General features: G+C 40.4%; 5 protein-coding genes across 8 annotated transcripts; 2 read left to right on the forward strand and 3 right to left on the reverse strand.

Moving 5' to 3' along the window:
- Positions 1 to 373: 373 nt before the first annotated feature.
- ampd3a (adenosine monophosphate deaminase 3a) lies at positions 374 to 12,828 on the forward strand. The gene is made up of 15 exons (XM_030722746.1): positions 374 to 398; positions 4,641 to 4,863; positions 5,180 to 5,348; positions 6,130 to 6,295; positions 6,390 to 6,609; positions 6,703 to 6,832; positions 8,445 to 8,639; positions 8,799 to 8,930; positions 9,012 to 9,175; positions 9,255 to 9,381; positions 10,347 to 10,510; positions 11,641 to 11,761; positions 11,981 to 12,154; positions 12,290 to 12,400; positions 12,531 to 12,828. Exons 1-15 carry the CDS (start codon positions 374 to 376, stop codon positions 12,705 to 12,707), a joined length of 2,298 nt encoding a protein of 765 aa, XP_030578606.1. The 3' UTR covers positions 12,708 to 12,828.
- Positions 12,829 to 13,611: 783 nt separating this feature from the next.
- On the reverse strand, positions 13,612 to 15,349 carry lyve1a (lymphatic vessel endothelial hyaluronic receptor 1a). Its single transcript, XM_030726082.1, has 6 exons — positions 15,195 to 15,349; positions 14,858 to 15,041; positions 14,639 to 14,778; positions 14,272 to 14,454; positions 14,088 to 14,160; positions 13,612 to 13,882 (listed from the first exon to the last, which is right to left on the reverse strand). The coding sequence occupies exons 1-6, from the start codon at positions 15,280 to 15,282 to the stop codon at positions 13,735 to 13,737; spliced, it is 816 nt and encodes a 271-aa protein (XP_030581942.1). The 5' UTR covers positions 15,283 to 15,349; the 3' UTR covers positions 13,612 to 13,734.
- Positions 15,350 to 16,761: 1,412 nt separating this feature from the next.
- Positions 16,762 to 54,022, reverse strand: mrvi1 (murine retrovirus integration site 1 homolog). 4 transcript variants are annotated; one of them, XM_030723917.1, is made up of 39 exons: positions 53,914 to 54,022; positions 53,475 to 53,559; positions 53,257 to 53,376; positions 52,979 to 53,159; positions 52,435 to 52,499; positions 52,292 to 52,352; positions 52,043 to 52,201; positions 50,175 to 50,292; positions 50,021 to 50,071; positions 49,853 to 49,930; positions 49,721 to 49,777; positions 49,574 to 49,633; positions 49,395 to 49,450; positions 48,695 to 48,788; positions 48,479 to 48,610; positions 48,322 to 48,407; positions 47,340 to 48,051; positions 46,637 to 46,784; positions 41,231 to 41,259; positions 33,096 to 33,314; positions 30,622 to 30,728; positions 30,471 to 30,532; positions 29,198 to 29,371; positions 28,967 to 29,044; positions 28,791 to 28,813; positions 28,577 to 28,630; positions 27,987 to 28,424; positions 27,709 to 27,787; positions 26,967 to 27,084; positions 26,813 to 26,843; positions 24,388 to 24,528; positions 24,038 to 24,169; positions 23,043 to 23,196; positions 22,769 to 22,818; positions 21,963 to 22,097; positions 20,391 to 20,452; positions 19,655 to 19,765; positions 19,389 to 19,517; positions 16,762 to 17,893 (listed from the first exon to the last, which is right to left on the reverse strand). In XM_030723917.1, the coding sequence occupies exons 2-39, from the start codon at positions 53,491 to 53,493 to the stop codon at positions 17,731 to 17,733; spliced, it is 4,686 nt and encodes a 1,561-aa protein (XP_030579777.1). In that variant the 5' UTR covers positions 53,494 to 53,559; positions 53,914 to 54,022; the 3' UTR covers positions 16,762 to 17,730. The 4 variants fall into 4 exon arrangements, with proteins under 4 accessions (XP_030579777.1, XP_030579762.1, XP_030579770.1 ...); XM_030723902.1 differs by having other exon boundaries at positions 28,791 to 28,816; XM_030723910.1 differs by having other exon boundaries at positions 28,967 to 29,047.
- A 482-nt stretch (positions 54,023 to 54,504) lies between these two features.
- On the forward strand, positions 54,505 to 63,252 carry ctr9 (CTR9 homolog, Paf1/RNA polymerase II complex component). The gene is made up of 23 exons (XM_030726323.1): positions 54,505 to 54,672; positions 56,316 to 56,414; positions 56,725 to 56,964; positions 57,048 to 57,165; positions 57,244 to 57,333; positions 57,935 to 58,191; positions 58,294 to 58,401; positions 58,482 to 58,718; positions 58,827 to 59,045; positions 59,243 to 59,426; positions 59,510 to 59,598; positions 59,681 to 59,866; positions 60,087 to 60,174; positions 60,262 to 60,410; positions 60,508 to 60,624; positions 60,710 to 60,855; positions 60,977 to 61,048; positions 61,397 to 61,532; positions 61,676 to 61,831; positions 61,925 to 62,067; positions 62,156 to 62,249; positions 62,363 to 62,475; positions 62,572 to 63,252. Exons 1-23 carry the CDS (start codon positions 54,628 to 54,630, stop codon positions 62,969 to 62,971), a joined length of 3,486 nt encoding a protein of 1,161 aa, XP_030582183.1. The 5' UTR covers positions 54,505 to 54,627; the 3' UTR covers positions 62,972 to 63,252.
- Positions 63,253 to 64,829: 1,577 nt separating this feature from the next.
- eif4g2a (eukaryotic translation initiation factor 4, gamma 2a) lies at positions 64,830 to 72,403 on the reverse strand. The gene is made up of 20 exons (XM_030720777.1): positions 72,301 to 72,403; positions 72,148 to 72,204; positions 70,332 to 70,457; positions 70,063 to 70,165; positions 69,846 to 69,977; positions 69,699 to 69,765; positions 69,443 to 69,594; positions 69,221 to 69,331; positions 68,955 to 69,137; positions 68,684 to 68,825; positions 68,380 to 68,597; positions 68,174 to 68,281; positions 67,960 to 68,052; positions 67,770 to 67,865; positions 67,429 to 67,644; positions 67,074 to 67,332; positions 66,643 to 66,847; positions 66,315 to 66,523; positions 66,091 to 66,212; positions 64,830 to 65,948 (listed from the first exon to the last, which is right to left on the reverse strand). The coding sequence occupies exons 7-20, from the start codon at positions 69,524 to 69,526 to the stop codon at positions 65,883 to 65,885; spliced, it is 2,112 nt and encodes a 703-aa protein (XP_030576637.1). The 5' UTR covers positions 69,527 to 69,594; positions 69,699 to 69,765; positions 69,846 to 69,977; positions 70,063 to 70,165; positions 70,332 to 70,457; positions 72,148 to 72,204; positions 72,301 to 72,403; the 3' UTR covers positions 64,830 to 65,882.
- Positions 72,404 to 120,724: the final 48,321 nt, after the last annotated feature.

The following is a 120,724-nucleotide window of genomic DNA, read 5'->3' on the forward strand; positions in this document are numbered from 1 at the left end:
AAAACGGAGCAATGCTGTTGGTAAAATGCGGCTCCGGAGACTTAATCTATAAAACACATTTATCCAGTAGATAATATGTCGCAGTTAGACCATACTGAGCCGATTTTAATGGTGAACTAGACCCTTACGATGGTTGATTGTGGTTTTTATGCAGTAACCATGGTTTTACCAAAACCATGGTTACTGCATAAAAACCACAATCAACCATAGTGGATTTTCGTAAGGGTCGAGCCATCTTTACTCCGACTTTAAGCTCGATTTACCTCGTTCATAAACCTCAGTGCACAACATCCGAGGTAATTAAAAGGCCACGGACTTTCCCTAAAAGCCACCTCGCAGACCCGCCCCCTAGTTTGTCAGTCAGACGGTGCAGATGGCGTGGAAAGGTGAACGGCCAGGTAAGGAGCGTAACAAATAGTTTTGTAGCCTATCAGAATGCAATCTCCTGCTTAAGCGACGCACATGTAGATGCTCTTAAATGCTAGTAAAAAACATGTAGGCCAGCTTGAGGTGGGCCTGAAGTCAGGATCAAATTAAACTCTGGAGCAAACGTTGCTGTGGCTTGAACCGCAGCACCATGGCTGTTTCAGCATCTTCTGCCTATAAAAATCATTAATGCTTATATATGTGCATATATTTTTTAGTTGTAGGATAAACACTGCCATTCCTATATGTACTGTAATTCAGAGACACTGTAGAGGGCAGTTAAAGAAACTTGTCATTTGGGCGTTTTACAGGCTGCCAACATTACAGTAAAAAAAAAACAAAAAAAAAAAAAACACAACAATAGAGAGGTCATGCTGTAACTTAGGTAAAGCCTGTCAAATAATATCTGTCCTAAGTCTGTTCTTTAACATTTATGAGTCTCCTTTGGTTCAAATATATTCCTTTCTACGCAGAAATATTTTGTCTGTAGTTTCTGCGCACACGCAGCCCTGAAACCACAGATCACTCAGATATTAGCAACCCCAGTTTAACCCTTGTTGCGAAGCCCCAAACTACTTTTTTCTCAGTATTGACAGTAACTCTTCTAACCTTTTCCATTTATTTACAGATGGAAAGTGAAGTGTGCACACGTGAAAAACTGGGGGGGGGGCATTAGTTTCATCTAAACTATTTAGGTGTGTATGTGCACAGTGTGAGAGGAATTTTAGTGATTTATGAACCCAGCAACTTTGAATCTTTTTTTCATAGTGTTGCTGTAATACCATAAAGCTCCACAATGATGGTGATACAGGCAGGATACTGTTGTGTGTCCACAATGATGAGCTTCCTGCAACAGAAACTGTCTGACATTGCCTTTCTCTGTTGTTTCAGCACTCCAATCACCAAATCATCAAGACTCTTGTCAGTTAGGTCAGGTTGTCTGTTTTATATGCTATAAACAGATGGTGTGTGTATACTGTAGTCAAAATAGTTGTTTTTGTTTGTTTTTTGCAGCTGTAGTGTTGATAAGAGCTAAAACAAAATCACTGCCATTCAAAAGGGGAGACAGAGTTTAATGTAACATATCTAGAAGACTCGCACTCCTTTAAAGATGTCATATCTGGTGAATTTTGAGAGACTAATTGAACTAATGGAAGTTATTATAAAATGTAATTTTACTAGTGTGCAATTCAAAATTGTTTCAACGTATGTGTGGTGTATTTAATATTCTGCAGGTCTAGTTATTATTTCTATCAAAGTATCCTATTACAGCCATTTGCTCATAACAGTGTACTTTATTTTTATGGCATTTTAAAATAAGTGAGTAAAGTAATAATTTATTTATATAGCACCTCTCAAGACAAGTATCACAAAGTGCTTCACATCATAACAGGCAAGTATAACATGAAGAAAAAAAATTAACCAAGCACAAGTCTAAAAAGGTGAGTTTTTAGCTGTTTTTAAAATGGCACTGATGTAGGCTGGTGCTCTAAAAGTCATAAACAGAATCTTAAACTGGACTCTGAATTTATTTAATGGGGGAGCCAGTGCAGCTGGATCAGCAACAGTATGACATGAGAGCATTAAGAAGACTGTGTTAGAAGCCTTGCAGCAGTATTCTGTGAACAACCTGGAGATGCTCCAAAGAATTTTTGCATAGACAAGTAAACAATGAGTTACAGTAATCCAAATGTGATTAAATGCATGAATGACAATCTCAAGTTCAGAGCACAACACAAAGGATCTTAGCAATATTCCTTAAATGGTAAACGCAAGAGTGAACCAGAGATTTGACATGAACATCCAGTATAAAAGCAGAGTCAACGGTTACCCCAAGGTTCTCAGTAGAAAATTTGGCAAATTTGGCAAAGGGACCAAGAGTTTCCAATATCCTGGGCACAAATCTGTCAGGGGCACAAACAAGGACTTTGGTTTTTTTTTTCTTCATTAAGTTGGAGAAAGTTATCTGCCATCCGACTTTTGATACCCCCAAGCACCCAATTGGCATCTGTAGCTTAGAAACATGTTCAGTGCTCTAATTATAACTGAGAAAATAATTTGGTTAAATATATGCATATTCAATTTGTAGATCCACTTTGTAGCGATGTACATTCCCCCTCGAGGAGTGTGAAAATCCAGTTTAAAATATGCTAAGAGGCATTAAAAAGGCAACAATGTAACATTTTCATATGTATTAGAATTCTTGCAGGATTTGTTCTGGCAGTCAGCGTGCAAATTGCCTGATCCCTGTGTCACTCTAACAGTTGTGGCATTAGGGTTGGGGGCTTGTATTGAATTACCAATGTGGACAGAAATTTGGCCTCGCAAAACTACTCATATGAAATGAACTACTAATCCCTTTTTCATGACTTTTGATTGCTTTATTTGTCTGTATGGCAAATTTGATATCACTACTTGTTGTGTTTTTAATGAAACTACAGTTGAAACCAGAAGTTTACATACACTATATAAAAAGACACATGCATGTTTTTCTCACTGTCTGACATGAAATCATGAAACCTTTCCTGTTTTAGGTCAATTAGGATTACCAAAATTATTCATATTTGCCAAATGCTAGAATAATGAGAGAATTTTTTTAAGGCATTTTTATTACTTTCTGCAAAGTCAAAAGTTTACATACACTAAGATTACTCCGCTTTTAAACAATTTGGGACAGCCCATATGAGGATGTCATGTCCTTGGAAGCTTCTGATAGGTTTATTGGCAACATCTGAGTTAATTACAGACACACCTTTGGATGTATTTTAAGGCACACCTGAAACACACTGCTTCTTTGTGTAACATCATGAGAAAGTCTAAAGAAATCAGCCAAGATATCAGGAAGAGAATTGTGGACTTGCACAAGTCTGGTTCATCCTTGGGTGCAATTTCCAGATGCCTGAAGGTGCCTCGTTCATCTGTACAATTATACGAAAGTACAAACAAGATGGGAATGTCCAGCCATCATACCGCTCAGGAAGGAGACGGATTCTGTGTCCCAGAGATGAATGTGCTTTGGTCCGAAATGTGCATATCAACCCAAGAACAAAAGCAAAAGACCTTGTGAAGATGCTGGCTGAAGCTGGTAAGAGTGTGTCTTTATCCACAGTGAAATGAGTACTGTATCAACATGGGCTGAAAGGCCATGACAACCTCTGCCAGGAAGAAGCCATTACTCTAAAAGAAACATTTAAAAAAAAAAAAAAAAAGCCAGATTAATGTTTGCAAATGCACACAGGAACAAAAACCTTAATTTTTGGAGACATGTCCCGTGGTCTGATGAAACTGAAGTTGAACTGTTTGCCCATAATGACCATCGTTACGTTTGGAGGAAAAAGGGAGAAGCTTCCAAACCTGAGAACATCATCTCAACTGTGAAACACAGGCGTGGCAGCATCACGTTGTGGGGTTGTTTTGCTGCAGGAGGGACTGATGCACTTCACAAAATAGATGGCATCATGAGGAAAGAACATTATGTGGCAATACTGAAGCAACATCTCAAGATATCAGCCAGAAAGTTAAAGCTTGGGCACAAATGGGTCTTCCAAATGGAGAAAGACCAAATTTCAGCCTTTTTATCTTTAAAAGCTTTTGAAATATCCTTGTTTAAACATTCAGAGCTTTTTATATATATATAAATATAAATATTATATAATATTATATTTATTATATAATAAATATAATATATATATATATATATATATATATATATATATATATATATATATATATATATATATATATATATATATATATATATATATATATATATAAATAAATAAATTGTCAGGTAACTCAGAGATGGTTGAGAAGAAAATGTTCAAAAAATTTGATGTAAGATGGATAATGTATTTTAAGGAGGAAATTGAAATAAACTACATAAGCCAAAATGTTAAATATGACTGTGTTACACAGAGAACCTAGAAAACTCCTGTATGGGTTTATTTGGTTCCATTTCCTTTATATAAGAGGTGGTGTGTTAAAAATAAATAAAAAAATAAAATAAATCCTGCAGGATATAAACACTACTACTGCATAGTAGTTAAAGAACTGTCCTGTCCCCTAAACCATACACAGGTAGAGTTCCCTGTTTACAAAACACCACAGACTGTTCAGAGCATACAATGTCCTGACAAGGATGGCACACCTTTTTTGTTCTCTACAGTTACAGATTCGTCACCTGCCTTTTTACTGTAGCTTCTGGCCTCTTGCAGACATGTCTCGTCAATTCCTAAAGGTGAATCTGAGTGAGGTGGAGGAGGAGACGCAGCTGCTAGCAGAGAAAGTATATGCATCAGCACTAAAAGAAGAAGAAAACAAAAATGCTTTGTCAATGTTCACGATGCCCGAAGACTGCCCAATTGGCCTCCAGCAAGCCAAAGACCATGAACTGCTTAAGGAGCTGGCAGAGCAGCAGTCGGAGGAGACTGTTAAGAGGTAAGCCCTGCTCTGACTCTGAACCACAGATCAGGTCTGTTCATGTGACGAAAGTTATCCTCAAGTTAAAAAAAACAAAACAACCTTAACAGGAGATGTTTTTGCTTTTCTTTGATATTTATGCGCTGTTAGATAAGTCTAAGATAAATGAAGTGTGAATAATGCAAAGATGTTTGGTAGAGTCAAATAAAAATTTGAAGTTGGGAATTAGCATAATAGGCCTCTTTAATGAGTCATCCTGTGATGACTTTGGGTAAAGCCTCAGATATTTATGTGAACTCTGCACCAAATGCTAAACATGCTGCTGACTTTTCAGGAAGAACAGCCTGAAGATGATTCGCTCCAAGTCCCTGCAGATCCCAGCCAATTCAGACTGGGCACGCATAGTGACACCATTCATTTCCCCCAGCTCCACCTGCTCGTCTGTGCAAGAGAACTGCCCTGATTATCAGAGGGTTACTATTAGTGGGGATTACTGTGCTGGTGTAAGTACTCTGACTGGAAGTGCGAACTGGTGTGCATCATAGTTATAGAAATGTACACTCCTACAGCCTGGATTATTTGATATGTACTGAATTTAGTCATATTCACAAGATGGTGAAACATGGAACATGAAATGTTTGCAAAACAAGCGAGGGTTGTGCTAGATTGGATCTGTGGGTAGGATGCTCTTCCTGCTGTGACTGGTTGTTTTGCTGTACTGATGGCAGCTCAAACCCCCAAAACCCCCAACAGCTAATTCCCATGTAGAAAAAACAAAAAACCACAAGTGTGAAATTTTGGCATTTTTATAACAGTTTTGTCTCTACTTCTGCAAACAATTTAATCTGTACAGTAGCAAAATATTATATGGTCTCATAACCTCTTCATACATTCATTATAACAATTTGAATTTTAAGATTAACTAGTAACAAAAAACTGTCAGACAAATGTAAAACATACAATATTTTCAAATTAAGTGAGATTTAAGTATAAAATATGAAAACATTTGAAAGCATTTATGTGCCATACATGCTGGCACGCTCTGAAAGGATTCCTTCAAAATTTTAAGACTTACTTTAGATAAGCCATCTATATTTTGAAGTATAAAATGTGAATTTAGTTGGGGAGCTCTACATTGTAATAACTAATCAAAGTTCTGTTGCTTCACAGGCTAGCAGCCATTCACAGCAGAGCATCCCTCTGCTTGATCCGGTTTAGCCTTGCCTATTACCATATTGTTTGGATAAGACTTGAATTTGTGCTTGATGCCCACTTTCCTCTCAGATCACGCTGGACGACTACGATCAGGCGGCGAAAAATCTGTGTAAAGCACTGCTTCTGCGAGAGAAATACTCAAAGCTAGCCTATCACAGATTCTGTAGAACGACAAGCAAGTTCCTATGCAGTGCTCAGAACAAGAGCTGGTGTGAAGAAGGTGAAATCCTGCCAGGTATGATGTGCTCCATATGCTGCATGTATAATATTTAAAAACATGCTTTATTCTAATTTATATGGCTGTAACTGAAAAATATTGTGGCCACCAGACGTGTGCCCATGTCTAGAAGCTGGGGAGGATCCCTACTGCATGGACAACATCCCCGAGAACCTGAACTATGCACTGAAGATGAAGGATGGGATAGTGTATGTGTATGATAATGAAGAGGCTCTCAAACACAACCAGCCCCATGATCTTCCTTACCCAGACTTGGAGACATTTGCTATAGAGCTGAGTCATGTGCTTGCCATGACTGCAGATGGGCCTACGTAAGTTTCCAGAACAAAGACTATGTAAATCTACTGGTTATCATCTGCGCTGCAGTTCTCGGAGAATAAACCCAACGCCACTCTAATTTTCAGGAAAACCTACTGCCATAGAAGACTAAATTTCTTGAGTTCAAAGTTCAACCTCCATGAGATGCTCAATGAGATGGCTGAGCTCAAGGAACTAAAATGTGTCCCTCACAGAGATTTCTACAATGTTAGGAAGGTTAGTATCTTTATCTTTAGGTGCTGTCAGTGGGATTTGGGAAGTGGGGGAACTCCAAATTCTGGTGTTGCTGAACTGATTTTTATTGTGAGCTCTAATAGATAATTGATTGATTGATTGATTGATTGGATCAGCTGACCTGTGCTGGCTCTGAAGTTTACAGCATTTTTTTTTTTTTTGTGAACTTGGCAAATTTCATCCTGCAGTATATTAACATTGTTACATTGTCTCTCATACTCTCACGGCTGCTTTCCAACTCACACCTTAATGCAAAAAGAGTTGAGCAAATGATGCTAAAGCACTTAAATTTAAAATTGATGGCTATTACTTTTGACCTAACCTTAAAGTGAATGTAGATATCAAAGCAAAGATGAAACTTTACAACAAAATTGCAAACTACCCAGATTAGCCTGAACTTGTTTAAAGTGTCCAGCATTTTCACACAGACTTTGAATAACATAAAAATTGCTGTCATTCAACTACTTGTCAAAGAGCATGTTGAGGAACTTCTGAATGTGACCAAACTGCCATAGAAGCCTAAAGCCTCAGGAGAACCTTCACCAGTTACACTGGCAGAGGTGGTTGGGGTAGTTGAGAATCTCCCTGGTGGCAAGGCATGAGGATAGTATGCGTTTCACCTTGATATGTTCAAGGCTCTGGACACTGTGGGAAGGGCTTGGTTGATGTGCCTCATTCATGTCATGTGGAAGTCTGGGAGAGTGCCTGTGGAGTGGCAGAGCAGGGTGGTGGTTACCATTTTCAGAAAAGGGGACCAGAGGGTGTGCTCCAGTTAGCAGGGTATCACACAGCTCAGTCTCCCTGGGAATGTTTATTCCACGGTGCTGGAAAGGAAGCTCTGGCCAGTTAAACATTGGATTCAGGAGGAGATTCCGTCCTTGCTGTGGAATCATGGAAATCATGGGAGCTTGACCAGCCAGTCTTTTATGGACTTGGAGCAGGCTTACCACTGGGGGCCTCTTTGAGGGACTGGAAGTATGGTGCTCCAAGGGCATCCAGTGCTTGTATAACCAAAGTGAGAGCTGTCCCTGAATCCGTGGCAGAAAGTGGATTGCAGCTGAGTGTAAAATGGGGGAAATTGGGATGAGAGTTGGTACCTCCAGGTCTGAGGCAATGGTTCTCTGCCTGAAAACAGTGGAATGCTCCCTCTCAGTTGTGGGGGAAAGTGGCCGTCGTAGGTGTGAGAGTTTATGTATCTTGGAATCTTATTCATGAGAGATGGACCATCGGAGTGGTGCGGCATAAGCACTAGTATGGTCGTTATACCGGACTATCTTGGTGAAAAGCGAGAGCTGAGCCGAAAGGTGAAGTGATTTACCAGATTTACCTAATTACTGAAAGAGTAAGGCTGTGAATACAAGCACTTGAAATAAGTTCCTTCGTAGGGTGGCAGCGCAGAAATCCAGAGGCATCTCAGACTAGAGCTGCTGCTCCAAGTCGAAAGGAGCCAGTTGACGTGGTTCAGGCATTTGCTTGGGATGCCTCTTGGGCATGTCGCTTTGGAGGGTTTCCGGGCATGCCCAGCTGGTTGGAGAGGGCCTTAAACACAGGATATCAGTACGTGCAGACTGAACATACTGTTTCTTTCTTCCAGGTGGACACACACATTCATGCAGCTGCATGCATGTCTCAGAAACACCTGCTCACTTTCATCCAGAAAACATATCAGACTGATGCAGACCGTGTAGTTTTAGAAAAGGATGGACAAAAAATGACTCTCAAACAGGTTTTCCAGCACATCAACAAAGACCCCTATGACCTTACCGTGGACTCTCTGGATGTGCATGCTGTAAGAAATTATTTCCTGTTCCCCTGAATGTAAATATTACTATCAAAGCAATATAGATACAAATTTCATGTTTTATCTTTTTGCTACTTATATCTCCTTTACTCTCTGCCTCTAATATGACTTATCAAAATGATATTTTGTGATTCATTACATTTACAGGGGAGACAAACCTTCCACCGCTTTGATAAGTTCAATGCGAAGTATAACCCAGTGGGAGCCAGTGAGCTTCGCGAAATCTTCCTGAAAACAGACAATGTTGTTAATGGAGAGTATTTTGCTTGCATCATAAAGGTACTATATCATGTAGCCATCCATTTAAAGTCAGGGCGACGTAAAGAAAATTTAGTGCACTCTATCGCTCACCATTTTTAGGAGGTGGCCCATGACCTGGAGGAGAGCAAGTATCAGCATGCAGAGCCACGCCTGTCCATCTATGGAAGCTCTCCTGGCGAGTGGTACAGTCTGTCCAAGTGGTTTATTGATCACAAACTGTACTCTCCAAACATGAGGTGGATGATTCAAGTACCCAGAATATAGTAAGTGCCACATCCTAAAATTGCACATTTTTAATTTAAACACACTTTGTGAAATCTAAAATATGTTTTTATGCCACAGTGATATTTTCAGGTCGAGGAAGCTGATACCCAATTTTTCCAAGATGCTGGAGAACGTATTCCTTCCTCTATTTGAGGCTACAGTTAACCCGCAGAAGCACAAAGAAGTTCATGTTTTCCTCAAATATGTAAGATTTGTTTTTATCAAAACAGATCTAAATATTAGGGGGGAATGTGTTTGATCAATTTTGCACAAAAAGATATAATTCATGTCTTTTAAGTTCTTAACACATTTACTCCTATTTAACATTTATGCAGTATAAACAGGCTATAGTGTACATTAGCTGTAAGCAGTTCTGTCTAGATAAGCAATGAAAATATAGTAAAGCACAACTTCAATAATGTATACATATGTCTTTAATAACATAAATTGGCTTCATAAAAGTTAAAATTGGTGACAAATACACTGTATAGGCAAAAATATTGAGCCACTCCTCTTAATACTGGAACTCAGGTGTTTTCAGTCCCATTGCTGCAGGTGTATAAAATCAAGCATCCAGTTATGCAGACTGCCTCTGGAAACATTTGTGAATAAATGGGTCATTATAAAGAGCTCACTGAATTTGAGCATGGTGCTGTAACAGGATGCCACTATTGTAACAAGTGTGTTTGTAAAATTTCTTCCCTCCTAGAGGGTATTCCACAATCAGCTGTAAGTGGTCGCAAAGTGGAAGTGTTTAGGAACCACAGCAACTCGGTGACTTGGCAGATAATCTAAGGTTACAGAGTGGGGTCGCTCAGTGCTGAAGCACATAGTGCATTAAAGTGACCAGTGCTGTGCCAACTCAATAACTGCAGAGCCCCAAACCTTCTCTGGCATTAACATCAGTGCAAAAACTGCACTGGGAGCTTCATAGCATGGGTTTCTATGGCCAAGCAGCACCTGTAGGTGTAATCTGTAGGTGGTTCAGTACTATTGTCCATATATTGTATTTTGATTGAAATGTCCCTATTATAATGTTTGTTGTAAATTAAGCAGTTGATTGGTAACATTTGTGGAAACAAATTACTAATAACCTTATAATAATACATGTGGGACTTCATGAAACAATCTCTGCAGAAAGTGACTAAGTCTTTGTTTATGTGGATGCAGGTGTCCGGCTTTGACAGTGTGGACGATGAGTCCAAACACGGTGATCACATGTTCTCCTTCAGGAGCCCCAAACCAGAACAGTGGACTTCAAATGAAAATCCCCCATACAGCTACTACGTCTTCCACATGTATGCAAACATCATAGTCCTCAACAACCTCAGAAAGTAAGTATCCTGTTCCAGATTGGTTGGAACATGAGGAGCAGGCAGATTGAATTTACTTGAGGTCTACTAAGTAGCTGACTTACAAGGTGGGGCATTCCAGACAAAGGGAGTGAGAAATTTGGACTCAAAATTTGAGAAACGGGCTACAAATTTTGGAAAGCTTTGTACAAAAAGTAAGCAGAGACTTGAGTGATGGATTGGTGGTACATAAGTAGGATGGGTTGATGAGCTGACTAAGAACGGGGCTCTTTCTGTTACCTGGCTTCACTTACCTTCACACTGGTTATCAGGCTAAGCGATCACCAGAAGTTGGTTATCATTTACATTTAAGCCCAGAGTTGATCAATCTGTCTACAAATGTATTCACATGAAAGGGGCGGTGTTGGCAGCATCTGACCAATCACAAACATGGACAGATTTATTGGCAGCAGAGTGATAAAGGACAGTAAAACTATAATATACTGCTCAGAAAAATTAAAGGAACATTTTAATCAGAGTACAGCATCAAGTCAGTTAACCTTATGTGATATTGATCTGCTCAGTTAAGTAGCAGAGGGGGTTGTTAATCAGTTTCAGCTACTTTGGGGTTCATGAAATTAACTAGAGGGGCAATGATGAAACAACCTCCAAAATAGGAATGGCTTCACAGGTGGAGGCCACTGACATTTTTCCCCTCATCTTTTGACTGTTTTTTTTTTTCTTCACTAATTTTGCATTTGTCCATGGTCAGTGTCACTACTGGTAACATGAGGTGATGCCTGCAACCTACAGAGGTTACACAGGTAGTCCAACTGCTCCAGGATGGCACAGCAATATATGCCTTTGCCAGAAGGTTTGCTGTGTCTCCCAGCAGATTCTCAAGAACATGGAGGAAATTCCAGGAGACAGGCAGTTACTTTAGGAGAGCTGGACAGGGCTGTAGAAGGTCCTTAACCCATCAGCAGGACCAGTATCTGCTCCTATGTGCAAGGAGGATGAGTACTGCCAGAGCTCTACAAAATGACCTCTAGCGGGCCACTGGTGTGAATGTGTCTGAATTCTGAATCCTGACTGAAATTCTTCAAATAAACCATTCCTCTGGAGATGATCAGTTAGCTGTTTTACAACTACTACTTTTGTGTCCTGTATAGAGAGCGTGGACTGAACACCTTCCAGTTCCGTCCCCATTGTGGAGAAACTGGATCGCTCACTCATCTGGTCTCTGCATTTCTCACTGCTGACAACATCTCACATGGACTCAACCTGAGGAAGGTACTTATAACTGTAGCCATTTGTGGTCTTTACAGTAAAGGATAAGTATTTCATGTTATGACTTTCACAAACTTTACTTATGAGCTGGAGAATAATACAAAGGTCACCACTTTAGTACTGACACGACTCACTCAGCATGAACATAAAATATATGATCACATTATGAGTGTCTGTTTTCCACAACCTTGAGCTGTATCTATTTTCTCAAACTTCCCACAGAGCCCAGTCCTGCAGTACCTGTACTACCTGGCCCAGGTGCCAATTGCAATGTCTCCACTCAGCAACAATGGTCTGTTCCTGGAATACTCCAAAAGCCCTCTGAAAGACTTCCTGCACAAAGGTCTGTGTGTGTCCCTGTCCACTGACGATCCCATGCTGTTCCACTACACCAAGGTAAAAATATACAGGAAACTGTGTTTTCAGGCTATCATTCAGAACCATTGTTTCACACATTCCTGCAGTGTGGGTTACTGGGATGAAGTTCTGCCGTGTGAATAAAGCTTAGCCGCTATTTTATGTGTCTCCTAGGAACCACTGATGGAGGAATATGCTATAGCAGCCCAGCTGTGGAAGTTCAGCACCTGTGATGTGTGTGAAATAGCTAGGAACAGTGTGCTGCAGAGTGGATTTTCTCACCAGGTATAGTCATGTACTCAATTTAAATTTAAAAAAAACAAAAAAAAAATTCTGTCATAGCATGCATTCATCTTTTTACATAAAAATCTAATCATCCTTTCTTCCACCTCTCATTATGGCTTAATTTTACAAGGACAAGAAGCGCTTCCTTGGAGAGAACTATCTGAAAGATGGACCTGAAGGAAACGATATCCATAAGACCAACGTTGCCCAGGTCCGCATGGCCTACAGATACGAAACACTGTGCAATGAGCTCAGCTTCATTGTTGATGCAGTGAAGTCTGAATCCATGAATTTCCACACTGAGTAAAGGGGAATTCATATTTGACACTATCCGAGCATGATGTGCTCTAAGACATCTATTTAACTTTGTTTTGTAAAAAGTACCCCCGGGTGACTGTGAGAGAATAAAATTCAATAAAACTGAAACTGAAAGCACAATACTTAACTGCTTGCAAATTAATAATGGCTGGATTTCCTAAAATGAAGATGTATGCCTTAGATAAGGGACGGCACTCAAGTGTCCAAAGGTAAAACTGTGGAGGTGCACAGGATCTGACACCATTTTATAACTTCACACTGCATATTAGATGTTAGAAAAGTTGCAAGTGAGAGAGCAAACTCAAATTGCTTGCTTAAAATCAGTTTCGGTGATTTTTGAAAAGAAATTGAAAGATACCGAAGAGTAAAGATTGGAACAATGTAGATTTAAGAAATGGGTAAACTTGTAGAAAAGATGGTTTTATTGAGTGAAACACCAAACGCGGTGGCGCAGTGGTTAGCACTGCTGCCTCACAGTTAGAATACCATCTGGAAGGCCTGGGTTCGATTCCACCTTGGCCCAGGCCTCTCCCTCTCTCTGTGTGGAGTTTGCATGTTCTCCCCGTGCTTGCGTGGGTTTCCTCCGGGTACTCCGGTTTCCTCCCACATTCCAAAGACATGCACTTACTGGGGTTAGGTTAATTAATCTAAATTGCCCATAGGTGTGAATGAGAGCATGAATATGAGTGTGAAAGGTTGTCTGTCTCTCTGTGTTGGCCCTGCAACAGGCTGGCGACCTGTACAGGGTGTACCCTGCCTCTCGCCCTATGACAGCTGGGATAGGCTCCAGCCCCCCCGCGACCCTGAACAGGATAAGCGGAAGTGAATGGATGGATGGATGGAAACACCAAACGCTGATAAGAATTTCAAATTATTTTATTACAAACATTGCCCTCTAGTGGCTAAACTGCACCATTTACTAGCATAGATGAATGAAAATAATGAACACATACAAAAAGAAATCATGTTACAGCCATTCTGTTACTTAATTTAACATTAATCAAGGATCAAAACATTTATTGCGCGTCACCCACTTCTATCCTCTCATCTTCCTGAACTTCCTGAACAGCTTGCTCGTTTTCTGTAATGGTCTTCACACATGTCCACTCTTCTGTCTGGATGTGTTCTTGCTGCTGTTTCACATCTGACTTCTGTGAGCGACGCCTTTTGTTTTTACAGATGGACAGAAAAAAAAAATAAAAATCATAATATGCACCAAAAAGAAGAAAAAATATCATTCTTACTACAGCTCAAAATCCGCTTCATTAAGGAAAACCACGTCTGTACCACTCACTCCTCATTTATACACTTGTAACAAATCTTTTTTAACTTCATTATTATATTGTGTATTATAATGAAAAGCACTCACAATTTTAGGTATGCCAGGATGATCATTACAAGTAGGATAAGGGCACAGGCGCAGATGATGAGCACAGCCTTCACTAAAATATGAAACAAACATATCCACTATTAATACTAAGGTCTTTACTTGTATGAATTACTCCTTGTGCTGTATCAATTGAATATGACAGTTCAGATTATGAGTCCCATACCTCCAGTAAAGCCTTGCGAACTGCTGACAAAGCGGGCTGTTTCTGCATCATTGTCGAAGGTTTCAGGAATTGAGGAGAAAGCTGTAGATTGCATTGCTGTGGTGTGGTGTGTGTGACCCAAGTCATGCGTGCTCATCAAAGGACTGTCAGTTACTTCATATAACCTCTGTTGTATTGCTGCATCTGTGCAAAGATTAGGTGATTATTTGTACTTTCTCCTGTTTGAAACTATAATCATGTCTTGGAATAGTAATATATTCTTAATTATATCAACGTTACAGCACATTTTTGTTTCTTGCAATGGTGATATTAAATTAAAATACCTTTTGTCTCTTAATGAGTAAAGTGCAGATGCAAAGTTTCTCACCTGATTCATTGAAGCAAAACACATCAAACTTTTGTCTTACATCAACTCGCCACATCACCAAACCACTCTTATTTTGGCCGCAATTGGTAAGTGGCTGGATGCGGGGAATGACTACGAAATGTTCATCAACCCATCCAAACCTGAACAAAAAGTGATATTAGGTGCTTTTTTTTGTATTCCTCTGAGGTGATACTTTTTTTTTTTTTCCTCTAGTCTCACCTGCATGTTTCCATGCCTCTAGAAAGAGCCGTGTTTACTTGTGCTCTTGAAGCAATGTTCAGTCCAAGGGATGAGCAGAGCTTACGAGCTTCACTGGCATTGAAGGCGTACTGAGGCTGGTTGAGTTTATTTAAAGAGGTAACCAGGACTAATCCTGCAATGCTTTGATTGACTGCTGGGAAAACTGGAAAAAGCAAATAAAACAATGTTAGATTTGTTTACTGTATATGATAATATAATTCTAAATCCAGTAATATATTTCTACACAGTAGAAAAAAAAAAAAATATATATATATATATATTTTTCTACTGTGTAGAAATATCCGGAATAACTTACCTCTGATGCGGCTTGTGTCAATCATTTGAACAGAGAAGGCTGGAGTAACAAACAGTGCTGCTGGGATGCAAAGCCAGATGATATTCATGACTGGTCAGAGCAAAGACATATGAATGCTGGGAATGACCGCTGTTGCAAGTTTTATGTGTTTTTGAGCCAAAAGGCACGGTTAAATAGAGGTGATTCTGCTCACTGGGGTGTATGTACTCTGTCACTGCCAGTGAGTAACGGAAAAGGAAGAAGGAAGTACTGCGCACGGGTCAGATCAAGAGCCATCCTATGTTCAGGGAGTAGGGCTCAGGAGACAATGAGATAAGTAACAATCAAAAAGACAAATTTGCAGAAATTCAGTGGAAGGGGAAAAAGAAGTGGACACATTTTTCCCATTCAGCATTTTAATGTGAAATGTTTAACTTGGATAAGTTATGTGAGCAATCCATTTATAAGATGCAAATGAAAATACAGAAGGTGACATTTGGAGCAGAGTTGTTAAAGGTTTCTGAAGGAAAGAAAGATGAAATACACGTGAAGAGATTTTCAGTGTTCCTGACCTCTTACAGGGCACTCTGTTCTGATGATTTCCTCCCTTGGGGAGTTCATCATGTACGCACTTAATGTCTTTGGTCTCCTCAGATGAGCCTTTGGCACACGACGTGATTTCCACAAAAACATTTCTCCGCAGGTCCTGATGGCAGGAAATGACGCAGAACCTGCTGACGAAGATGCAGCAGTGTTTTTGACAGATGTGAGGTAGCAGTGAGGTGACAATCTGGAGCTCTGAATAGCAAATTATACTCATCTTACACATATATTTTACCTCTGTAAGGGTGGGGCTTGTATGTCATTGTAAAATTAAACTAAATTCCATGACATGAGACGTTCTAATGAGAACACAAAGGTATTTCCCAAATGGTCTCAGTGAAAGAATTTAGATCTTTTTCCCAGCAAGATGTTTGACTAAAGATAAGCCTCGTGCCATAAAACATGATATTTGCTCTGCTCAGTTACAGTCCCCCAATAATCCGAAAGCAAGTGCTTTGAAACTAAAACGCATAAGTGGAATTCAGCCAGCCTCAACTTTATTATCAGGCCCTTTAGTTTCACATGAGAACCTCGTGACATAAAGGAATAAAGCAACACTATGAAAATCAAGTTAGCAAGTGTGACCATCTCTATAAAAGCAGATGTTTTGGCAGGTCAGAAGTGTTAGGAATGTATGCCACAATCTTGCTGGGAGAAGACGTCGCAGCAAATGCACCTCGAAGTCAGACTCTGCAATGCTTAGAGAAGCAGCAAAAATACCAAGAGCTACATGTCAGACTCCACAGTACAATTAGAAAAATAACATGGCAGTTGAATCTGAACAAACCACAAGACTTTTGAAGCAATGTCCTTCAGACAGATAAGACCAAAATGGACATATTAATGGACACCATGTCAGCACAGTGGAGGAGGGCTGATGATTTGGGCTTGTTTTGCAGCCTCAGGACCTGCGTACCTTACAGTCATTGAGTCGACCATGAACTCCTCTGTATATCAAAGTATTCTAGAGCCAAATGTGAGCCTCTCTGTCTGACAGCTAAAGCTTGGCCAAAATGATCTCATGTAAGGGGACAAAGAGCCTGAGCACATCAACAACTCTTCAACAGAATGGCTGGGAAAAAAAGAAAGAAAGAATCAAGGAGTTACAATGGTCCAGACCTCAACCTGACTGAAATGGGACCTTAAGAGAGTTGAGCTTAAATGACTAGAGAATATTTTCAGGCACTTTTTATTTAAAGGAGAAGTGGCAGACCATAAAATGGACAAAGAACAGACAGCACAGGCAGGCACACATGTGGAAAGAAGACAAAGAAAAGACCTGTGCCATCTAAACAGTGCTCGCATACAAGAAGAAGATATTTCAGTGCTCTGAAGTAACAATCAAATATGGCACAAATGAGAACCAGGTATTGCACTTAAAGGACTGCTGTGGAATGTGCTTACAGTTGAAATATTTTTTATATAAAAATGACAAAAACAGGCTTTAAATATGCATTAAAATTCTCTCAGGGGCTTCATTATCTATCAGACCTGAGAGATTATACTTTAATATTAGAGAGTAGATAAATATACAGTATTTCTACTGTGGCATTTAAAGAAAAGTGCCATATTTAGCATTCAAAGTACCAAAACCAGAATGAATCATTACTATATGCATCTAATTTAATTAAATATCTATTTCAGCACATAATATAATTGGTCCCTAAACAGAATTATCTCATTTATTGCTGCAGCAAACACCCTTTCAACTTTCCATTTCAAGCAAAATTATAACTTAATGCTGCTGACCATGAAAAAAGGCATCCTGAGCCTCCCAAAATGTCCCTGACCCTCAAGTTTCAAGGTCATTTGATTCAAGTGAGTGATGATATGGTAAACTGACAGAGACACGATGAATGTGGCCTCTGTCATTCTGTTTAGCGGGTTCTTTGGTTGTGTTCTTACACCCAGTCCAAAGATCTCCGTCAGCATCTCACACAAAGTCCTTCTTCCCTTACGTGTCCTCGTGTCGGCTGTAGTAGTCACTGAAGAATGAACAAATACTGAATATCACGCACACGGCCACAAACAGCGTCAGAGTGATCCAAAGAAGCCGCCGACTCACAGAGCTCTTGGGACAGAACTGGCTTACAAGAGCCAGGACCTCCTCCATCCTCCTGTGAAGATAGTAGGTTCGTATAGTCAATGTCAAAATATTCTGGCAATCAATTGGTGTTTCGACAGCATGTAATAGTGTTAAAAATCTAACTTTCTGCTCTTTTACTGTGCAAAAGTCTTCAGCTTCCAATGAGCCAGCCTTTCTTGTAATTTTTAAAGTGGTTTTGAGCAATAGTTCTCCAGGCTTTCTGAAGGTCTTTCAAAGTTTTTCTTTGGATATTGGCTGCTTTTTCACTTTTTTTTTTTTTTTTGTTTGTAAAGCCACTTAACACTGACCTATGACTCAATCAAGAATAAAGAAGGCACCTAACTCAAGAGATCAGTCTCTGTTTTGTCTATACATATTAGCAAAGACAGGACACAAGACCTAAGAGATGCATCTGGCTCTTCAGTTGATCCATCTCTTGTTTGCCGGAGCCTCAGCAGAAACGGTCTCAGTGAAAGGTTGTTTATCAAGAAGTCATTCTTAAAGAAGGGAAATGGGCAGAAAAGTCTGAGCTATGCCAAATTACACAAGAACTGGACTAAAACTCAGTGTCGACAGGTCTGATGGAGTGATGAATCCAAATTTCTAATTTTGTCATCAGTGTGTACGGAGGAGGTCCGGAGAGAGGTACAACAGCAAGTGTCTACACAGTGGAGGCTCTGTCATGGTTTGGGGCTGCATTTCAGTCAGTGGTGTTGGAGACCTTGTCAAAACTGATGTAATTATAAATTCAGTAAAAACATACCTGGATAGAAAAGCACACAATGGAAAATCATCAGTCATGGATTGGCCTCCCCAGAGCCCGGGCCTCAACATTATTGAAGCAGTGTGGGATCATCTTGACAGAGAACAGAACAAAAGGCAACAAACACCCAAAGAGCAGCTTTGAAGATCCTTCAAGAAGCCTGGAGAACTATTTCTGAAGACTGCTTAAAGAAATTACAAGGAAATTTGCCAAAGAGAGTTCAGACTGTGCTGAAGAATAAAAGTGGTCCCACCAAATATTGACTTTCAAGCTCATTTGAATTAAACGTTTTTTTTTTTCCTGTTAAGCACCTTGAGGCGACTGTTGTCATGAATTGGTCTTATATTAATAAAATTGAATTTAACTATTTTGACTTTTATACTGTATCGTTTGCACCTGTGTCACAGTTCCCTAACAAAATATAAAGAAATGAGGCCTCCCTAAAGACTTTTAGACAGTACTGTATCTTTATGATTTTTTTTAAAAATGTGTTTGTGTTTCATAATTTAAGATTTATATTTTTCAGTATAATAGAGGCATTATCTTTAACTAAATATATAATTTTTTTTTACAAAAGGGCACAAACATGTTTCAGTCAAACATAAGGCAACAAAAAGAGAAAAAAATTGGATTATTCATAAATACTATTTGGAGCGTAAAGTATGGCATTAATTGTAACCTGAAAATTGTTGTGCTTATGTCAATCACAGACAAACATACATACACACTTTATATTTCCTTTTCTGAGACAGATTCAGTGTACCTGCTGTTCTTGAGCCTCTTTCCACTCTCTTCATCCTTATTTTTTGCTTCCAGCAATTTCTCTGCAGCACTCTCCTCTTCACATTTCTCTTCCTGAAGTGCTTTGCTTTGCCTCAGTCCATCTTGGTAGCTGCATTTGAAATGTTCACAAATGTTCACATTTATCAGCAAAATCTGAACACACGAGTGAGGGAATATCTAATAAACAGCTACGTCATCACACAGTGTCTGTTTGTGTACATTAATAAGCAGGAGAGAAGGCCTCACCCTTTTTGGTAGGCCTCCTCTTCGATCTTTGCCTTGATCTCGGCTCTGAGCTCTTCCAGGTTTACTGAAGGCTTGGCTGGCTCATTTTCCTGCTCCGACGCACTCTTTCCACTGCATTGTTTCAGATAGGAAAGTACAGTCAGCCTTGGACACAGTGACGATCACAGCAGACGTTAGAAAACAGTGTAGAGTCAGGTTCCACCACCACACTGTGGGCCGGTCGTATAACGGATGAGCTGCAGTGCTGGCTGAGTGGGGTGTGCATTACCGACACCACCATCACAGGCACGGTGAGTGCAAACAGAGAACTGTGATGGCACTTTGCACATTTGTTTTTGCTATTGTCCTCAGAGAACATCTAGCCCAGACACTTGAGAGCTCTACTCAGGCTGACTTTATAACCACAATATGATTGGAGCCTCGGGCCTGGACTTTGTCAAACTCTTTCATAAATGTTTAGATTACTGGATAGCAAATCCTGTAATAGCATATCCCTCAACTGCAGTCGAGTTTGATTTTTTTTTTTTTATGCTTTCAGGGTTATTTTTACCTCACTGGGATCTTTTCTACACTGTAAAAAACACCCTGAAGGTCACATAAACAAATTTAAGTCCCATCTACAGTGCAGAATGATTTTTTGATAAGCATGATTAATAGCGGCATGTGACTTACATGTAGTTGTGTGTCTGTGTGCAGAGGCATGTGCATGTAGACAATATTAACATAGGAAACCTACCATTCTGCTGCTGGCTGTGCAGCCTCTGTGGAGGCGTTGCCTTTCACGTCATTTGCTTCACACTGAAGAGAAAAGTGTTAAAAAATCTTAATGCTGCCTAACAACAAAACAGTTAACAGATATTTGCTGAAATATGGTTTCTTTTTAAGGCTGAATGTATGCTTTTACATATGGGGGCTCTATAGGGTGGTCCTGAAATGCCAAATTAAACTTTTACGATGTGCTTTGAGTTTTCTGCTCAGCGTCATGATGAGACGACAGTCTCAAAATTTCAACTTACTGTCTCAAACTTCTGAGTAAGTTGAAATTTTCAGACTCCTATCCCAAAAATTTAAGATAATAACCTGAAATTTTGACTTATGGATGGCAAAAAATGTTGTTTTTTTTTTTCACTGGTGGAAACAAGTTTCCATACAGTGAAGATCAGAGTTAACCAAGGATAACAAAACAAACTCAAACTTGGACACCCAGAAGCTACACACTAAGAAATAGAGGGACAGGAATGGACCTAAAAAGGTACAAAGGCTTTGTTGTTCCAACTGTACCTTATCAGGTACATAATTTGTACCTTTTTAATGGGTACAGTTTTGTACTTGTAAATAAAGGTACATATTTGTCACTACAGGTACAGAAATGTTCTTTTAAAGGTACAGACAATAAGGTAGAAAATCATTCTGAGGTTCAGAGGTACAATGTTGTACCCCACTAGGGTACAGCTGGAGCGACAAAGCCTTTGTACCCTTTTAGGTCCATTCTTGTCCCTCTATTTCTTAGTGTTTAGAGTGTGCTCAGTTTTGGGACAACTGCCTCAAACTTCTTGCACTCGAAGTCATTCTTTTTGGTGACTCTCCTCCAAGAGGATTCAAGAGGATGCCTTGAGAAATTTATGAAATCAAGATAAATTTTTTCAGAAACCATTTTTTAATTCACTGGCCTAAAATACCCAAATAAGGCCAGGATAGGCTTCAGAACCCCCCCTGTGACCTTCAAGTACCTGTCAAGATCCCATGTAGACAGAGGGGAAACATGCAAACTCCATACAGAAAAGCCACAGCTGGCTGTGACAGATTCAAACCCAGGACCCTCTTGTTGATGAGTGATCATTGCCTAAATTGGAGACAGCCTGATTCTTTATGGACTCTTCTTTATCTGTCAGTTTTGCTCTGCCCTGAGTCTTTGTTTCAAACACAAATGATTCCCATTTCCAGTTCTCATCGTGCTCCATCGTACACATAGAGAAACCACATTTTTATTTTAGTGTACTACTGCGGACCATCCTGAGGCTCAAACAGAAAAACATGCTGTCACTGAGGCCAAGGGACACTACTTTTTTATACATCATTTTATGTACTTGTGATATAATCAAAGAATCACAGCATATACTAGAATCGTCTTTCCTTTTAGAAACTGTTCCTGCTTAGTAAACATGCCAGTAAAACACTTCAGTGTAAGTATTTTGTCTTAAAATTGCTGACTATGTTGCCAACCCAGTGAGGAAGCTTATCTGGGAGTGTGGGTGTCTTTGTATTAAATGTTTGATACATTATTTCCCATCAGGACAGGAAGACCTACCAGGACAGGAAGAGCAGCGCTAACTGTGGGTCCTGCACTGGAGCCTGGGCCAGCTGTGGCCAGAGTCTGACCCGGGATGTTAAGGAGATTAAACTTCGGCACCACCGCTACGCTCACCCTGCGTCGGGGCATGGCCTACAGATGATTGGGTGAAAAGGAGACAAAACACACAACATTGTCTTTATTAAAACTACAGAGACGCTGTAACACAATTAAAAAAATAAATAAAAAGAAACACAAACCAGAAAAGAACAGTAGAAACAGAGGGGAGGAGACATTTTTAGCTGTGCTTGCAGCATGGCAGTATGGCCATGTTTGTTAGCTGCTCGGTCTCTCACTTTGGTCTGGGCTGATTTATCTCTGACGCTGCTGGATGGGTCAGTGCAGGAATTCTGCAATTTTCTACAATCATGGTCCCTAGAGGCAGTGTTGGAGCCAGACAGAATTTATCGGGGTGGCCAGGCTAAGACCATTCCTCTAGTCTGGTCTAGTTATTTTGTTTTATTTTATTTATTTATTTTTAGTAGATAAAAATCCCTGCAGGCCAAACAGAACTTCTTTTCTTTTTTTTTCTTTTTTTTTGATCCCATGTAACACCAATTCTGTCCCTTTTCCCCTCTGGCTTCCAATAAAGTTTAGGGTTCAATTTAAGGTTCTGCTGATCAGCTTTAGAGCTCTTCGTGATCAGATGCCTCCCTATTTTAGTGGTTGAATCTAAAATACTTGTTTTGTCTGACTAACAGTTGCACATCCAAACACTTTGCAACAATGTGGAAGCGAGAAAGCAGAAAAACATCATTGCTTACTTTTCCAAGGGTGAGGGACATTGATCTAGATGCACGTGGAACTCCATCGTCTTTATAAAGAGAGACAAAAAAAGCAGCATCAATGAAGCTCATTTTAGCATTTTAAATGCTAATGTTTCTCCCAAATCTACAGTAAAGCTGCTCAGTAACACAGCATTAATAGACTCTAGTCACTGTGGAAAATTTTAATCACTGTGGAAAGTTCCCAGCTCAAAATATGTGTGAAGATCAAGCCAGCAGTGGTGCTGAAAAAGTGTGATGAATTTAGTCTTACCTCCAGTGTCTGCAGACGCTCCATAACAACGATTTGAATTCTGGTTGGCCAGCTTCTTAAACTCCGTGAGCTCTGCATGGTCCTTCTCATACGTCCTCTTAAGATTTTCCACGTACTGCATCATGACCTCTGTGGCTTTGTTCATACGTTTCTCCTGTTAGAGAATAAAAATCCAGTCAAAGCAGCCCCACAGATCCTTACACTAAGTTATTTATCTAACATTACGGCAAAAAATATAATCCACAAATGACAAGTAGTTCTCTAAAAATATTCACACACATCACGAATGAATATGATAAATACAAACACCTCTACAGATTTTACAACGTGTTATGCGATCCTTTAGTTTTGTTGCTGTTATAATTTGATTGCTATTAATAGATTGGTGACTGTAAACAGGACTGTCAGAAAGAGGCAGTGATTTGTCTGATTGATTTGGGTTTTTAAATAGCTGAAGACCTTTGCTCTTTTCTTGATGTTTGCTTTGGCTGGCCTGAGGTCAGCCATGACATCAGATAAAAATCCTTCGGTGCAATTTTAAAAATGCTGCCAAACAGGCATTTTTGAAGCATCAGTTGTTTAAACAATAAGCTGTTCCGTGTATTTTCACAGCATCTGTCACTTCACAGCAAAATTCTCATCTCTATATGTGTGTGTGTGTGTGTGCGTATGTTTATAATACCTTGTGGGGACAATTTTCCTGACATATACTACGTTGTGGGGACCAATTGCTCCTTGTGGGGACTGGAACCTTGTCCCCACAAGGGGAAACCCTGTTTTTGGGTCAGGGGTCAGAGTTAGGGCTAAGGTATGAATTGAGTTTAGGTTAGGGTTAGGGTTAGGTATGTGATGGTTAGGGTTAGGAAAAGGGTAAAGGTAAGGTTTAGGCTGTAGAAATGAATGGAAGTCAATGGAAATTCCCCACAAAGATAGCAAAACACACTTGTGTGTGTGTGTGTGTGTGTGTGTGTCTGTGTGTGTGTATGTAACTGCACCTGCCGAACTGCGCCAACTATCTCCGCTCTGCTAGAGAGCCGTGTGGCAAGTCTATGCAGCACTGCTACCGTCTCTATTAGGCTCTGATAGGCTTCACGCTGCTCCAGGTTCTGCCACGTTGGTGCAGTCATCTGCAAGAAACACAACACTTGCTGCGAATCTCAGAAAAGGAAAGTGTGCATCCCTTTTGCACCTGAGTTTGGACTCTTTCTCAGGCAGGATAAATATTTACTGTGGTACATATCCAGGAAACATTAAATAGATGAATGAGCACTAAAGAGCCAGGGGGATTTCTTGTTTTCTTGACTTAACATCTATCTAACATCAGCCCCTGCTTTCGAGGACCAACCTTTAGCGCCCCTTTGAAATCTTCTATTTCTTTCTCTGTGTCTTCCTCAGTGAGGTTCCTCTCCCTCTCTGCTTGCTTGAGCCGCGTCTCCAGAGTGTAGTTGTCATTACGAAATGCCAGTGACAGTTGGACAAATGCATTCTGTAGACAGAAAGTTAATGCAGTCTGACACTCATTGATTGCAACATGTGACTTCATTGGAAATAATCCTCTCCACAGTACAGAAAACACACATGGGAGTCAGTGCAGTTACCGATACTCAGTTTACACATTAATGTGTGAGAATCAAGCAGCCCTGAGATGAGCATGGGGAACAAACTGTGAGCGTGACATTCGACCTCTTGATGTTTTGCTATGTTGATCAAAGCTAATCTGCAGAGTTTTCCAACATACAGGCCTGAGAGGAAATATATGACCTCTGACTGTCCTGATCCAGACACATCCCAGAGGGAGCGACGCAAGAGGCTATAGTCCAAACCTCACAGCGTCACAGATGCTCGAATTTTCTCCACAGGAAATCACACAGTCTCTTTGGACTGATCAGGAACAGAAAACACTTTCCTGTTGACAGAGCTCCACCAAACTCAGGCAGGCAACCTTTGACGGCTATGTAATTCTTTCGTATTCATGTATAATTTTACAGCTTCCAGAAGCAACTTTTATCCGAGAAATTCCCTGCAGGGAATAATAAAGTTTTTATGGTTCTAATCATCTGCTCTGGGAACATAACAGGTTGTTACAAACACTGAGCTGCACGTGGCTCTGACTTAAGTGGAACAGTCCATCTGCTTCCAGCGTTTGAACACAATTCACAGTTCAAAGCAAACAAACTCCTGCTGGCAGTCACTTTTATGACTTGTTGTATTCTGACGTATGTACAGTTAATCACTGTGGATCATTTAAAAGGCAGTCAGAGAAGAAGTAAATGGCATTTTTAAATAGGTTGAGTCTCACTACCTTTCAGGCTTTCATACAGCACTGTCTTTAGTGCAATCGGTAAATGAGTATAAAAAAATGTGCTACTTTATTTGTGTAAATTGACTTTGTGCACAGAAAAGGGGGATTTTGTTACCTTCATTTAGCCGTTTCCAGTCTTTATGCAAATATAAGCTATCAAGCTTACTTGTGGTTCCTAGGATACTTAAGAGTAGAATGGGAGGCAGAGCCTTCAGCTTTCAGGCGCCTCTTCTGTGGAACCAGCTTCCAGCTTGGATTTGGGAGACAGACACCCTCTCTATTTTTAAGATTAGGCTTAAAACTTTCCTTTATGATAAAGCTTATAGTTAGGGCTGGATCAGGTGACCCTGAACCATCCCTTAGTTATGCTGCTATAGGCCTAGTCTGCTGGGGGGTTCACATAATGCACTGTTTCTCATTCACCTAATTTACTTTGTTTATACTCCACTCTGCATTTAATCATTAATTGATATTAATCTCTGGCTCTCTTCCACAGCATGTCTTTCTCTCCCCTCAGCCCAACCGGTCGCGGCAGATGACTGCCCCTCCCTGACCCTGGTTCTGCTGGAGGTTTCTTCCTGTTAAAAGGGAGTTTTTCCTTTCCACTGTCGCCAAGTGCTGCTCATAGGGGGTCGTTTTGACTGTTGGGTTTTCTCTGTATTATTGTAGGGTCTTTACCCACAATACAAAGCGCCTTGAGGCGACAGTTTGTTGTGATTTGGCGCTATATAAATAAAATTGAATTGAATTATCAAGCTGACTGCTATAACAAAAGAAAAATGTATTGGAGCTGAAGAGGCAGTGGTGTAGAGTTTGTAAAACACATCGCTGGAAAGTTACTTAACAATGACCTGCTTTTCCCTCAGACCTGACCTTAATTCTTTGTGGCACACATTCGACAAGGTGCTGGAAACATTCCTCACAGATTTTGGTCCATATTAACATGATAGCATCACACATTTGCTGCAGAATAGTTGGCTGTGCATCCAAGAAGTGAATCTCCCATTCCACCACATCCCAAAGATTTGAGCTTTGTGATATTGTGTGTTATCCTGCTGGAAGCAGCAATTACAAGACGGGTACACTGTTCTCATAGGGATGACATGGGTTATCAACAATACTTAGATAGGCTGTGATGTTTAAATGGTGCCCAGTACTAAGGGTACTAAGGGACCCAAAGTGTAACAGTGTAACAGACACCACTCCATACCATCAGCTTGAACCACTGATATAAGGCAGGACAGATCCATGCTTTCATTTTGCAGCACTCAGCAGCCTATAAACCATATGGGCAAATATACCAATGCTGAAATGGTATACTGCCCAAAAACTGGCAGTGAGTGCTATTTAACAAACAGACTTAACACTGATTTCCATCCTATCCTACTCTTGGTTAGAAAGTAAATAAACAAAATAAAATCATTTTTATCTTGATTTTTAGTTAAAACATCAGAGATCAAATACCAACCTCTACTTCTTTTTCACTGAGAGGGGGAGTGCTGGAATGAAATCAGAGAATTGCAGTGTTACTAAAAGAAGTAATGTACATTTCATAAACAGTAACAGTGAGATGGTGATGGTTAAATCATAAAAGTTGACTATAGCAGCAGTTTGTGACAAACCAGCCAGGCAGGCTTCGATGAAGTTTGAGTTTTCTCAGCATCACATCTGAAATGTTGGGCATGGCGTCAGATCTTTCCTTTGTCTCACTGCTAGGTGTGTTTGTTGGTGACAGTGGATCTGCAAATGCAGTGGTACATCAATTAGGCCTCAGGAGTATTTCTGGAGATTTTAAGTCTCAAGTAATTTGATTTTTTTTTTTTTGTCCAATATAAAACAAAGTCTTTCTTTAAACAATGCAATGATAAATACTGAAGAACAACAGTGAATAAAGAGTCTAGTAGCCTCTACTGCTACAACTACCAGCCCCATATAAACACATCAATACATACAGTATATACTGATGAATTACAGCAGTCAAGTGCAAACAAAATCTTAGTGGTAGGAATATCATAAACTTCAAGCTACAGCTCAGTCTCTATTCAAAACCCAAGCATATACAGAATAATTCCCTCAGTTCATCAGCTGCTGTGTGGTGTACATGCTTTAACAATCATGCCATCTGCTGATAAAAACGGAGCACTATTTTCATCTCTGTTGTGACATTGTCAGTAAATGGGTAGAACAGAGGTTAAAAAAAAGAAAAGAAATGAAAAGAAAAGAAAAGAAAGAAAAACAAATAATTTTTGAACTAAAACTGATTTTCCTTTTCAGGAAGCGAACACCCTTGGTGTCACTGCTGAATGTGCTTCTGAAAGGACTTTCTGTCTTAAACAGGACAAGAGGGCAAACAAGGAGCGTCACCTTTTTCCTGTTCAGCAGCTTCACTCAACTCTGGTAGCTTCGTACCCACTATGCTTTGGTTTCGCATTAGCTTGTGCTCCTGTTTACACACACACACACACACACACACACACACACACACACACACACACACACACACACACACACACACACACACACACACACACACACACACACACACACACACACACACACATAACATTAAGGCAGTTTTAATGGACAGTTGACTATAAAGAGAGGAAATGATAACAGTAAAACTTGCTGAATCGGTGCTTTACCTCTCTGAGTTTAGACAGTTTTTGTGCACTCCCCGACTGGGTGGAGAAATCCTTGTACCCTGAGGACTTGAATGTAACATCCCTGGGCTTGTCTGAGAATGTGTCCTCAGGTGTAGGAGGGAAACTTGGGGCTCCATTTCTAGAGTTATGGCTGCCTACAGCATCCCAGGAAACAGCTCTCATTAGTGGAGGAAAGGCCCCGATTGTCTTAATCTCTGCTGTACAGGGTGCTTGTTGAGTAGCGGGTCTGGGGACAGGCTTGGCAACCCCTGTGGCTGGAGCCTGGTTTGGGCTTCGACCTGAAACTTCATCTGACTTATTGAAAACTGGAGGACTCTTGGGTTCACTGTTCTCCTTCTGAACAGGAAAACGGGGCGTGAGAGTCCCAGAGGACACTTTCCTTTTTTCAGCCTGCTTCCAGTCCACCGGCAGCTTTCCCTAAAGTTAGCAAGAGAAACACGTACATTTCATCAGGCATTAAAGCAGCTGGATAAAACTCCACTTGGACATAAGTGTGCTTCACGGGAGAAGCTAATAGTAGCACTACAGCATGCTCGCAAGGGCAAACTGATGCGTGTCACCTCCCGTACCTCCTGATCCAGGCTGGTTGCATCAGGCTCCCTCCCTGAAAACACCTCCTGATACTAAAAGAGACCATAACAATGTTCTCATGTGAATATTTACCTGGTTACTGAACTGATTAAAAACTGTAAAAACACAATAAAAAAAAAAAGCACATTGTCAGTGCCGAATGTCACACCATTGTGGATGAAAGCTGTTTAACAGTGGCAGCAATTTCTTTACCTGGTTTACTTCTGAGGGTCCTGCTGCTGAAAGAGAAGAAAACAACTTACAAATCACTCTCGCCAACTCAAAGACTGAAAAAATGATACCAAATTAGGAAAAAGGTGAAAAAGTAAGGAGTGTAGTTTGTTGTTAATAAATCCAAAGAATCCAGACACTAGAAAAAAACTACACACCAGTCTGAGGGGCCACAGTTAGTGAGCTGCTTCTTGATGAACCTGGTGAAGATGATGGTGTTGGAGTTGGTGAAAGACCTACTGGAAAAAAAGTTGTGAATTAAATATCTAAGTTATAAACATCTTTAAAATTAAACGAAACACTCAGACAAAATGCAGCTTCATACTAATAAAGCAATAACCATGTGCAATGTTTTAGTGTCTGTGTGTGTACTCTTGTGCGTGCACTACCTGTGGGTGAGTCAGTCAGGCTGCTGGAGGATCGCCGGCCTCGGCGTGTCAGGAAGCGGTCGCTGACCTTTTTGGCCTGTTCAAGGAGTTCCAGGTTCTTCTGTCGATCCTCCTCAGAGAGCTGCATCTCCGGCAGCTGGTCTTTCACCAGGTCAATCACATTACCTGTGCTGTCTGAGAAAGACAATACAATGTATGTGGCATACAAACGCACACACAGACCCAGGAGTACACGATTTCTGCTTGTTACCGGTAATATGAAATATCAAAATATAAGCAGATTGTGACGTTTTAGATAAACAGTCAGCTGCCCGTGAATAGGAAAAGTAACGAGAAATTAGGCCAGCCTGTCCCCCAAAAACTGACATAATTTTGAAGCCAATTCTCACTCAAGATCTCAAATTTTAACAAAATTTATAAAAACTAACCAAACTTAATTTTTAAAGGTGCACTGAGAAATCTGCTTTTCAGTCAGTGCATTTTTATTGAATTTTCTTGAAAATCCACACTGCACACTCCTGTTTGACTGTGTTCGAGCATATTTCAACACACAAAATGCCTTTTTAATTCTAGTGAACGCTGTTCTTCAAACTGAAAAAAAAAAAAAAAAAAAAAAAACATAAAAAATTTCCACACATTTTTTTTTTAAACATTTGAGATCACTTGAGTGAGAACTGGCTATGTCATTAGACTATGAAATGACAAATTTTTAGGGACACCCTGTATATCAGATTTATCACACTTTTAAAACACAAGTAAGTCTATGTTATTTTGAATTAGAGAAGCTGTGTCTTAAGGTATTTAGGTGGGATTCACTGGTCTAAACTCTCAAGGCACAGAATAATTCCAGGATGGATGCAAGCCAATAAATCAAGTGAGTGCTCGCCAGTTCAAAGATGTTTTTATCGTCTCCTCTCCTCAGAAAAGGGCAACAAGCTAAACATCAAAAGTAATCAAAGCGGCAAAAGCATTTCAGGCATGTGTGAGTCTCAGGATGCGGATGACCAAACTTAGTCTTAATGTTGTTAAAGCTTCTTGTGTAACTACACACCACGAGAGCATTAATTTACTTTTATTCATCTCTGGAAAGGTCTGGAAACAGAGTGAAAAATGTTTTACATAAAGAAACACACTGTGAGGAGTAGTAACAGTTCAGTTATGGAAACAACACTCCAGAATAATGTGGCTGATTTTTATCTGGTCCTGTACTAAAGCAAATAATAATCATGATACCATACCACAGTAATAATTACAGCTTGTGTGATTTACCTACCGACTGTGGTGATAGAGCCTCCAGAGGACCGTCTGGCCATGCGAGCTCTGGGACTGTGTGGCCTGAGAGAGTAAACAGTGATGATATAAACACACCATCTCTGTTTCAAACTAAAGATGAGAAAACTACTTCTGAGACACTGGACAATTACCTGGCCTGCTCCAGAGGACGTCCATCCTGATGGACAACAGTAGCCTGCTTTGGGTAGACGATGGTGGGTGCAGTCATGACAACAGCTCGACTTTCACCTGGTCCTGACTGTGCAACACAAAAAAAACTTGAATTAGTGTCTGAATGAATACAGGGTTTCTGTAAAACAGGGTTGGATTAACCTGCTCTGGCCCTGCATTGTGCTGTTTGCATCGCTCAGTACAGTAGCTGACTTTATGATAATTTCAATAAATGCAAATTTATTAAGGAATAGATCCATGCAGGGGGTGGGGTGGGGTGGGGCCTAGAGGAGAAGAGCATGGTTTGTGATGCTGTGTGTGTGAGGATGCTGATTCAAATCCCCGGACTGGCATGCACTGGAAAAATGGGATTTCCACCCTTGATTGATATACATATACATATACATATAGAGAGACAGAGAGAGAACAATTTGTCCTCAAAGCTGATGTGTTAGAAACAGGAAAAATGGGCAAGCGTTGGGATTTGTGTGAATTTAACAAGGGCTAAATTGTGATGGTTAGACGACTGGGTCAGAGTATCTCCAAAACCGCAGTTCCTGTGAGGTGTTTCTGGTCTGCAGTGGTCAGTATCTGTCAAAAATGGTCTAAGGAAGGAACAGTATCTGTTTCTGTGGCATGGTGCATGTGTGTCCTTTAGGTGAACACCTGGCACCAGGATGCACTATGGGAAGACAGCAAGCTGGTGGAGACAGTGTGACGCTTTGGGCAATGTTCTGCTGGGAAACCTTGGGTCCTGCCATCCATGTGGATGTTATCTTAACATGCACCACCTGCTTAAGTATTGTTGCAGACCATGTACACCCTTTCACGGAAACAGTATTCCCTGATGGGTGTGGCCTCTTTTAGCAGGCTAATGCGTCATACCACAAAGCAAAAATGGTTCAGGAATAGCTTGAGGAACACAATGAGTTTGAAGTGTTGACTTGGCCTCCAAAGTCCTCAGATCTCAGTCCAATCAAGCACCTGTGACAAACAAGTCAGATCCACGGAGGCCCCACCATGCAACTTACAGGACTTCAAGGTTCAAGATGCTAACATCTTGGTGCCAGATACCACAACACACCTTCAGGGGTCTAATGGAGTCCATGCCTCAATGGGTCAGGGCTGTTTTGGCAGCAAACGGGGGACCAACACAATATTAGACAGGGGGTCATACGCAGCTGAACATAATCAGGGCAATCACAAGGGGGGGGGAATAAAACTGAAAGCAAGCTGCAAGGGACCTTTAACTATGACAAAACAGGAAACAACAGCAGAACACAACTAAAATGCAACAATATACCAAAACTGAAATACACTAAAAGAATAATGAAACCAAGGCAGGAACCCAAAATAAAATTAACAAAGAATCAAACTCAGAATCCAGAAAAACCTAAACAAAAACCCAAACTAAGAATACAAAACCAAAAACATAACCAATCCCAGGGATGTCCAGGTGGTGGGGGTAAGGGAGTTGATCTCCATTTCAATTGGGTGTCACACATGACATTAAACAGGACATGGTAATAAAACAGGAACTTGAAGCATGGATCCAAAACTGAGGGCCCAGGTGGACCCCTGTGGATCTAAATTAAGTATGCACTACTGACTGAAGAAGCTCTTAAGCACAGATTTTTCTGTACTGTTAAATGTAGATTTAAATGTATTTTCAGCTATAAAAAATGTCTGTATAGTACAGACAGCTTTCATATAAAACTGAAATCTGCTGCATTGACACTATAATGATATAAATGCAGTCTCAAATGATAAGAGGCAACCCCACCCCCCACCCACTGCATTCATTCCTATTAGACCAATGAACACAACCTTTGTTATAGATTTTCTTTAAAAAGTCAGGTAATTTTGATTTTTTTTTTATGTTACCCAAATACAAAGGAGATAACACAGTTATTTGTAGAGCCGAGGTCTTCACCAAACAGTATCATGGTCTACTTTTAAAAACTTTAAAGCCATGTTAACTCTTTTCAAAGGCCTCACCTTACCTTAGCTCAGGGAGAATTATTATGACTGCCAAGCAAAGCAACTGTCAATGATTCATAAAGCATTCTGTAGTCAGCAGAATGAAATTCATTTGTAAACATTTAGTGGGAAATAACTAAAACATGAGAACAAAAAAGTAAAGTATGTACCAAATCGAATGCCAAAATTTCAAGTTTGCTCATTTCTGTCATTCTCTCCAAAGCAGTGCTTCAGTTTGATAACAGCAGGGAGCATTTGTGACAGAAGAAGGCTTAGTTGAAGAAAATAACTTTTTGCTGTTACTTGAAAGGGATGAATCAAAGGCTTCTTGCTGTGAACTGAAAGAGGAACTTATTTCTGAGAGAAAACTTCAGTAGAAGCATTGATAGAATTTCCCTTTGGGGCCAAATGAATTATGGAGTCAGATGTTTTAACTAAAAACAGAATACTGAAAAATGACAGCGGATGCACTTACTGTACTGGGAGAACTTGAGGAACTGTCCATCTCCTCTGGAGAATCCTCCTCTTCCTCAGGCAGTGTGGGCATGGCTGGGGGCAGCGAGGGGCGAGAGCGGGTGTGGGGGAAAACAAAAGGGGTCTCAGCAGCAGGCGGGGCGTCACAGGACTCCTTGAAGTTATGGTCACTTTGTTCAAGAGGAGATGTCTGCTGCAAGTGTTTCTCCTCTTCCTGGAGCTATAAATACATAAAGACACAAATATATGCATTTTAGGCATGATTAGGGGCTTGCTGAGGGGAATGCTTCCCTATCTGCAGAAGCTTTTAAACTGGTACTTCAGCTGCCTTTCAGAAGAATGCTCCTTCTGCCTAACCACAGCTAAAAAAAGATAAACCAGAACTAAGAAAACCATCGCACCATGAACAGCTCCTAAAATAGCTCCATTCTGCATATTAGCACAATTTCCCAGCATACTGCACATATGCATCAGAAATAAAACATCATGACTTAAATCAGTATGGTTTTTGAACTTTCATGTGTGCATAATCACTTCCAGTCACAAGGAAATATCAAATAAAATAACATGAAGCATGCCAGGAGGTCATGTTGGGAGTTCCAACCGGAGTCAGCTGTAAGATTAGAAATGCAAGTGCCAGCAGCTACAAAGAGTGTTGCCTTTTTTACAAGGGGTCACCACAGTGGGTAGCCATGCATTTTTGATTTGGTAGATTTTTAAACCAGATGCCCTTCCTGATGCAACCCTGAAGAGACTAGCGTCGGCTCCCAGGATTGAATGGGGGATATTTTGCTTTTTGAGTGAATGTGTAAACCACTTCACCATGGAGCCACTTTCAAAGAGTATTCATCATGCAATAAAAATGAATATGAATGGAAGATAAAATTATGCATTAAAAGTACACTGAATAAATTCTTTAAGACAAGAGAAGTAACAAGCTGCAGCTATACACAGCATCCCTGCTTTACAGGACAAGTGACTGAAATCACAAACAAGCTCCTCTCACGAGTGAGCGTGCAGCGTTTCACGTGTTTTTCTTCCCACATGGTGACATTCAGCAGGCGGTTACTGATTTGACCACAAACAGTGACTAGGATATGCTTTGTTGTTAAAAGAAACTCTGCTACAGTCAGTTTAGCTTGCTCTCACAGGCTGAATGAGGCAATGAGTTCCTGAGGGACAGAGTAAAACAAACAGAAGGACTTGTAGATAAATTACGGGAAAAAAGTATAAGTGGATGCTGCATGGAAGATTACTCAGAATAAGAGTCATGTCTCATTCATGTGAAGGCAAACAGAAGTCAATTTATTAAAGCTGCACCTACTAAAATTATACAGTGCTGTGCAAAAGTATTTGCCCCCTTCTTCTTCTTCTTCTTTTTTTTTGGTGGGGGATAACCTGAGTAAATACAACATGCAGTTTTTAATGATGATTTCATTTATTAAGGGAAAAAGAGCACCGCCTAGTGGTGCAAAATATGCCTGTTGCACTGTATTTACCCTGTTTGTTGTCACATGAAAAACAAAGATTTAATAATTATGTGACCTTGACTTTTGACCTTGACCTCCAGGAGTTGATCTCTGCATAATGTCTTGATATAGAGAATAATCGTGCAAGGTTTCATCAAAACCTGATTTAAACATATGACCTTGACCTTTGACCTTGACCCCAGTGACTCCATCCCAGTCGTGCTTTGGTCATAAGCTATCTACCCATGAAATTTGGTAAGTGTAGGCCGAATGGTTACTGAGCAGACACTTCAATGACGCCTGTCCACCTGCCATGGGTGATCACATAAAAAGCTAAGCTGAGTTCAGTTTCATGAGCCACACCCAGGCCTGATTACAGATCTGATGAATTCAGAAATCACTTAAATTGAACCTTTCTGACAAAGTGCAGTAGGCTAAAGGATCTCAAAAAGCAACACATCATGCCACAAATAAAGAAACAGCTGAGAAACAAAGTCACTGACATCCATCAGTCTGGAAAGAGTTACAAAGCCATTTCTAAGGCTTTCGGACTCCGGTGAACCACAGTGAGAGCCATTATCCAAAAATGGAGAAAACTTGGAACAGCGATGAACCTTCTCAGGAGAAACTGGCCTACCAAAATTACTCCAAGAGCGCATCAACGACGCACCCAGGAGGTCACAAAAGAACTCAGAACAACATCTAAAGAACTGCAGGCCTCAATTGTCTCAGTTAAGGTCGGTGTTCATGATTCAACAATAAGAAAGAGACTGGGGGAAAAATGGCATCCATGGGAGAGCTCTAAGGAGGAAACCACTGCTGACCAAAAAGAACACAAAGGCTCGTCTCACAAGGGGGGCCATTACTTTTTCACCCAGGGCCAGGCAGGTTTGGATAGCATCATCATTTAACAACTGCACGTTGTATTCACTTGGATTATCTTTGTCTAGTATTAAAATTTGTTTGATGATTGGAAACATTTCAGAGTGGCAAATATGCAAATAACTAAGACAACGGGAAAGGAGCAAATACTTTTTCATGGTACTGTTGTCAAAACATCAACAAGAGAATAAAATAAAGAGAAGCGGCAAAGATATAACAGAATCTATTCAGTGTTAAGGGAAAAAAGCCAACAGCAGACAAAATGAAACAGGATTTAGTTACAAGAATAAAGAAAATGGGGAAAATGCTGCAAATGAGCCAGTTATACAAAAATCTAAATCACCTTGGCCCCAAGATAAGACCCAAAGAGCTGGGAATGATTAGCTAATATGAAGCAAAGTCAGGACAGAGATGACTGAAATCAGCATTGCTGAAGCTTTAGTTCATGGAAACAGCTTTACAATCAGAGCTTGTGGTGTGGGATCATGCAAATATAATATGTAGAATATCCTGTTAGCCAAAGACAGCGAACAGGGGCTGTTTGATTCTGTGTATATCATAGTGGTGCAGGTAAAAATCATTGTAACTATTAATTAATGCTCAATTTTAAAAAAATTTAAAGCCCCGCAAGGCTGGCGACCTGTCCAGGGTACACCCTGGACAGGTCGCCAGCCTGTCCAGGGTGTACCCTGCCTCTCGCCCTGGGATAGGTTCTAGCCCCCCCTCCCTTTAGCACTGCAGCAGATACCCGGCTCACTAAACTACAAGCCAACCTGACTTAATGTGTGCAGCTTTTTTATTTGAACAGGCAGCGCTTCCCTTTTTAGTAACAAATTTATGCAAATCAAATGTACAGTACTTTTAAGCCGCCCTTTGGAGGAGCAAGATATTGGATCGACACAACTCCTGTCCTGCTTCAGTTCAGTGCATGATAATACACACTCACATTTGTTTGATTTCACAAGAAATGGAAAGATTTACATATGTATAACCAACACAAATGAATAATACATTGAATAATACGTGCAGGCGAGTGAAAGGTATGATGAATAAATGATTATTTCAGAGGTATGGCATGCACTGCACCATGGACGAATCTCCTGGGAATTCAAGGCCAAAATATGCCGAGTGCTGCTCAGTGTCATCACAAACATGACAAGTTCTTGGGAACACATGGTGAAAGAAAGGCTGTGAGTCACTGGGGAGGAAATAGGTTGTTTAACTCTGTCCCTGTGAGATGCAGGGACATTTCCTGAGCACAGAACCACTGTCACAGGGGAAGCATTTAAAACAGATGTTTTTATACCTTAAAAAGTTATTTCACTTCAGCACAAACGAGTCAAAGAGATGTGACTGTTTTGCTGTCGAGGAGAGCCAGAACATTCATCTTCTGTCATTTTGTCAGACTCTATCAACTGACTCAGTCTTCAGGCACTATTTATAAATTTAGAGAAAAAAAAAAAAGAAAAAACAAAACAAGATTGAGGTCTTACTGCATGTTTAAATACACAAACGAGTTACTGAGCATTTCTAACTAACTGGTGTTGAAGTTCAGCGAAGCGTTGTTGGTAACAAGCACCTGCCATTTTCATGACTTACTAAACTCATGAAATTTTCAATTCTTTCTTCAGCCACAACCTGCCTTTTTTCTAATCATGGATTCCATTCCATTCAATTTTATTTATATAGCAGCAAATCACAACAAACAGTTGCCTCAAGGCTCTTTATAGTGTAATGTAAAGACCCTACAATAATTGCAGAGAAAACCCAATCAAAATGTCCCCCAAATGAGCAAGCACTTGGCAACAGTGGGAAGGAAAATCTCCCTTTTAACAGGAAGAAACCTGAGGCAGAACCAGGCTCAGGGAGGGGCAGTCATCTGCTGCAACTGTTTGGGGTGAGGGGAGAGAGACAGGACAAAAGACATGCTGTGGAAGAGAGCCAGAGATTAATAATAACAAATGATTAAGAGCAGAGTGGGGTATAAACAGATTGAAAAGAGGTAAATGAAAAGAAAAGAAACACTCATCATGGGAACCTCCCAGCAGCCTAAGCCTATAGCAGCATAACTAAGGGATGGTTCAGGGTCACCTGATTCAGCTCTAACCATAAGCCTTATCAAAAAGGAAAGTTTTAAGCCTAATCTTAATAGCAGAGGGGGTCTCTGTCTCCTGAATCCAAACTGGGAGCTGGTTCCACAGAAGAGGGGCCTGAAAGCTGAAGGCTCTGCCTCCCATTCTACTCTTAAGTGTCCTAGGAACTACAAGTAAGCCAGCAGTCTGAGGGTGAAGTGCTCTATTGGGGTGATATGGTACTATAAGGTCTTTAAGGTAAGATGAAGCCTCTTATATGTAAGAGAAGGATTTTAAATTCAATTCTGGATTTAACATGGAGCCAATGAAGAGAAGCCAATGGATAGGAATATTTAGACAAAGAATAAGAACTATAAAAAATAAATAAATAATGGATTATACATCATCTGAGATTGTGTTGTCTAGTTTTTCACTGTCTGCTTTAGTGCAGTTCTACCTGCAAAACAATCCTGCCAATACAACTCAACAAGCTTAAACAAGCTGCGGTGAAAGAATTCCAAGAAGAAGCTCTTTCTGTCTGAAAATGATGGAGCCCAAACAAAGTTAATCTGCACTGCAGGAGGTTAAATGATATGGTGCTTCCCCAGCAGACCAATAAATATTGCAGCATAATTGAATCAGTCTGATTGTTTCCTGTGGGGAGTGGGTGGGGTGGGGGTGGGGGGCAGAACATGCAGGCCTGAGTGGAGATAACCCCTAGGATAAACCCTTCTTTCCTTTTCTTACACAAAGAGGTATAATGAAAATGTATTTGTTAATTTGACCAGAAACATTAAAATCACATCTAACTTCGTACTGCAGCTCAGTTTAGTGGTTTCTTTTTCTGTAGCAGGAGACATGGGGACCGGCATCTTGCTCCCCTCCTCCTGTTACATAAGCCCATTCCCTCTTGCCAGATTTGTTTAAAATTTGGTTGTGTGAAGCACAGAGCACAGGGCCAGCAGAGGAAGTGGTTACCACACAGTCGCAATCTGAGATAAGAAGGCAGAGGAAGTGTAAGAAAGAAAAAGAAATGACGATTGACGGTAGTATACTCAGTCAAATGAGTATATTTTTTTTTAACCCCTTGATCATGCATTTTTGCAGGAAAGATGAGCCAGAGTTTCACTTGCAGACAAACAGCAGTTACTCGTCTAGAATGTCATTTGCCCACAAACATTCATGCATGTCCGACACAGCTGCAGAGATCCTAACAGAACTGAAACTGCATGTTTCCACTCTGACCATCATCCACAGTGACCCCACAGCTCCATGCAGCCGATCATCCAAACCTGTCTACAGAGAGCATGCACGTTACCTGAGCCCGCCGCTGTAGAGCTGTGGAGAGGCACACTGAATCTGAACACTGCAGCTGATCTCTCCAAGTCAGACAGGCTTCCCACAGTCAAACTGCCACTCTCAGCCTTTCCTTCAGAAAACTCCTCTATTCTCAGGGCTTCTCCTTCCTTCTCCAGTCCCCTCTCTTCCCTGTCTTTTTTCAGCAGCAGCCTCTCTTTCACTCCTGGGAGCTTTGACCATTTAAGGAAAAGGGCTCTGTGTGCCTCTTTGGGCTGCTGTGCAGTGTGTGTCTCTATCCGTGTGTTTGTGTATGCGTCAGTCTGCTGATCCTCTGATCATCCCTCAACTAAAACCTGAAGAAAGTTACAAAAGTATGTTATTGTTGATTCAGGGTTTGCGTGATTGCATGATTTGCGTGATTGTTTGTTTGTAGGATGTATAGGACTTTTTTTTGTTGTACATTTGCATGTTTGTGAGAAACTGATGAATAGATTGCCTGTCTGAGCTGTGTTTACTCTGCTGGCTAGGAGGAATCCGTGCATCCACTTCCGAGCTCTTGAGGTCCATTATTGTTTGGTAAACTGCCCGGTCAAAGCTTCTGTTATTTGTGCTACTTTGCATTAAAAGCACTGAAATCATTTTGAGTTTTGATGGGGGGAAAAAAAAGGAGCACAGCAGTTGTTTGTATGACTACAGCTGACTTTTATGGCAAATTACAGCATCAAAATTTTAATTAACACGGGCTGAAAACCTTAAGTAATCGTATGTGAAGGAAACTGTTGCTGAAAGGAGGAACTTGTGACAAAAAGTCAGCTGTTTTTCTTATTTCATTCAACCTGGGGGATGACTATCTTAATACAGTTTTGGCAGTAACATTGTGTTGCTTTATTTAGGGGGCAATGATGATGGTGATGGTGATGATGATGTCTTATTTTCATATACTGCATTTTGCTGCTATCTCTGCCACAGGTTAATAATACACAACCATCCTTTCAAAGTGATATTAAAAAAAGTTATTCTTTCATTGCTCCATGGCCTAGTCGAAGCATCCAGCAGTGGACAAGGTCAGTGTTTTTCACTCTGATCAGTTGCAGCAGGCTGTGATAAACTGTTTATTTTAACACTGTTCTAGTTGGAATGAGGTGTTTGTGCCGATATGCTGTGTTTGGTTATATCCAAACATGGCATTGTGCATTATGGCCAGCCCTCTGCACTTTGGTCTCATCTCTCCAAAGGACATTGTTCCAGAAGTCTTTTGGTTTGTTCAGGTGCAATTTTGCAAACCTAAGCGGTGCTACGATGTTCTTAGAAGTCATACGTTTTCAGTCTATTTCTAATTGTGCTGACATGAACGTTAACATTTAACAAGCTAACTGAAGCTTGTAGAGTCTGACATGTAGCTCTCGGATGTTTTTTCTGATCTGAGCATTGTACAGTCTGACCTTGGGGTGAATTTCCTGGGAAGATTGTGTTAACACACACCTGAATGCTCCAGACCAGCAAACTGCCAAAGCCTCCACTTTTATAGAGATGTTCACACTTACTGATGATCAGTTAAGCAAGTGCATTTGATTATCAGCACCTGGTTGTGAGTTACCCTCTTAATTCCTATGGGAGCAGCACTGATGTACTGAAACACTCGCTCATTTTTCCTATCATCTTCATGAACTGCCTGTTCTCGTGCTGTCTAATATATCTGAAGCCGTGTGATGAAACAGTCAATATTATTCACTTCATCTTTACCTGGTTTTAATGTGTTTTATTTAAAGATTTTTATTCACTAGTTCTTTACAGTATAACCAGTATTCAAAAAGTTTATGATACACCACTATAAGTTTATAATGCACTATTAAAAAGTAATTGTAAATAGATACATAGAAAATAAAGGCAGTCATAAAAATATAAAATGGCTTCATAAGAGAATATGTATTTGCTGAAACATATTAGACACAGTGTAAAAGTGTGTCTGCATTTAATGCATTACAGTATCTTACAAGCTCTTAATTAAATGTCTGTGTACTGCTTATACATGCAGTATAAGGAGCTAAATGTAAGTTGTCACTTACTTTTAGGGTAACTACAGTGTAGTTAGCTAAATGTAAAGTATTAAAAATTACAATCTTTCCCCTCTTACAGCAGGGTACTAGAAGTATGAAGTAATATACAATGAAATACAAGCAGCTTACATTTGTGCTAAAATACTGACACAAATCAACGTAGTTACTTTTAATCACAGCCTAAAGTCAAACAAAGATGTTGCTCTTTATTTTACCTTTGCAATATAATATCCCCTAAGCATACAAGCCATTTCAAAAATCACAAAAGACATAACAATCATATTAAACATATTAAACTGCCTTTCAAATATAGAGCAATAGCACATTTCACAGTAAGAGAGCAGAGGGAAGGCTTACCGTGCTGTAGCTGCTTCTTCCTGTGCCACCTGTGAGTAGCAGAGCACAGACAGGCAGTGAAAACAGATTGATTTGCATTTAACAGGAAAGCATGTGCAATGCAAATGTCAGGGGAGTGTTAAAAAAAGAACAGATTAAGCGAAACTTGCACACAGAGAGAGACAGACAGAAACAAAAAGAGAAAACAAATGGGGAAGAAATAAATTGAGTTTTCGGTTCTGCTCCTGCCAGCAGTATGACATTCATCAGATTGACAGAACTACTGTAACTCCTGTTTCAGGAGGAATATTCCCCACAAACCACCTGTATAACTAAGGGCAACAATAACCTGGCAACCATCTCGAGTGTGTGAGTTTTTTTGATCCGCTGGTTGAAAGCTCTTATCATCTGCTTTAGGGGTGTGTGATACCAAACAAAGGGTTTAATATCAGTAACTTTCAGGCTAAGCACCCTCAGAGCTCAAACTCAAAATGCCACTTTGAAGGTGATTAAAGAACTACACATGAACAAGTACAGGAATAAAAAATTCTTAACTGCTTTTATGTTTAATTTTTTGAATTACAGCTTATGAAAAAGCACAAATCGGACTCTAAAACCTTCTGTTTAATGCAACGCAGCCTTTCACAGCTAATATTTACCTTAATAATCCTTACACAAGTCCTTGAATGGGGAAAAAAAGTGGTGGATTTTCTTTTTCTTGCCAGCTCACATTATTTCTATAACTGGAAAAGATCAAACTACAGCAGTTCTGTTATTGCCACCTTTCTCTCACTTACAGTTTCTCCCATGAAAGAGCACTCTGTTTACAGCCACCACACACACACGGAGCATTAGACACCAATTGCTTTTCCTAAATTATTTACATTCAGTCTTCAGGGGATTTGTATGAATTACATAACCTGACTGTGCCTTGTTTTAAACAGAGACATAAAACCTAAAAGGATGTTTCTTCCACAATCTGACATCGGTATGCCCAGTGTTCACTTAATATCCCAGATCAATGTTTTATTAGTTCAAGGAAGACTGAAAAGAATACAAAATTGTTTTATAGCCTTAATAGAGGCAAAGAACTTCACCGTGCATCCACATGACCACAAGCACTGCAGCAGTCACAGACATTTCAAAGCTGAATATTTAATCATACTGTTTGCTTGTTTATAATCATTAGTCATGCTAGCAGCATGGTTCTGTGGACAAGAATGATAGAGAGCTGGTGATAGCTGATAGATTGTCATGACTATTCCTCAGTAGGATGACTGTTACTGATTTTGGTCATGCACCAAGTGTATTTTTTAGATTACCACAAGTTTTCTTTTTGTTAACTGAAAAAATGTCTGCTTGTTAACTGACTAAAGGGAGATGGTAAATATGTCATAATCTTCCACAGACTATATAAAAAGATGGAAGTAGTAATATGTGTCCACTCCTGTGGAGGAGGCTGTAAAACTTTGTGAAAGGAGTCCGATACGAGCTGATGAGCCAGTGAAGCTCATATCTGACTGATGACAGTGATACTGAGGTGAGTTGTTGAGGATATCCTGAACTTTTCTGCCGGTAAGTGCTGCTGTTTTTTGCCACTCTTAGCTGCTGTTAGCTAGCATTAGTGAAACTTTCTTTGAAGTGAATCTAACATTGTTGGACCCGGAGACAAATAAACTCTCATATGATGTGAGAATGTAATTAAACTGTTTATCTGGAGGAAAGTATGATTTTCATTACACTTGAGCTTAAAATTAGCTGTCATAATGTTAGCTCATAAGTCCTTTGAAGTCCTGACTTCACTTCAGGTGGGGCTGAGGAGGACGAGGATGTGGTGGAAATGAGGGAGGAGAGAGAGGAGTGGTGAAGGAGGAGGAGAAAGACATAATGAGAAAGAGATGAGGAAAATATACATGCACATATGTTAAAGATCATATATAGTTTGAAAGAGCTTTTTTTGATCTTTAAATTAAAAGTAACTTATAAAGTGTAAAACATACGTGGCCGGACTCTTTTAATGGATTAATTTTAAGTTTATGAGATTGCATCAGTTTACTGGAAGACACAATTACACACTAATCATGCATATATAAGTGCAACACTCTTTTTTTCTATTAAATAACCTAAAAAAAACAAAAACAACTGACTGTGACTTTAAGCGCACATTCTTTCTAATGGCCAGCAGGGGGCAACTCATCCGGTTGCAACAACATCTGATCTTACTGAAGCCAATTAAAATTTACTGACGTCATTAAACACTTGATTAATGACCTCAGTAAATGCTTTACTGTTTATGTCATCTTCTAGTCAGTCATGTCCACGGATAAATCATGGTAACATTTAGAGTAAAATGGAAAATGAATTGCCCACCCCATCTTAGGTCATGGCCTCCCTGTATTTTGTAATTCACTACAAAGCACAAGTGAAAATCTGCAGTGTTGTCAGTTTCCGAGTCAGCTTAATTGCTCAGTTGTGCGTCATTCATTTGGACTAAAACTCACTCTAAGGAGTAGGGTGTTCAATTGCTCTTTAAACACGCGCTATGCTGGTCAAAATTAACACCTCGTAAATGTCACAGTGAATAACAGAAGCTGTTCAGCTCCGCTATTCTGCTCAAATTTACCTGTGTCTGGTTTCAAAAGACCAAGATGGCCACAACTGAATGCTGACCTTGAGACTTCAAAGCAGTAGTTCACACACTAATATGTGAATTATGTGATTAACTTTGGGTGTTAAGAATGTTTATATAACATTTTGTTTATTGCTTATAATCAGTTTACTTATAAATATGTTGCTTGTAATCAATCAATATTTGATGTTCCTGAAAAAAAAAAAAGACTAGTAAAGTACTGCATTATGCATGGCTCACAATGTGGGGTGGGGCTGGGGGAGTAGGTAAAACCATCCTCACACAGTCTTGTATTACGCACCATTGAAATCAACAGACATCAGACTGAACTCTGCAGAATACGTTTTTCAACCAGAACCACGTAAAATAAAGTGTCTGCTGTTCATCCTAAAGCAGGTTCTCCTTGTGTGGATAGGGGTTGATTTGCAAAGCAAAAACACTCATAAAAATACATCCCTGGACTGCACTGGAATATAAACTTTACACAGGGGGATATAAAATAAACAAACAACTGAACATTGAGGCAACTACTGTATGTTCATTTAACATATAATTAAAATATATAAATCAATCTACCCACAGTAGTTTCTACAGCCTTCATACTCTACATCATCCATCCACTTCTGCTTATCCTGTTCAGGGTCGCAAGGGGGGGCTGGAGCCTATGCCAGCTGGCATGGGGCAAGAGGCAGGGTACACCCTGGACAGGTCGCCAGCCTGTCGCAGGGCCAACACAGAGACACACACAACCATCCACGCTCACATTCATACCTATGGTAGGTAAGGTATGTCTTTGGAAACCCATGCAAACATGGGTAGAACATGCAAACTCCACACAGATAGAATTGAACCCAGGCCTTCCAGATGGTATTCTAACTGTGAGGCAGCAGTGCTAACCACTGCGCCATTGTGCTGCCCAACTCTACATCACAAATAAAAAATTACTTGAGAGACTTGTTCTTGAGCGAGCAGAAAGTGGAACTATTTGCCATGACCTTTCCCGAAGAGATGGGACACAAGTAACCTTTGATTTGGCCAAAGCACCTACTGCAAGAACACATACTGAAAGTTATTAGTGTACATGAGCAGGTGTATGGAACATACAGTGCTGTTTTCCCCCTTCTGGATTTCTTTTTTTATATATATACTTGTCAGACTTAAATATTTCAGATCATCAAACATAAACATGAATACATAAACAATGATTTCATTTATTAAGGAAAAAGGTTATCCAAGCCTACCTGGCCATGTGTGAAAAACTAATTGCCCCCTGAACCTAATAACTGGCTGTGCCACCCTTGGCATTAAGAACTGCAATCAAGCTTTTGCGATACCTGTTAATGAGTCTTTCACATCGCTGTGGAGTAATTTTGGCCTACTCTTCTTTACAGAATTTCTTTTTTAATTCAGCCACTCCAAACCCTTCATTGTTGTTTTTTTGTTTTGTTTTTTTAACCCATTCACAGGTGGACTTGCTTGTGTGTTTCAAATCATTGTCCTGCTGCATAACTCAAGTGAACATCAGGGCATGAACTGATGGCTGGACATTCTCCTTCAGGATTTTCTGGTAGAGAGCAGGATTCATGGTTCCATCAATTACAGCAAGTCATCCAGGTCCTGAAGCAGCAAAGCAGCCTCACACTACCACCACGTCTGACTGTTGATATCCTTTTTGTTCTTTTTTATGAAATGCTGTGTTAGTTTTATTCCAGATGTAACGGGACTCAAACCTTCCAAAAAGTTTAGCTTTTGTCTCGTCTTGGGGAGCATCAAGATGTTTTTTGGCAAATGTGAGACGAGCCTTTGTGTTCTTTTTGGTCAGCAGTGATTCTCACCTTGGAACCCCCCCATGGATGCCATTTTTGCCCAGTCTCGTTCTTATTGTTGAATCATGAACTCTGACCTTAACTGAGGCAAATGAGGCTTGCAGTTCTTTAGATGTTGCTCCAGGTTCTTTTGTGACCTGAATGAGTCGTCGATGCACTCTTGGAGTAATTTTGGTCGGCCGGCCACTCCCGGGAAGGTTCACCACTGTTACATAAGTAGAAAAATACAGTCCGCACACTGGAGCGCTCCTGGGAGATAATTTATTACAAAAGTACCTTCAATAAATAAGTGACATTTCAGGCATCCATGCCCTTCTTCAGACTTGCCCAAAACGTCACTTATTTATTGAAGGTACTTTTGTAATAAATTATCTCCCAGGAGCACTCCAGTGTGTGGACTGTCTTTTTCTACTTATGTAACTATCTTTGTTCCTGCACCCCTTTAATTATTGGATGTGCGTGTTTGGCCTGCAAAGGTTCAACACTGTTCCAAGTTTTCTCCATTTGTGGATAATGGCTCTCACTGTGGTTCACTGGAGTCCCAAAGCTTATTGTTGAAACATTACTTTTTCACACAGGTAGGTTTGGATATTTTTTTCCCCATAATTTTAATATTAGCTTCACTTATATTAAAGACTGAAAGGCACTCTAAACAGGGGATAAATAATGAAGAGTCAATAAAATTAGTGATTTGACTTTAAGTCTTTAAAAATATGTCTGTAGTACATAAAGCATTATTCTAATCTCCCCTACTTTTCCCCATGCCCCATTGTGATAGATATCTTACACTCCCACAAAGCTCACCACTTCCCCCAAACTGCACCAGCTGTTGTGTGTAATGTGAATGTCTGAACAGTTTATTTTCAGACATCCTCAGGGATTACTATTATAAAAGGAAGTAGCTTTAATTAATCTGCATCTCACAGTGCACTCCAGAACCACGTTAAACCAGAGGATTTCTGAAATGCATACCATCCATGGGCCACTGTGGAGTTTCATTGACTTCTGGGATTATTGGAGACGCAGGAGGAGGATGCCCTGTCCCGTGTGTTTCCTCAGGTTCAGCCATAAAGCATGTGGCATCTGCTCCACGATCAGCTGGCAAATTTAGACCTGGAGACTTCAGGAAAGTACAGACAAAAATAATTGATTACAACTGGTTCCGGTAGTACAAGTAAAATAGGTGATGGGCTGTAAGACTACATCTGTGCACATGACAAATTTGTGGAAGACATTGCTGAATGCTGTGAATGTGTTTATGTGATCCTGCTAATTGTGTTACTACACTGCACAATATGCACATAAATAAGCATTGCTCTTTTTTTTGTAAGTTGTTAGGAATCACTCCCTTACAACAGCAGATCACAGTAACAATATGTCAGATTTTCTTCAAGTGCCTTCTTTGGGTTTGCACAAAAATAGTGACAAAAAAATTTATACTAACCAATTAAAGTTAATATTTATAGATGAGATATGTTCCCAAACAGCAACAAATAATTATAAAAATGTCAATTTTCTGTGGCAATAATACATTTGATTTTCAAAAATAGTTTTTATAACATGCTGGTGTTCTTTTTTGTGATTTTTTCCCATGTTGTTTTATTTTACAAAAATAAAGACACAATTAGCTTTTGCTCTCGTGCAAAGCAAAGACTGGTTTCTAACACAGACAAACCTGAGTTGGAGCTTTTTCTGTGATCCTGGCCTCCAGCATTCTCAACTCCTCATCAGTGTTTGCTGCTCTCCCCAGAGCCTCCTCTACCCTGTGAGTGATGCCTTCCATCTTCACTCTCACCTGGCTCACCCTCTGCTCGCTTTCTCTCATCAGCTCGGCGGCCTCCAGAGCATTGTTGACCATTGTTTCCATCCTCCTGAGGGTTGCCAGAAGCCTGTCTGCGGTCTCCTGCTCTGAGCCTGCTCCCTCTGTGATCTTCACAGGCTCTGTGGCCACTGCTGCATCCATCCGATCCCTCAGCACTTTCTCTGCTGTCCCGTCTGCTTCTTTTCTCTCAGTGTTGCTTCCCTTGTCAGTACAAAGAACTCTATTGGTGTTTTTTTGCTCGGCGTGCTCCTGTGCAGAACTTAGCGAAGCTTGCAGGTGGAAGACCTGCTCCCTCATATCAGTGATCGTCTGCTCTGCTTCCCTGAGCTTTGCTTGCATCTCAGAGAGCGCTTGGGTGGACTTAGTCTCTTTACTTCGGACCTTAGCCCTTTCTACGCCGAGGGCTTTCCACCACTTCACCACAGCCGCCTTCTTGGCCTCCTTGATCTGTGGCTGGCTCCCACTCTGGCTTTCTTTTTGCTCCCTATCCCAGGCTCTCCGCTGATCCTCCACCTTCTCCCCTTTATCCTCCCACACATACTTGTACAACTCGAGCTCCTGCAGTCTGAAACCACCACCACAGCTTTATAAACATCACTGTTACGTCTGTAGATACCAAGGGGTACTAAAAGTGCACTTATCCCTGATACGGTCTTGCACACAGATGATGGTAACTGGTATGGTTATGTAATGGAGATGCCCATAAATACACTGTAAAAACCAGACACCCTTTTTATTAGCTTAGCTTCTCAGAATGGACAGTACCACCAACCAAACCCAATCTATTACCATAACAGGAGAAAGAGAGGTTAAAAAAAAAAAAAAAATCACATACACGTTCACAAGCTGCTGCTTGATTCTTGTCTGTTGCTGTTGGTGTTGAGGAAAAGGCCTCTCCTGCATTTCCACAGGAGCACAGTCCTGTTTGCGAGAGAAGACAAGTAAGATTTCTACATGTGCATGTTACTGCATGTAATAATTATCATCCTCACCCTCTCGGGATATTTATTATACAGAAGATGAGCTATTTCTGTACTCTTGATCCTGTGGAAGATGCTTTGAATGTCATCACTGTGTGTGTGGAGAGATGGGACACTTATGTCATCCAGACCTCTATGATGTTCCTGCAGATGAAGGAGGCATGAACTATATGAAACAGATGATCAGTGAGTTTGAAAGATAATCTGCAGGCAGCAAGCTTTGCCTACCTGCTGTATGTCCTGCATCTCGCTCTGCAGAGAGTGATGGTTTGGAGGATCATGACTATAAAGACCCTGAGGGCTGATGCAGTGTCTTTCATATCTGTCCAAATTCAACAGAAAAAAAAACTCAAGATCCCAATTCTTAAAAAATGTTTCTGTCATTCATAATATCTTTTGTTAAGATATCCTATAAATTATAATCTTCACTCATTTATTAGATTGCAGTTCTTGTTTCCTTGAAGTAGCCCAAAGCATTTCTTTCAAATAATGAAACTGTTGTACATCTGCTGACACATCCTTCTGTCAAATGTGTACATTAAGAATTTCTGGGGTTGGTGACCCATCCATCCATCCATCCATCCATCCATCCATCCATCCATTCATCCATCCATCCATCCATTAATTTTCTTCCGCTTATCCAATTCAGACTTCACTCATCCTTGATATACAGGCATGGATTTTATTCACACTAGAGACAGAAGTTAAGGATTCTCAGTCTCTGCTGCTCTAATTTCCATCTTCCCTTTTTAAAGCTGCAATGGAAATTATCCCACATTTTGTCACTCAGTTGAGTAGTGTAGTATTGTGCACTACTCTCCTACGTTAAATAAGAAAAACAAAGGAACAAAGATGAACAGCCCCTTTGAGAAGAAAGTGCAACACTCCATGTTCCTTGTTACATTTGAGTGCCATTAATTACAAATACCTCAAAAGAACTTGGTTTGAATGCTCGTGTAACCTCATCAGCTCTGACTGCAGACCCTGTATCACCAGGACAGATGAACTGTGTTCAGTAACAACTTATTAACATGTGGCATGATGTAATAGCCTTTTAGTACAGATACACTCCATTTTACTTCAAAGCTCTAATGGTGTCCGACATACCTCAATCATTTTGTGATTCTCCACATGAGTGTTCTTCATCTTGTCCATAAGACTGTCTTTCTAGACAATTAAAGTTCAAACAAATTATTGAAATGTGAAAAAAAAAACCAATTTCAATTTTCATGGTCATGAGAAAAATGAACTGACCTTTGAGATTTCTCTGTCTCTCAGTGTCAACATAACCAGAGTTTCCTCAAGTCCAGCCTGTGAACATACAGGCTTTTACTCACAATGCAAACACATTAAAACGTAGAGACGAACATGCTGATCTGTTCTCACCCTCAACTCAGTGTTGACCTTCCTCAGTCTGCTGAAGCTTTCTTCAGAGCATGTTCTCTCAAAAGTGAGTTTTTCATTCTGTGTGGGCACAAAAAAATGGCTTATTGCAGCTTTAGTTTCATCAAGGAAAACAAACACATTTGGGCACATATTTAAGCTCTATATTACCTTGTCTTCAAGCCTCCGAATGTGAGCCTTAAGACATTCAACCTCATTGCTCTGAAGACCAAAAAAAAAGTACTTAAATGTACATTGTTGCCATAAAGAATAAATCAAATATAGCAGACAGATTCACCGTGGGACTGCTGAGAGTTTGACAGACCAGTTTGGCGCAGCTGTTCTGGGTCCGACTGGCTTTCTCCTGGGCCTCTTTAAATGCTCGACGTGTCTCCTCCAGTTCTTCTGTCAGAGATCTAACTCTCACCGCTGACCGCTGGGCACTGCACACGCCAAATGAAACAAAACAAGCAAAAGAAAAGAAGAAAAAAAAGATTCATGACTCACTGCATGACAAAAGGATGTTGACAATGAAGGAGCTGAATAATTAATAAAATGATAGATGGGTGTCAAAATTATACATACAGGCTCAAATTGCTCATATATAAACACAGACTCACTTAAATCTTTTAATAAGTGGTGCCAAAGGTTCGACAATGTCTTTGAACTTGAGAAGCCCAAAAGGTCTATTACCTTTTTGTTTGTGATCATGATTGATTACAACTGTTGGTTTCTTTTAGCAAGCATAAAAAGGATGTTATTTTGACAGCACTTATTGTTTTGGCCAATACTCAGAACAATGGAAAAGTCCAAGGAACTCAGTGAAGATCTAAGAAGGAGAACTGTAGATTTACATAAGTTGGGAAGGTCTCTCTCTGCAGGTTCTAAGATCATCAGTTCAAACAATTATACCTAAGAACAAGTTATTCGGACGTGTCACTACTTTGCCAAGGTCCGGAAGAAGACCCAAACTGTTACCGTCAGATGAAAGGAAATTTATTAGGATGTTCAGGAACAACACAGGAACCACCAAGACTCAATCCTGCCATGAACTGTAAACACCTGAAACACCAGCGTCACTGTCCACAGTGAAGCCGGTTTTACATCACCTTAGAAGGTGCTGACCAGAGATTAATCTTGTCTCTGGTGCCGACCAAGAAACACCTGCTCCAAAATAAACACCTTCAAGCCTGACTGAAATTTGCAACTGCCCGCATGACCAAGCCAAATGTCTTATAGAGAAAAGTTTTATGACCAAGCAATTTGAACTCTGATCATGTTTTTTTGTTAACTGTGGCTGCGAGCAGCTAAAATATGTTTCTGGGGTGACAGCATAGAGATCAAATGTATATTGTCCAAACCAGAGTCCACCCATTTCAAATGGGTCTGTGATGACTGGTGTTGCTCTTGCTGTTCCTTTTCAATCATTAGATGCATAATACATTGTTACAGATCACAGTTTACCACTTTTAAAGTGCAGTAACACATGATTTAATTCAATTAAATAAGAAAACAATCTGCTTTTGTTAGGGCTTATTAGTATAGTGCAGTGGTTCCCAAAGTATGGACTGTGGCCCCCTGGTGGGCTGTGAAGGTAGGATAGAATAGAATAGAATAGAATAGAATAGAATAGAATGCCTTTATTTGTCATTATATAGAATTTACAATGAGATTTGAGGCCCACGCCTGTTCATTGCCATGCAGTAGAGGTGCTGCAGGGTGGACCGCAGTAATAACAGAAATTCAATTTGATTTTACTCACAAGTATGGATACATACATATTTATATAGATGTATTTATTTATATAAAAAGTGAAGGAAAAATTGTGATCGGAGGTGTTTAGTTTGTGATATTACTCATTACTCTGACTTAAATTTGTGTCCCAGTGGCAAGTGGGTCACATATTGGCATTAGCACTTTACATATGACTGGGTAGTATTACTAATTTATAGCCAAAGGCCTGTGTTGTTTATGTTTTTTTAATCAAATTTTCAAGGAAATACATCACTTTCTCTTGTATTTTGATGAGAGTGAAAACAGTCTTCTAGCACTAGGGGGTTAGAGGGGGGGCCCATAGGATTTTCTGGTTTTTAAGGGGGCTGCAGCACTCTTGACTTTGGGAACCACTGGTATAATGCAACCTTACATACTAGGACTGCAGTTAACTGTGGAATAAATTAATTCATCCTTCACCTGACCAGCTTTGCTCGCAGCTCAGTGATCTCCAGAGTGAGCTGCAGGTTTGTGTCTTCACACTGAGCAACAGTCATCAACAGGTTGCTGTTCTGTTCATTCAGTTTGCGGTTAGCATGCTTCAGTTCAGCCACTGTACCTGACAGGTCTTTTCCTTCACTTAAGTCAAAGAAACAGTTAGGAATGTGTAAAATCAAACCGATTACAGGAGCCAAAACAAGCAATGCTTAAACTAGAAAAATATCCAACCAGAAACACTGCTGGCCTTGAGATGAAGTCGCTTTGCTTTGACAAAACGACAAACCCAGCCCTGAAAGGAAATGAGAATTAGTGAATTGCTTTGTGTTTATTAAATTGTGTCTCAGAAGTCTGAAGAAAACAGGTAATCGTACCATTTGCATTTACAGGCTCATCAGATGTGTCTGGAAAAAGTACGTGACTGTTGTGCTCATCAGTACTGAAACACAGGAAGGGTCAGTGAGATCATAACTCACTGAAAATGCAGATTAATAAAATATTTAATTAAGAGAAACATAGGAAACAAATCCATTTAAGTGGACATGCCCCACTATGAAAATAAATAAAACTAAAACATGATGGATTCACAGAATTTAATTAACACTGAATACAAAGGAATGACATTCTGGCAGGATGTCTTCACTTCATCTCTTCAGTTCTTTATCCAAAATTTTAATAAAATTACATAAATGTTACCAGCTAAAGAATTAAAAAAAAATACACAAAATACTTTAAATGACACATTTGCATACAAAACAATTTATTTAAAGTGGAGCTAAGTTTTTTTTTTTGTTTTTTTTAAAGAAGTCAGAATAATAATGTACTGTTAAGTACTTTAATCTATAACAATATATTTCACTGGATATGAAGCTTTATACGCAAATGCTGCATGACATCTCTTTACAGTTTCACTCCCACCTGTCCTCGCTGCACTGAGCGATCCACGTCCTCATGGTGGAGTGAAACATATCTCTGCTCACGTGTGCGTCCTGACAGTCAGGGTCAAGTAGCTGTCGCAGGGCAGCCAGTCTGTCCCGCCCTGAACTCTGGGCAGTCATGGTCTGCAGGTACTCAAAAATGGTGGAGGCCAACACTTCTCCTGAAGGCCAGAGGAGAACAGGAGGAAATGAAAAACATTTCACACCATTATCTCATTTAAAAAAATGTTTGAAATCAAATGCAGTACATCTGTGTACCTGACTTGCTGGTATTACACGCATCATACATAATGTCAAGGAGTTCATGTTCAGAGAATCCACTTGTGTCTTTATTGTCCTCAAGCACATCCTTTGTCCCACAGTCAGATGACTCCCGTACTTTACATGTAGAGAGACAAAAGTTAGAAAAAAGAACTCAGTATACTCAATATACTGTATTTGTTTGATACTAATACTGAGCAAACTGCAACACTTACTGTTATTGCCTTCAGACATTGTGTTTGTTTCTCCTGAAGCCCGGGAAAGGAACTATGGTGATGGACTGTCATGTTCCTGCATGACCTGAAATTTAAATAAACAAAGGCATCCATAACTCTGCGTATTGTGTCTAGAGGATGAAAATTGAACCATAAGTTGAAATCAACAGTATCTTGGATGCAAATTGGAACATAAATTATTTTAGAAACTAAAATCTATCCAGTCTTCCTAAAATGAGTATAAAATTTTAGGTTTTCAGACAGTAAATTTGTGTTTAAAGCCGTTCACATAAACCAAATTTCCACCTCTAAAAATTCCTGTAAGGAAGACAGTTCATATTGTTTACAATCAGATTGGAAAATACATTTGTTGTCAGTGTTATCTCACAGAGCCATTAAACATTTTTAAAAACAGAAACAAATCAGAAAACATTCTTACTTTTCAGTCCGGACAGATTTTCTGCAGAGAAAAATATTTTGTGAGAAGCATCATTTTATTGTTTATCTTCTAGTCTTTAATACTGAAATACTGTGAAGTCTTCACGGTGCTTCTATGCTTTTCAGCGCTCACATCAAAACCAGCTGACATCCCCTCAGCCTCCCTCCCTTCACCCTCATCTCCAGCCTCCTCCCATTACTGCTGCCAAAATGCAGCCCTGGAGAGGTCTCTGACAATGATGCACTCAGTGAATTTAAATTGAAATTCACTCGTTTAACACATCAAATGCACACTCTCCCCTTTGAATTCAGCAAATGTAGGAAGTAAAATCCCACTGCCTGAGTGTGTGTGCGTGCGTGCGTGTGTGCGTGCGTGTGTGTGAGACAAACAGATTATTCCCAGTTCACTAAAGCACTATTGCTACAGAAACTGATGACTCTCCCAATATTAAACTACCTGATACAGAAACCCCTCCAAAGTATTCCTGAAGATGAAAAAGGTGTTTTTTCTGTGTGTGCAAGTTTGTCTTTGACCTCAATGTTTACTGCGTACAATCGTTCCTACCCGGACATAAGTTCAGTTGCACCATCCGTGTGTTTCGGAAGCATGAAGTAGCTACCAGCAGACAACGGGTGGAAGAATTTGTAGTTTTTTTTTGTTATTATTATTTTGTAGATAAATCTAACTTCAGGTGGATTTGGATACTCTTTCAAGATGTCTCGAGGCTCTATTGAGATCCCTTTACGGGACACAGATGAGGTAAATCCTTCCGTGAACCTGATTTAGCTGAGAGGATCAAGCTGTGCTGTTAGCCGTTTGTGCTAACTGCAGCTAGCCTGAGCTGATGTTGTGTGCTCGGTTACAGAGTGACGGTGTAACGTTAGCCCGTTAACCCGGCGTGTTTGTTTGCAGTCTGAAATTTAAATGTAGTGACACTTTAATGTTAGCCAGCTGTTCAGCTATCTGCGTAAATATACGGTCATGCTCCGTGGAAAGCTTAGTTATGTTCTCGCGATATTTTGTCATCGCCGCTCTCACTGTGACAGTAAACAGGTCTTCTTTATGAGCTTAACATGCTTGTGGTATTTTAACATGCAACAGAACTGGTTACAGATCTGGTTTAGTTGTTTATGGTTGAAATAAACAGTGAGGGATTAATACATGAAATTAAATTTGACTGTTACTTTTTTGGTAGTATTTTTACATTAGCCATAATTATAAGTGGACTGAAGGTTGCCCTTAGGAATCAGCTGATCTATTTTTCTTTTTATTAAAGACTATCCATTCGTCCATTTTATGCTGCTTATCCAATTCAGGGTCGTAGGGAGGGGGGCCTAGGGCAAGAGGCAGGGTACACCCTGGACAGGTCTCCAGCCTGTTGCAGGGCTAACACCGAGAGACAGACAACCATTCACACTCACCTTCACATCTATGGGTGATTTAGAGTCCCCAGTTAACCTAACCCCGCTAGCATTAGTGGGGTTTATTAAAGATCTCGAGGCATTAAGTGTTTGTTCTGTGAATTGCCAGAAACCTGTAAATACGCCTTGGTAGAAGAAAGCATATTTATCAGAATCAGAATACTTTATTGATCCCAGGGAGAAATTGTGTTGTTACAAATGCTCATTTAAAATATAAATATGAAAAATAGAAAACGTAAACTCTGTATTTAAAAAAGGTAAAAGTATGTAAAAAAAAATAAGGCAAGAAAGTTCAATATGAAATTAAAACAAATATTCCAACGTTAATGCAAGACTATGTACAGTATGAACAAGATATAAAAAGTTAAAACAGTCCAGGTATCATAAGGAAGAGTTATAAAATTTGATGGCCACAGGTAGGAGTGAGTTCCTTTGGCATGCTGTGGTGCATCGTGGTTGAATGAATCTTTTGCTGAACGTGCTTCTGTGGCTGTCCAGCATGAGATGGAGAGGATATGAATGATTATCCAATATTGACCAGAACTTGGACCAGCATCCTCTTTTCTGAAACTCAGAGGGTCAAGCTCCACATTCACCACATTACTGCCCACGTGGATCAGTTTATTGAGTCTGTTGTTATCCACTACCCTCAGTCTGATGCACCAGCACACCACAGGACGGAGTAATTGCTAAATAAAATTATTGGGATAAATGGTCCAGCACTTTTATTTACAGCATTGCTTAATAATAAATAGAAATGGTCTTTTGCACTCTGAAGAGTGTCAGACCTTAAGACAGGTCAAGGTTTTTTGCCTTCTTTGCACTACTATTATCTTAACATAAAATAATATGCAAATCTGCATATACATGACTTTCCATTGGCAACACTGTACATACTGGCATACTTACTGTACTTACATACATAGTTAGATACCACTGGCATACCCTAAGACCTTGACTTGAATGATTTGTGTTTTCCAGGTCATCGAGCTCGACTTTGATCAGCTGCCAGAAGGAGATGAGGTCATAAGTATCTTGAAACAGGAGCACACACAGCTGCACATTTGGATTGCTCTGGCGGTAAGTCAATGCATCAGCCTCAGACATGATCATTTTTGGTCTTCAATTATTGAATAGGCTCCAGTTTTAGCTTGTCCCAAACATTAATGTGATAGCTTTCATTTTTCTCTGCCCAAAGCAAACATGTGACAAAATAGTAAAATCATACATTTAAGAACAAGCAAATTTTGATAGGTGACCTTAAAATAAACAGTAGATTTCCTGCTGATCCAGCAGTTGATTAATTGAGTACTGCACTTACTGATGTGAATGTGAAATAATGTGACATTCCACCCGTGTGTGAAAGTTTTCCTTCTGTTTATCTTTTAAGTTGGAGTACTACAAACAGGGCAAAACAGAGGACTTTGTGAAGCTTTTAGAGGCAGCGCGAATAGATGGAAACCTCGACTACAGAGACCATGAGAAGGACCAGATGACCTGTCTGGACACACTTGCCGCTTACTATGTTCAGCAAGCACGTAAAGAGAAAAACAAAGATGCCAAGAAGGAGCTCATCACGCAGGCCACTCTCCTTTATACTATGGCAGACAAGATCATCATGTACGATCAGGTAGGGAAAAAAAGTCAGTGCACGTTGTGAATGAGTGTTATTTTGCATTGTAAGTAAATCTAAAAAGCTGTTGTCTCAATCAGAACCATTTGTTGGGGAGAGCCTGTTTCTGCCTGCTGGAAGGAGACAAGATGGACCAGGCCGACGCTCAGTTCCATTTTGTCCTCAACCAGTCCACTAATAACATCCCTGCTTTGCTTGGCAAGTTGAATATGAAACACTGTAGGACTGAAATAGACTACAGTGATTGCTTGAAATAATAACATTGTTGTTAAACAGGTAAGGCCTGCATCTCCTTCAATAAAAAGGATTACAGAGGAGCGCTGGCATACTACAAAAAGGCTCTGCGCACAAATCCCGGCTGCCCAGGTAAACATATAATGTCTTTAAACACTTCCTTCATGCTTATATTATTATTATTATTATTATTACTGCTGCTGCAATTACAAGAGCCTAATCAGGCCATTTGTTCATATGTTATGTGGCAAAGGTATGTAAGTAATGAGAGATCTCGTTGTTAACTTAAACACCTTGTAGGGTCTTTACCTTTCAATATAAAGCACCTTGAGGTGACTGTTGTTGTGATTTTATGCTATATAAATAAAATAAAATTGAATTGAAATAAATGTAATTTATCAACAGTAAATTCTTAAATTTAAAAACACAGGACCACAGATAACACACACACACACACACACACACACACACATCAGTCGAAATAACAGATGAGAGTGAAAACTTAGGCGCGAATGCAAATTACTTTACAATGTAGCAGAAAGGAAAACATCTATGAACATGCATAAAAACAGCTGGCAAAACATGTATGCAATTTCTTTCATTATATCTGCTGACGCCAGAAAAGTATGTGATAAGTAAATATTAGCTAATGTGTGAGCAGGGCCTAGTTTTATCAAACCAAGACCCTCATTCCTTAACCCGTCTTTTGTTTTGTTTTTGTGTCTTTATCTAGCTGAGGTGAGGCTGGGGATGGGCCACTGTTTTGTCAAACTTAACAAACTGGAGAAGGCTCGCTTGGCTTTTGGTCGAGCCCTGGAGCTTAATTCAAAGTGTGTAGGAGCGCTCGTTGGTTTGGCAGTTTTGGAGCTCAACAACAAAGAGGCCGACTCCATCAAGAACGGAGTGCAGCTCCTATCGCGCGCCTACACCATCGACCCCAGCAACCCTATGGTGCTCAACCACCTTGCCAACCACTTCTTCTTCAAAAAGGTAATCACAAGTCTGTCGCTGAAATGTAGTGAAAATACAAGTCTAAACCTGTAGCTGTTAGTACCTGTTACTCATGCCTGCGTGCTGTCTGCTTCCTCTCAGGACTACAGTAAAGTGCAGCATCTCGCTCTGCATGCTTTCCACAACACAGAAGTTGAGGCCATGCAGGCCGAGAGCTGCTATCAGTTAGCTCGCTCATTTCATGTGCAGGTAAGATCCCACCCAACTCTGTGCGAGCTTGTTTATGTTTACTGAGGTCACCGTTCATATCCGCTCTTTCTTTTCCACAGGAGGACTACGACCAAGCATTTCAGTACTATTACCAAGCCACTCAGTTTGCCTCGTCCACCTTTGTGCTGCCCTTCTTTGGCCTGGGGCAGATGTATGTGTATCGACGAGATAAGGAAAATGCGGCACAGTGCTTTGAAAAGGTTTTAAAGGCCTACCCCAACAACTACGAGACTATGAAAATCCTGGGGTCTCTGTATGCAACGTCTGACGATCAGGAAAAGAGAGACATTGCAAAAGTGTGTGTTCTCATTTAATTTATCACAGAGCTTAGAAGATTGTGCCAGACACATTTTGTCGAAATGTTTAATGGTAATTGGATGTTTACCCCTGTTTTTGTTTCATAGGGTCACTTGAAAAAGGTAACCGAGCAGTACCCAGATGACGTGGAGGCGTGGATTGAGCTGGCACAGATTCTGGAGCAGACAGACATCCAAGGAGCGTTGTCCGCTTATGGCACAGCTACGCGCATCCTGCAGGAGAAGGTGCAGGCCGACGTTCCCCCCGAGATCCTCAACAACCTGGGGGCTCTGCACTTCAGACTTGGCAACCTGGGGGAAGCCAAGGTAGCTAATAATGTACTGTAAAAGCGCCTACTCCCAGCAAAGCTTCATTTACTTGGGAATGTATCAGTAAATGTGTAACTTACATGAACTTACACAGAATATTACTGGATGTATGTGGTATTTATTGATCAAATATGCATAACACTGCATGAACAATAGAGTTAATTCAAGATGGGATCATGTCTTGTTCCCACCAGAAATATTTTTTAGCATCTCTGGAGCGAGCCAAAGCTGAAGGGGAGCATGATGAACATTACTACAATGCCATTTCTGTCACCACCTCCTACAATCTGGCCCGTCTGTACGAGGCTATGTGTGAATTCCACGAAGCTGAGAAACTCTACAAAAACATCCTCAGAGAGCATCCCAACTATGTGGACTGTAAGCATACGACGATAAAACGTGAGACTATAAAAAGAAAAAGTTTCCACTCTGTGATTAGACTTGTTTATTTTGGCCTGCAGGTTATTTGCGTCTTGGAGCGATGGCTCGTGACAAAGGAAACTTCTATGAAGCCTCTGACTGGTTCAAAGAAGCTCTTCAGATTAATCAGGTACAACCTGGCGTTACATGGTGTCAGTAGGCAACGTTTGGTGCAAAACTCTTTTTACCATTTTGTGATGTTTGTGCTGCAGGATCACCCAGATGCCTGGTCCCTGATAGGAAATCTTCACTTGGCCAAACAGGAATGGGGGCCGGGTCAAAAGAAGTTTGAACGCATTCTGAAGCAGCCGTCCACGCAGAACGACACCTACTCTATGTTGGCTCTGGGTAACGTGTGGCTGCAGACTCTGCACCAGCCCACCAGAGACCGCGAAAAGGTACATAGAAACGTCCTGTAGACAGCGAGTGAATAATAAACTGTCTGAGAGAGATAAAAAAAAGAAAAAAAAAAGCCCCACTTGTAAAACAGGAGAGCACTTCAGTGAATGCTGTTACTAAATAAATACAGGCAGCTGGTTAGCATAGTTATTATAAATTTCAGCTAGGTGCAGGCACTTGAGTAAAGCATGTGTTCACTGGTGATAAATGTCTTGGCAGGAAAAGAGACACCAAGATCGAGCTCTGGCGATCTATAAACAAGTCCTGCGAAATGATGCCAAGAACCTGTATGCTGCCAATGGCATCGGTCAGCCACTCTTTAATCTGTTTTTTTTTTCCTTTTTATTCATTCTGCTGTATGTGCATTTTGCACTAAAGATATTTTTATGTCTAGGTGCCGTCCTTGCCCACAAGGGCTACTTCAGAGAGGCGCGCGATGTTTTTGCACAGGTGAGGGAGGCCACGGCCGAAATCAGCGACGTGTGGCTAAATCTGGCTCACATCTACGTCGAGCAGAAACAGTACATCAGCGCCGTGCAGATGGTAAGCGCCTCATTTGTGATAAACGGTTGAAGTTATTGTCATTGCTGTTTTTTTGCTTTTTCCAGGTGAGTATTTTTTTTTTTTGTCTGCCCCACAGTATGAAAACTGCCTGAAGAAATTTTACAAATATCAGAACACAGAGGTGCTGCTTTACCTTGCACGTGCCCTATTCAAATGTGGCAAACTGCAAGAGTGCAAACAGATGCTTCTGAAGGTAACAAGAAAATAAATGAAAGGCTTATATTTCATTCTGCTGTATGAACGGAGTATAACTGCCTTTCTGATGTTCCTACATCAAGGCCCGTCACGTGGCACCCAGTGACACAGTGCTGATGTTTAATGTGGCCCTGGTGCTTCAGAGACTGGCCACCCTTGTGCTGAAAGATGAGAAAAGCAACTTGAAGGCTGTGCTCAGTGCTGTCAAAGAGCTGGAACTGGCTCACAGGTAGCGGTTTGATTTATGAATCCACCTCCCAGTCTGTTCGTCTGGCCGTCCTTTGCCTGATCTTGCAGTTTCATCTCCCCTCCCTCCATCTCCCGCTCTCTTTCTCCCACTCACCACGCAGGTACTTCAGCTACCTCAGCAAGGCTGGAGACAAGATGAGGTTTGACCTCGCTCTTGCTGCTTCAGAGGCCAGGTCAGTCTGAGTTGATTCACAGTTTAAAATATTCCTTATTCATCTTAAACTGAGACCAGGCCTTGGTGCAGTCCTTCAGTGAAGCAAATTGTTTTAGCATCTTTCTGATTGACTGCCCCTCATAAAACAACAGTTTTGAACAGTGGTATGTGGTGTGCCTGAGATGCCCATATTAGGGATATCTGCTCTCACTGACATCATACAGAGTAAAGAATAGAAAGAAGATACTTAAACTTCGGCAGTAGTTATGTCACTCTTTTAATTTAATTAAAGAGTGGGGATTTTTGGTGCTGAGTTAAGTGTGTTTTGTGATCTAACTTGGAGTATTTGTGTATTTTGGGAATGCAGGCAGTGCTCTGACCTGCTGAGTCAGGCTCAGTATCATGTAGCTAGAGCCAGAAAGCAGGATGAGGAGGAGAAGGAGCTTCGTGCCAAACAAGAGCAGGAGAGGGACCTGCTGCGGCAGCAGATGTTAAAGGAACAGGTACCTTTTTTTTTTTTTTTTTGTAATCCTCATCATGATTTGGTTCAATTTTGGCTATAATGTCTCACTTTTTACAAGTTAAAATTAAAAAAGAGAATTAATTATTGACTGGCTGGCTTGTCTCAATAACTCACCTTCTTTAGGAGGAAAAGAAGAACAGAGAGGCAGAGGAGCAGAAGAAGCTCCTGGAGCAGAGAGCTTTGTACGTGGAGAAGACCAAGAACCTGCTGACCTTCGCAGAGGGATCAAAGGAAATGCCCAAAGAAAAGAAGAAAGGCGGCAGTGGCGGAGGAGGACGTGTGAGTGTTATTATCAATAAACTCAAACTCAGCAGCAAGCTATTAACTGCACGCGACGCAGCGTGGATAACACTTTTTCTTTTTCTCTCCAAGCGTAAGAAAGGAGGGGACATGGATGATTTTGTTAATGACAACTCTGATGAGGACCTACCAGTGAAGAAGAAGAAGAAGAGAAAGGGCAGTGGCAGTGAACAGGAGGAGGATGAAAAGGGAGAGAAGAAGAAGAAGAGGAGGAGGTAAGTCTGCTGCAGTGAATCCCAAATGTTGTTTAGCCTAACTGCAGAGCACAACATTTAGATGCTAAGATTAAATTTTGCGTTTCAGACCTACTAAAGGAGAAGATGACAGTGATGAAGAAGGAGCATCACAATCCAAGAGGCAACGTAAACCCAAAGAAGGACGCAAGAAGATTGAAAAGGTCCGCTTCAGTTTTTGTTTTGTTAATCTTCTCTGTCTTGATTTGTGTTCATAAAATCTGTTTAATTTTTTTAAGCTGCAGTTTTTACAATTTCATCATTTTTCTTATTTTAGTCTCAGCCTGAGCGTCTGCCGCCATCTCTTAAAGGAAAGATCAAATCTAAGGCTATCATCTCGTCTTCTGAGTCGTCTTCAGATGAGGATGGACTGAAAATAGCTGAAGACAGGTAAAAGCTTAATGTGAGGTTTTACACTGTAAGGAGGATTAGAAAACATTCTTGACCTTATGGTGCATTTTTTTTTTTTTTTTCCCCCCCATGCAGACATCAAAGAGACAGCGGTTCGGGCTCCGATGATGAGGTTGGCCACAGGAAGCGCATAGCATCTGACAGCGACTCTGACGGTGGTCGCAACCATTCTGGCAGCGAGGCGGGCAGCCCTCAGCGCTCTGTGGGCTCAGACGATGACGAGTCTGGCAGCGACCGTCCAGTGAAGAAGAGAAGGGTGCAGAGGCAGTCTGATTCGGAGCAGTCGGACAATGAGAGCAAGAGGAGTCGGTCGGGATCAGACGATGAGTCGAGGGCCGGTTCACCCGCCGCGGCGTCGGACCGGGGATCAGACAGAGGATCTGAAGCGGGATCAGACAACGAGGGCTCCCCACGCCACTCTGACAATGGTTCAGAGCAGGAGGGCTCCAATAACGAAGATGACAACAGTGATTAACTTTTCAAATCACTCGGTCTCATGTCATGCTGAGAAAACTCTTATCATTTGCATTTATATTTTAAAATAAAAGCAGGATATTCTGTTCGTATGATAATTTTGAATTAGTTTAGAAAAGTCTCCTTTTTTTTGAACATTGTGTTTTGGTCACGTCTTACTGGAAATTTCTTTTCATGGATGTTTTGTTGAAGATGTTTTGTTAAAGAGATTTTGAACTGTTCTAAAGGTGTAAACATGTCAAATAAAAAAAACACACACACATTCTACTTGTACAAATGTTGACTTGGTAGGGAAAGAAAAATGCCATCAGTAAGAAGTATAAAGTAAAAATAAAAAATACTGGTGTTCTGTCCTGCTGCAGCCACACTAGCAATAAATGTAAATCACAGCGGAGCATTAACGAAGTGGCCTGTACTGTAACAGCAGGAATGCTCTACAGCAGGGGCATCATGATGTGGTCAAACACCTGCTGACTTAAATCAGATGACGCATCTCATCACCGTGATTATTGACTGCTAATGCCTGATTATTCTGATGTTTAATAAGCATACTATTCATTCATACTAGGAATGGGTTGATGCCACATCTCTAATCCCTAATTAGTGCACAGTCATAAATTACCTTGAAACGTGTTTATATTGGATGGAAACATTTTACTTACAGTATACACTCACAGGCTGCTTTGTTAGGTACATCTGTTCAACTGCTCAACATGAATAGCTCAGTGCATTGAGCAGGCATGTAGATTTGATCAAGATGATCTGCTGAAGTTTAAACCGAGCATGAAAACAGTGAAGAATTTAATTTAAGTGACTTTGACTGTGGCATGGTTGCTGTGCCAGACATACTGGTATGAGTATTTCAGGAAGTATTCTTCTGTGGTGAAAATGCCTGGTTGGTGTCGGAGAATGGCCAGATTGGTTTGAGGTAATAGGAAGGCAACAGTAACTCAACCGCCGACTGCAACCAAGGTATGCAGAAGAGCATTCATGAATGCACAGCATGTCAAGCCTTGAAGCAGATGGGCAACAGCAGCAGAGGACCACACTGGGTGCTACATTGCCTGGTCTGATGAGTCTAGATTTTTGTCACTTTGGGATGGTAGGGTCAGAATTTGGATGAAAACGTGGATCTGTCCTGGCATGTGTTTAGGTTATGGCTGCTGGTGGTGTAATATTTTCTTGGTCTGCTTAGGACTAACTGCTTAATCATTTAACCATCACAGTCTGAGTATTGCTGCTGATCATACCCTGCAGGATCACAAAGCTCATATCAAACATGACAATGAGTTCACTGTACTCAAATGGCCTCCAGTCACCAGATTCAATAGAGCACCTTTGGGATGTCGTGAAACATGAAATTAATGGATGTGGAACCAACAACTCTGATCAACCAAAATCTCTGAGGAATGTTTTCAGCAACTTGTTTACACTATGCTTCAAAAAAAAAAAAAAAAAAAAAATTTAAGGTAGCTCTGAAGGCAGAAGGGGGTACAGCCCTCTGTAGAGGTATTACTAATCAAGCACAGAATGAGTATTTACATGATTGGAAATTGCACTCACTCATATGCAGTTTCAGAGATCATTTCCGCACCTCAGTTCAGGCCAGGCAGCATGTTTGACATACCAAAATTAAGAACATGTCCTTATGACCTTTTATTGTAGGGTTTTTAGTATTGTGAGGTAAAGTGCCTTGAGGCAACTTATGATTTGGTGCTTTATAAATCAAAACTGAATCAACCCATGTGCTCTGGTGGACTGAACTTGTTAAGAGTCACAGCTTTTTAGGAAGTCACATCTGTTAGGTCTTATGATTGTGGGTGGAAAGAAGGGAAAAAAAAACAAAACAAAAACAAAACTGCAGGACAAAAATGAACTGTTAAACTTTATTCAAGGTTGCTCTGTAGTTGTACACTCAACTTCTAGCACACAATGTTACAACACTCCAGAAGAAGAGTACACAAACAGTACATTCTTTGTAATTTCATGAAGATAAAAAGACCGTTTAAGAACTTGACAAATATGGCAAACAGACAATTTCCACAAGTGGCAAACAACCGTAGCAAAGGAAACCAAGCTTTGGCTGTCTCAATGTTAAAACCCGAGACATTCAAGTATAGTCCGAGAAACAGAGGTATATCCTTATAAATTGATAAATTAAAAAGGCCACACAGATTCATTCCTGACAGCACAACTTGTTTCATACATTTAAAAAAAACAAAACAAAAAAAACAAAAAAAACAAACTAGAAGGCAGGTAACTTAAATCATACTGTGCAAGTAAAACAAGCCTCACCCAGATTAAGAAATTGTCCATTTCCAAACACTAGTAACCCATTATAATCATGGCAGCCAACAACTGTAAGTCATAATCACTTTAACAAATCAAGGGAAGTTAAATTTTACTATTGCAACGACTCATGATGTTTAAGCAAAGTGCATTTAAAAACTGATTAGCAAATGCAGATAAAAATGAGAAAAACTCTTTGCAACGTGAGCTCTCTTTTGTAAACAGTTTTTAAATAGTTATGACAGCACTTGGTGACTCCTACCACATGTAAAAAAGGTGATAACAATGGGTCAAGTTCTGGGTGCTGGTGCATTTTCCCAGCTAAATACTGTAGTCTGAAAACATAACCCAAGTTGATTGAAGTGTATAAAATATCTTGTAGGATATCAAATGGAACAGGATAGAAAATTAGAAAAGCATAAATAAGATTTGTGATGCTGGCAGAACAACTTCATTGTGAAATTAACTGATTACAAGAAGACAGGGAAAGAGACAAGAGACAACACAACACGGACACAAACGATATTTAAGGAGGAGAAAGAAGGGGGAAAAAAAACAAAAAACAAAAACAAAAAACAACCCACACAGTCTGCATCTGATAACACATGGCTTTGGCCTATTCCTCAGTAATCTTCATCCTCTGACTCCTCCTCTTCTGCAGTCTCCAGCCAGGTCAGCCACTGGTTCACCTGCACCAGGGGGCATAGATAAAATGTAACTCCACTGAAGTCATTTATTTACAAGTAGGCACAATGTGGAAGTTCAACACAAAGCTGCTGCAGATTTCAGAGCTACTTTATATGAAGCCATGAGTCCATGGCTGCACATTACCTGAAATAATGCTTTCCCTTTCCCTGGATACTCTTGGGTGAGATCTTCTTTCCATGAAAGGAAGGCTTCCTCTTCAATTATTTCCATGTCATAAAGGCTCACAAAGTAGCGCAACAGCATGCCTAACAAACAATATATTAAAAAAAAAAAAAAAATTAAAAAATTGCTGAACTTTCATCCTGGAGTTAACCACCTTAAAAATTGGCTCTGTTGCGCACACCCACCTTTAGGGAACCCCTTGGTATTGCAGTGCACCTGCAGGGCATACAGTGCACTGACTTGAAGGTCAATGTGATCATGAAGAAACTTCTGCAACACTGGTTTGAAGGAGAGCAGCAGCTGCTTCTCTTCATCCAGCTGCTCCTTACTGGGCCCTGCAAGCTGCTCTTCATCATCATCAGGGTTGATCTCATAAGCAATGTACTGCAAGAAGCTGGAAGACCAGAAGACTGTCAATACACTTTAAAAACGCTTAAATAGGAAATTTGGCGGATGAGATGTGTTTGTTTTATCAATGAGGCTGTTCCTGAGGATTACTGTCTACTGCTGTACCTGGTCATGAGGATGTTGACAAAGCCTTTGTCAGTGTGAAGTTTAGGAGAGATGTTGTCTTTGATCCACTTATAGATAGACTGTGGGGAAGGATCCACTTTGATCTGCTTCAGCAGCTCCTTCTCCAGTTTCATCAGTGGGAACAAAAAACTGAGACCTTTGCCCTCCAGAATCTCCAGCATCTTGTCCTTGTTCTGGTCAATTTCTATGGGAGTGCCAATTATGAGTATTGGAGGGATGGGACAAAGAAAGAAGGAAAAAAATAAATAAAAAAAAAAAAAAAAAATAAAAAAAAAAACACACACACACACACACACACACACACACACACACACACACACACACACACACACACACACACACACACACAAAATGCCAGCCTAACAAATGACACCAGGTTTAAACCAGGTGTGACAACTATTTTAACCTACCTGGTAGCATCTTCTGCATGTTGACCTTGCTCTGCTGGAACAGATCAGTTAGCCACTCACGATCTTTCAGCTTCACCAGCTGCTGCAGGCATAGCAGGAAGAGTGGGAAATGTGCACCATTCTCCAACTGATGGGCCAGGTCTGCAATGCTGACCAATTCAGCAACAATCACTCGAGCTGCAAACTGAGCCAGGTATGACTTCACCAGTGGGATTTCTTCCTCAATCTTGGGACACTGGTCCAGAACACTCAGGATAGCCTAATCAAAATGAATGTGGTATGCAGAAGGTTAATACAGAGTAGTGGCACTTTATTTGATTACATTGCCAATTTAAAGAACTTTAATGACACATGCCTGCATTGTGTTTTCACCAGTGACAAGGCCCTCTGTGCAGAGTGTATGAATCAGAGTGCTTGCGTGTTCCTTATCTTCATCTGAACGGTCAAGTGAGTAGACTATGATTTTGTTCAGCATCTCAGACACAAAGTGTTTGGGAGCCTTCATCTCTTTCACAGCAGTCACTGCTTCATTAACATTTCTGTTGTTCAGATAGTCTGCCAGTAGTGTCTCCTTTATTTGGGGAGGGGAGGAAAAAACAAACAAAAAAAAAAAAAAAAAAAAAACCCCAGGCTGTGAACACTGTACATATAGAACATTATACAGGAAGGAACTCAAATAAAACCTGTATAACTTACTGTCATTTTGCACAACTCTTCCTTTGTGGGAGGAGCTTTTTTGTTAGACTTTGCAGGTTTTTCCTGAATTGGAGGAGGACTGGCTTTAAGGCCAAGCTGTGGGGCCACAAAAAGAAAAATTAGCATGCATTTCCTCAAACTGCCCTACCAGCTCAGTACAAATGTTTTAAGTCTATTGTTTGACTGTTACCTGACCAACTGGAGAAGGCATCACTGTCTGTGGCTGCAGCTTTGGCACTTGGTTTTTATTCATAATGAAGGACTGTGCTGGCCTCAGGCTGATCTAGAATGACAAATTTGTTTTTGTTTATTATCCTACATTAACCAAAATTTATTAAAGTGTAACCCTGCTGACAAAATTGGAGCACTGACTGCTCTAGCAAAGCATCAATAAGTGGTTGTACCTCATCAGCATTAACCTTCCCCTTCTTGCTGAACCTTGAAGCCATTTCCTTTGACTGCATCTGCACCGAGTGATTCTGTTTATTGTTGAAAACTGGTGAATTCCTCCCCTTTGAAAAATGTTAACAGAATGAGTATTGCAATGATAATTTCACAGCTTCCAGCTTCCAAAAAAAACCCAAAAACTGAACTACATTCAGGTATTTACCTGGTTTGGTTTAATGAATGGTTTGCTTTCCGCTTCAAATGGCTGGTGTGAGCCATTGCTGTTTCCACTATGGCCATTGAAGAGTGGGCTGCTGCGATGACGACCCATGGTTGGGGAGTAATGGTCCTGAATTACCCCTGGACCGCTGCCACGGTGACGCCCCATGGTTGGGGAATAGTGGTCCTGAATTACCCCTGGGCCCGTACCAATGCCACTTCCTACACAATATAAGAAAGCCTTTGAACACTGAATTCTTTCTTAATGCATGCAATGTTTCAAAAAAGCAGGGTGCCTCAAGACATACCAGGCATTTGTCCAAACATGTCAGCCAGGCCACCAAGAGTTTCCCTATCATACTTGATCTTTGTTAGCAGGAAGGAGGAATTATCCATGAAGAAGTCATTCCTTATTGGATCAGTTGCAGGTGGAATGAAAACACCCAAATCCTGCAAAGAACAGTAGGACTAGTCAGGATCTGAGGATACAGATTCTGTACTACAACATTACTTAGCTGTCCAGTAAGTCAGTTCATGAATGATTAGTCTATGATAAACTTGAGGATAAAGTAAACTAACCTTTACTGCTTCCTGACGAACTTGAGTAATCGTCTTTGGTCCATTGTCAACATAAGCTTTGCGAGGCATCCAGTTGTTGTCTCGCAGCTCCACTGTGTTCTGCAGCAGGAAACGAATCCTTGCAGGCAGTTCCTTGTTGTTGGTTAAGGATTGCATGCGAGCAAAGTACTGGTTCATCAAAGACTGTAAGGAGAAGTTTATTATTGAACAAACAAGGATTTAAAGACAAGACCATTATCTGTATTATTCAGCTTCCACATCCTCACCTTTGCCTTTTCATGATCAAGTTTAGGGCCAACTGTTTTCATTATCTGACAGAGGCATTCCAAGTCTTCACCCATATCCTTAAGTTGGACTCTCTTCTTCTTCTCCAAAAGCTTAAAAATAATTCAAAACCACCTTCATTAATTTCACTGGGAAGACTAATGGGTTTTTGGTAACAAAGTACACCAAAAACATTTATTCCCCCCCTTGTCAATAGAACTTACTGTTTTAATGCACTTATGAAGAATTGATTCGTGGATAAGGTTGAGTTTGCCAAGTTCACCGATGAATTTGATGTTGCCCAGCATCTTGATCTTCGCAATTGCACGCTGCTCCTCCTCCTCAGAGGTGAGTGGGCCGTCATGTTTGTCAAAGACTATAGAGGAGAAAGGAAAGTTTAAAAACAACTCTTGGAAAAACAACCAAATTCATGTTACCAGACCACATGCACACACACGCGCACACACGTAATTCACTCACTGTCAACATTCCTGGCACGATTCTCAAACTCATCTTGAAGCTTAGAGATCAGAAGCCGTCGGAAGGTCTGTAAGACAGAAGTTGTTCAAAACCCATACAAAGATATCCAAGAGCAGTACAGTGTAAAGCTGAACGGTTAAAACTTACACTATTCTGCTTTTGTGTTGCTTGATTTTCTGTTGAAGGGGCTTCAAAGTTCGGTGCATCTTCTGCCAAGCGTCGACATAGTTGAGCGTATAACTGGCTATACTTGGGCTCTTCGAGGGCTTTGTCAACAATCTTAAAAAGAAATAGAAAAACAAATTAAGATCACATTAAAATACTTTATAAATTAAACATGTGTACAAGTTAGTAGAATACTCACCAACAAGATGATTCCTTTTAAGACAAGTTTTGAATCTACACCCACATTGAGGAGTTCCAGGCATAGTTTGTCAAACTTCTCAGGAGTCAGCTTATTAAGTATGCTGGAAAGGAGGAAGAACAGGTTTATATTAAAAATGGTTTAAATTGAAATATAGCACCAAAACTAATCTCCAAGTCAATATTCATCCATCCACAGGATGTTTAAATACTGAAATACTTTATATCAACTGTGTAACTTAAATACAAATGGTTTAAAAGAAAACCTACCCTCTCACTTTCCTGAAGATTGCATCATTTTGCCCTTTCTCATTGGAGGAGTTGGCATCTCGTTTAGTGCTTCGAGAAGGTACCCATCTCTGAACGCTAGAACCTGGGGTTTTCCCCAGGAACTCGCTGTAAACACAAGACAGTCAATGTCATCAGTTTAAAAGTAAAAAAAAAAAAAAAAAAAAAGGGGGGGGGGGGGGGGGGGGGTGTCAGTTTCACTGCCATTTAGCCCCCCATTTGTAGCTGACTGGGTTACAAACCCGGCTTGAAAATCCTTTTCAGAGACTGGTCACATTTCAGCGTATGATACCACTAGTTGCTGTTTTGAATCTTGAGTTTTAAAATGTGATCAAATAGATTTATAGTCACAATTCTTTGGTTACATTTGATATTAGCAGCTGAAATGCTGAATCCATGCACTGACCACGGATGAGAGAGTCTAAATTTCAGCCAGTAATGACAACTATGTTGTTCCTACTTGAAGATTGCGCATCTTTAGAACAAGTCAAGGTACAAGTCACTTGGGACAAGCTTGATGGCTTCAGCCCACATGCTGCCGGCTCCTAGATAAAAACGATACCGGCAACACTGAACCCACTTGAAACACTGCTGTGGCACAATGCTTTGAAGTTTCAAGAATAAGGAATTTAATGTTTCAAACTGCCCTATCAGGGTCATATCTGCATATTTTCATAACCATTTTTCTTCTTAACATTAAATGCATGCCCCCCCCCTTCCAATCTTTTTGCACATTTATTACATGAGTAAGGCAATGCAAATGGCACGCTCAGTACAACTGATTTAGTAACTTTAGAAAGAATCTGCTGCAGTTTCTTGTACACTGATCTATTTTTACAAGTTGTTTAAACCAGCCTCAACTGGTTTTCTCCCTGCCAGTTCTGCTCCCCACTGCCCACACTCAAGGAGGCAAACAAGACACTGGATCAGGCTGATTTCAGTTCAACCAGAACCACCATCACCAGCCGCTATGACCGTTTCTTGCTGAAATAACTGCAGACAAATGTTTATTTTGTCTTATCTATAATAGTACAAAATAAGAGCAGTCCACATAACCAGTTATGCCACAGATTTTTGACAGTGGCTCCAGGTGATGGGACAACATGTAGACAAAGGTCAGCAAAGTTCTTCACAAAGACATGAACTATCATGAATCTAAAGCTGTTCCCCTGAGGAACAGCTTTAGATTTCAATGGCTTGCTTCTGCTAGGAATAAACTACGGGAACAAAACTTAAAAATTTCATACTCTATTAGTTCTATTTTTCCTTGTATATAATTATGCCAGAAAATACCTAAAATAAAACAAAGGTGACCAATAAGTTATTATATTTAAACTAGGTTTACACAAATAATTTTATCCCATTCTTCTGGTGCATTTAGAGTAATTACAGTTTTAAAATTTATGTTTTCAGTTCAGTTTTAGTTTCACTTAGTGTTATAGGTGGATTTGCACATTTCAGTTCAGTATTTGTTTAGAAATTCTTACATCTGGTTGTTTATTGGTATCATTTCAATTTTTTTTTTTTTTTTTAAGTTAATCGGGTACTTGTCAGGGGCTAGATGCTAGATGGCTGTTAAGACTGAAACATGACACTTCCATTTTATTAGTTTTCTTTAGCTTTATAAGAAAAACAGTTTGAGTTTTTAGTTCACTTCCACCCTCTGACACCTAGTTTTGGTCAAATACACCACCACTAAAACAGCTGTGATTACGTTACTTGTGATTCTCCTCTGAATATGGAAGTTGTGACTAATAAAATGTGTGTTATATATGTGGGGAAAGTTAAAAGAACTCACCTGTTGCCGACAGTTTTGGGACAGTGCTGAGGTGCACCCCCACCTCCTCCCCCTACACTGTGATAAAAAGAGGAAATGGGTTTAACATTTTGTGAGCTCTGTGAGAGGAGTTTAGGTGTAGATGGAGCCAGCTGTGAGGACAATGCTGAATACCTGAAACGAGAAGGACCTCCTGGTGCAACGACACTCTCCACTTTGGCGGCTTGGCAATGAATTTCTGAAAAGAATTGAGTTCTGGGAGTGGGGGCGAAGAGAGCTACCTGGAAGTCAAAACACAGGAGAACATTAGCCACGGCCTAACTTGTGTAATACGCAAATAGAGCCACAGTAGTGCTACTGTGACTGATAGCTACGAAACACATTGCAGTCAAACGCCGATATCCGACACACCGTCTTTCGCTTTTAGTTTCCGTTTAGTACATTTCAGGGAACAGAGCACTTGAACACCAACACGTGTCCGTACAAGTTAAGTGAAAGCAAAGCATGCTCGCCTCGGATTATGAGGACCTCTGGTAGCACAGAAATCTATTGATATGTCGACGTCCGTTTCCCCGATAGCCGTGTTTATTAACTTTATTCTTAAATTCTAAGTTTAATACACCATAAAGAATGATAATACAGATAGATTAAGCCTCACCTTTACCACAGTTGGCACCGCCACAGGATACGCTGTACGCCAAACCCAGATTTTTGTATTTGATTCAAGGTTGGCTATTTAAGCTTAATCAACAACGATAATTTCAAATAATGTCAAACCACTTCCCGCTAGTCTTTTACTCACCCCCCTCCCCCCCAAAAATATTTGAGATTACACAACTACCTAAACTCGAGAACGCTGGTCAAACACCTTTCGCTTATCCAGCGTATCTGTTAAATAATCCAACAAAGCTGTCATGAAGTTATATATATTTTTTAAATAAAGTCTTTGCCGTAGTCAAAAAGGAAAATACCAGGAGCTGGTCTTATGGGGCCTTTGTTTAGAAACCGGATGTCCACGCACCGACATTTTGGTTTTGTTCTGTAGGCCGCCGGTAAGACCTAACAAGCTGTAAACAACTCAAGGCCCTCAGGGTGGACATAAAACCGGTTCCTCACGACTAACTCGATGCCAACCAGGGAAACGAACACCAAACAAGATTACCTAAACTGGCATTTTTTATCTACCACTATCAACTAAAGCGAACTTTCTACTAGAGCGGGTAGCGTTAGCCGTGCCAAGAAAACACCCGTTCGGTCTTACCTTTACAAAAGGTACGTCAGCTTAATTGTTGTCTTGTTTACCAAGAGATAAAAAATAAAGACAAGAAAGAAATGATAGCTCAAAAAGTCGTGTTTAAATCTATACAGTTATGTAATATCGCCTAAATATCAGGAACACGACGGCTCGCCTCTGTTAGCTACCAGCTACATCGAAAAAAGAGCGATGACTGTACCTGTACGTCATCTCAACGCTGCTATTTGAATAGGGTAGGCTCCGACGTCATCACCCCCACCCTGCTGACGGTCACGTGTCACGCGTTGCGTTTCGCAATTCAGGTTCACTCACCACGCAGGTTTGTTTTTTGGGGGAGACATGCTGGAACAAAATCTAACCACCTAACAAGAACCACGTTATTGTTCACACTTTGCCGAAGCTTGTGTTGGACACGATTTCCCGTCATAGAGCAGAAACGCTGGAAGTCTATTTACGCCGAGTAGAAACAAAGAATGATCAAACTTTTGCCTTATTAAGTAATCATCATGAGGTATAGTAAGTAAAGCTTTGCTATCCAATAAATTTGGCTTCGACTTATCTCTTAATTTTGTCTATTATTTCATCTTTTTAATCTCAGTTAAAAATTATGAAATAATGTGTCGACATTTTAGACTGTAATAACATTTACATACTGAGGTAAATATGACTGATTCATCTTTCACTTTTCGCTTTTTAACCCGTAGAATTGACTATTTCACAGTTTAAAGTACAAAAAAAGTGTCAATATTGTACAGGGCCACTCATTTGACACGCTAGATTTTTCACTTCACAATTTTGACTGCCTTAATTGATTTGCTTAATTTTATATAATATATATATATATATTTTAAATATGAATAGCCTCCTTTTTCCCGAGGATTGCGCCTTACTTTTCATCGTTTTTTTTTTTTTTTTTTTTTAATTTTCTTTAATTTACTTTACCTGACGGAAATTAACATGTAAAAGGAAAGAGACATCCATTTAAGCTGGCTGTACTACAAGTATTCTAGTGATGCCATACTGATCCTCTTAGCGAAACTCAGTTCTAGTGCTCTCCTCTTTACATCCAAGCACACAATTAGTCGCAGGGTATTGATTCAGAAGCTGCTCCGATTTCAGTGTTTTTACTCAAAGATGGCGTAGGGTAATAATGCGTCTTTGTTAAGAAACTTTCCAGTCTGCCACACTAATGTGCAAGTTCAACTAGCTATAAAAGTTTGAATCTGTTATGATTAGACCACTTATATTTACTGATGTGACCACATGATCTTGGAGGTACTCACATGTCCATCTTGTCTTCTAGTATGGGATTACCTTAACAATTACTGGATACAAAGTATTTGCATGAATTTGCCACAGATCCATCCAGAGAGGATTCCTAGTGACTTTGCTGACCATGCCACTGTTATAAAACTAATAAAAATTATCCCTAAAATTTAAAGTGGAAGTCCTAGAAGATCAGTTTTATTTTCTTTAGTAGTTACCACACTTTCCCTGCAGCACACTGGGACAAAATAACATCCTGTTTCACTTGAGAACAGCATTTTGACATATAAACTACCTTTCTGGCCACTTATTCTGTCTGCTCTTTTATTTCTTTGCTTCACTTTATTAACCAATGAACTGGAAGGTCTGGAGTGTGACTGTTTCACAGGAAGTTCTGTGGATAATGTGTGTGATATTGTCTCATTGGCTTGGCTAGATGAGTCACTTCCTCCACCTAACAGTAAATGACGGCATAGCAAGACTCTACAGGTAACGCCCCTTTGTGCTCAGCTTAATCTGTGCTGAGGCAAGCTAAGGGCTGTTCTAACCTTTCCTGGCATGATGATGAAATCAGTTCTGATAAGAAAAAATAATATATTAAAAAAAGAAAACACTGAAAGTGTTTTCCCAGAACTGGCAAGTTTTTAGCATGCTTTAAGGAACTTTATTGTAAAGACAGTTTAGATGTGTGTTAATCATTTGAAAATGGGAACCAGTGCATTGCTTTGTGGTTAGACTTGCATATCCAGACTGTCTGGAAAAATTTGAATTGGCATTGTGTTTTTTTGTTAAATACTAGTGTGTGACTGGTGAAGTGAACTCACAGAGGGGAAGAAATCCTCATGGTTAGATCAGTGCTTTCAGTCCTTTCTGGCTTGCATCACCTCAAGAAACACAATTATAATAGGTTTAACATGCTCATAAGCAGTTCATTTAGTGGGTGATGTTCTTTTAAAAACCCTGAGTAGGGTATAGAGAGACATTCAAGGTGTTTCCAATGGAACGTATCAGCGCCACACTAAAGGGCAATGATGATATATTCTATCTGGCAGCCTTATTTGGCATACCTTCCTTGTGATCTTGCAGACTTCTTGCAAAAGTGGCGACCACATTTATTCACAAATAAATCATAGTAATGTAACTTCTTTCCCTGGTAGAGTACCAGTGTAATTTTAGTATGTATGTGCAATTCATGTAATGCATATATTTAGTTGTCTGTGTAGATTCTCAGTCATCCAGGTCATAGTAGTCTCTGGAGCTTGAAAAAGGCGACTGGACTTCTTTTTGTTTCTTGAAGACGTTTCACCTCTCATCCGAAAGGCTTCTTCAGTTCTCAACCAAATGGTGGAGAGACCCAGGTATTTAAACCCCTGTGGGCGTAGTCCCCTGGAGGTGGTTATTGCTACGCCCACAGGGGTTTAAATACCTGGGTCTCTCCACCATTTGGTTGAGAACTGAAGAAGCCTTTCGGATGAGAGGTGAAACGTCTTCAAGAAACAAAAGAAGTCCAGTCGCCTTTTTCAAGCTCCAGAGACCATATATTTAGTTATTTTTTACTTGTTATTTTATTTACTTTTGACTGTCTTAACCTGTGCTGAAGGTTTTGTTTTCTTGTTTGTTAATGTAAAAACCAATAAAAAAACATATTAAAAAAAAAAATCCTGAGTAGATACTTCAATAAGAAGTAAAATGATAATGATCTATTTCCCGATATAGAGCCAGCTGAAAGAAAGTAGACCTTAACTTGGGATTATTTAGGTGCCGTTTACACGAAGCCGTTTTCACTGGAAACGGTGTCGTTTTGATGCGTTTCAGCCTTTCGTTTACACGATGGCGTTTCAGAAACGATCCGCGTTTACACGAGGACATGTGAAACGATGAAAACGATGTAGTTCCCATGCCAGGCCACAAGTTGGCGTTGGTTTTCTCTTTGCAGTTTGTTTACGCAAGACGCGCATGCGTGGAGTGACACAGTAGGTAGTGCGGCAAATTGTTCATTATTTACAAAACGGCCAATGTGAGAGGTTTTGTGTGGACCGATGATGAGGTTGGATCGCTGCTGCACACAACGCTGAATTACAAAACGGTAAAAACACAGGAAAGCATAAGAAGCACTCGTGAATCCGCGAGTACTGTTTATCAGTTTGCGCGTGCGCGAAAAACTGGCCGTCGCAACCATAGTGCGCATGTGCGAGTCGAGCGTTTTCAAATCACCCCGGTTTCAAGTGTTTACACGAAAACGCAAGCCGGTGCGTTTCTGAAACGCTCCACTCTGGACCCCGTTTCTGAAACACATCGTTTTCACTCTGTTGTCGTGTAAACAGAAGGCCGAAACGCATCAAAACGACACCGTTTCAAAATGAAAACGGTCTCGTGTAAACGGCACCTTAGCAGCCTGCAAGTGGGTTGTTGATTCAACTGTAGCCTACTGTATGTAAATGTAATCACCGAGTGACATTTACCAGGTATTCATAGTGATGCACACTGATTAGACCAAATCCCATCACTTGCAAAGATGCATGTTTCAGCATGTTTATTTTAACATTTGTCGTAATAGTCAAGGAAGCTTTAAACCCATTTCTGTACTTCTAACCCCCTGAGGGGCATCAATCATTCATCAAAAGCAAAGTGAAACCAGTTGTCTTGCAGTAAACACTCAACTCCAAAGTTAATTAAGCCCAGTGTGGCAATAAAGTCAGAAAAGGCTGGCTTTGCACTCTAGGAATAATGGTCCACTTCCAGTCAGAGCTGGTGTGAAGTTAGTTATCACTGCACTGGTTTACTTTGTTTCTCTTTGATGTGGCCTTCATTCATCTGGCGCTGTTTGGACCTTGTTAGTATTAAATAGAAATATGCAGTGATATCATCCTATATCAGGCACATCACATCAGTTTATGTTATTAGTATTGAATATGAATATTCCTATTTAAGAATATTTAGGAGCTATTTAGGAGCAGTGTGTAATTCTAAGACTGAGGAGTAAATGAATAGATTATTCTTAAACTGTGTCGTGTCTTTGTGGTGGCAGGAAGCCCATATGAACAATGAGGAAAATGTTTGTTAACAGAGCAAACTATTGTGGTGTTTGTGTCCACAGACAACCAGTTTCTTTAAGCTGTAAGGTGAGATCTTGTTATCTATTATTGAAAATTTCAGTGTTGGGGGGGAAAAAATATAAACTTGAACAACACAGTGGATGGTTCTGTTTTTCTGTTAGAAAAGGTCCAGAGCAGCTGCTAAGTGGATTATGTAGGGAGATGTTCTTGCTTATCGTTCTTTCCATATTCCAGAAAATTCAAATTTTTTACCAAATCTACTTTGTTTCTGAAAATAACTTTATAATTCATGCTTTTTTTTTTTTTATACATTAATGAAAAATGTAAACCTTGAACCTTGAACATCAATCAGCTCCTCTGCAGTGACACCCCAATGTCACTGTACAGGCTTCGAAGTTCCTTTGAGTGAAAGCCCTTTTTAACTTGAATGAGCAACAGTGTTTTAATTATGCTGGACATGAACAAAACTGATGTGCCCTCATTGTGTCATTACAGCCCCACAGTACAATGAACGGAGACTAGTCACACATCTACAGTCAGTAGAAAAAGGATGTTTTCTAGGTCCTACTGTGGAAAACTAAGTGCACCCTTGCTGCTTCCATAAGAATCAGCAAGGGTGTACACCCAGGTGCTTTATTATCAGCACCTGGCTGATTATATGCTACTTAACTGCTGATGATCATGTGACCTTGAGTAATTGATCATCAAGAAGCTTGACCTTCTCTATAAAAGCTGAAGTTCTGGCACTTTGGTGGTCCAGAATATTTAGATGTGTGTTAATTCTATAATCTTCCTAGGAGTGAACAAATTCACCCCAAGGTCGATGTAATATTCAGAGAAACTGCAAAAACCCAAAATCTGCATCTCTCACTCCACTGGCCTCAATTAGCATGTTAAATTTAAAACTTCATGGCAGCACTATCAGAAAAAGACAACATGAATGGCTTATTTGGAAGAGCTGCCAGGAGAAAGCTTCTTTTCTCTAAAAAGAACATGGCAGCACAGCTTGGGTTTACAAAGTTGCATCTCAACACACCACAAGACATTTGGAACAATGTCCTTCGGACAGACGAGACCATTGTGGAGATGTTTGGTTATAATGCACAGTGCCATGTTTGCCGGGCCAAAAGTCCTCCACAATGATATAAGACACCGATAAAGTCATACAGAAAATGACTACTTCAAGTTAATTACTGTTAAAGGTGGTTCTACATACTATTGAGTCATGGGGTGCACTTAGTCTCTTACAGGACTGCAGAGAATCCTGTGAAAACTTTCTTTTTAATAACTGAAGGTAAATAAAGGTATGATATAACTTAATATTTTGTTGTTATTGTTGCTGAAAGCAGTACTGTGGACTGTGTAATTAGAAAAGAGTAAATTAATGAACCAATTGTTGACCCAAACTTAAGCTAATTCTATAAAGGATACATCAGGGAGTAGCCCATAGCCCAAATAAAGCACCGACAGAAATACAAGATTATTGTGCTTCTTACCAGAAGGTCCACATTAAGCTCAAAAAGTGATAAAATGGTCATCTTTGTAATCAACCTGAGGGAGAAAAAGGATGAGGATAGGTTTGGAGTTTCCAAAGAGGCAATAACTTTGATGAAATGAAATAAAAATGAATTCTTCAGCTGTAAAACAAAGTACTCTGTGAGGCAGGCGCAAGTGACACCATTTATCTTGCACCGACTTTACTTTCAAGGATCGTGGCTGCTTTTCTGAGTAATGATGGGAAAACTTAATGGGAAAACTTTATATAGACCGAGGAAACCATGAGGCAAATATGATAAACTGACCTGAAGGTATTTATATACTATGTAACAATGCCACTAGCATGCATAGGAAAATCTTTGCTATATAATATTGTGTAATGCCCAAACATGGCCTGACATTCTTCATTGAATTAAAAGAGAACTCACTCACGTGGTTTAAAATGAGAGTAATTATTTTCATTATAATCTCAAACATTATTACAAGATGCACATCAAGAATTTCATTTTAACCATCACAGGGGATTTGAAACCACTGTGAGAAACTTATTAAAGTTAATTAAAGTGGTCCCCCCAGAAAAATGCGCGACAGTATGTCTCCATTTTTCTCACCTAAGATGAGAAAATGACAGGGTATTTATGAAGGACTGCAAGAGCTGAATAAATGACTCATGAAAACTTAAAACTAATTTGGCCTTCAGGTCTCTTAATGCTTGATACATTATGAAGCCAGTAGATGGCGCAACAGAGGTTTCTAGAAATTTTTCAATTGTTCAAACAGTAAATATCAGTTGTGCTTTTGGCACTGAGTGTAAAGGTCACTTTGACAGGCTTAACATTTCTCCATGAGAATAAAATTGGAGTTCACATTTTGTTTTTATGCCTGTAAAAAAAGATTAAAAGGAGATGTATTCAGGATTTTTCTAATTTGTTTTCAGTGCCTTACATACCACAGAATATAAACCTTTTTTTTTTTTTTTTAAATTTACAACTAAATCCTCTGCTTACTGTAGGTTCATTAGTTTGTTGAAGGGCCAATTTTAAACAATAGTTTTCTAAGTTTGCAAGGTAACTGCCATTAACCTAAGCTGATACTAACAGTAAATGTTGAAAAATACTTCAATTCTTACAATCATATTGACATAGGCCTAAGATAAACGGAACAGCTCAGGTTTTACTCTTAACATCGTGATTCCTGTTCTCTAGGACACACAGCAGAAGGTCAAACACCCGAATGTGTGTTGCTTCTTAGAAACACTCACAAGTTGAAATGGGAAATTATTCCTTGTGTATTTTTAGTGTAAACATGTGTCCGTGATTAGATTAGGCGGACTCCAACACCCACAGAAAATGAGTCAGACTTATTGCCAACAATACGGACCAAGCTCTCGCTGTGGCTGTACAGAGACTGAATGGCCCGCAACAATCGGCCAGACACCTCATACTCCCGCAGCACCCCCACAGGATGCCCCGAGGGATGCGGTCGAATGTCTTCTCCAAGTCCACAAAACACATGTAGACTGGATGGGCAAACTCCCCACGCACACTTGAATATCCTCGAGAGGATGAAGAGCTGGTCTGGCGTTCCGCGACTAGGCTGAAACCGCATTGTTCCTCTTGAATTTGAGGTTTGACTAACAGACAGACCCTCCTTTCCAACACCCTGGCGTGTATGTGCCATATTGAATATTTATTAAAAAGCATTACAAATTTGTCAGTTTTGGCCATTCATAAATTGTTGTACTGTGACTATAAGCTATGATTTAGGTCAGGCACAATGATTTCTTTCTTTTTTGGACCAGTTTAACTTTATTTCATTGTGTCAGGGTTTTTAATGCTGGGAAAAGTGATTGAGAGATGCAAAAGAGCACACCCACATGTAAACAGACATATCCGTGAATGCGTCCAGCAAATGGATCTGGCTGGTTTTAGGTGCAAATTCACATTTATTCACATTTCCTTGCCTTTTGTGATTAACATATTCTTCCTTCTGAATTTCACATAATGTGCACTTTTGGTCATAAGCCTACAGGGACACACAAACACTTGAGGACTACGAGCTGTATACCTGCAGTGGCGGATGGGTCAACAAGTTTAGAAACCATCCATTAAGGAATCGAGACAGCAGGGGAAAAAATAATCCTCTTTGGAATGCAAATTAAATTGACTGAAGTCTCAGCATACAGAACATGAATCACATTAGGAACAACCATGCTTTGGCTGAATTATTCATACACAGCAACCTTTTAAACCTTGCACCCATACAGTGGCGCATAGGTGGTGTCAAAAACTTGTAGCACTTCCCCAACTTGCGCCGACTCTTGCTGTTCTAAATCTGAAAAGACTGACTTGTCTCTCTCATATTACATGAGATTTATCTTCCTTTTTATTTAACCGTCTTTTTAATTTTACTTGTGGGGTACATGACAGATATGGTGTGTGGCCTGTGATAACACTGCAATTGAACATACTGGTCTTTAATATTCTGGGCACATACTGCATGAATATGCTGAGCTAGAGCAATGGTGGCTGTCCTGTGCGCCAAATTGTGTTGGGCTTGAGGGACTGTCTGAGTCATCACTGACAGGCCCTGTGTCTGATTCCAGCTCTGCTTACACTCAGGCAGGGCTCTACCTGGGGCTCTGAAGGTATTATCAGGAGAAGAATATGCTCCCAAGAGACGAGTTAAAGTGTTTTCTCTGTAATAAGCCCAAAGTGGAGAGGAGACAAAATATTCAGCATGTAATTTTTGAGTCACAAGAGCAGTTTTATACAGTGAAAACACCTATGAGTAGCAGCATGACTGTGTGTGTGTGTGTGTGTATGTGTGTGTGTGTGTGTGTGTGTGGGGGGGGGGGGGGGGGGGGGGGGTCCCTCCAGAAGTCCAGACTAGAAGAAGACCATTTCAGTAGGTTACCAAGGCATTCTGCACCAATATTTGTGTTACTACAGTAATTATTTGCCTAGTAATTTAGTTTATGTCCAAATAACTGCAAAGGTAATGACATTCAAATCAGCTGTAGTGAAAACATTTTCTGTAAAGCCACATTTTACTATTTTGAGCATACAAAATACTATTTTGTGTGCTTAAGTTTTTTTTTCTTTACACATTTTGATTTTTTTCATGTGCATGTTTTGGTTAATTTGTGTACATATTTATGTAAATACAATCACAATAGACCAGTCTTTCTCCTCGAAGCATGGACCCTGCTGAAATGTAAAAATCCTTGTTTGAGGATGCCTTAACCATAAGTGTGACATTTTCAATTCAATTCAGGTTTATTTAGATTGCACTAAATCACATCAACAGTTGCCTCAAGATGCTCTATACTGCAAGGTAAAGACACTACAGTATTCTAGAAAAAGTACCAATAATCAAGTGACCCCCCCCCCCCCCCCCCCCCCCCCCCCCCGTAAGGAAGCACTTTGCAAAGGTGGGAAGGAAAAACTTCCTTTTGACAGGAAGAACCTTCCTAATCCAGTTTTCTTCCTTCTCTCTTTACCACAGTTTTATTTTTTAAACTTCATATTAAAGTGATTAGTAAATACACAAAGAAATTTTGACTGAATTTGCATGTTTTCCCCATGTTTCTTCTAACACATTACAAACAGGGCCAAGTAACAGAATTTTGTGTGCTCACTGTAAATCCAGTAAAATAGGGATCATAATTTATCTTTAAGGTTAACCACATTTGTAACCTTTTGGCCCAACCCATGATGTCAGCCTAATCTAGACAAAGTGCTCATTTTACCTCTAATCTAAACAAGTTTTGGGACCAAGCCAAATCAAAGCCTTTTATTTCTATGTTATGAAAATCATTAAAGTTAGATAGATGAATAGATAACTACCTTATTTAAAAAAAAATGAATGTCTTTTGCTCACAGTACATCTTACATGCACGCTCATCATTGACAAGGCTGATATGTAATAGAATAATTGGTCACAGTCAGGGTCAGTGCACCCTCAGTTGTCAGGGACAGTCTGTGTTACTGTAGCTTGACAGATAAATATAATTTTAGCATTTCATTACCTTTTAAAATTCTGTTTTGCTTTGTTGATTTTGAAATATTTTATTCAACTTGTTCTATATTATAATACTTAGTATTAGCATTAATATTAGAATATACTTATTACCATTATTACTGCTATTACTGTTATTGCTTTTCTTACTACTATTAGTGCTATTATTATCACTACTATTACTACTATTATTGCTAGTTTACTGTAATTGTTATTAATATCATCAACTGCTGAGACAGAGGAATGTCCCAAATATGGAAGTATTTCTTATCTCATTGTTTTACTGCAAAATTAACCGAGTTAGTTTATGTTGCTTGCTTGATAAACTATCTGCTTGTTTGTGGCAGTTAGGTTACCAACAATGGCTGTGTAAAGTTACTTAAAAATTGTTATAACACTAACTACATGCAGAGGCTGTGGTCGTGTAGTGATAATCGAGCTGACTTTACATATAAGTGAAGCCGTGTGAATTCCTGTGGCTTAGTGGTACAACACACCTGTCATATCTGATATAATTGAAGCACCACAGGGTTCAAATCTAGTGTAGCTTAACAAAGCTCTCTTGCAAAGTGATAGTAAAAGCAGTAAATGAGCTATTGCAGTGCAAGGACCGTGGACATCTACACCAGCATCAGTTCAACCATCAGTCCAAGTCCAACTATGTCCACAGTCACAACTTCAGCCAGCAGAGCCAGGGAGAACAGCTGCAGCTGCTTTGGAAAAGTTAATGTAAGGCAACGCAAAACAATTTTGGAAAAAACAAAAAAATGAAATCATCCTTCAGGGACTCTATATTGAAGGTGTGGAGAGAACATGTATTTTGTTGTGATAATTTGTGAGGTAATTTTGGCTTTCTAATATGCAGTTTAGAGCAGGCAGAAAAGGTAGAGATGGGAAACGATTCCTAGCTAGACTCAATTAGTGTACACACACAACACATCAAACCCCTCGCCTATCAACTCTCCATGCTCTGATACAGGGAAGTTTCATGCACAGAATAACCGATTCCCCAGATTGTCTGTGTGAGACATCTTGCATATACTGAACAGGATGACACCAGCTGTCATAAGTGCACAACCTATGACCTTGTCTGGGCAGTGTCCTTACCCATCAAGCCATCTTGCAGTCAGAAGGTGGCTGAGTACTCATTCCTAAAATAGTCTATCTCAGTAATTCAGGTGACAATGCACTATATAAAGAAGTGAAGCATCACTGTGGGAAAAGTTGGGTTAAGAAAAATAGAGGAGGTGTTTCTTTTCCAGTATGAAACCACTCAGTATAATATACTGTCTGCCTTGGGTGAAGTTGTTCTGTAAGGGCAAACAACTAATGTACTGGGCAGCATGTCTTCCTTCAACAGCCAAACAAGTAATAAAGTCATTTATCAAAATCACAGTGTGGCAGCAAGTGCTAAAACTCAATCCTTGAGTCTGAGGCCAAAAAAGGGCAGCCAATAGATGTTTATTAGCTTATCAGTGAAAGCTTGCAGTTGCTTTCATTTAGAGGTTCAGGGCAAATGGAGACATGTGGAGATCTACAGTTAAGAGTATGCTATATATTTTAGTGATATGACTTGTGTGGCTTACCACTTTTCAGTTATTGTGTAGGACAAAATCTCATCTAATGCAAAGCCACTCCTCAATCTTTTCAAAACTGCACTTAAAAGATGACTCAGTGTGGCATGCACAGCTTTCTAAATTCATGTTTGTTTTTTTGCTTCGCAAGGAATGCCATAAATCAGTGATGTTCTCTTTATTTAAATTACACAAGAGTAGGATGTAGATAGCTGTTGCTGATAGTGGAGGAAAATAATATGTCAGGTATTCAGAGCATGAAAACATGACAGAGTAATAAGGATAAATAGATTTAAAAATACAGCAAGCAATGTTGTGCAGCAAAGGTTATGTACCCTTGAAAAAAATTCAGAGCGCTTAATGAAAAAAGAAAAAAAAAAATCCCCAGCTCTGTTAGCAGTGTCATTTGCACACTTGCATCCTTGAACCCCTCCATTGACTCGTACTAAATAAATTCATAAATAAAAAATCTGAAGGTTTTACTTAGACAGCAAGGAACTGCCCTGAGGGGAGTCATGACTCGAACCTTCACTAATGAGTAAATAAGAACGTGAGACTTTTTTGGGGGGGCTCTTTGTGATTTGACATAGGTATTCCTGCTCCCTCTGCCTAAAAGAAGACGGGGGTTCTGTTTATCTGCTGGTTTTAAACAGATACATTTTTCATATGCCTGAAACCATTCTCTGCTTCCCACTTTTGTTTACAGAGTAGGAAGGCGGTGCACAACAGATGAATGTGCTGCATGTTTTGTCATATAAATATTGATTAGCTGTATTGGCATTTATTTTGCTTTCCTGGGACTAAAAGCGCAGAGATACGAAGCAGCCGAGGAGATCAGATCATCACTCAGTCACTTGCTTTTGTTGGATGGCCCTTTCATCAAATTGCTGAATATTCATTATCCATACAGTGCACATTGTAGTATCAACATTGCTGATGATGGTTTATTTTTTCCCCTTTCAGCCTGCTCAGTATATTTAGTGCGCACTAGCTGTTGTGCTTCAAAACATTTGTATATTGCATCAAGACCTATTTAGGTTAACATTCATCAAATTATGTAACATATGTTCATCCTCTCAGAACCTCGACACACATAATCATATAAATAATTAAATATCTTGTCTTTTGTCAAAAATAGGATTATGGGGTTTACTATAGTTTATGATCTTTTTTCTCTGAATTAACTCTAAAGAATGACCAGATTATTCTCACTACCCACCCCGTTTCTTCACGCAGGTTGACATGTATTGGCACTGATAGCTAACTCCCACATGGAACAGGCTTTAGTTTTGTTCTTGGAGTGCATTACACATGTTGACAGATGTCTCCCCGCATAGCATCAGACAGAGATAGATCCCAGCAGAGTGGAGTGACAGGGCGAGGACTCGGCTGAGCGGCTGAGAGACAAACTCCATTCAGGCTGAGTTAATGTGACCAGGCCCGAGACCGTCTGCTTGGCACACAGGCGGCTGAGCTGAGCTGTTGCCTGCTTGTCTTTCTATCTCGGTGTCTTGCTACTCAAATCTGCTCTGGGAAGTACTAAAGTCCTGTCTGCAGTTTCAGTCTGTCAGCACAGATCAGAGTCATTGTAGTATGGTCTAAAATTTACCTGCATCCTCAGTGATTTCTTATTCGGTGAGCTCATTCAGAGCGTATTAACAACATAAAGGGAAAGGTTAAGTGGAGTATGCCAAACCCTACACTAACCAACCCCCCCCCCCCCCCCCCCAAAAAAAACAAAACAAAACAAAACAAAAAAACAAACACAAAACTCAACCTGCTATACAGTTTCTACAGCTAAAAATATAGCAGTTATGAAGTGTTTTCCCAACATGTTTTGTCTACTGTAACCCTGCAGCCTGAATCAGATGAGCTTCACTGACCCTTTCTCTCATGCTGTACAAGTAGATATCCAAGAATGAATCAAAAACTGGGAATTATAAAATTAGTCCCTAAAAGTTATACTGTTAAATGTTCTTCATACAGATACATTTTAAAAGTTCCATTTACACACCAGCTTTTGTTGTTATTCTCCTAACTGAAACAATTCACTGAAGACCACAGATAAATGCTAAGATAGTAAAAATCTGAATCAGACCACTTTTGATAATAGAGAATCTCCATATGTGGAAAAACTTAACCATACCAGCTTCTTCTTTCATCACTAGTCGAGGCCAGGCTTGTTACATTGACTAGTTGGATATGGTCAATATTAAAAAGTGAAGAAGATCCTGGGAACAATTGTTCTGCAGCTTCAGAAGAATATGGCACCTTTGATAGATGGAAGGGTAGGGAAGTGGTGGTAATGTCACAGGTTTTTATTATCAAGACATGAGCAAGATCTCTTAAAGGTAAAGTGTATAAAATCTCACCACTAGATGCAGTAGATTGTAGATTGCGGTCAACCCCTCACAATTCAAATTTATGTCAGCTGTCAATATGTGTCCACATCTATTTACTCTGGAGTAGACTGTAAAACTTTGTGAAAGGAGTCTGATATGATTTGATGACGCACCCTTCTGTCCGGTGACAGCAATACTGAGGTGAGCTGTTGAGGAAATCCTGAACCTTTCTGTAGATAAGTGCTGCTGTTTTTTGCCGCTGTGAGCTGTTGTAAGCTGGTGTTAGTGAAACTTTCTTTGTAGTGGATGTAACATTGTTGGACGCTTAGTGAATAAACTCTCATGATGTGAGAATGTAATTAACATGTTTATCAAGTGTGATTTTTAAGACACTTGAGCCTAATGTTAGCTGCCATAATGTTAGCTTATAACAGTTGTTGTTTAGCCTCATTGTCAGCTGTCCAGAGACGGTGAGTCGTGCCTAATTTGCTGACAATAAGCAATGATGCTTTCGGGAATAAATAAACATGTTTGTGCACATTTTCGTGTATTAGAGCTCTAACTTCAGTTCAGGAGATGAGGCTTGAGGTGAGGAGGAAGAGAATGAGGCGGAAATGAGAGAGGAGAGAGAGCAGTGGTGAAGAATGAGAAAGACTTAATAAGAAAGAGATGATGAAAATACACATGCACAAATTTGCTGCTTGCACCTGTATAATTTCACTGCAATTTGCAATCTACCACAGAGCACGGAAAGTTCACAATGTGCACGTTTGATCTCCCTACGGTCGTGCGTGCGCTCGATTTCGAGGGAAATCGAAATGTTAGGTCGATTCACGTTTCCTCATACTGTTTCCCTAGCGTCTCCTTGCCGCCCACGCGGCAAAGAACGTGCATGCTTGTTCAGTGCTTACTTACGCTGCAAGAGAACTATGAACACCGTGAAAGGTCAAACACGGAACGGTCCCCCCTGTGTTAAAGACAGTTTAACACAGGGGGAACGGTGTCTAATGGGTGCATTAGATACCATTCCTAACACCGGGGGAACGGTATCTAATGGCACTTATTGGGCCATCACGATGCGTTCCCCCAGTATTTGAGGGAACGCATCCTGTATCTGATGAGAGCGCAGTTAAAAAAGTGGGACAACTTCGCAGAAACACATTTCAGCTTTCACGATGTCCATAGTTCTCTTGCGGCGCAAGCACGCACGTTTTTTGCCACGTGGGCGGCGTGGAGTGGCGAGGAGACGCTGAGAAAACAGTATCTGATGGGGAAACGAGAATCGAAGTAACACCGCCATGAACGTGAGAAGAAGTAAGAGGAAAAATGAAGATAAAATGAAAATTTCAAGAAAGAAAGAGAAACGGAAATGGCTGCAGTTGATAAGGTATGTTACAATCATCCTTAATAGTGAACAGTCATTGGTTATGCCATTGCTGTTTATTTAGGAGCATTTGGACTCGGAAATGGTGTCAGATTTAAAGACCGGATTAGCCCTAGCGATCGTTTGCAACATAGTGACTGATATTTGAACACAGAAAATGCTTTTAGCAGCTGATCCTTAAAACATCTGGATTATGTTTTTATTGGGTATGCTTTTTACGTGATTTCTGCAAACCCATTAGTGAAAGTAAACAGCACTCTTGGACACATTAAATGCAGGATATATAAGTGTAACTCTTCTGGATTATATGCAAAAATTATCACTCTTGATCTAATAAGGCCTGGTTTAGCATTCTGCGTCGGTCCTACGTACATAACCGAATATCCTCTCTGAACCTAACTTGACATGCAGCTTGAGAAATGTAACTGCACGTTCACAAAAACTGTGATTACTGCCTAGGCTTCAGAGGTGCTTTCTGGTTACATAATAGGCTCTGTCACTCAATTAACAAGTTGGAACAGCTTTTAGGGGTTAGCATTAGCTTGCTAATTAGCATTAGCAACACCCCTGCGCTGGGCTGAGTCTCACACACACACCCTGAATTAATGAACACTGAATATGTTAAGGTTACTGGGGTAAAGGTAAGGCCTGTTATAGCCAATACTCATATATGCTTGAGACCTTGGTGGTTGGATGCAGGAACATCTTTGGGTCACATGACTTTGTAACCTCATGTTGTATTTTAGGAAGTTTTATGACAGGCGGGCTCCAAAAGTGGAGTTCTGCAGACCAACCTGTGTTTTTATAACATAGATAAGCAGGGGATAAATTCTATAAATTCTTCAACCGACATTTCACAGTGGCTGGTTCTTTGATGAAACACAATGAATGTCGGTAAGGAAACCAACAGGAGAGAGAGAAAATGAGAAAACAGTGAAACAGTGGAATATTTAAAAGTCTGAGGATGTTTTAGTAGTCTGAAGTTCCATCCTGAAGAAGCAGAAGCAGCAGCGCTCCATGCTCCATCCTCTGTTTTTTCTGGTTACCATGGCAAAACTATTTAGGGTTTTTTCCCCCTTCCTCTTTTTGCCTTCAAAAACATGTTTCCTATGCACTTACATTTGTTCTTCTGCACCATAAATGTGTACGTATAAAGAAATTTCTCATTTACTTAGATTTCAATACATGTGGCCAGTCTCCAGGAGGAGTGAGACAAAAAAAAACCTGTTCTCTCTTGCATATGTTTTTTTTTTAAGTTTATTTATGTAAATTTAGTTTAAAACAGCAATTTCCCCAAGCCTCTATAATACTGCAGAGTCCCAGCAGTATTATAGAGGAGCCCAACAATCCAGTGATCCTCTATGAGCAAGCACTTGGCGACAGTGGGAAGGAAAAACTCCCCTTTAACAGGAAGAAACCTTCGACAGAACCAGGCTCAGGGAGGGGCAGTCATCTGTCGTGACTGGTTGGGTTAATGTACTTGGGGCAATTGCTGTTTTGGTTATATAAAAACTACATCTTAAAATTTAGAATACAAACCAATTGAAATAGGTCTTCTACTACCAATAATTTAAGTACAAATTTTAGCAGCTATTCTGAGGTCTTCTGGAACCAACATTCTCTGTATGTGAGCTGTACTTCTTTGCCAGACCATGGAAGATTTTTGTAGAATTGCAGTCCCGCAGCTGATCCATGGCCTCAGGATAAAAATTATTCCTCAGACAACACACAGGACAACAGCTCTGGCTCCAGAATAAACTTTTTAAGGAGCTTCTGTTTCAGTTAGAAAACTGAAGACTGTAGTATCTCCTCTAAAATGTCTGGGAACAAGCCTGAGGCCAGGATTTTCTTCCTCTCTTCTTCTTTGCTTCTTCTTTCTTTTTTCTTCTTTCCTCTTCTGAATTTCATCTGTCAGAGAGGATGTACTTCTAGGGAGCTCCTGTGTCTCACAGGAATTTCTCTGAGTTGAAGAGGTGGGTTGGTCTGCCCTCTTCTGCTTAAGGGACTTTTCCAGATCTTGTATAGAATATGCTGTCTGAGATTTTCCCCGTTGTACCTCGGTACCTTGAGGTGGATCAGATTTTACTGCCGATAACTCCGAAACATTTCCCTTAGTCGCAGAGGTGGGTTGGTCTGCCATGTTCTGAGTTTCTCCAAGTTGTTCAGAGCCTCTGGGCTCAGGATAATTGTGATCTAACTCACCTTGAGGTGGATCAGATTCTGGTGGAGATAACTCAGAGGCATTTCCCTCAGTCGCAGAGGTGGGTTGGTCTGCCATGTTCTGAGTTTCTCCCAATTCTTCCAAGGCTATGGGCTCAGGAGGATCATCATCTAATTCGGCTTGAGGTGGATCAGATTCTGGTGCTGATAACTCAGAGGCATTTCCCTCAGTCGCAGAGGTGGGTTTGTCTGCCATGTTCTGAGTTTCTCCCCGTTGTTCCAAGGCTCTGGGCTCAGAATGATCATCATCTAACTCACCTTGAGGTGGATCAGATTGTGGTGCCGATAACTCAGAGACATTTCCCTCAGTCACAGAGGTGGGTTGGTCTTCTATGTCCTCAGTTTCACCCAGTTGTTCTGAGCCTCTAAAACAACAACTGAACAACTGAGTGAAACTCAGTGACTTGGCTTGAGTTCGATCAGATTTTATCGGCGATAACTCAGAGGCATTTCTCCCAGTCGCAGAGGTGGGTTGTTCAGCTGTGTTCTGCTGAATTTCAGTCTGGGACTCCGTTGTCCAAAAGACGACCTTTGACATCTTGCACAAGGAGGGCGACACAAAAGGTCATTGCTAAAGAGGTTGGCTGTTCACAAAGCTCTGTGTCCAAGCACATTAATAGAGAGGTGAAGGGAAGGGAAAGATGTGGTAGAAAAAAAGTGTACAAGCAATAGGGATAACTGCACCCTGGAGAGGATTGTGGAACAAAACCCATTCAAAAATGTGGGGGAGATTCACAAAGAGTGGACTGCAGCTGGAGTCAGTGCTTCAAGAACCACCACGCACAGACGTATGCAGACATGGGTTCCAGCTGTCGCAGTCCTTGTGTCAAGCCACTCTTGAACAAGAGACAGCTTCAGAGCATCTCGCCTGGGCTAAAAGACAAAAAGGACTGGACCGCTGCTGAGTGCTCCAAAGTTATGTTCTCTGATGAAAGCAAATTTTGCATTTCCTTTGGAAATCAAGGTCCCAGAGTCTGGAGGAAGAGAGGAGAGGCACAGAATCCACGTTGCTTGAGGTCCAGTGTAAAGTTTCCACTTTCAGTGATGGTTTGGGGTAACATGTCATCTGCTGGTGTTGGTCCACTGTGTTTCCTGAGGTCCAAGGTCGATTAAGTAGATTACACATTCACCTTGGTCAGTATTGGTGCCGGGCTGAAAAAAATTTCTGGCTAGAACCCTGCTATGTATGTGGCCGGTCTCTTGCTACATACACAAAATGTGATTAAGCGGAATGGTGATGTCCATTTCGGCCAGTGTAGCTGTTGTACTTCTAAAAAGAATTTACTGTAATATTTAGATCACTAAGAATTGGATACATTTTAGAGCAAAACAAACTATCTGCAAAAGTGTCAAAAAGCGCAAATTGAAAACTTACTTCTATACCATAACTGCTTCTGCAGCAGGATATTGTTGTATGTTCACTGTTAAGACCAAAATTGCTTGGTAGCGCACTGCAGTGGGGTGGTGCTGTAGGTGGACACATGTCAAAAACAAATACTGTAAATATTTATATGTCACTAGTGTAGTGAACGATCCCTGGTTTGACATGGAGATGAGACACAAATCTCTTGGGGGCTCCTTCAGGAAGGGCATTTGGTGCAAATATGCAAATATGTGGAGCTTCCACAGTGGTGACCCCTTGTGAATAAGAGAGCTGCTGAAAGTAGCATTAAACATTCATATTTCACTACAGCTGGAATTATCATGGTCCCTGGAGTTTGAGCTCTTTGGAGTTTTGCATTCTTGTTTATTGTACGATTTTTTGGCTTCATTGTGTTTCTATGTTGTTAGCTTTGTATTTACTATTTGAACCTTTGTTTTTTTCTGTATTTACACTCCAATAATCTTGAGCATTTGCTCTTTTTGTATTTGAGCCTCTGTTTAGCATATATGAATATCTGGATCCCTGTTTTGATTGCTTTATTCTAAAAGTGAGTTTGATTTCTCGTGTCATTGATTCTGTTTTGACTTTGTGTCTTTCCTAGTAATAAGTGATTGTTTTGTGATCCTGTGTAGTGGTTCATGTTTTCATTGTTATTGCAGCATGATGAGCTTTAGCCTGTAGTATTTGAATTCTAGTTCTTGTTTAGTTTTTATGGAGTTTTGGATGCTTGTTTAGATTGGTTTATGTATTAGTTAGTTCTGAATCCTTGATTTGTATTTGGTTTCACTTCCTACTTTGAGTTTGTTATTTGTGTTTAGTTCCTTCAGAGTTTCCTCTGTCTCATCTTCCTACAGTCAAGTATTTGTTCTCAGTGTCCCTTTGTCTTTGTTTTCATGTTAAGTGTGTTTAGCACTAATCTTTTGGCTATTTCTGGGCTTCCTTCATGCATTACTTCTCACCTTGTGATTGTCCTGATTGTTTTCACCTGTGTAATCATTTTCACCTATGTGTCCTTCCCCATGTTGTCCTACCCTCTGTGAATAAGCAGGTCTGTCTCTCTCTTTGTCCTTGGCAGATTGCTTGTCTGCTCTCCCTGCTGTATGTTTATACTCTCCACATATTACATTCTGCTGTGTTTGTGGGATTTCTGTCTATTTAGCATTTTGAGACTTTGTTATAAAAGCCTAGAATTATTCCATGTCATCTGCCTTTGAGTCCTGCATTTGGGTCGTCCTCTGCACTCTCCATCTGATTACAAACATATGAACACTTACACCTTCTAATGGTAAAGAGTATCTGAAGATATTTAACACTGCTGGTGTTTAGTTATTATAAATCTGAGAATGAGAGCATCCTCTTTGGTGAAAGAGCTACTGCAGAATAATGAGTGTTTCAAACATGGCATGTGGAATTGCTAATGAATCAATGAAAGAATTTATGATGGTGACACACAGCATGCAATACTATTGTGTTGGCCTTGCAGTGACCCCACTGTGAAAGCAAGGTTTTGTGTCTTTTAATGGCCATCAAGCAAGCGCACCAGCCTCTGCCTTAATCTTGTTTTGGAGTTCAGTTAACACTGTTTGACAAGATGTGGAGTTGTTCCCAGACTCTGTGTTATGCCGTTGGTGTGGTATTGCACTGACTTGTCATACCACTAGTGGTCTGATTTTGTGGATAGTCTGTGCCTGTAGACATTGACACAATGCAGTGGGAAGAAAAAGACTGCTGTCTGTATTTTTTTTTTAAGCAAACACTTCTGCTGGTGAGGGACTGAAGATGTAAGAGTGCAACAGCAAATACTGAGCTATAAAAGCTAAATGTTGCATGGTTGTGTGATCAGTGCAGACTATTGCCTATAGCACTTGATATATACTCTAAATATTTAAATGCTGTAACCAGAACTCTTTGGACCTAATGGACCTTCATGCCTATTCGTTAGAAAGAAAAATGGACAAAAATCCTCCTCTGGCTTTGCCACTGCACTGAAACTCAAAAGCCTATTAGGAAAATTTGTACACTGAGCATTTAAAAATAAAATCCCAACACATCTCACAAAAAGATGAAAATTAAGTTGATCCAACTAACAAGTATTATCTGGGTAGGTAAAGTCTGATGTAGCTTATCACTCTGTGCCAACAGGTCTCCTTGTCTGTATACAAACCATTAAAATATATCACAAAGCCACACTCCAGCACTGGGTGACATGTGCCTTCATTACCACGAATTTCAGCAGTGTAGTTTATTTTGATTCATACCCACACACGGCACCTTGCTGCCTGAAAGACTCACTAGCACATAAAATATATTGGAGAAAATGATCATGAACAAATCCATTTTTATTCCTGTTTTAAAATTGCTTGTTAAAAAGTGCGTGGCCCAGCTGTTAGTTCCTCTTAGGAAGTTGTTAGCCTTATTTAAAAATGAGTTGACATGTTCAAGTCATTTTTAAAGCTTCTGTCTTCGGTAGGAGCAAAGAGACGCAGAGCTGAGTGCCAAAGATAGGAAGGAGAATCAGAAAATATGGAGATACTGACTAAAAAAAGACACTGTCTGCTTTAGGTGTTTTTGTGAGATTTATTGATAGGAAGAATACAGAATGTTGCCAGACTTATCCTTTAACTAATGTTGCATACAGATGTAGACACAAAACTCATTAGGATAGATTAAATACAATGAACTGCACAATAAAAAAAAAAAAATTGCACAGTTGCTGTTGATCAACTAAGTTCTTTTAGGAAAACCTTCTTATCTATGGTTTTAAAAATAGACTCACATGACACTGCGCTCAGCCCCCTCCGCTGATTGTGGAAGCTTGCTCATCAGGAGGGGGTAAATCTACTGGGACATCTCGGCTCATGGATATTCAAACCCTTTTTACAGCACAGCGAACGTAATGTAACAGAAACAACAGAATGCAAACATTTAGTTGGAGGTGCACAGTGTGTGACCAGCGCGTCACGTTTGGACAGCACACCCACCCACCTCTCCTGGTGAAAAATTGTGTGAATAAATGCCTCCTTTGTTCTTTTTCATTGTCATTCTTTGCTTTGCTAAACATAACTGTGAGGCACTCCTGTCAGCTTTGTTTCTTTGTAACACTCTTTTTGCACTGTGAATTTCTTTTCAAATAGTGCTGTGATTTATTTTTTTTTTTTTGTGTGACATGATAGGTCTGAGAGGAGCTTCCAGTGAGACCTGTCAAACAGATCTTTTGGTCATGAGAGTTCATACAAAAACTGATTATATTTGCCTATTTTTTTTTAAGTGTTTTATATTATTTTCATTGAGGTTTAAATAAAACATATAAGTTACATGTTTAATGTGCTCATGACATGTCAGATACATTTTTATTATCTTTACCGAACTTATCAATACAATATTGCTTTGTAACAATATAATACAATAAATAAAAATAAGGTGTCATAGGGATGCCTTCCAATATTTCCTTTTAACTTTCAACACAATGTCAAACATAAAGGTTGCAGCTACAAAATTATGCAGTTTATTGCAACCAAAGTAAATAATTAAAATGCAGTGTAATCAGGGAGTAAATAAAGTGATGACTTGTGCTGTTCATCTATCTATCCTTAACCTTTACCTGAATTCCATATTTATTACAACCTGGCCCAAAAGAAGTCCCAACTACACGCACACTTTACTTATAAATATTTAATACAGTGTGCTGCATGCCATTTTGTAATAAATAAAACAACACAGAAACAAAGAGCAAACTAGCATAAACATTGTTTTGCCCTCTACGAAAGCTTTGGAGTTTATACAAGCTCAAGACTTTTGGGTCCATAATGAGTGAGAAACATAAGGAATAGACCAACTGGGTACATCCTGAAAAGTTTGCAGAGAAAATTAGGGAAATTATTGCCTCTTTAAAACTTAATGGTACCACAGTATTGAGTACTGAGATAATTTTCATTTTACTCCTTCATAGGACTTGGATGGTGTTAAGTCAAAAACCAAGCCCTAATCTCAAACTGGTTCAGCACCTCCCACTCACTTTGTTCAAGTGGCTAAATCGGCCCCACGAGTTTTCCTGCGTCTTTTGTGCTCCATTAAATCTTATCCATTTAATTAGGAATAAGAATTTCAGATGGTTTCTGCACTGAGTGAAGAAGGAATCCAGGTCTTGTATAATTTTCATACATCAGCCTTTTCTCCCTGTTTCTCTTCCTTATGAACGGCCTGCTGATAGCCACGCTTCAATTCCTCATTTCTAATGAGACTTCAGTGAAAAGTAGATGGATTTTACTGCCCCTCCATTTCTTAAGAACATGATACTTGTTAAGATCAGATCCTGTTCATCTGCTATAGATATATACACTGCTCAAAAAAATAAAGGGAACACTCAAATAACACATCCGAGATCTGAATGAATGAAATATTCTCATTGAATACTTTGTTCTGTACAAAGTTGAATGTGCTGACAACAAAAATCACACAAAAATCATCAATGTAAATCAAATTTATTAACCAATGGAGGCCTGGATTTGGAGTCACACACAAAATTAAAGTGAAAAAACACACTACAGGCTGATACAACTTTGATGTAATGTCCTTAAAACAAGTCAAAATGAGGTTCAGTATTGTGTGTGGCCTCCATGTGCCTGTATGACCTCCCTACAATGCCTGGGCATGCTCCTGATGAGGTGGTGGATGGTCTCCTGAGGGATCTCCTCCCAGACCTAGACTAAAGCATCCGCCAACTCCTGGACAGTCTGTGGTGCAACGTGTCGTTGGTGGATGGAGCGAGACATGATGTCCCAGATGTGCTCAAACGGATTCAGGTCTGGGGAACAGGCGGGCCAGTCCATAGCTTCAATGCCTTCATCTTGCAGGAACTGCTGACACACTCCAGCCACATGAGGTCTAGCATTGTCCTGCATTAGGAGGAACCCAGGGCCAACTGCACCTGGGTTCTCACAAGGGGTCTGAGGATCTCATCTTGGTACCTAATGGCAGTCATGCTACCTCTGGCGAGCACATGGAGGGCTGTGCGGCCCTCCAAAGAAATGCCACCCCACACCATTACTGACCCACTGCCAAACCGGTCATGCTGAAGGATGTTGCAGGCAGCAGATCGCTCTCCACAGCGTCTCCAGACTCTGTCACATGTGCTCAGTGTGAACCTGCTTTCATCTGTGAAGAGCACAGGGCGCCAATCCTGGTGTTCTCTGGCAAATGCCAAGCGTCCTGCACAGTGTGGGGGCTGTGAGCACAACCCCCATCTGTGGACATTGGGCCCTCATACCATCCTCATAGAGTCGGTTTCTAACCGTTTGTGCAGACACATGCACATTTGTGGCCTGCTGGAGGTCATTTTGCAGGGCTCTGGCAGTGCTCCTCCTGTTCCTCCTTGCACAAAGGTGGAGGTAGCGGTCCTGCTGCTGGGTTGTTGCCCTCCTACGGCCTCCTCCACGTCTCCTGGTGTACTGACCTGTCTCCTGGTAGCACCTCCAGCCTCTGGACACTACGCTGACAGACACAGCAAACCTTCTTGCCACAGCTCGCATTGATGTGCCATCCTGGATGAGCTGCACTACCTGAGCCACTTGTGTGGGTTGTAGAGTCCGTCTCATGCTACTACGAGTGTGAAAGCACCACCAACATTCAAAAGTGACCAAAACATCAGCCAGAAAGCATAGGTAAAAAGAAGTGGTCTGTGGTCCCCACCTGCAAAGCCACTTCATTATTGAGTGTATCTTGCTAATTACCAATAATTTCCACCTGTTGTCTATTCCATTTGCACAACAGCGTGTGAAATTGATTGTCAATCAGTGTTGCTTCCTGAGTGGACAGTTTGATTTCACAGAAGTTTGATTTACTTGGAGTTATATTGTGTTAAGTGTTCCCTTCATTTTTTTGAGCAGTGTATATTTTTTTTTTAGGCCTGCCACTTTTTCTTTCTCTCAAAAAATTTTAAGTATACACTGTATACTTGGCTAACAGCGCTTTGGAAATCACCTTGTTGGTGCAACAATACTGGTTTGTGCCTGTCAGACTACGCTATTTTTGGTAATTTTCATAGTTTCAACAGAAAATGGGAACAAATTATATGTTTTTGCAACAAGCTCCTTGTAACAAAGTGCTTAAAGATATAATTTAAAAATAATAATTCTGTTATGTGTAGACACAACACTGGTTCATCTCTTGAGTTACATTCTTTTTTTAGGGGCTTGTATGATTCATAGATCAGTGTTAAGTAGCTTAAAAGGCAAACAAACAAAAACAAGTTCCTCTGAAAATGGCCAATTACAAGGAAAAGCAGCCCAAACACCACTTTAAAAGCCTGGCTCACTGGAAGCAAGATATAAAGAAATGAGGGGTGCACAGTACTGTACATTTTTCAGTGAAATATGAAGAAATAACACTCAATGTCAGGACAGACATGTAAGCATAAGGCCACAGGCTGTCCCATTTTTGTGGAACTGCACAGCCCTTTTACTCTCCCCTCATTAGGAGACAATGTCCCACAGTTTAAAATCTATTATGATGAAAAATCCCACAAAGAAGGAAAGACAGAGTAAAAACTTGGAAGCTGCTTATAGCTGGGTGAAGCTGGTGAAAGGGAAATTTTCATAGATTTTTGCCAGTTATTTTTCAGTGTAGTATGGGGGGTGGGGGCATATGACCTGAACTAACAATATATATGAATCTCACAGGATGCATCTCATGGGATGGATGCATCTCTTCTGTGATTCCAAAAGACATGCATCCATCAATAGCTGCATCTTGACTGAAAATGCCATTTGGGAGTGAGTGAAGAGATAAAGTTTGCTAAATGACATTTGTTATTGTTTTTAAATTTGATATTTCAACATTTCAAACAACCTGTCAGTCATTAACATTCAGTGTTTTGTGCTTTATGACTACATAGCCAAATAATAAAAAAAAAAAAATTACAAACATACAAGTTTGCTGCTTCTGTCATTTCCATTAAAACATTATACATTACAGATTTTAATTAAATGCACTGGAATAAATGTATATGAGACACAAAAAAGGCCTTTTGTATGTTTTAGCCAGGAAAAGATATGTTTGTACGGTATTAATATATAATAGTGATAGTATATCCTGGCACTATGTTCACCAAGCAGCCACTGTTTTAATTTGGTTATCTCCAATTAAAATACACTACACTGAATAAATCAGCATTCCAGTCATAAAAATTAATTTCTGTCTTGATTATGCAGAGGCGACTTTTTTTTTTTTTAAAGAGCAGTAAGTACACATTTTTGTGTTGCAGAGATGCTGCAATGATGGATAAGAGAACGTCACATAACGTTATGCCTTATAACATGTGCATTTGGTCATTCTGCTTGAACACACTTTACATGTTGATATTCTGAAAACAGAAAAATAACATTTAAAGTCCTTAAAAAGCTATTATTATTATTATTATTATTTTTTTTTCCAAAAAAAAATAATTCACACCCTACTCAGTGCAGCCTCAACTACAGTGAGTCTATAATGCTGAAGAGTTCTGCATCTATCCTGGAATTGATGTTCAGGGCTACACTGAAGTGAGGACAGTTGTCATATTTGGTCCCAACAGCCTGACTGAGTCTCCCCCATTGCCTGCTTTTTGAAGCTCAAACCACTTAAGGGAGTTCAATCAGTGTGGAGGAGATCTGGCTGGATGCCATCCTCCCCTGAAAATGCAAATTCCTCATCCTGTCACTCAGAGTGTGACCAGTTCCCTTTGAGAGGCTTCTCATTTGAAGCCCTTGTATGGGCCGTGGTTGTGACAAGGATTGGGCAATAAAGTCCAAAGCTTTGATTTGTGGCTGAGGTCTTCGTTACTAGCAAGGTCTGATACCAAGGTAGCAAAACTGTCACGCCACGGCTGTCAATCACACACATTTCTTCTCATACTCATGCATGTTACCTTCATGACCCTGCTTGCTTTGCCAAATACTGTACACCCAAAATGAGAAGGGCAGTGCTCAGTTGCAGTGTTTATTGTGCAGGAAGTTAAAGCACAGCCTTTCTCAGTGGAGTCACGTCCACCCAGTAACAAATACTGTACCTGCTCAGGGTTCTAGCCAGAAATTTTTTTCAGCCCGGCACCAATATTGACCAAGGTGAATGTGTAATCTACTGCGGGAGCTGTTTTTTTGCTAACATATTTTATAGCAGGTGCCAAATGCTGCTCAAATCATATGAATTTAACATGAAACTCTCACACACACATGGTGTGGCTGCCAGCATAGGATGCAACATTAATCTCCCCATTCCAGAAACCTCTTTCACCATTAAACAGTCTGATGTTACCAAACAAAGCATCCTCATCCACAGAGCACACACATGGGTCTGAGTCCCCTGCACTCAGACACAAAGCATAGCACTTGAGGTAAATAAACACATGATATGAATGCAACTTTAGCTAAGGCATATTCAAGGTCAGGGCTTTCAAATTGTTTTGGAGTAGCAGGGGTGCATGCCAAAGTAGCAGGCACCTTATGACCTAGACCGAAGCCATGATGGCAGCAGACAATATGAATAGTCACATGGCAGTCGTTGTCATATTCCAAGTTGTGTTGTGTGTTGTTTGAAAACTGCACCACCAAGTGGACAAAACGAGTGGTAGCAGGCTCGACGGACAAGTCGTAGAACAGATGCATGTATGTGAGTGCTGCTGTCAGTGATAAAGTCGACGTTATGTTATTAAGCTGGTTGTCTTCTTATGGTCACCAGAAACACTACATTGGCGACGAGGAGTAAATTTGGATGCATGGCGTGTCAGCGCCGACGTTCAAGAAAAGGGTAGGAAGCTATAACCTCCCAGAAGCTAAGCTACGCTAACAGCAATAGCAACAGACCCCTACGCACCAGGCAAGCATGGCGCACATGACTGCTCTCCCGTCCTTCGACACAGAAACGGATCCTGGCTCTGTTGGACCTCGCTGGAATAAATGGCTGCAAAGGTTTGAAAATTATACCACTGCCATGAACATATCAGGAGATGCAAGACTCAAAGCACTGTTATTACATCTTGCTGGAGAGAGGGTGCATGATATCTACGACACAGTAGCAGCAGCAGATGACAAATATGCTGACACAAAAAGGAAGTTAACCACGTACTTTTCGCCGAAGAAAAACGTCCAGTATCAGATCTACATGTTTAGAAAAGCAACACAAGAACCTGGGGAAAATGTGGACAGTTATCACACCAGACTGAGAATGCTGGCAAAGAATTGTGACTTTGCAGATGTGGAAACTGAAATTAAAACGCAAATCATACACAGCTGTGCATCATCTCAACTGCGCAGAAAAGCACTGATGGAGGAAAAACTAAGTTTGGAGGAGCTTCTTAACTTTGGGAGAACACTTGAATTGGCAGAAATGCAAGCTAGCGACATAGAAAAAGGTGCCGCAGCCACAGTTAACAAGGTGGATCAGAAGGCTTCTGAGATGCATCAAAAGAATCACAAATGGTCAGCTAAACGGCGTTCCACCAATCAGTGCAGGAACTGTGGAGGCAACTACCCCCATGCTGGTGAGTGCCCTGCTAATAAGAAACAGTGTAGAGCATGTGGCAAATTCAATCACTTTGCAAGACAATGCAGATCAACACCAAGAAACAGTAACAGAAAAGAGCCCCGACTTGGTAGTAATGCACATTTCAAGAACGTTCATCATGTCAAAAAGATTGCCCCAGATGAAACAGAAAACACCTCTTCTAGCAGTGATGATGCTTATGTTTTTGTGGTTGATGCAGATAAAGTTTCTGAGCTACCACAGACTCTGATCAAAATAAATGGCACCATTTCGTCAGTTCTGATAGACACAGGAGCCTCAGCCAACTGTCTAAGTGACACAAGCTTCGAAAAGCTAACACCACGTCCACAATTGTATTCAACTGAAACAAAGATTTATCCTTTTCGCTCTACTTCTCCACTCCCAGTGAGAGGGATTTTCAAGTGTTGTGTGGAAAAAGGACACAAGAAGGCAATGTGCACGTTCTTTGTAATTAAAGGTGATGGCTTCAACATTCTGAGCTACAAAACTTCAACAGCACTGGGATTAATCAACGTGGTCACAGCAGTGTCAGCTAAAGCACAGTGTCGTACCGTTGCTGATGAGCTGGTGGAAAGTCATCCAGACTTGTTCCAAGGGATTGGAAAATTGAAAGATTTTCAGGTGAAGCTTCACATAAATCCTGATGTTAAACCTTCATGCCAGCCACATCGACGTGTGCCCTTCCACATACGCCAAAAAGTGGAGGATGAACTTAAGAAACTACAGGAGGACGACATCACTGAAGATGTGACTGGTCCCACACCTTGGGTTTCACCGATCGTCGCACCGCCTAAACCCAAAGATCCCGAAAAAGTGAGGATCTGTGTTGATATGCGTCAGGCTAACACGGCCATTGAGAGAGAGCGCCACATTACCCCGACCATGGATGATGTGGTACATGAGTTAAATGGCGCAACAGTATTTTCAAAGCTGGATTTAAGAGCTGGGTATCATCAGCTGGAGCTACATCCGGACAGCAGATATATTACCACGTTCACCACTCATCTTGGATTGAAACGCTACAAAAGACTGAGTTTCGGCATTTCGTCTGCCGCTGAAGTTTTCCAGAATGCCATCTGTCAGACCTTGCAAGGTCTCACTGGAGTGAAAAATCTCAGCGATGACATCATTGTCTACGGTGCGTCCCAGAGTGATCATGATAACAACCTCAGAGCTCTGTTTCAACGACTGAAGGAAAGCGGTCTCACACTCAATCGTGATAAGTGTGAATTCAATAAGTCCAGATTGGAGTTTTTTGGTTTCATTTTCTCTGCAGAAGGGGTTTCCGCGGATCCGAAGAAAGTTGCCGCTGTTCATCAGGCTCCCGACCCTATGACTCCAACTGAAATTAAAAGCCTGCTTGGCATGGCCAACTACTGCTCCAGATTCATCCAAGACTTCTCTTCCATCTCTGAACCTCTGCGGCAGCTCACCAGAAAAGATGTTTCTTGGGTGTGGGGTCCAGATCAGCAGACAGCTCTTCAAACATTAAAAGACAGCCTCACTAGTGACACCGTTATGTCCTACTTCTACCCAGGCCGTGATACAGAGTTGCTTGTGGATGCCAGTCCCGTTGGACTGGGTGCCATCCTATGTCAAAAAGATGAAAAAGGGGTGAAACACATAATAGCATATGCCAGTCGTTCTCTCAGTGACGTTGAGAGGAGATACTCCCAGACTGAAAAAGAGGCACTTGCTATTGTCTGGAGCTGTGAACATTTTCACCTATACATATACGGACATCCCTTCACACTAGTGACAGATCATAAAGCACTGGAAATCATATGGAACAATCCCCGATCAAAACCACCAGCCAGGATTGAAAGATGGGGTTTGAGGCTTCAGCCCTACAACTTCAAGGTGGAATTCAGAAAGGGAGCCAACAACCCAGCTGATTACATGTCTCGTCACCCGATTCCATCTCCAAAAATTGAGAGTACACGTGCTGCGAAAGTGGCGGAAGAATATGTGAGCTTCATTGCAACTCATGCCACACCAAAAGCCATGACACTTGCAGAGATCAAAGCAGAGACACTCAAAGACTCCATTCTTCAGGAAGTCAGTACTCACATTAGAGACAACACGTGGCATAAAATTGAAAAATCACAGCATGTGAACATCATGAAACACTTCCGTTGTGTCAGTAGTGAACTGACAGCATCACCAGCATCTGACGTCATTCTGCGTGGGACAAGGATAGTTATTCCCACCACTCTGCAGGAAAGAGTTGTCCAGCTCGCCCATGAAGGACATCAGGGGATCGTCAAAACAAAAGCACTGCTCAGGTCCAAAGTTTGGTTTCCAGGCATTGACTGCAAAGCAGAAGCAGCAGTACGTGGATGCCTTGCATGCCAGGCTGCCACCCCCTCCATCCAGAAAGAGCCATTAAAAATGACACCACTGCCTGAAACACCATGGCACTGTGTGAGTGCGGATTTCTATGGACCTCTTCCAACTGGAGAATATCTGCTGGTCATCATAGATGAGTACACACGTTTCCCTGTAGTTGAAACCGTGAGGTCAACGTCAGCTCACACAGTCATTCCCATCTTTGACAAAGTTTTCGCTATGTTTGGGATTCCCAGAGTTGTTAAGACTGATAATGGTCCCCCATTTAACAGTGGGCAATTCTCCCAGTTTGCCAACTATTTAGGTTTCCATCACCACAGGATAACACCACTATGGCCACAAGCTAATGCTACAGCTGAAAGATTCATGTGCACCCTAGGCAAAGCGCTACGGGTGGCAGACACACAAGGAATTCCTTGGAAACAGCAGTTGAACATTTTCCTACGAGAGTATCGTTCCACACCCCACAGCACAACAGAGAGATCACCTGCTGAACTCCTATTTCGACGTGCAATGAATACAAAGATTCCATCGTTCAATAGCACACCAAAAGGATGTTCAGATTCGGCTGTGAGAGCAAGAGATGCCAAGGCCAAAGCCAAAATGAAGTCTCACGCCGACAGGAGCCTCCGTGTCACTCCACACACTCTGGCTCTTGGTGATACAGTGTTACATCGACAACCCAAGCGCAATAAGCTTACCACACCATATGATGTCAGACCATATACAGTGACAAGAATCAAGGGTTCCATGATCACAGCTTCCAGAAATGGACAATCCATCACAAGGAACTCTTCATTCTTCAAAAGCATTGTGCCACAGGTGGGTGCTCCATCAGGCCACGATGATGTCTGCAGTCAGCCTGACAACGCTGCAATGAGGAATACTCCATCGAGGTATCCCAATAGGAACAACAGACGCCCACCTGCATATTTAAAGGACTTTACTTGATATATGCATATTGATGTTATGTGGATGATGTTCTAACCACTAAATTTCAGTGCAGGTAAAGAGACGTGACACTGAATCCTTGAATCTTCCTGTTGATTCTCGTGTTAGTGTGGCTGAGCGTTCTGATGTGTTTTTTTTGTTCTTGGAGCGTGTTAATATATGTGACATTATGTTGAGACCCTGACTACTAATTCTGTTTGTGGAGATTGTCAAATTTATTCTTATGTTGAATAATCTGAATTTTAGCAAGACTGGAGTTGCTGGTTAAGTAAATGTTCTTTTTTGTTTAAAGCAAGCAGAGTTTGTTTATGTATTATCGGAGATGACTGAAAAAAAGGGGGTAATGTCATATTCCAAGTTGTGTTGTGTGTTGTTTGAAAACTGCACCACCAAGTGGACAAAACGAGTGGTAGCAGGCTCGACGGACAAGTCGTAGAACAGATGCATGTATGTGAGTGCTGCTGTCAGTGATAAAGTCGACGTTATGTTATTAAGCTGGTTGTCTTCTTATGGTCACCAGAAACACTACAGTCGTGAACTAATCAAATGGCTCAGATTGAAAGAACGTAAATATTTGCATCCATATGGCGCTGGATACAGAGAAGTCAAACGGCGCAAAAATTTTTTTTAGGAAAATTAAAAAGTAGACTGCGCAGAGTGGTGGAGTAGGTGGAAAATGCACCTGCCGCCGGCATAATTTGAAAGCCCTGAAGGTAAGACAAATTTCATAAGTGTCAGCATCTTTCACACAATCATTCAGTCCTCATGGTGTTGCAGCATCCTCTTCAGGCGGCAGAGGTTGAATCTCACTGACTTGCTTCCCGATTGTGACTATGGCTGAAACAACTTATGGGTGTTTATCCTGTTATGTCAGTAGACCAAAAACCAGCCAGCAACCAGACACCAGAATCCAATTCTTGTACCAAACACTGGGCCAGCACCCTCTCATGTGTTTCCATGGTTTTACTGTAGTACAGGTGCTGGTCATAAAATTAGAATATCATGAAAAAGTTGATTTATTTCAGTAATTCCATTCAAAAAATTAAACTTGTATATTATATTCATTCATTACACACAGACTGATATATTTCAAATGTTTATTTATTTTCATTTTGATGTTTTCTGGCCAATTAAGAATAGGGATACCATGGTCCTTAAACCAGGTACTGGTAGCTTTGGCACTGTGTGCAGGTGCCAAGTCCTGTTGGAAAATGAAATCTGCATCTCCATAAAGTTGGTCAGCAGCAGGAAGCATGAAGTAAAACTTCCTGGTAGACAGCTGCATCGACCTTGGACCTCAGGAAACACAGTGGACCAACACCAGCAGATGACATGGCACCCCAAAACCATCACTGACTGTGGAAACTTTACACTGGACCTCAAGCAACGTGGATTCTGTGCCTCTCCTCTCTTCCTCCAGACTCTGGGACCTTGATTTCCAAAGGAAATGCAAAATTTGCTTTCATCAGAGAACATAACTTTGGAGCACTCAGCAGCGGTCCAGTCCTTTTTGTCTTTTAGCCCAGGCGAGATGCTTCTGAAGCTGTCTCTTGTTCAAGAGTGGCTTGACACAAGGAGTGCGACAGCTGGAACCCATGTCTGCATACGTCTGTGCGTGGTGGTTCTTGAAGCACTGACTCAAGCTGCAGTCCACTCTTTGTGAATCTCCCCCACATTTTTGAATGGGTTTTGTTCCACAATCCTCTCCAGGGTGCAGTTATCCCTATTGCTTGTACACTTTTTTTCTACCACATCTTTTCCTTCTCTTCACCTCTCTATTAATGTGCTTGGACACAGAGCTTTGTGAACAGCCAGCCTCTTTAGCAATGACCTTTTGTGTCGCCCTCCTTGTGCAAGGTGTCAAAGGTCGTCTTTTGGACAACTGTCCAGTCAGCAGTCTTCCCCATGATTGTGTAGCCTACAGAACTAGACTGAGAGACCATTTAAAGGTTTTTGAGTTAATTAGCTGATTGGAGTGTGGCACCAGCTGTCTTCAATACTGAACCTTTTCACAATATTCTAATTTTCTGAGATATTGAATTTGGGGTTTTCATTAGTTGTCAGTTACAATCATCAAATTTAAAAGAAACAAACATTTGAAATATATCAGTCTATGTAATGAATGAATATAATATACAAGTTTCCCTTTTTGAATGGAATTTCAGAAATAAATCAACTTTTTCATGATATTCTAATTTTATGACCAGCACCTGTATGGTAGTAGCAGATAAGCAATATCAATAATAGTGGGGGAGCTTTCAATGAGTGTCTTTTTCTCAAAAATAGGGGTCACTGCTTATATAGAGTTTAATCTGTCCCTCAATTAGATTTTTTTTTTTTTAAATGCAAAGAAAACAATTATTTTGGCTTCTACAGGTTTGTAATTTTAATCCAGTCTGAGTCTTGTTGAAGTTGTATTTTGAAACTAGTCAATGTAAAACCTGGAAGGATGTCAAAGATCCTTTGTTTCTTTTAACTGATAGGGGGTCAAGGATGTAACATGCTTGCTTCCTTCTTTGCTTTTGCTTCCCCTTCACATGTGTCTCTGTGACTGCATTTAATCTTATTTAAGTGCTGCTGGTAACTCTTAAATGAGCATCCAATTAGGTGGGCTTTCAGTATTCGCTCACACGCTGTGTATTATTGACACTGAGCATCTGGTCTTGGCCCCAGTGCCACCCAGATGCCACTTGGGTGGGTGGGGGAGATCACAGGTCTATGCTATAACATACAGTCAGTGGATTTTAAACCCACAGTTTGTTTTCCAATTGAAGCAGCTGTTATTTAAAAGAAAAAAGTGGCCATGGTAACAACAATGTTTAGATCTATGTTTAAGTATACCTGATGGTGTCACAGTCTTCTGGAATGTCACCACAATTCAAACCTAAACAGTGATATCATCTGAGAGGTCACACATTATTAAGATCAAAGGATCCCATCATCAAAAAGGCCTTTTTTGATGTTGGGTTCCAGAATCTTGAAAACACATACACAAAATCTCTCCTGGTTGACACAGCGCAGACTTGTAGAGCGTAACCAAAGAATTCGATTGCAGATTTAGTGTAACATCATCTGGACTTGCTTGATACACAAAGATGCCACTCGAGGTTTTTAGAAAAGCTGCACAGTTCATCAGATCACGCCTGGGACACTCTCAGTCACCAGATCCTACGCAAGGTTTGGAGTCCCAAACTGAAATTCAGCAGAACACAGCTGAACAACCCACCTCTGCGACTGGGAGAAATGCCTCTGAGTTATCGCCGATAAAATCTGATCGAACTCAAGCCAAGTCACTGAGTTTCACTCAGTTGTTCAGTTGTTGTTTTAGAGGCTCAGAACAACTGGATGAAACTGAGGACATAGAAGACGAACCCAACTCTGTGACTGAGGGAAATGCCTCTGAGTTATCAGCACCACAATCTGATCCACCTAGAGATGAGTTAGATGACGGTTTTCCTGAGCTCAGAGCCTTGGAACAACTGGGAGAAACTCAGAGCATGAAAGACCAACCCACCTCTGTGACTGAGGGAAATGTCTCTGAGTTATCAGCACCAGAATCTGATCCACCTCAAGCCGAATTAGATGATGATCATTCTGAGCCCAGAGCCTTGGAACAACTGGGAGAAACTCAGAACATGGCAGACCAACCCACCTCTGCGACTGAGGGAAATGTTTCTGAGTTATCAGCACCAGAATCTGATCCACTTCAAGCCGAATTAGATGATGATCATTCTGAGCCCAGAGCCTTGGAACAACTGGGAGAAACTCAGAACATGGCAGACCAACCCACCTCTGCGACTGAGGGAAATGCCTCTGAGTTATCAGCACCAGAATCTGATCCACCTCAAGCCGAATTAGATGATGATCATTCAGAGCTCAGAGCCTTGGAACAACTGGGAGAAACTCAGAACATGGCAGACCAACCCACCTCTGCGACTGAGGGAAATGTTTCTGAATTATCAGCACCAGAATCTGATCCACCTCAAGCCGAATTAGATGATGATCATTCTGAGCTCAGAGCCTTGGAACAACTGGGAGAAACTCAGAACATGGCAGACCAACCCACCTCTGCGACTGAGGGAAATGCCTCTGAGTTATCAGCACCAGAATCTGATCCACCTCAAGCCGAATTAGATGATGATCATTCTGAGCCCAGAGCCTTGGAACAACTGGAAGAAACTCAGAACATGGCAGACCAACCCACCTCTGCGACTGAGGGAAATGTTTCTGAGTTATCGGCCCCAGAATCTGATCCACCTCAAGGTGAGTTAGATGATGATTCTCCTGAGCCCAGAGGCTCTGAACAACTTGGAGAAACTCAGAACATGGCAGACCAACCCACCTCTGCGACTGAGGGAAATGTTTCTGAGTTATCGGCGGTAAAATCTGATCCACCTCAAGGTACCGAGGTACACCTCAAGGTACTCTCTGGGAGTACATCCTTGGCCTCTCGAACAGTTGAAATTCAGAAAAAGAAAGAAGCCCAGAGGATCGAAACAATTGAAAAAACAAAAGGAAAAAACAGAAAGAAGAAGGAAAGTAGAAAGTCAGAAAAAAATATCCATGAGGTCTTCAGATCACAACGGGGAAAATCTCAGACAGCATATTCTATACAAGATCTGGAAAAGTCCCTTAAGCAGAAGAGGGCAGACCAACCCACCTCTTCAACTCAGAGAAATACCTGTGAGACACAGGAGCTCTCTAGAAGTACATCCTCTCTGACAGATGAAATTCAGAAGAGGAAAGAAGAAAAAAGAAAGAAGAAGCAAAGAAGAAGAGAGGAAGAAAATCCTGGCCTCAGGCTTGTTCCCGGACATTTTAGAGGAGATACTACAGTCTTCAGTTTTCTAACTGAAACAGAAGCTCCTTAAAAAGTTTATTCTGGAGCCAGAGCTGTTGTCCTGTGTGTTGTCTGAGGAATAATTTTTATCCTGAGGCCATGGATCAGCTGCGGGACTGCAATTCTACAAAAATCTTCCATGGTCTGGCAAAGAAGTACAGCTCACATACAGAGAATGTTGGTTTCAGAAGACCTCAGAATAGCTGCTAAAATTTGTATTTAAATTACATTAAATTATAGAGGCTTGGGGAAATTGCTGTTTTAAACTAAATTTACATAAATAAACTTTAAAAAAAAACATATGCAAGAGAGAACAGTTTTTTTTTTGTCTCACTCCTCCTGGAGACTGGCCACATGTATTGAAATCTAAGTAAATGAGAAATTTCTTTATACGTACACATTTATGGTGCAGAAGAACAAATGTAAGTGCATAGGAAACATGTTTTTGAAGGCAAAAAGAGGAAGGGGGAAAAAAACCCTAAATAGTTTTGCCATGGTAACCAGAAAAAACAGAGGATGGAGCATGGAGCGCTGCTGCTTCTGCTTCTTCAGGATGGAACTTCAGACTACTAAAACATCCTCAGACTTTTAAATATTCGACTGTTTCACTGTTTTCTCATTTTCTCTCTCTCCTGTTGGTTTCCTTACCTACATTCATTGTGTTTCATCAAAGAACCAGCCACTGTGAAATGCCGGTTGAAGAATTTATAGAATTTATCCCCTGCTTATCTATGTTATAAAAACACAGGTTGGTCTGCAGAACTCCACTTTTGGAGCCCGCCTGTCATAAAACTTCCTAAAATACAACATGAGGTTACAAAGTCATGTGACCCAAAGATGTTCCTGCATCCAACCACCAAGGTCTCAAGCATATATGAGTATTGGCTCTAACAGGCCTTACCTTTACCCCAGTAACCTTAACATATTCAGTGTTCATTAACTCAGGGTGTGTGTGTGTGTGAGACTCAGCCAGAAATTTTTTCAGCCCAGCGCAGGGGTGTTGCTAATGCTAACCCCTAAAAGCGGCTCCAACTTGTTAATTGAGTGACGGGGCCTTTCATATGTAACCAGAAAGCACCTCTGAAGCCTAGGCAGTAATCACAGTTTTTGTGAACGTGCAGTTACATTTCTCAAGCTGCATGTCAAGTTACGTAGGTTCAGAGAGGATTTTCGGTTATGTACGTAGGACCGACGCAGAATGCTAAACCAGGCCTTATTAGATCGAGAGTGATAATTTGTGCATATAATCCAGAAGAGTTACACTTATATATCCTGCATTTAATGTGTCCAAGAGTGCTGTTTACTTTCACTAATGGGTTTGCAGAAATCACGTAAAAAGCATACCCAATAAAAACATAATCCAGATGTTTTAAGGATCAGCTGCTAAAAGCATTTTCTGTGTTCAAATATCAGTCACTATGTTGCAAACAATCGCTAGTGCTAATCTGGTCTTTAAGTCTGACGCCATTTCCGGGTCCAAATGCTCCTAAATAAACAGCAATGGCATAACCAATGACTGTTCACTATTAAGGATGATCGTAACATACCTCATCAACTGCAGTCGTTTCCGCTTCTCTTTCTTTCTTGAAATTTTCATTTGATCTTCATTTTTCCTCTTACTTCTCCTCGCGTTCTCGTTTCCCCATCAGATACTGTTTTCCCAGCGTCTCCTCGCCACTCCGCGCCGCCCACGTGGCAAAAAACGTGCGTGCTTGTGCCGCAAGAGAACTATGGACATCGTGAAAGCTGAAACAACGTGTTTCTGCGAAGTTGTCCCACTTTTTTAACTGCGCTCTCATCAGATACAGGATGCGTTCCCTCAGATACTGGGGGAACGCATCGTGATGGCCCAATAAGTGCCATCAGATACCGTTCCCCCGGTGTTAGGAATGGTATCTAATGCACCCATTAGACACCGTTCCCCCTGTGTTAAACTGTCTTTAACACAGGGGGAACCGTTCCGTGTTTGACCTTTCACGGTGTTCATAGTTCTCTTGCAGCGCAAGTAAGCACTGAACAAGCACGCGCGTTCTTTGCCGCGTGGGCAGCAAGGAGACGCTAGGGAAACAGTATCTGAGGGGCTCGACACACGGGGAGCGACGTCGCTCGCTCTCCATTCATTTCCTATGGAGCTTGTGTGATGAGGCGACAATCGCTTGCCCTCCTCCAGCTAAGCGACCGGCGACATTCGTGCATGTGAAATTTTGAGCTCGTAAACATAGACATGCACACGTGAGCAGGTGACGCGACACAACAAAGTTGAAAAATGTTCTACTTTTGTTGCTGTCGCGTGGCACTAAACCAATCAGCGAGGGTTTCATTGACTGACTGATGAGCGAAGAGTATGCTGCACGCTGCAGTCTGCAACCACTTTCAGCATGAAGGAAAGCATCGTTTAGCTGTTTTGTGCTTTCCTATATTATATGACACTTCTCGAAGTGATTATCGAGTTACACATAAAAGGCAGCCGTATGGGAATGTGTTGGCGCAAGACTAACGTTAAACAGACGGATAGAGAGGACTTTTGTGCTAATATAGGATGAACCCAAGGTTGTCTTTTTCTTTTGTAGAGGAGACTTAACAGCAAGATTTCTGTCAGTTCCAGTAAAATCTTCTGACTCCTCATCTTTATTGCCGTGTCTGACACGGACTGCTTTGAAAATGTCTAAATTCCTCCAGTTTCATAACCAATCACATTTCTTGGAGACGAGTGACGTGAGAGCGCGATTCGCAATGCCGCCGTCGCTATCGCCTCCCGTGTGTTTGGTTTCACCCCAGTGGGGATGCGGCCCATTTGTCGCTGTCGTTTGTCGTTCCCCATGTGTCGAGCCCATGATGGGGAAACGCGAATCGACCTAACATTTCGATTTCCCTCAAATCCAGCGCGCGCACGACAGTTTGGAGATCAAACGTGCACACTGTGAACTTTCCGTGCTCTGTGGTAGATTGCAAATTGCAGTGAAATTATACAGGTGCAAGCAGCGATAAAAGCAGAGATCTAGCCAGGGCGGAGTCCGCGGGGCGGGCTCCTGTTTACTAAATGCAGTGACAGCAGAACTCCAAAAGTGAAGCGGTGAAATCCTCAGCCTGGCGCGAGGGCGTCTCAGTGCCTGGTGATCAACCGCTAACTAGAACACTGCTGCTGCTGTAGTACCTTTGTCTTTGCATGTGTGCGTGTATCCCTGTTTGAAGCTTGAATACCATACATATGCTTATGGGCATTTATGGGTGTTACCCTTGTGTTTTTTAATTTACTTCATTAGCATTTTACACAGCTGAGGCATCTAAAAATCTGTCACATCACTTCTTTTGGGATAACAAGATCAGAGTTGCTAACCCTGTGTCTCATGCTGCTCAGGTCATTTGTTTTCATTGAGGATGGCAGAGTGAGAAGCATATTAAACAAGGGATTGTTTGACTCTTTGGCAGTGTTTTAAATGGTCCCAGAGAGTCATCCAAATGGTCCAAATTTGCTTTCTGGGTAATGATCAACTCACCCTTTATTTTTTGCATAAAGAATGACTTTAAAAAAAAAAAAAAATCTTTTGTCTGCATTCTGCATTCCAGCTTTGTAATGGGATTTTGCCACTTCACCAAGGCAGTATTTTCAGCACCAGCAGCTAAATTACAAAATTTACTGAATTTCATTAAATGGTGGAGAACAAGGGTACTGGCAAAGGAAAAGCCCATTAAATAAAGCTTTGGATCTGGACTGTTAGAATAGATAAACGTTTAACTGTTTTTCTATGTATCACAATGTGTTCATCATAAACATGCACATGACCATCAGATTGTAAGCACAAAACATACTCACACACACCCGGACCCTCCAGGTGAGGAAAGCAGGTAACGCCTGTTTCCTGACGTCACACACACATACACACACCCCCACACACTCACGTGACGCTAAAATAAAAGAGCCGGCAGGAAGAAGGAGGTCAGACTCTCTTTTGGACCCACACACGAGTGTTGGCTGACTGAGACTCTCCCTGCAGGTTAAAAGATCAACTACAGGTTTCTGTGGCTTTCTTTATTTAACGGTGGTCCGAACCTAACATGGACCTTTATTTAAAATGTTGAAATAGGATGGTCTCTTATAGTACACTTATTACATAACTAACCATAATAATTGCAAGCATGGATAACTGGTGTTGGTTATACAGTTTATTTCCACATTAAAGAATACTGGGTGCCTGACCATCTTCATCCTCAGCTTCAACTTTTGATGGTGGAGGGGGTTTAATTTTCCCTAACTGGTGACTTGAGACCAATATTTCTCCCTGAATCTAAATTTGCTTTAAGGTGACACTGATGTATTGCTGTAACAAAATACTGTTCAGCTACTTAGGATCCAGTGCTCAATATATACTAAAAAAAGTATATATTTTCACTACAGGCAACAAAAATTAGGACTAAATGCTGGATTTAGATACGTGAAAGCCTCTTGTTCATTTTGTGCCTGCTGCTTGCAGTTATATGCTGTCACATAAGCTAAGCCTAATTACACAATTAATGCCTGAGACTATTCTTGGCAAATGATGAAAAGCTCAAAGGCACATTTCTGCAGTGGATCTGTGTAAAATCAGCAACTTGAGAAAATAAATCAAAATGTGGGCCATTGATTCTAAAAAGCAGAAATCGTAACAACGTTAAGCATTTACTAAAGCCACAATTAAATCATCTGAGCAGCTTTACTCATGAAATAATAGCAGTAAACTGCATTTATATGCACTGAGATTCATTGGCCAAAGATCAAAGGGAAAATTTATGCCACAAAAAAGATTGTGATAAAAAGTTGGCAGCATCTGATCTACTGTAACCTGTTGACCAGGCAGTCTCTGCAGCTCTGCTCTCTGACCTTTCCTAAAACATATCCTGTCATAGTGATTTGATTGCAAATGTGTTTGAAAATATCACCACACACTATTCAGTTAGCAGAAACCTTATGTCAGCAGTGTGAAAACCTGATCTGACCTAATTTCCTCCTCATCCTGATTCCTCTCATTGGAAAAAGCTGCTGTTTGGCCTCCTCTGTGCTTCACAGAGTTAAGCTAATGGATCCTCACTTGTTATTTTCCTATCAGCTGTCATGTACAAGTCTCCTGCTGACTATGCTGGCACCTTTTAATCTTCAAAAATGAGCTCTCTACTGATTCCTCACTGGCAAATAAGTATTTTCAAGTGGTCAAAGACAACATAGTTTCACCTTATATGGGAATAATTTGACATTTTTATATTTCTATATATTTAAATGGATTCAACTCTAATGCCTTTGCATAAAGCTACAACCTATCTTTCTAGATGCAAACACATCTGCCTGCTAGCACCTGTAAATCTCACAAATTAACACATTACATCTTGTTTGTGTAATCTTTACAAAATCAGTGGGCAACAACAAAACATTGGTGTGTTTCTGTGAATTATGTGCAGTTGCCTGGTAACCACTAGAGACTCTAGGAATTTACTGGCCCATCAAGATATAGCTCAGGATAGACTGGATCAGGCAGAGGAACGCTCAGTTCTGCTGTGACTGGTTCTGTTTGTTTGTCAGGAAACTGAACCAAAATCACAGGGGAGCTAAAGGGTCACCCTAGTTTCCTGCTGTCAGGTAGTCTATGTAGGTTTAAAAAAAATATTCAGATTTAAATTTTACACCTCTAACTGAGACAATTTTAACAGGTCTCTGCACCCACTTAAAAAGGAGTGGTTGGAAAAATTCAGAAAAGTTTCAGGGCTCAAAATGACACCATCGTCAGTGCTGGCTTTGTTTAAACAACAGCTCAAACCTAAAATATCAATAAAAGCAGAAAAGAAAATCTTAATTTTAGAGATGAATCGATTGACTGATATCCAGTGTTCTCAGCCCAGATCGGTGACCGGCCTCTCAGCTTCCCATTTGCACAACTCCACGGCATGCATGCACAAGTCGTGCACAGCAGCACAGACAAAAAAGTTGTGGGTACTCTCACAGCCACATGTTAGCATGGAGGTGATTGAAGACGTTGCTGAAGTAAACAATGGGGAAAAACATGAAAACACTTAATTAACCTAATGGGACATTTAAACATGGATATTTTAAAGATGCCAACAAAGGAAAAACAGCTAAAATTAAAGCTATCCAGAGCTCAGAGCTAGCCACAAGCTAGCAGCCTTGGTAAAAGCCTTGGTATGAGCAAAAGATCAAAACAGTTATGAGGAAAATTGTGGAGACGACTGAAAAAAAAAAAGAGTTGATGTCCTGTTATCTGGTTACAAACATATTGGGAAACGATGTAAGTACCAGACATTAGTTTTGTTATATAAATCTGTTACACCTGCTTTTGTTTAGTAAGGTAAAATATGTCAGGTAAAGATGGGTTGCTAATTTATACCTCCTTCCAGTAAGAGAACACTTTATTTTCACTTGTTGAAGTGACAGAAAATCCTGTAACTTGCTGCTGTTTGGGGGAAATTGTTAAGTTTGATAATGTCTTTATTATGAAAATAATATTTGGCATTGAAGACAAGTTGATTTTTATTCGTATATGCTGTCAGTTATAGTTCTTTGAAAGAAAATTTGAATCGGCCACGAAAATTGCAATTAGTGCACTTGTACTTAATTTGAAAAGTAAGTAGAAACTAAAACTAGCAGGTAAATTTAACGAAGTAGAATACAGTATTTTCTTGAAATGTAGTTGGGTATTAGCAAGATGTATCCACAACTGGAAGAATTATTGTAAAGTGCAAGCACTGACAAAATGGGAGTAAACTGAGGCCTTGATCCGCACATTCTGCGATCTGTTGGGATTTATTCAAAACAGTTTTATCAGTCAGAGCTGCAATTCCCACAGTGAGAACAAAAAATGTTGTACTTGTGTATATGGTGGGGACAGACAACTTTACCAACTTTACCCAACTTGTACTTTTTTAAAAAAAATCTGTGTTTTTAGGGTTCTTTACTTTAATTCACCTCTGTCTGCCTCTGTCTACCACAGATAGCTGGGCCAGTGTTTAGATATGGCTGACAGCGCAACAGCCAGTCACATCAGAGTGTCCTTCTGGTCAACCCAATTAGGCATCAGCTAGGAAGCATCCCAGCTCAGAACCAAATAACAAATACCTTGCGTATTCTTCAAAGTTATGCATGCCTCTGCCCATATCTATCAAAGAGTAGACCTATTTTCCCTTTTACCCTCAATAACAAATGCAGACTTTGTTTCTCAGTTAGTTTGTGAGAAGAGAGTGGCTTTTGAAAACAACTCTAATGGACAACTGGTAAAGGGTTACCTTATTATGATTATACTGGAATGAACTGAGAAGTGTTTCTAAAAAGTAAATGCCACTAAGTTGTTAGATAGAAGCCTATTTCAGAGTTTCAATATGGCATGCAATCTGTTTTTCCCGAACCTCATCTAATTGAGTTCTGTAAGGACATTCAGAAATAGGCTATTGATGGATTTTCTCCTGCAATATACGGGGGATTATAGCTTGTTGTGTGGTTGTGTATCCTGGATAAGTTCAGAGTCAGGTGGTCATAGAAATGAGCTTCTCTCCTTCTACAGCACATACCATTAGATCAGTGCTCTCCATCTGCTTGACAGATGCTGTTTGCTAGAAATGATTAATTTTGCATCTAGGTCAGAACGTTTGTTTGGAGCTTTGAACATCAAACAAATGATAACATGAAAATGAAATCCAAAAAGGATTCAAATGAAAGATGAGACAGACATCTTCTAACTTAATTGAGCCACTGTTACAGATCAAATTAGTATTGCTCTTTAGCTTTATCTGTAGCTGTGCAGCTGGATATTCAGCCTCACATCATGCAGATTTTTCCTTTTAATTTACTGCAGTTATCAGAGTGTTATTATGAACAACATGGTGCACTGCATTTGAAATGACAGTCCAGAGGTGTAACCTGTAGTTTATTATTTATATATCAGATCATGTACTATATATATTTTCATTATCTATTACTCTATTTCTAGCTTCAATATCCTGAAAAATAGTCAGTAATGAGTGCACTGTTTCCTACTGAATTGCTGTGAAGTAGATGAATGGCAGTACTCAAGTACCTCAATTTCTATTGAAGTACTTGGCTAGCTCTATGTAATTATTTTCTATCACTGACAGATAAGACCATGAACAAAGTAGCCAGAGATACACTGTGTGAGACAGGTGCAGAGAAGCACGTATCCGCTCTGTCTTATCTGCTTTCAGCATTCAGCGCTATGTCAGAAAAGCAGCGTTTAAGAATCACGTGACTCCAAAAACTGCAGATGACACATTAACACTGCTGTCAGTAACATGAAACTGCACAGCTTTTTGTGCTCACATAGACAAAGTGAAATCTTTCAGAGAGATTTAAATCCAGGGGAAGAACAGAACCTGGATAACCATCATGAGTTTTTTCTGTTTGGAGGGGCGGCGGGGGGGGGGGGTCTGTGTGCCAGGGAACAAGAATAGAAATAGAGTATTGCTCCAGTACTCGCAAGATGTCTTTCTCAACATTGATGCGGGAGCGGAGGGGGAGAGTCTAAATCCAGATTGAAGTGATTAGACATCGTTAGAGAGTGTCTAGGACGTGACTTCATGGATGTAAGCTTTTTCGCCTTCTCCAGATGAATGTGGCTGTCTGAGAATTTTTTTCAGGTCAGGGGTGTCAAGGGGTATTTTCAGTAATCAGTCTGAAGGCAGATTGTTGTATAAGAAAGATGAACCATAGATATGTGTCTGATGTAACCTAATGCACTGTATGTGTGACAGTCGCAGACTGAATCAGCCTTTGAATTGTGATTAAATTTTGATTAACCCAAGCTGTCTCAGACGTTCCTTGTTCCTGTGTGATTTGACAGGCAGGGCTTCACTGAGGCAAAAATGCCATAAATTCTGTCTTCAGTAAAGGGTTTCCTGCTCTGATTAATTTTTGAAGGACCTTCTTTGAAAAAAGTGGGAGCAAAAAATCAGATAAGGAGATGGATAGATGAGAAGATTATGACTACCTATCATAACCAGCGTCTAGTTAGCTTAGCTTGTCATAAAGACTGGAAAGCCTGGATTTATCCAAAGGGACTGTTAGACAGCACTTGTTCAAAAATTCAGGTTTCATTTACAAGGGTTGTATCAGGAGCTGACGTGGGCTCATCCAATGTAGTGTTGTTCAGAAGCCCAGCCTTAAAAATAAGATTATGATCACTAATTTATTGAGTGGCAGCTGATGGCTTCTTCAGAGGAGGAAAAAAGTAAAATGAGGACAGTCTTTCCATGTAAGCAGGCACATTTAACTTCAGTATGAAGTTACTAAAATGTAAAAGCAAACAGACTGCAGATATCACAGTTAATACTAATTTTCAGAGTTTAATCTGATTTATGGGCTTCTGACTGGAACCTCATCCATCACTGTCAACATCCAGTTAAACAGTAATGCATAAAATGTCACTATATCTACATCCTTTCACTTGTTAGCATGTACCAAGTATAACAAGAGTAGTACAATGAGCCATTTAAAAATATGCGTTGATGACTCAGTTGACTGGCAGACACAGAATGACATTGTTTTAACTCCTGAAAAGAAAGTGGAAATGAATGACCCGCAGTTTTAAAGCGGGAAAAAAGAGCACAAATGTAAAGATTTTAGAGCTGCACTGATCAGTGTTTTCATGAATTGATTATGTGGAACATGTTGCAGAGGACTTCCACTTCTTTTTTTTTTGTTTCCAGCAAAACAGCTCTAAAGGCCTGCTGTACACTGTCTGTTCAGCACCAAGCAGCCAGAGACAGCTGAACGCACTGAAGACGCTACTTTAAAAGTTGGTAAAATTGGTATCGTTTACCTGAAGTGCAACACTGAATGAATGAACATAATATATGAACACAATAATGATCATTATAAAATAATAAAACAGTTATTTACTAGCATAAAGACATTCACCACATATTTAATTTATAGCTTTATAAAGTGATCATACAGTATGTCAGTGGTGTGTTACAACTTGTTTCCGCTGCCTCCAAAGAATTGTAAAGAATTAATGAAGCAAGTTCATGTAGTAAATTACTTTAAAACTTTAAGTAGACTATACAAGATTCAAGACTGGAACACAATTTTGCAGTTCCATTTTCTGCTACCAACAAACAAAAAGAAGAAAACATATAAAGGACTGACTAAAACGTTAGGTCTTAAAAATAAAACAATTCTTCTCGGTCAATTGTGGAGAATGAGTTCATTAGTCTCACAGCCTGGGGAAAGAAACTCCTCCGAAGTCTGGTGGTATGGCAGCAGATACTTATTGGGTAAGCATTGTCTCTTAGTATCCTTTGGGCTCTGCACAGACAGCACACCAATATCAATTATCAGTGCATGGGTGCTAATGATGTTCTGGGCAGTTTTAATCACCTGCTGCAGAGCCTTCTGGTACTGGGCTGTCCACACGCCATGCTATTTGGGGCTCTTCTCAGTTTGGATGCTTTCTGTTGTTTTTCTGTACAAATTAACTTGCCATTGGATTTCAGCCTTCTTCAGTGTAGTATTTTTTAATTTTTATTTTACAAGGGTGGACCAGTGACAGGTTCTTTATGATACTCATCCCAGAATCATAAAACTGCTCACAATTTTGAGCCATAGGTTGTTCACCTCTCTGGCAAGACAGGGACTATTCTGCCCAATATTATCTGTTAATTTTTGATGGTATCATCCACTCATGATCAAAACTGCATAATTCCATTCTCAGTCTTTAGTTATAAATTAGTTTTTACAGCAAGGTTATCAATATCTACACTTTCTGCTGCATCTAAAAAAAAAAATTATAATACACTAAAGAGAAGTGCATTCATTATTCCCTGCCTGTATCTAATTCTATCTAATTTTATGTGATTATACATTAAATCAAACTCCTACCTATACTTTCAGTTTTTTGTTTCAGTTGTCATTAGTTTGATGGCAGAGGT

The sequence above is a fragment of the Archocentrus centrarchus genome, chromosome 3 (assembly GCF_007364275.1).
Source record: "Archocentrus centrarchus isolate MPI-CPG fArcCen1 chromosome 3, fArcCen1, whole genome shotgun sequence".
Classification (NCBI taxonomy): domain Eukaryota; kingdom Metazoa; phylum Chordata; class Actinopteri; order Cichliformes; family Cichlidae; genus Archocentrus; species Archocentrus centrarchus.

Coding starts and splice junctions, on each gene's coding strand:
- lyve1a (XM_030726082.1), bottom strand. CDS start 15,282: ATGAATATCATCTGGCTTTGCATCCCAGCAGCACTGTTTGTTACTCCA. Junction 15,042..15,194: donor TGACACAAGCCGCATCAGAG/GTAAGTTATTCC, acceptor TGCTTTTTCCAG/TTTTCCCAGCAGTCAATCAA. Junction 13,883..14,087: donor ATCCTGGCATACCTAAAATT/GTGAGTGCTTTT, acceptor TAAAAACAAAAG/GCGTCGCTCACAGAAGTCAG.
- eif4g2a (XM_030720777.1), bottom strand. CDS start 69,526: ATGCTGGGCAACATCAAATTCATCGGTGAACTTGGCAAACTCAACCTT. Junction 69,138..69,220: donor TTGATCATGAAAAGGCAAAG/GTGAGGATGTGG, acceptor TTCTCCTTACAG/TCTTTGATGAACCAGTACTT. Junction 67,866..67,959: donor TGCCTTCTCCAGTTGGTCAG/GTAACAGTCAAA, acceptor GTGGCCCCACAG/CTTGGCCTTAAAGCCAGTCC.
- mrvi1 (XM_030723897.1), bottom strand. Junction 49,451..49,573: donor AGAATCACAAAATGATTGAG/GTATGTCGGACA, acceptor CTGGTGATACAG/GGTCTGCAGTCAGAGCTGAT. Junction 48,408..48,478: donor ATAATAAATATCCCGAGAGG/GTGAGGATGATA, acceptor TCTCGCAAACAG/GACTGTGCTCCTGTGGAAAT.
- ctr9 (XM_030726323.1), top strand. CDS start 54,628: ATGTCTCGAGGCTCTATTGAGATCCCTTTACGGGACACAGATGAG. Junction 54,673..56,315: donor CTTTACGGGACACAGATGAG/GTAAATCCTTCC, acceptor TGTGTTTTCCAG/GTCATCGAGCTCGACTTTGA. Junction 58,402..58,481: donor CTCGCTCATTTCATGTGCAG/GTAAGATCCCAC, acceptor TCTTTTCCACAG/GAGGACTACGACCAAGCATT.
- ampd3a (XM_030722746.1), top strand. CDS start 374: ATGGCGTGGAAAGGTGAACGGCCAG. Junction 6,610..6,702: donor ATGACTGCAGATGGGCCTAC/GTAAGTTTCCAG, acceptor TCTAATTTTCAG/GAAAACCTACTGCCATAGAA. Junction 8,931..9,011: donor ATTTTGCTTGCATCATAAAG/GTACTATATCAT, acceptor CACCATTTTTAG/GAGGTGGCCCATGACCTGGA.